The 141,814-nt window shown below is 53.4% G+C and overlaps 2 protein-coding genes and 1 long non-coding RNA gene across 9 annotated transcripts; 1 reads left to right on the forward strand and 2 right to left on the reverse strand.

Annotated features, from left to right (window-relative positions):
* Positions 1-2,801: 2,801 nt before the first annotated feature.
* Positions 2,802-27,013, reverse strand: ABHD17A (abhydrolase domain containing 17A, depalmitoylase). 4 transcript variants are annotated; one of them, XM_037885941.2, is made up of 5 exons: positions 26,857-27,013; positions 23,192-23,734; positions 11,370-11,564; positions 5,866-6,045; positions 2,802-3,939 (listed from the first exon to the last, which is right to left on the reverse strand). In XM_037885941.2, the coding sequence occupies exons 2-5, from the start codon at positions 23,497-23,499 to the stop codon at positions 3,714-3,716; spliced, it is 909 nt and encodes a 302-aa protein (XP_037741869.1). In that variant the 5' UTR covers positions 23,500-23,734; positions 26,857-27,013; the 3' UTR covers positions 2,802-3,713. The 4 variants fall into 4 exon arrangements, with proteins under 4 accessions (XP_037741869.1, XP_027686503.1, XP_007068622.1 ...); XM_027830702.3 differs by lacking the exon at positions 26,857-27,013 and adding an exon at positions 26,238-26,736; XM_007068560.4 differs by lacking the exon at positions 26,857-27,013 and adding an exon at positions 26,250-26,609.
* A 272-nt stretch (positions 27,014-27,285) lies between these two features.
* On the forward strand, positions 27,286-39,400 carry LOC119564477. The gene is made up of 3 exons (XR_005223375.2): positions 27,286-28,030; positions 37,929-37,995; positions 39,183-39,400. It is a non-coding gene; the product is annotated as an uncharacterized LOC119564477 (long non-coding RNA).
* Positions 39,401-41,216: 1,816 nt separating this feature from the next.
* LOC102940551 (AN1-type zinc finger protein 5) lies at positions 41,217-57,901 on the reverse strand. Of its 4 annotated transcripts, none has more exons than XM_037885943.2 (7): positions 57,684-57,901; positions 55,773-55,876; positions 53,250-53,414; positions 51,861-51,954; positions 50,292-50,410; positions 48,088-48,198; positions 41,217-44,287 (listed from the first exon to the last, which is right to left on the reverse strand). In XM_037885943.2, exons 3-7 carry the CDS (start codon positions 53,398-53,400, stop codon positions 44,139-44,141), a joined length of 624 nt encoding a protein of 207 aa, XP_037741871.1. In that variant the 5' UTR covers positions 53,401-53,414; positions 55,773-55,876; positions 57,684-57,901; the 3' UTR covers positions 41,217-44,138. The 4 variants fall into 4 exon arrangements, with proteins under 4 accessions (XP_037741871.1, XP_037741873.1, XP_043392082.1 ...); XM_037885945.2 differs by having other exon boundaries at positions 51,861-51,951; positions 57,684-57,888; XM_043536147.1 differs by having other exon boundaries at positions 51,861-51,951; positions 57,589-57,834.
* Between the last annotated feature and the right edge of the window lie 83,913 nt (positions 57,902-141,814).

Consider the following 141,814-nt stretch of genomic DNA (forward strand, 5'->3'; position numbering starts at 1 on the left):
CCCCCCAGGTGTGTGATCTGCCCAGTCCGGCCCCGGGCCCCTCCAGAACGTCCCTGGCGAGGGGGGGCACTGAGCGCACCAGCAGGGGCTGACCCGCCAGCATGGGGGGGGGCAATGGACAGCTGTGATGTGAGCAGGTTTGAGTCAGAAGGGACCCCCTAGCACACCCCACATGGGCCATGCCCCCGCCCTGCTAGGGACACATGGGCACCCTTGTCAGGCGGGGCAGGGAGTCGGATCATTCCTCATGCCAGGCCCCAAACCGAATGCCCCCCCCCCACCCCGAGCTCCAGCCCTGCCAGTGGGTGAGTGCCCAACACCCCAGTGCCAGGTCTCTCGTGCTCCCCGCCACGGCCCACATCAGGCCGTCCTGAGGGGTGGAGGGTGGGCACGGTGAGCCCCCCCATTGGCTGGCACAGCCGCCATAAGCAAAGGGGCCAGGCCGGGCGGAGTCACTGATTGTCCCTGTTTCACCCACAGCCCGACTCGAAGAGACAATTCGTTCACAGCTTCCCTGGCACAGCCGCTAATTGCTCCTGGGAGTGGGGGCTGCAGCCAGGCAGGGGCTCCACGCGGGCCAGCCAGGAAGGGGGCCGTGGGTGGTCCCAGACAGCCGGGTGGATCCATTTCAGAACCCCCCCACCACCACCACACATCAGGTTCCTTCGCCCCCCGGGGTATGGGGTTAACTCAGCAGCCCTTGGCCTAGCAATCGGGGCTGCGGCAGCTGGAAAAGGCCTTGCTCACTCTCTATTTGCTGTTGCTTTGACCAGTCTCAGGGCTTGGGGCTTCCAGCCCATCCCTCAGGAGGAGCGTGCATGGGTGCTCCTGGACGTGGGCGTACATGGATGTGGGTGTGAGTACGTCTGTGGGGGGGATGTGGGCTCTTATATTTATGGCTGGGAGTGCACGTGGGAGTGTGTAGGTGGGTGTGTACTTCTGTGTGTGGATGTGCAAATGTAAGCGTGCACATGGGTGAGTGTGACCACGGGGAGGTATACGAGTGCACGTGGGGAGGGTGCATGGGGAGTATGCACACGGGGGGGGCAGGTGTGACCCTGTGGTGGGGTGAATGCCCGTGTGCACGGTGGACTTGTCACTCCAGTAGCAGTGTCCCCTGCACACGTCTCTTCCCCACACGCTGCCCCAGACCGAGGAAGACCCCACCCCTCCCGCCACCCCCAGCCCCGCCGGGACTCAGAGCCACCGGACAGAGCCAGGCGTCAGGGCACCTGGGGCACAAGGCTTTCGCCGGCTGCTAGTGGGGCTTGTCTCCTTCCCTTCCTCCGACTCTCCCAGCCCCACTCCTCTGCACTGGGTCCCCTTTACAAGCTCCCCCTCCTGTTGCACTGACCCACTCGCCCCCCGCCCTGCAGCCAGGTCAAGGTTGCTGGTCATCAGCAAAGCTGGTAGGGGGAGCCCGGGACTGCAATGGCAGGGGGCTGCGGGTTGGGACTGGTAGAGCTGGGGCAGGGGAGACCCCAGGTGTAGGAGAGCAGGGTGCAGATCAGGACTGAGGGACACCAGCCCTCCCGGCTTAGCTCCCACTCGTTCTCCCGAGAGCCACGTTTATCCCACACGTTTTCTGCCCAGGCCTTGTGGCATTTGGGGTTAAAACTCAGCCCTGCGGGGAAGGGGATGCACATGCAGGTCAGAATCGGGAGGGGGGTCAGGGGGGCTGAGGCCTGGTCTGTCTTGGCTCCTCGTGTGCTGTTGCTCACCTGCAGGAATGTGGCGAGGGGCCCCAGCTGCCCGTAACGCTGGTGGCTTTGCACCAGCCTCGTGCCCAGCAATGGGGGGAAAATGCCAGCACAGCCAGAGCTCTGGAGAGGCTCCAAACCTTCCACCCAGCACGTCAGGAACTCACCCGGGGCAGAGATTCTGTTGTGGACCCTAATAAATGGGGCGAAGGGGGAGACTAGGTCAGGGTGACGCATTCTAAACTGGGGTAATTTACACCCTTCGGGCTAGTCTGCCCTCTCCCCGCCCAGCCTCCGGGGGTCCCCATATGCTGCTCTGGGGTCACAGAGGAGCCGTTATATTGCAAGGCCCTGGAGATGAATTCCCTAGCACAGGCCCAGCACAGAGCACACGGCATCAGAGATTCTGCACTGGCCCACCCTTCTGGGGAGAGGACAGCTGGTCCAGTGGCTGATTCATTTCCCTGCTTGGCTACACACTCACTGGGGGACCTTTGCCTAACTCCCACTAAAATCAGCCTGACCCAGTCACTTGGTGCCTCAGTTTCCCCTCTGTGAAATGGGGATATGAGCCCTGCCCTGCCTCCCAGGGGGGTTAAGATAAATACATTAGCAATCATGAGGGGCTCAGATATTATGGGGAGGGGAGCCAGAAATAGGAGCACAGAAAGCCAGAGATTTCAAGCAGCCCGGGGCTGCTCTGACTTAGCCCAGGGGCAGGTTCAGTCCCCAGAACCCAGAGGGCAATGGAAGTGGCATAAATATCCTGTGCCCCCTTGCCCTAGCAGCACATCCCAGAATGGAGCTGGCAAAGAGAAGGGTTCCCCAGTGGCTTCCATCCACCTTGGACGGGGGGGCATGATAGTGGGGAGGGGGGGAAGGGGCACAGGGTGGCTGCCCTTGCTGGTGAACTCATGCTGGGCTCACGGGCCTGCAGCTGTGTGCTACTTGGGCGGAAGGGGGAAATCAGGCTGCTGGCGCGACACATCACACTGTGTAAAGTGTCATAAATTGTCCCTTGTGCTGGACTCTAGAACCACCCGATCTGGGACGCCCACAGGTGTAAAAAAGCCCCAGATGGGCACCTGGTGAGAAGTGTTGTAAAATTTTACATCTTAAATCTTTATTCTTCGATTCCCTCCTTCCAGCGTGACTCGAGGGATCTGTCTCTAGATATCTGGAGTAAAGAAAGGGGGTGCCCCAAATACAGGGGAGTCTTGCGGAAAGAGAAAACAGGACGGATGCCGAAGATCGGGGACAGCGCATGTCTCCTAACCACGCTTGCCCAACCCCTTTCAGAGAGCAGGGGTTGCACGTCGGGGCCGTTCCTTCCCAGCAGGGAGCTCAAACGTCACTCGGTCCCCTCCATCCCTGCCCTCCTGGTCCTCACTGGTGTTCGATCCAAGGGAAGCTTTGCTCAGGGCCAGAGAGCCCTGCTCCTCCATTCTGATACTACTGATCTGGGTAAGGCAGAAGGAGGGGTGGGGGGTGTCTCATGCAGTGATCAGATCCCAGATAGGAAAAGGCATGGGGCTCTTCAGGGATAATTAACCCCCCCAAATCTGCGGCCAGGCCAGGACTCCAAAACATCTCATTGCTCATGGCAGAACAGCTGCATGATGGGAAAGGAACTAAGAGGGCTGTCTGCAGTGGGGATGGGGGGACAGAACCCACAGCAAGCTCCAGAGACGGATCGAAAGTGGCCTCAGCACTTGGAGCAGGAGTCGGGAAGCTGGAGCCGGTCTTTTCCCCACCGCATGGGCTGAGGCTGCCCAGGCTGAAATGGGAGCCACCCCGCATGTCCCGTCTGTAGTGTCTGGCGGGGAGGCGGAGGGTGGGCCGAGCCGGGAGCACCGTGCCTGGAAACACCAATGACTTGAGGACTGGCCACGTCCCGCCAGCTCGCCAACCTCAGTGTGGGCTGGAGCTGAGGCTGCCCAAGTTGTTACACCTCCAGGGGGCAGCACGGCCTGATCCTGCCTCTGGGTCAGAGTCAGGGGTGGCAGCTGGGGCTCAGTTGCGTTGGCTGGTCAGCTCCTGGGAGATGAACTTCCGCAGGCGCTCGAGGTACTGGCTGTACAGTTCAATGTCATTGTGGCCTGCCCCCTCCACCCACAGGGGCTCCACGGCCTTGGGGCAGCGCTCGTACAGCGCCAGGCCGTGAGAGAAGTCGATGACCTCATCTTCGGTGCCATGGATGATGAGGACGGGCGAAGTGATCTTGGACACCTTCTCGATGCTGCAGGGAGGAGAGAAGCAAACAACCCCTGAGCAAACGCTGCCCTGCATCGAGCACCTCCAGCCACGAGGGGCGCCCCAGAACATGCTGCAGCCCAGGCCCCACCACTGAAATGCAGCCACCTCTGGGGTGGAGGAGGGGAAGCAACCAACTAGCTCACAGCCCTGTGCACAATCTGTTGGGGGTGGAGGGCCTGAGGAATTATGGTAAGGACTTGCAGCAAACCACCCCCCAACCCCTAGCTAGACTGCAAACCCCTCACGACAGGGGCTGTGTTTCCTTTGTCTAACACCCCATAGACCAGTGTTTGCCCACAATAATGGGCTTGCTAGGGGTGCCACAAGCTCGGGGGCAGGGGCTCCACATGGATTGGCCCTCAGACCCAAAGAGGCGTGTTCTGAACTCGGGTTGAAATAGCACATGGCAGCTCAGGTTGGCAGCTCAGGATCCAGTCCAGGCTCCATCTGCATCTGCTCAGCCCAGTCCAAAGCCCTCACTACGGTTTTCACCTGGTTCGCTAACCTGAGTTCAGAACGCACCTCTTCTGCAGCGAGGACAGAACCCAGGGACTCTGGCTCTGCCGTGCTCCGACCACAAGTAAAAACAGGGGGCTTCTTCCAGCCAGCCCTGTCAACTCCTAGATTTCAAGGCCAGAAGAGACCGGTGTGGTCATCTGCTCCGACCTCCTGCACGCATGGGCCAGAGGATTTCCCCCAGTGCTTCTTGCAATGAGCTCAGAACTCAGGGAGCCTGAGCGCGTCCTTTACAAAGAGCCGACTGATTGCCAGTCAGAGATTCCAAGTGATGGAGGAGCCACCATATCTCTTGGCACAGTTCCCTGGGGATTTTCCTTTCGGTACATCCCTGTTCCTGGAGGGTTTTAAGAACAGGCTGGACAAAAACCTGTCTAGATTTACTTAGTCCTGGCTCAGCGCTGGGGGCTGGACTAGACAACCTCCCCGGGTCCCTTCCAGCCAGACATTTCTATGATTCTGTGATCGATGTTGCCTGTAACTGACAGCATGTGTACACGGCTATAGAACACCTGTGGCTGGCCCGGGTCAGCTGACTTGGGCTCGCAGGGCCATCAAATTGCAGGAAATATTCCGGCTCAGGCTGAAGGGGTCTCAGAGCTCAGACTCCAGCCCAAACATCTATTCTGCAATTTTATAGACCCACAACCCAAATCAGCGGACCAAGGCCAGCTCCGGGTGTTTTACTGCAGTGTAGACGTAGAGGTCTGCGGGGCAAATCAGAGCCACGGCTGTCACTGTGATTACACAGGGGCGCCGACGGGAACTTAACAACCCATTCTGCTGATGCTGCGCAAACAGGAAAAGCCTCCCATGCCCATTTGGGCAACAAATGTCTGCAAGGCACTTCGAAGGCCCCAGGCTGAGGTTCCAATGCAAGCGGGGTGCTGTGGGTACAAAGCAGCACCATGCAGGCACCCTGTAATCTCGCTGTTTTGGGGGATGCGTGGCCACTTCTGGAGGAGAATCTGCCTTCGGTCCCCAGGCTGGCTTTGGGGCCCAGCAGGCGAGGCGGCAGCACAAGAATGGGGGAGGGTGGGATTAAACCGGTGCCTCCCCGTCCCCTTACAGGGGTGGCTGGATTTCCAGAGGGGCCCCAATTTTCAGACCCAGGCACTTTAACAGTTTGTCTGCATCCTGCCATCTGACATCCATGCACCCCGGCGGAGACGGGCGCCTCCCCAGGGGATAATCAGGTGTCCTTCCAAGGCATCCGCACAGAAAACAGCCCCAAGGCTCACCTTTTACCCACAATCTCTCGTGCTGCCCCCCACCCCTGCAAGGGCGAGTTGCAGTTGGAGCCCATGTGGACACTGGGCCATCGTCCCCTGGCAGCCTGAGCTGAGCAATCTCCCCAGCTGGGGGCAGGGGTCAGTGTGGGGGGAACACTCACTTGGGGAAGGCGTCAAAGCAGTACGTCTTCTTAGTGTCGGGGAAGGCGACCCTCATGCCCGAGGTGAGGGGCGAGTGCAGCACCACGGCGGCACACTCGTAGCGGGAGGCCAGGTCCACGGTGGGCACCGTGCCGATGCTCTGCCCGTACAGGATGATGTTCTCCGGGCTGATCCCGTACCTGGGCAGGAAGGGAATCTGGGGGGTTAATTCCCAGGTGCTGTCCAGCTGGGGGAGACATCTCCCTGCAGCCCCAAAGGGAGATCCCAACACAACAGGTTGATGGCGAACAAGGAACTGTCCCGCCCAGGCCAGGAGATGGGCTAGAAGGTCCGACAGGCCTGGCTCCTATGACTCTCTGAGAGTGAGGGTCCCTGGGCAGAGGACACTAGGTGGTGGGATTCCCCCCAGCCCATCGGGGACCCCAGTACAGGGCAATGCAAAGGGCAGCCCAAGCCGGCTGTCTCCCTACAGGCCACCTGGGCAAAAGGCAGGTTAACCACCCCCAACCACAGAGACCGAGTGACCCACCCACGCTCACACAGGCAGAGCTGGCCCATGCACCCCGGACTCCTGAGTCCCAGCCACGCAGCAGCCTGTTCCCATCCTTCCCAAGGAGCCGTTGCAGGGGGGCTCTGGGCTCCCCCCGAGAGCCGCAGCTGAACCCTGCACAGCAGCGAAAACACCGACTCAGGCTTGTGGCACTGATTTGCCTCCTGGCGGGGGGAGGGGGATGAAGTGGGGCCCCCCGCCCTCGGGCCTGATCCTACTCCTCCTGGCCGCTGCCACGGAGCTCAGTGCACGAAGGGCAGGGCCCCCCTTCTTCTAGCCTCTCCCCCCAACGCTATCAGCTGAAACAAACACCCATCCCCGGGCCAACCTACACGCACCACAGAGGTTGCCATGGTGACTGGCTGATCCCCTCTGGGTTTCGGGCCTCGCCCCTTCCACAGGTGGCTGACTCCCCCCCAGCCCAGATTCAATCAGACCAGCCGGAGGTGCCCCCCCGGTCCTCGGCACGCTAAGATCCTCGGGGCTGGGCTGCCCTGGGTCCTGATTCGTTCCCCACAGGGAACATGACTGAGTCCCGTGCAGGCCTGTGGGGCTCATGTAGGGCAGGGAAACCTGGGGGAGGCAGAAGAGGGGACGGCTGCTCCAGCGGGGGGCCCGAGCCCGGGGAGCTGCTGAGGGCAGGGGGGGTGGTGGAGGGAAGTGCTGGGAGCAGAAGCAGAGGCAGAAGCAAGGCAGGGAGGGCCCTGGGCAGGAGGGCGGCCCAGCCAGGAGCCAGCAGAGGGACTGTGGGGTGCAGGGGCCACTGACGGCTGGGAGGAGCCGTCGGGTCTGGGGGGCTCCATGTCTCATTGTCACCCACCCAGGATCAATTTAAGTAAGGCATCGAGCAGACCCGGGCGGGGGGGGGGGGCCGGCCCTGCAGCCGGAACTGCCCAGCACAGCCTCCCCAGCAGACGGCCGCAGCTACACGCCATCCCCCTGGCCTGCTCCAGGCCGCAGGGATTCTCTGGATCACGAGCCCTGTAGGGCGAGGATCGCTTATCCGCCTGGCTGTGACCTACTTCTGCACAGCGCCGAGGGCGGAGGCAGGGCCGCGCGCAGGACCCAGGCAGACGCTGTGCAATTAGCAACGTCAGCGGCTCCAGCGTACATTTCCCCAGGGCGTTCGGTGCTGGGGGAAGATGCCGCGTGCCGCGTTGGCAGTCGTGGGGATAGAGGCTTCTGTTTACCCACAGCCTGGGCAACAACCGGGCAAACTACCTCCCCCGACATCCCCAGCTCTGGAAGGACACACCTCTCCGGTTGAATTACTAAGGCCCAGTCAGCCCCGGGGGGGCTTGGTCTTTCCCCCGGTTTGGATCCTTCCCTCTGGGTGAAATACAACTGAATTGCCAGTCGGTTTTCTCGGTGCCAGTGAAGGCATACACCTGCTCTGGAGAGGGATACTGGTACCGAGGGACTGGCCAATGAGCCCCCCACTCAGGGCTGGGAGCCTTGTCTAGACTAGTCATTTCTGCCTCGGGCTCAGCTTGAACCTGGAGAGGGAAGGCGGACTCTTTTGCTGAGTGCTCAGCCCCACCCTGTGGCTTCTCTCTTTTAATAGAGCCCAGCCCACGTCCTGTCTTCACCCAAACCGGAAGGCTCCCCACGGCACCGGGCGATGAGTCACCCCAGAGCAAAGCAGCTGGGTGGGCTGGGACTGTCTAGCACCACCACATAAATCGCGACCTCCGGCCTCTCCCTCCTGCTTCCCCCTCTGCAGAGACGCCGGCCCCTGCCTGTGACTGCCCGGATGACAGGGCCGGCGGCTCTGACACCATGGGCGCAGTGCAGGCTGCTCTCCGAACAGGCACTAGGCAGCCAGAGGAGGGACAGGTGGCCTCCTCCGAAGACCACAGGAGGAACCCGCCTCCCTGCTCAGTAGCGGGAGTGTGGCCGAGTGGGTAGCGCAGCAGAGTGGGACTCAGAAGAGCTGGGTTCTGTTCCTAGTGCTGCCACTGAATGGCCTTGGGCAAGTCCCTACCCCGTGCCTCAGTTTCCCTGCCTGCCCTTTGTCTCTGTTGTCTAGCTAGGCTGTGCTCTGGGACTGGGACTGTCTCACTCTGTGTCTGCGCAGTACCTGGGACAATGGGCCCAGGTTTAGCTTGGCTCTAATACAACTAGTAATAAAGGGAACCTGCGTGGGGGGAGGGGAATGTGGTGCCCTCTAATGACATGCAGAAAAGGCCTGAAGCTTTATTTGTTTCCTGGTGTGGTTTGTCACATTGGGAACTCAGGCGTCCTGGCCCCGGTTAGACACTGAGCAACAGCAGAGTCGACAGGGTTAGACACGGGCAGACCATGCCCCCCAGGGGAGTCCTGGTCAAGGGATTTCTACTCAGGCTGTTCACACCACTTCCCTTACTGTCTTATTTCCTGTAGGAGAAACACTCCCTGGAAAGAAGATTCAGTGATCCGGTCGTCCAGTTCAAAGCTCCTGCTGCACATCCCAGAGCCACCCAAGGAGTCCTCCAGCTAAACCAGACCTGCCGCCCCCGCCAGACACAAAACTAGGTGGAACAAACCAAACCTTCCAGACCCTCTTCCTACCGTATCAAAAAGGGCACAAACCTCCCCACAGCCCCTTGCTGGGCACTTCCAGGGCAGCCTCTGAGACTCCCAGCCACACACCCGCCAGCCCCCGGCATCCAATCCACAAAGGCCCCCTTGGCGCCGATCGACGCTTGGCAGGAGAAAGCATCCGGGCCCGTCACTTCGCGCCGAGTCAGCGGGGCTCATGCATCATGGTTGGTTCTCCAGGATGCTTCCTTCTGCCACCTGTCCCCCGTCCCTAACCACCACCTGCCCAAAAAGGAGGGGTTCAGCCTCTGGGGCCCAGGCAGCCCTTGGCCTCATCGCTGAGGCTGCTGAGGTGGTGGCCAGTGAAAGCAACCATCTCCACTGGCCCTGTCCCCTGGGAGCTGAGCTGGGACCCACCAGCCCCCTGCATGCTGGCAGCACCCAGCCCTGGACCATGGTCACACTGGCCACCCCAAGGGGAAGGCTCCGTCCCTACGGTTCCCCCGGAGCCTGCCCGCCCGCGCCATCCCGTGCATTAGCTCAGCCCTGCCCCCACCCCACCAGCGGCCTCCCCTGCAAGCCCCTTCTGAGTGGCTGTCTCGCCCGGTGAGGTTTCCTGTTTCCCACAGTGCAGGCCACGGGGCTTTCCTGGCCCTCCCCGCCCCCATGGCACTCTCTGCGGTGACCTCGAGCTGGGCTGCCTGCATCTCACTGTGGGTGACGGGTTCCCAGGCATCTAAAATGCTGAGCCAAATTGCTGTGTTCTGAGCCAGCTGGGCCTCCTCAGGGCGCCACTGATTTTGACGTTTTGATTCTGAGCTTTTTGCTGCAAACAATTTGCAGAAATTACAGTGAATTCGCAAAACGTTTTGGTCAATCTGAATCTGCCTCTTTCGCTGGAAAAAGTTTCAGTGGAAATATCTCCCCGGCTCTCCTTGCAGTATCTGTGGCTTGGGCCCGGAGAGGGAGAGTCACACACGTGCTACCAGTGCTCCCCCCCCGTGGCCTGGGTCGGGGGATGCTGGGATTAGGAGAGCTCTCCTCACCCTGTATTGTCTGGCCTCAGCCTCAGCCACTTGCCTTTCACGCTGCTGTGGATCTAGGCTGACGAGAGAACTGGGGGACAGGGCTCCTTGTTGGTGGAGCGACAGAGCCGGGTGGCGGCCGCGTGCTGCAGCCAGCATTGCCTTGCCAGATCCCCCAACAGCTTCATGTCGCAGGGCGAGAGGATGGAGCCTGGTGGGACTCCATAGAAACATGAGATCTCCCAGCAACACCGGACGGTTCATCCCAGTGGAGCACTCCAGAGTTGGGAGTCAGGAGTCCCTGGGCGCCTCCCTTCACCTGGAACATGGCTCCCTATGCACATCTATCCACCCAAGCCTGGGTCCTCCCCGTTGAACAGAGGGGGAAACTGAGGCACTGAAAGGTGGAAGTGACATGATCCATTGAGTCGGTGGCAGAGACAGAAAGAGAACCCAGGAGTCCTAGCTCTCTGAGGTTTAAGCCACAAGGCTGTCTCTCCTCTGTAGATAGCTGAGAAATCTGCCCATCTGCCCCAAAATACTCCCCCACTTTTAGCCCAACTCTCAGGCTTTGAAACCTGAACCTTCTTCCAGGTTCACAAAGGTGTGGTGGGTTCCCTCCTATCGCCCCCATTATTTCTGTGCCACGTCTGTGCTCCCTGGCTCCCTGCAGAGGGGCTCTGCGACCGCAGGGAAAGCTGCCCTCCGATACTGTGCACGCAGCTGGAAGCCCCAGAAATCTCACCCTACAGCTGCCCCAAAGGAGCAATCTGTCCCACCAGGTGACCGTCGTCCAGATCATAAATAACCCTTGGCCCTGCTCTAGCACGTGACCTTCCATCTAAGGCTCTCAAACAACTTGACACACAATAAGCAAAACCCCTCATCACATCTCCTATGAGGCAGGTCAGTATCATTCTCCCTGTTCTACATATGGGGAAACTGAGGCACGGAGTGGCGACATGCCCAAAGTCACAGAATGGGACTCAGGTCTCCAAAGGCCTATCCACTGGGCCATGGTGCCTCTCTCAACCTTAACTTGCAGCCCTCCCCCTCCCACGCTCTTCTGGCCCTGAGCTCCGCTCATGCCCCTCAAACCTGACCCACAGCTCCCAGGCTATGCCAGCCCTGGGATCCCCCCCAACTCTGCCGATGCCCTCCAGTCCTGACCTGCAGCCCCCTGCTATCTCAGCTGTGGGGGTCCTTTCTATCCACAGCTCTGTGATGCCCCTCAATCGCAGCCTGTAGCCCCTCTATGCCAGGCCTGGGGTCCCCAGGCACTGACTGCCTGAGCAGGACTCCGGGAAGGCCAGATCTTCCTGTATCCACTTCCCTTTACTCCCCCTCCCAAGCAGCCTTGGGCCTGTGAGGCCATTGGGGAGGCTAGCCGGCCCCAGGCAGAGCTCACCTCGTTCTCAGGGCCTGCCAGGCCGCATCGATGTCGGCGTAGAGATTCTTCTCCGAGGGCTTCCCCGTGCTCACGCCGTAGCCCGAGTAGTCGTAGGAGAAGATGTTGCAATTGATGCGGGTGCCCAGGCCGATGTAGAAGCTGCTCATCTGGCCCAGGTCCACAGCGTTGCCATGGGAGAAGAGCACCGTGAACCTGCCGGGGCAGAGCTGCGGGTTAATGCACAGGGAGGGGCGGCCGGAGGCCCTGGGCCATTGCTGGGCACTGCAGCCTCCTGCCAACTGTCCTGCCCCCACAGGGACCCAGCACAGGACTGGGGAGCCAAGGGCTGGGGGAGCCACAGGAGAGGGAATGGGGGAGGGGAATTTGGGGGGGAAGAGGATGCAGGGGAGATCAGGGGGCACGGAGAAGCCTGGGGGGGGGCAAAGGAGGGGGAGGTACAGGGGAGGGCCGGTGCCAATGTCATTCCAGAGGAGAACAGGATGGGAGGAGACGGGAGATGGAAAGGTAACTCCAGCAGAACGGAACCCAACCCCTCCCCAGCACCAGCCCCCTCCCCAACTTGACCACCCCCCAGCTCAGTCTAACTGACATTCCTTTAACGCCCCCCCGCCCGTGTGCTCCTACTGGGAGGGGCAAGAGGCCGGAGGCCGCACGCCTCAGACGGCGCAGACCCAGTGAGGGCAGGGGGCTGGGCCCACCAAGCGCCCAGAGAGAGCAACGACCTTCCACTGAAGTGAACAGCGACGTCTCACAAGCAGCCGCTGCCCCCCTTCCCCGCTCCGCCGCCTGCCGGCAGCAGAAGCAACAGCAGCAGGATCCGTTGTTACTGCCCCACGGGCCGGCCTCTGGGGCATGCCTGGTGTGGGCTCTGAAGACCTGCGGGCAGTGGTGATGAGTCTGGCACTCTCCCCTCTGAGTTCACCCCGGCCTGGCGCCATGGTGTGGACTAAGAAACACCACATTAGAGGGAGGGGAGTGGGTGACTCTTCCCACTGGTTGTTTGCAGCGTAGCTGTAGCCGCGTGGGTCCCAGGAGACCAGCGAGACAAGATGGGGGAGGAGGGACCAGCTTTTACTGGAACACTCCCATGTTAGCGTCAACTTCCTGGACACTATGATCAGCTTCCACAATGGAACCCTACAAGACAACCATATACAAGAAACCCCAGGATCTCCCCACCTACCTTCACAGATTCAGTAACCACCCCAAAGACTCCAAGAAATCCGTTCTCTACAGCCCGGCACTCAGGCACCACAGAATGTGCTCCGAGGGGAAGGTCCGGGATACACACCTTAACACATTTAAACCCGCCTTCACCAAACTAGGACACGCCACCAGAGAAGTAGATTGCATCATGGAACGGGCCACCCAAAACCCCAAGAGAACCTGCTTCAGGACAGAAATAAAACCCCCTCCCACAGCACACCCCTAGTTGTCACCCACCTCCTCACACTGGAATCCATACGGGGTATCATCTAACAACTACAACCTATACTCAATGGGGAGCCCATCCTGAAAGAAATCATTCCTGAACCCCCATTTCTGGCCTTCAACCCTCAACCTCTCCGAGCTCATCAGAAGCAAACTCTCCACAGACCAGGACACATCAGCGCTAAGCGGCCCCAGACCCTGCCAGAACAACAGATTCAAAACCTGCAGACACATCTCCCCCGCTACAACCATCAACACCCCCACCCCAACACACCTTTCCAGATCCATGGGTCGTCCATGTGCCTATCACAGCCCGTGGTGGGCCTCATCCAGCACACTAAATGCCACAATAACAGCTGTGTGGGTGAAACCAGACAATCACTGCGCTCTCGAATGAACTTACACAGGGAAATGATAAAAGCCAAACACACCCTATCACCCTGTGGGTGGACACTTTTCACAAAGCGATCACTCTACACCTCGTCCTCAAAGGAAACCTGCACAACGCTTTCAAAAGACGAGCCTGGGAGCTTAAATTCTTAACTTCGCTAGACACTAAAAATCACAAACTGCACAGAGACACTGGCTTTATGGCTGTGACAACAATCTGTAACCCACTGACCCCCTCTTTTTGTCCTATGACTGCGGAGGTGTTAATGGACAACTCTGCCTTGAATGGCCCCTTACTTACAATATATGCTGCTACTCATGCTAATCAAACTGTTCCACCTTGCATTTTGCTGGGAGGACCTTTCCCAGACCTGAAGAAAAGCTCTGTGTGGCTGGAAAGCTTGTCTCTCTCACCAACGAAGCTGGTCCAGTAAGAAGCATTACTGTGCCCATCTTGTCTCTCTTTCCCCTGGGGCAGAGCTAATCTCAGTTACGTGCTCGGGCATGCTGTGCTGGCGGGTGTGGGGGCCTTCGTAAGATGGGGGGCACTCCTCCCTCTTCGGCGTGTTGTGAGCATCGAAGTGCGAATGCTGCTCAGAGCGAGGCCGGGGGATGTGACTCGGCCTTACTCTGAGGGGAGAGCAGATCTTCAAAGCGCACCAGGGAAAACCAGCTTCTGAGCAGTCCACAGCCCAGGGGGAAGGGAGGGGCAGGGAGCCACATGCTCCTTGGATCCCGGCCGCCAGAGAGAAGATCAGAGACCGAGCAGCTGGCCCACGCGCCTTCAGCCAGACGGGGCCGGCGTACATGAGGCCGCCAAAATTGACAAGGCAGAGAGGCTTGGCTGGCGGCATCTGCAGCCAGACCAGGTGCTAACACACTTCGTCAGCTTAGAGGCAAAGAAATCCCCTGCAATCCCAGCCTGTCCTCATCATGTGCTAAATCCAGGCGCCTGCAAAGAACAGCGGGGGCAGGTCTGTGCTTAGATCAGCTCTTCATGGCACTCCTGGTTCGGCTGGCGCGTTTGGAGGCAGAAATCCCACTCATGGGCAGTCAGTTCCTCTTTGCCAACCCCAGTCCCCCTCGCCCGGCCTGCTCCGCCGCCAGGTCCCAGCGCTGCCTGCAGGAGGACAGCCCCACAGGACAGACGTACGGCACCGGGGTCCCAGCAGACACATGCCAAAATCCGGGGCATGTGGGCCTGGATGCAAGGCGGGACGACCCCCAGCCAGAGCTGGTGTCTCCGACAGACGGCAGTGTGACCTCATGCCAGCCACGGAGAGCCTGAACCGCCCATCGGCGCCAACCGTGCCGGAGGATGGGACGGGAAGGGGGCTGGGCAGCAGGTGGCCTGGCTGGGAGTGCGGCCCCCAGTGCAGCCTCCAACCCCAGACCTCGGCCACGGCTTCAAACGGTCAGAAATGGACTACACGAAAACCTCCCATTTCTGCTTTGCTCAGCTCTTCAATTCTTGTCCCCATCCCGCTCCCCCAGCTGCTGTCTTGGTATGGGCCAGCTGCTCTGGCTGACCCTCGGTATGAGCTGTCTGGCCATTGGTACATAGGCTGACCCGTGGTATGGTACAGCTGACCTTTGGTACAGTCCAGCTGGGGGGACCCTTGGTACAATCCGGCTGGGTATGGTCTGGCTGGGGCCCCCTTGGTGTGATCTGGCTGGTCTGGCTGGCCCTTGGTACAATCCGGCTGGGTATGGTCTGGCTGGGGCCCCCTTGGTGTGATCTGGCTGGTCTGGCTGGCCCTTGGTACAATCCGGCTGGGTATGGTCTGGCTGGGGCACCCTTGGTGTGATCTGGCTGGTCTGGCTGGCCCTTGGTACAATCCGGCTGGGTATGGTCTGGCTGGGGCACCCTTGGTGTGATCTGGCTGACCCTTGGTACAATCTGGCTCGGTGACCTTTGGTATGGTCTGTCTGGGTGAGCCTTGGATTCCAGGCTCTCTCACCCATGCCCCCTGCCCTGGTCCAGGCCTCACGCCCTACCACCTGGGTTGGTTCCTCCCCCTGTCCCCCCCGCCGCACAACTTAGGCCGGCCCAGCCGAATTCAGCTGTGCTCCAGGTGCCTCGGCCACGATGCCGTCTGCTCCTCTCAGCGACAGCTGCGGGCAGCATCTTTCGCTGGGCGGCAGGGAGATACCTTGACTTTCCCAGAGCCAACGTCAGGTGCCAAGAGGCAGGCTCCAGCTCGCCGCACCGGCCCTGCAGACACTGCAGGCCACCAGGCCAATCAGGCCAATGCAAATACACATCGCCCCACATGCACGGTGCGGGGACAGCCACGTAATACACTGCACTTATCGCTGCCCTTTGCCCTCCTCACCTGCACTCTGGATCGAGCCCTGGGTTCAACTCCCAGCTTTGCCGCTAGGCCTGACGGGAGTCCTTGGGCAAGTCACTTTCCTCTCTCTGTGCCTCAGTTTACCCATCTGTAAAATGGGACGAATGACACTGACCTCCTTTGTAAAGTGCTTTGACATCTCCTGATGGAAAGTGCTGCGTACAAACTAGGGATTATTAACCAACCTGCCCCAAAGTTTATTCATTCCTCTGGAGCAGCCATCCCCAAAATTATTCCACTGCTATACCCAATTTACGCTGGCCAGATGCCCAAGATGGGTAAACTTGGGCCTACACCAGTTCAAGTTTAAGGTCTGACTGCTGTTACTATTGATGAGTTGTACTACAGGAGCCCTTAGGGGTCCCCAAGTGAGATCAGGACTCTATCATACTAAGCACGGGACAGACACATAGTAAGAGACAGCCCCTGTGCCAAAAACTTGCAGCCTAAACAGAGGAGGCAGACAGATGGTGGGAGGGGAAGGGACTTGCCCAAGGTCATCCACAGGTCAGTGGCAGAGCCAGAAACACCCGAGTCTCCTGAGACCCAATATAGTGCTCTACCCACTAGGCAATGTTGCTTCAGCAGGTGTTTTATACTACGTGAAAATATAGCTCTCACTTCTCGCTTCAGAAGGGCCTAAGATAGTGCACGTGAAAGCCACAAGATGCTTAAGCACAGACAAACTATGTGAGGTTATTTTGGGGCGTGAGGGGATGTGGGTGTGGGGGGAGGGTGTGACTGGCCCATTCTGAGCTGCGCTGTAGTTAGACACAAGGACCAGGATTCAGAGGGGAACGGGGGAGGATGGGAAACAGCATTTAAAGTCAGGTCCTAACGCCTAAATTGGAAGCTGAGCTGTTTTTAAAAATCTTGGTCATGGTAGCAAAGGGCTTTTAGTCTAGACACACAGAAACTGGGCTGATTTAAGTCAATCGGTTTCTAAATAAATTTAGATCAAACAGCCCTCTGGTGCGGACACACTTAAATCGTGTTCGTGAGGGCCTCCTCCTGGGAAAAGCTTAATTTGGTTTGTTACCAGATTCAGAATCTACTTTAGCTAAAATCACTGTAGTTTCTGTGTGCTGAGCAGGGCCTCAGGGGCCGGGATTTACAGGTGGAGGGATAAGTCCCCTTAAAATGTCTAAATCCATTTCTAGCATACAGTAGAACCTCAGAGTTACAAACAGACAGGTCAGCCACGCACCTCATTTGGAACCGGAAGGACGCAATCAGGCAGCAGCCGAGACCAAAAAAAGAAAGAAAAAAGGGCAACTACAGGACAGTACTGTGTTAAATGTAAACTACTAAAACAATAAAGGGAAGCAGCGTTTTTCTTCTGCAGGGTAAAGTTTCAACGCTGTACTGAGTCAATGTTCAGCTGTAAACTTCTGAAAGAACAATCGTAACATTTGGTTCAGTTACGAACACTTCAGAGTTACGAACAACCTCCATTCCCGAGGTGTTGGGAATGCTGAGGTTCTACTGTAGCTTCTCCTGTGACACGTGGTATAAACAGGTCGCATGATGGTTGGAAGTGGGGTGTAGACGTTATTGGATACCCTATATACCTGACTTGTGCAATGGGCTTTCCAAACTCCGGCTGAGAAAACCCTTATAGTATCATCCAGCATTCTCTGCTGGCCCTGCTATGTACACTTACAATTTAGACTGACCTGGCCATGTCACTTGAAGGGGGGGGGTTGTGTGTGTAAAAAGTTCAGACCCCTGAGTGCAGTAGTTAAGTCAACCTAACCCCCAGCACAGATGAGCCTAGGGCAACTGAAGAAGAAGTTCCTCTCCGTGAGCTGTAACGGCAGTTCCTCAGGATGTGTGTCCATAGGGGTGCTCCGCTTCAGATGTGCGTGTGCGTCTCGCGCCCTTGATTGGAGATTTTCCAATAGCAATGCCCGTTCAGCCGGCGCATGCCCCTTAGCCTCGTCGTGCCGGACCCCGAGGCTATATAGGGGTGTGTCGGCAAACCGTCCTCCGTGCCTTCTCCACCCAAACATCTCTGCAGAGAACCGTCTGAAGCAGAGGCGAAGCAGAACGAGCAGGGGAGCACCATAGGGACCCGCATCTCAAAGAACTGTAGTCACTGCACAAGGTGAGTCATCTCTTCTTCAAGTAGTGTCCCTGTGGGTGCTCCACTTCAGGGGACTTCTGAGCAATTTCCCCACAGGCAGGAGGGAGCTTCAGAACTGAGTCCAGAATTGAAAATAGTACTCCTGTACCCTGAGCCACATCAGATCGGATGGCCTGGATCACGGCGCAGTGCTCTGAAAATGTAGGTACTGAAGCCCACACGGTAGCCCTACACATCTCAGACATCAGATGTTCTTAAGCAATGCCGTGGATGTTTCTTGTGACTTGGCAGAATGTGCTGTCACCCCTTGAGGAAGATGAACGCTTGCGGTCTCATAACAAGTGACAATACATCCAGCTATCCACCTCGACAGTCTCTGAGCAGCAATCGTAGATCCCTTGGCTATATCCATGGAGGAGATGAACAGCCTGGGTGACCTTTGAAATCACTTGGTCCCATCCAAGTAGAAGGCCATGCTCTTCAAACATCCAGGGTATGAAAACAGAACCCCTACATAGGTCTATGGCTCTGGGAAAACCAATGGCAGATGAATAGATTGGTTGAGGTGGAACTCCGAGAGAACCTTAGGTAAGAATTTAGGGCGTGGGTGTAAAGAAACCTTATTCTTGTAAAGGGGAGTTCCGCCATCAAGGTGCAAATCTCCCCAACTCTACCGGCGTTGTGATGGCTCCTAAAAAGGCTGTCTTCATAGATAAATGGAGTAGAGAACGGGTTGCCGTAAATTCAAATGTTTCATAAAGTAACTGAGTACCAGATTGAGGTCCCAGGTTGGGGTCGGGTCTCCAGTTTCGGGGTAGAGATTCCCCAAACCCATAAAAAACCTAGATACAGGATGAGCCAATATGGAAAATCCCTCTATATTCGGATGAAAGGCTGATATTGCAGACAAGTGGACCTTAACTGGGTTAACTGATAACTCTAATTTCTTCAAATCCAGCAGATAATCCAGGATTGCCTCTTGTCGGGGGTCAGCAGCCACTACCGCCAGGACTTCGGAGAACACCCTTGGGGCCGAGGAGAGACCCAAGAGGACACCAGGGCTCCATCTCAGGCCAAGGCGCTAGAGAAGGAACTGAGGGCGGTTTGCCCGCTCGTCCCTATATGGCCTCGGTGTCTGGCATAAGGAGGTATAAGGAGCATGCGCGGCCCAAACGGACACTGCTAGCGGAAAATTCTCCGACCAAGGGCTCAAGGGGCACCTTAAGCGGAGCAGCCACAGGGACACTACTTGAAGAAGAATAATTTTTCCATCAACCTAGCTACTGCCGCTCGGAGAGGTGGGTTAACTTCCATTGCTACAGGAAACATCTGCACGACAATGCTACACTGGCACAGACATGGTCTCATGCAGTTAACGCTGTCAAAGCCCTTCGCAAACGCCCTTTCATTAAGTTTCATGACAAGCAGGAACTGTACACCGATAAGGGACCTTTTCACTCACCACTAAGAGGCACCCACCTCTGGAGTGGGAACACAGCAGCTGTTTAACCCTGCACTGGCACGCTTATGTAATCGCTGAGGACAGGAAGTGTGGAATACCCTGCAGGGAGGATTCGCTTCAGAAGAAGGTCGCTACCTTAGCCAGGAGCCAGGTCTAACATGGACAGAAAGACCCACTTCCACCCACGCAGCATCAGGCAGCACTGCCTCCAAGGAGGGGAGTGCCCCCTGCTGAGTCACTGACCTCTGGAGGTCTCCGATCCAAAGAGCGACCCAGTTTGAGAGACCCAATGCCCACGGTGGCCCAAGCAACAGGCATCACGCCACATGTCAGCTGTCAGGAACAAAGGCAGTGACCCAGGAATTCCAAAGGCAGCTGCGAAGCCCCCGGCCGTGCAGAGAGCTTACGCAGCAGCTGCCAGTTCCCAAACTCAGCCGTGCCCCTGCAAGCCCTAACCGCAGGCAGGATGAACAGCAGACTCTAGGGCAGGGCACACACAACGTGAGGAGGCCTCGGTGCTGCTCCCTGGTCTGCCCTTCCCCAGCTGTCACTGCCGGGTGTTGGGAGCCGCCACCACTTTTTGGAGGTTTAGGAGTGGGCCAGACAAGTCCCACCCCAGCCTACAGGGGGGAGCATGGAGCCTTGGATAAGAGTGGCACAATATCAGCCCCAAGCAGCCTAGCAAAATGTACCTGCCCTGGCACAAAATCAACAGCACCCGGCACAACCGTGCCTCTAGGTGCCACGGTGTAATACACATAATAAACGCTCTCCATGACGATCGGAAAGGCAAGTGATGGGCAAGGAATAAGAACCTAAATAGCACAGAATCATGGGGGGCAGATGGGGAACTAGTGATATTTCACTTGCCCATGACGAATAGTTGCTAGCCCGGGCATGTAGAAGGTAAGTTAAGTATTTGAGACGCCCTCCATCCATCTCGGGATTATTCTGCCCTGCAAGGCGGGTTGACAGCAAAGATCTAGGTCTCTACGTGTTAAGATGTTATTCACAAGGAACAAATACTTAATAATGGGCTCTTCAATCTACAGAGAAAGGTCCAACCTGATCCAATGGCTGGAAGTTGAAGCTAGACAAACTCAGACTGGAAATAAGGCATACATTTTTAACGGTGAGCGTAATTAACAATTGGAACAATTTACCAAGAGTCATGGTGGATTTTCCATCACTGAGTTTTCAAACCAAGATTGGATGTTTTTCTACAAGACCTGCTCTAGGAATTATTTTGGGGCAGTTCCCTGGCCTGTGTTACGCAGGAGGTCAGAGTAGATAATCCACAGTGGTCCCAACTGGCCTTGAATCTATGATCGCAGATCAAACAGAAGGGGTGAAGTAGGAAATAAATATATCACATTTGTGACTTTAAATCTCTTCTGTCTTTGTTGTTTTGGTTTTTTTCCTATTTAGAAATAAAATCTCTAACATTTTAGACCCAAATTTGCCAAAGCAGCCCCTGACTCTGTTGGCTTCTATTATCACAACTTCAGACACCTAGGCAAGCCTAGTCATCAACCACCGGAACAAGCTATCAGGAGGAGGGAGTCTCACCTCTGGATGTCTTCAAATCTAGACCCTAGACCCAAATCTAGAATTCTGCAAGATGCTTTAGCCCAGGGGTTTTCAACTTTTTTTCAGTTGCGAGCCCCTAAAATATTTCGAATGGAGGTGCAGACCCCCATAGTCTGTGGATCCCCAGGGGCCCATGGATCCCAGGTTGAAAACCACTGCTTTAGCCAAACACGAGTGATTTGGCTCAATACACGGGTAACTGGGTGCAATTCTCTAGCCTGTGATACACATGAGATCAGACAAGATGTTCTAATGGTCCCTTCTGGCTTTAACTCTATGAATCTATATCCCGGCTCAACTGAAGTCGATGGCAAAACTCCCACTGGCTTCCGCAGGGCCAGGACATCAGCCCATGGGTGTCCTTTTCAGAGGTGGTGAGCAGCCGCGGAGCTCAATGACGCCAGGTGGGGGCCTGGGTGCCCAGCACTCCCCAGCCGTCTCAGGCTGGGCACCTGGAGATGGAAACCACCAGTTGCCCTGAGTCGTGAGTTCTCATCTTGAGGGTCACAATACCCCTGCCCGCCCTGCATTGCTACGTGGAAGGGGAATCCTGGCTTAGTGGCAGCGGGACCCCGAGACAGAACAGGTTGGGAAGCACCCGTGGACTATGTGGTCAGCGGTGCTGGAGAGCAACGGCCCCTCTGCACAGTACATCCACAGCCCACCCCAGCCAGGGGCCCGGACTGACTTGCAAGGGCTAGCACTGGGATCACAGCCTGGTCAGTCCTTGGCCGAACTGCTGCACAGTTGGCCAGGGGATCCAATCGTGGCTCTTCCGTCGTGAACACCAACCAGCCCCTGGGCTGAGACCCACCCCAGCATATCCAGTGGATGGAGAGGTACCGAACAGATGCCTGCCCTGAGGAGAAGGCAGCCTCAGCCCTTCGCCATGGCTAGGGAAAGGCTATGTAGTGTCCGTGGGGTGAGGGTGGGCCTGGAGAGGGAAGGGAAGGGGTTAATTGAAACTGACATTCTGTGGGGCTCATTGGCCTCCTTATATGCTCCCCGCTGGTAGCAGAGAGGGTCTTCTCGATGCCCGTCCTGCCACAGCTATGATCCCAGCGCAGCACCTGCGAGGGACCCTGCTTTGCTTTATCAAGGCCCAATCCGCACACACCAAAGGCAGCGGGAAGGAGTGGGGCAGCACGGAAGGGAGGGAGACGTGGCTGCTGGATTGGGGACACACACTCTTGGGAGGAACCTTGAAACCTGAGCAGCTCATGGACCGATGCCCTCTGGCAGCAGGGTGAGAACGGGGAGGAAGACACACCAGGGCAGATGCCTGAGCAAGTGGGGGGTCTCACAAATCATGGCATGTGGGACACAGAGACCTGGGGGAGGGGTGTGAGGGGCACAGAGGTCTCGGGGGAGGGGATGTGATTCCACCGGCACTCCTAGCTCAGGAGAGCGGCTGGGGTTCCAGGTGCGAGTCAGGGCCTAGAAACCCCAGACTCAGCTAACGAGACTAATGAGCCCAGCCCACTAAGTGGGGCAGGGGAGTGGGGCTGAAGATCGGTTGCGGGCAGGGACAGAGAAAGGAGCCAGCGCTGGTCCACAGTCCATAAATAAAGGTACCACTCACCCCACCCCTCACTGCCCCCAGCTCTGCCACCTGAACCAAGGTGCCAGCAAGCTGGAGCCCAGGCCCTATGCTCAGGTGAGGGAATCGTGGCCAATCAGAGGTGGGCAACAAGGCCTCACCTGGCAACCCATCCTTCGGAGCCTGGGATCAGTTCCCAGGGCCCCCATACGAGCTGTGAATGTCTCCAGCAAAGGGGCAGGGGCCCCACAGGCAGCCTGGACACTCCCAGCACAGCACACCTCACCCATTCGCCTGCATTCAGCCTCGCCATTGTTATTCAATAACCCTCTGCCCTGCACCAGCAGCATCCCTTGGCGGATCTCACAGCACTTCACAACTATCAGCTAATTAAGCGGCAGAACCCACCCCCCAGTATAGCGCCATTCCCCTCATTCTACAGATGGGGGAAACTGAGTCACAGAGCAGGGGAAGCAACTTGCTCAAGGTCAGTAGCAAGGCTGAGAACGGAACCCGGGTCAGCAGCAGAGCCGGGAACGGAACCCAGGAGTCCGGGTCAGCGGCAGGGCTGGGAACGGTACCCAGGATTCCGTGCCCCAAGCACTGTGACTTTACTACCTCCCTCCCCTTTGATCTTTTTGTTTGATTCCATCCCCAATTCTAGTTATGAGCAAAACAGGTTTTGACAGCCAACCCTCAGTGAGCATTTGCCCGGGCGTCTCCAGATCTCTGTGACTGGGCATCTCGCTTGGGAAGGTGCCCGATCTGGCACCAGGTCGCTGCAGGCCAGGAAGTGGCACCATGTCGGAGCTGCATTGGCGCAGGATGGCACGCTGCCTACAAGGTGTCATGGACAGAGGACCTGCAGGATGGGATCAGACCCTTGACCCAACTGAGTCGGGAATCCTACCCCCTGCTCTGCAAAGAGGGTTCAGCTCCCAGACCCGTCCGCAGCTTGCCACTCACCTGGCGCCAGGCACACACCGGATATACATGCAGCCGACCCGGTTTCCCCGGCCACTCTTGGTTAGGAACACCTCAATGGTGTCCAGCTCCCGCTGGGCGTACTGGAAATCCGCCCGGTCCGTCAAATGCAGCTTCCATCGCCCCGCAGTGCCTCCTCTCAGAGAGCTGGTGCTGCCCACGGGCTCCGGCTCGGGGACCATGGCGTAAGTAGGCTCCGGGGGGAGGAAGGCCAGTTTGGCCGCTATCCGGCTGGGGCAGGGCGGGCAGCAGAAGAGACAGCACAGCTCACTCACCGACAGTCCGTTCATGGCGGCGGAGAAAGCACCGAGCGCGGAGTTCAGTTTATTTTTCGATTTAACGAACAAAATCAAAAGGAATTTTTTTACAAAACCAGCAGATCCGGCCTGGTCACCACCCGTCTCCTCAGCCTGCCCTCGCCATGGCGGCCGTCACAACCAACGGGCCAGGCGTCTGCTGCGCACCCCGGCGCCGGTCGAGGTAAGGTCGGCCACCCTCTGTCCGTCCGCACCGGTCGGCAACACCCTAGGACCGAAGGGGGATGGACAAGGGGTTGATGAGAAACCACGGGTAGTGCAACCTGGCAAAAAAGAGCATCCCAGCCCACGCTCTGAAAGCTACACAGCACACAATTCACACACACACCCCCAGAAAAACACACACAGCACAACCAAACAATAGACACCCCTCCCCAGAAAAACACACACAACACACACAATACGCACTCTTCTTTGAAAAACACATAACACCCATCACCTCACCGAAAATACACACTTTATACCTACACAATACAACCCCCTTGCTGGAAAATACACAATAGACACACACAAAATATACCATCCTCACTCCAAATCCCACAAAACACACCACACAATACACACCCACACAACACATACTCTCATCAAAAACCACACAAACGAACACCCACACAGTACATTCACCTCATCGAAAACCACACACAAACCACCCACGCAACATACAACACTCACTATAAACCACACACGGTATGCCCACACAACACACATCCATCACCAAAAGCCACAAAAAAACCACCCCCATGCCATACTCTGCTGACACATAATTCACCCACCCAACATACGCCTGCCACCAAAACCCCCACACAGCACAGCCGCACAACACACCAAAAACCACATGCAGCCCACACCACTCACCTACCGAAGCCACACTCTGACCAACGCACATGGATCACCAACACACGCCACACACCTCCTGCGCCTCAAACCCCACACACAACAAAAGACACAATGCCCACCATGGCCATGATCCTGCAATCCGGTTGACAGATTCCCTGCCCCCCCCCCCCCCACACACAGAGCTCAGACGAGGACATGGGGCTAGCATGTTGCATGTGCTATCATCCTATGCATCATCGCGCGGCACCACATCCACTCCAGAAATTACACAACGCCCCACGCACGGGGCAGCAATTCTGCAGCATACGCTCACAGCCAGGAGACAGAATTTAACACACACACCAAAGCGGTTTCTGCAAGTTTGGGCAGAGCCTCCCGTCTGAGGAATGTTAAACTAGCCTAGACCCCGAGGAATTCTACTCCAGCTGCTTCCGCAGGCGGGGAAAGAAGAGGAAAGGGTGGAAGGAAAGAGAGGCCTGTGAAATAGAAGGCTTATATGGAAATATTTCTATCCCGAATAACTGGATCCCCCCCACTCCCAGAATAACTGGATTACACACACACCCTCCCTCCCCCCCCCCAATTTGGGACTTGTTTTACATTAAGGGCCAAATTCTGATCTCACCCCAGTGTAAATCCTGAGTAGCTTTGCTAAAGTCAATGGAGGTCCTCGGGATTTAGGCCGGTGTAGGAAAAAGCAGGATTGTGACTTCCCCCTGCCTCCCAACACAAGCTGATGGGGGGCAGGAGGGAGATGGAAAATAATCTATTCAGCTCCTCCCCCCATGGCCCCCCCCCAAAAAAGAATAGGTCCCAGGATCAGAGGCGCACTTCCTTCCATTTCATTCTTCCCTCCTGCTGGGATATTTGTGCTTTGTGCAGCTACTCAGCAGAACAGCTGCTCCCCTCTAATGGTGCATCAGAGACATTAAACACACCTGTCCACACTAGACAGGTGTCTGCCACACAGACATGACAGATGCACCCTACACAAGTGCCACGAGACACACATGCTGCCGCACGACCCGCCTGCAAGGCACGCAGGCGTTGTATGCATGACAGGCACACACACAGAGACGCACGCACAAACGCTAATGTTTGCTTGCTTTTCACGGACACACGCACGAGACAACACCAGACGACACACGCACCCAATGACCTGTATTACAGGCACACACCTGTGCGTACTATAGACACACGCAGGGTAGAAACACACACACACATTTACAGTGTAGGCTCACGCCCACACCTGTCTACTCTACAGACACGCAGATTAGAAAACACACACACACACCCGTCTACACTACAGACACTCATTTGTCGATACTACAGCTTGACAAAGCCCTGGCTGGGATGATTTAGCTGGGGTTGGTCCTGCCTTGAGCAGGGGGTTGGACTAGGTGACCTCCTGAGGTCCCTTCCAACCCCGATAGTCTACGATTCTTACAGACACAGTCACACCCCTGCCCACACAAGACTCGTGCAGCCCAGATACACACTTATCTGCACCAGACACACACACTTATCTATACTGCAGACACAGCACCATTACAGAGCTACAAAATACACGTAAGTATCCATGCGACAAACACACACTTATCTCTATTCCCAGACACACGTGCACCCGGTATGAAGACAGTATTTTGGGGGCAGAAGAAGGGACCAACCACCGGGGGTTACGACTGCTTAAAAGAAACCAAAACTAGCCCCTCTCTCCAAGGATCTAACGCCAATCTTAACTGGGGGGGGGGTTGGGGGGGGCAGCGTTTGGATTTACACAACCCTGCCCTTGCAGAAGTCAATGCCGGGAAAGGGCCCCCCTCCCCCGAACAGTGCACCCCACACACAGCACGCTAGAAAAATGGGATAATCACCCCCATAATCACCCCCACATCCTGCAAGCGCCTTGGGCTCCGCTGAGCGGGGCAAGTTCGGAGCTGGAGATACTGAAGGAGCCGAGGGAGGAAGACACCAGCAGCCGGGGCGGCGGGGTGGGGGACGGCTGCAGTTGGGGCAGAGGGAAAGAAGGGGCGCAGGGTAAATCAGCTCCTAATGGGACTGGGGGGCGGGGGAAGGTGATTGCAGCTGGGGGAGGCGATACAGGGGGATTGAATCAGCTCCCAGATGGGCTGGGGGCTGCACCGGGACAGGCTGGGGGCTGCAGGGGATCGGGCTGGGGGCTACAGAGGATCGGGCTGGGGGCTGCACCGGGACGGGCTGGGGGCTGCAGGGGATCGGGCTGGGGGCTGCACCGGGACAGGCTGGGGGCTGCAGGGAATCAGGCTGGGGGCTGCTCCGGGACGGGCTGGGGGCTTCAGGGGATCAGCAGCGGGACGGGCTGGGGGCTGCACCGGGACGGGCTGGGGGCTGCACCGGGACGGGCTGGGGGCTGCAGGGGATCGGGCTGGGGGCTGCAGGGGATCGGGCTGGGGGCTGCACCGGGACGGGCTGGGGGCTGCACCGGGACGGGCTGGGGGCTGCTAGGCAGGGCACCTTGCTCCCTTATCCGCTGCAAGCTCCGGAGCGGGGAGCATCCGGGCTCAGAGCCGGTCCCGGGCCCCACTCCGAACCGGGCCGCTGCTGCCCGCTCCGAGCCCCGCTCCGAACCGGGCCCGGGCCCGCTGGCGCGCTGAGCAGCTGGAGCCGGGCGCGGCCCCCCGCATCCCCCCGGGGGCCCTGCAGGCTGGGCCCGGCGCGCGGCGCGGCTCCCGGGCGCTCCAGGCTCCTTGGCCGGCGCAGCCAGCGCCTCGTCCCCTCGCTCCGAGCGGCCGGCGGCGGATGTGACAGCAGCGCAGCCCGCACTGGAAGTGACGCCTCCTCCTGAGTCCTGCTCCCTGCACAGCCCCCGGGGAAGGAGGAGCAGGAGCCTGGTGCAAAGACATGGAGGGAAGGGGGCTGCCTGCTCCCCGGGCTGCAACGACCCCCCTGCCGGGGCTGAATGCTCCACGGGCTGCAGCGACACCCCACCCCCACGCTCCAGGGGCTGCAATGATCCCTCCCTGCAATGTGTGCACCAGGGGTGCATGCTTCATTGCTTCGTGCATGTCGGATGCATAATTCATAGGCTGCAGCAATTACTCTCCCCCCCCCCCCCCGGCAGGGTTTGCATGGCTGCTATTTCCATGCTTAATTGGGTGAACTATTCACCCCACCCTTTGCAAGCCCGAGCTTGCTTCATTTGCGGCAGCGAACCCCCCATCTCCCGGTAGGCTAGGTGCCTGCTTTATGCTTGAATTCCCTCCCCCCCGCGCCCAGTTACTCTGGAAGCTGGGCAAAACGAGGCGGTGAGGTATTCATACTTCATATACACTGTGGTGACACTATCCCCACTTCCTTATTTGCAGGCTGGGCACGAGGTTGGGGCTTCTTGCACAGGAACATGGGGGACAGAGGCCGGAGTTTCCCTCAAGCTGCATTAAAAACTCCTTGGATTAGCGAGAAGAGGCCACTCAACCCAGGAGGTGACCAGGGAGGGGTCAGAGTGTGCAAGCCAGGTGACCTGTCCCATTCCGAGCGCACCGGCTGCATCCCCTGTGCCGGGGCTGGCATTATCCAGCCAAGGGTCCCTGCTGAACCAGGGATCAAACGACAACTCTGAGCAACTTCCCTGAGTTTTTCAACGGTGGATCTCAAAGCGCTTTACAGAATGGGAAACTGAGGCACCCGGGTGAGTGTCAGAGCCAGAGCTAGAATCCAGGTGGCAATGCAGACCGGAGTCAGGGTTCTCTTCCTGGTTCTGCTGGGCGACCTTGGACCAGTCACTTCTCTGCCTCTCCTGTATGTCGTGTCTGTTTCGGGGGTGAGCTCTTGGGGACAGGTACTGTCTCTTGTTACCTGGATGTACGGCACCCTGTACAACCGGGTCTCTAAGCACTACCGTCACACCAATAACAGCTTTCTCGATCAGGGGCGGCGAGTTATATGGGCCCATGGTGCCCTTGCTCCAACAAATTCAGGGCATGGGGGCTTGGATCCACCAATGTTCAGGGCCAGGTCTCTCCCCCAGCCCCACCTGCTGCCCCGAGCATCCCCCTCTGCCCCAGCCCTGAGCCCCCTCCTGTACTGTGAACCCCTCATCCCCGGTCCCAACCCGCACCCCAACCCACTGCCTTAGTCCTGAGCCCCTCCCACACCCCAAACCCCTCATCCCCAGCCAGAGCCTTCACCGCCCCCCCACACACACCCATCCTCTGACCCAGCCCTGAGCCCCCTCCCACGCTCCAAACCCCTCAGCTCCACCCCATTAATTTTGTTATGTGCAACAATATGCGGGGGGGGGGGGGGGGCGGGGGGAGGACTTGGACCCGTTCTGGGCACTACCAAAAATTATACAAACCTGCCGCACCTGCTCCCAGTCCAGTACCCTATCTCATAACACACCAGATCAATAACAGGTTGTAACCTCTGGTGTTTAACTGGCCCCCACGTTACCCTAATATCTGAGCACCTCACAGTCTTTACCAGGCACGGCAACAATCCCCATTGTACAGCTGGGAGGAGCTGAGACGCAGGGAGCCGATGTGACGTGTCCAAGGGCCATGCAAAGAATCCGTAGCAGAGCAGCAGTTTGACCCCAGATCTCCCACCTCCTAGGCTAGCGCCCTACCCAGGCTTCGCCTCTCAGGCAGGAGTGATCCCGTTGTACTAAATGTGTCAATCTATCTTGGCGTTTTAATCTGCCGGCTCCAAAGAGGCTCTGCGGTGCCCCAGCTCCAGGGATCTTAGCATGATCCACGCGGGCGCCACATGGATGACACAGCAGCAGCAGATGGCAAAGGTCCCGTTATTTTAGCAGGGATGTTGGGTCCTCTCAGCTCTGCACCTGGACGGCTGTTTTCAGAGCAGGGAATAACATAAAACTCCCAGAGAGGAAGCCTCATTGGTAAAAGTAACAGAGCTGTAAACTGAGGGTGTGTCATCACAGGGGTCTGTGCAAACAGGATGGGGGCCCATCGTTTCCTGGGATCAAATAGCCTCGCATTGCATGGGCATGTGGCTAGGATTCTTCGGACGTGGCTACACGAGAGTGGGTTTTATAACCAATGTAGTGAAATCGGTGCAGATCCCTGTATGGACGCTCTTACTTCAGTTTGACGGCGGCTTACTGGGGAGGCCCAGTGGCCTAGTGGACAGAGACTGGGACGCAGGAGACCTATGTTCTATTCCCGGCTCTGCTGCTGGGTGACCTTGCGCAAGTCACTGCCCTTCTCTGTGCCTCAGTTTCCCCATCTGTATAATGGGGGTCATGATACTGACCTAGTTTTTAAAGCGCTTTGAGCTCGACTGATGAAAACCTGTATAAGAGCTTGGTACAGAAAACTTGACAATGCTGCTGAGACCACAGCCTATCATGCTAAGCAATATTGTCCTTGTACTCCCATGCCTGCAGTTGTCTCTTGTCTTATACTTAGATTGTAAGCTCCTTGGGGGCAGGGACTGTCCCTTTGTTCTGTGTTTGTACAGCACCCAGCGCAGTGGGATTCTGCTCTATCACTGGTCCTACAAATAATAATGGCAATAATATTTAATAATGACAGGTTTCAGAGTAGCAGCCGTGTTAGTCTGTATTCGCAAAAAGAAAAGAAGGACTTGTGGCACCTTAGAGACTAACCAATTTATCTGAGCATAAGCTTTCATGAGCTACAGCTCACTTCATCCGAATTCCTGTCTGAATGCATCCGATGAAGTGAGCTGTAGCTCACGAAAGCTTATGCTCAAATAAATTTGTTAGACTCTCAGGGGCCACAAGTCCTCCTGTTCTTTTTGCGAATATTTAATAAGAAGCTCAATCTTATATAAGCCACTCAGACTGAAATAGGGGCGTCCCCACTGCGGTTTGCCCCAGTCTAAATCAGTAGTTTGACTGCTGCCCCTTCCCCCTGCAGACCAGCTCTTACTACAACCCAACGTGTCTGAACCATTTAAAAAAGTTACTGCACGTAATAAACCATCGAGCGTCTGGGTCAGATGTTGACACCGGGAAGTGCGGGTGTTTAAAATCTTCAGAACCTGATTCTCAGTTACGCCAAGGCCCCTGAGCGCCAGTCTGGCAGTATAAAGGAGCCTTAAAGTAGGTGAATATGGTCCCAGGACACTAAACCGGCCCTGCCTCCAGTCCCCAGCATAGGGGCATATCAGGGACATGGCTAGAGTGCTCTGCACTGTGACTGTTCTCGGCTCCCCGTGGCCCATAGGCAGTAGAGCACAAGTTAGAGCAGCCTGAGGGCTACTCTAATTACACCAGAAGCCAAACAGGCCCCAGAATACAGGGAGTGCAAAGGTGGTGTAAGGTCACGTTTGCCTTTCCCCCACCCTTCTGTCTCTGCCTTACATGCAGTGAGGAAGGAACTGAGACCCGGGCCCTGAATGTGCAGATTCGCAGCATTTCTATGTCCCATTATAAAACCAGGGGTTGGATATTTGGAGTGCTCCAGCTGTCATGACAACCGGACTGGGCACCAGAGTCCAGACCTTCCTGAAAATCACCCTTTCCAGCACCTCCAGCGGCAGCCTTTCACGCCCAGCCGCCACATCGTGAACGCTGGCAGAGCCCGTTACCCAGTGGGCATTGCACAGGGGACTGGGGTGCTGGGCCTGCGGGTGTGAGGAGCACACAGGGTGGGTCTTGGGCACAGAGTGCAAAAATCATTCACAGGCTTCAGAAGGCGGAGGTACACTGCCAGCAGCGGCTGAAATCAGCCTCCAGCCTGGAGCCTCAAAGTGCAGCCAAGATATGTGAGCCTTAAAAGGGAGCATCTTCACTGCAAGGCTCTGCCCTTAACCCGGCTCCCGTCCACACACAAAACTCTCTGACCTGAGTGGAGTGGTGCTTTCAACCCAGGCTAGCTGGCCCAGCGGAGGGGATAGGCTAACACCTGGGTGCTGCTTTTACTAGGGCTGGTAACCCCACAGTGTGCAGTGGGGATGCAGGGTAAACCACCTGAGTGTGATAGTCCTCCAAGCACCTTCCCACACTTCCCCTGTGTGCCCAAAAGATCAAGTTCTCCCTGTGTGCCATCAAGCCCCCTTCTGTCCTCCTGGCTCTTCACCCACCACCCCCATTCTGACTGCTCCTCAGCCTTAATCCTGACCTGATTTGACCCACCTCCCCACTGCTGGCCTGCTGAGGGAGCTGTCAGGGAGGGCGTCATGTCAGGAGGTGGGGCAGTGCCCTGCGCCACCCTGCCCCACCCTGCATCGTTCCAAACCCCTTTTCCCAGCATAGCCCGCCCTAGTGGAAGCCCCAGGGAACAACCTCCCTCCTGGGTGGCATCCACCTGGAAATTAACCAGCCTCCCAGACGCTGCTGAGCGTTTGCAAAGGGCTTTGATGCTCCCAGATGAAAGGAGAGCTACAAGCGTGCAGAACTGGTTATTGTCCTCCTCCTCTAGGGCTGGCCCAGGCTTGCAAACCCCCCACACCTGCTGGTCCCAGCTCAGTGACGTGTCTACACCCTTCTCTGTTCTTTTCACTGGGAGCCTCAACCCTGTTTATAAGCCTGAGTCTGATTCACCTCGGGTAGCGAATTCAGTCTGGGTATAAAATGCCCGTCAGCCTCCCTCCCTCCCCCAGCTGACCCCCTGCCAGCTTCCCCCATTACTAGCTGGGGGGGGGGGGCACATACCACACCCAGAGCCAGCCCCATGACCAGTTGGGGGGTCAAATGACCGCGCAGACTGGGCCGAAGAGCTCCTCTTCCCCATGAAGGTGGTGACAATAAGGACGACGCAGGGCGCCCCACAGCCAGTCTAAGCGAGGCACTTGTGTCACATCAGACCTGTGGCCCCAGCTGACCCAGGGGGGATTAACTGGCCTGGCAGCTCCAGTCTGGAAGCGGCTCGCCTAGAGGTGGAGCATGGAGCCCGCCAGACTTTGACAATGGGTTGGGATCTCCCGGCCTGGGGAAACACCCTGGCAAACAGCAGAGGAGCCTTGGATCAATACAAACAAGGCGTCACCTTGCCATGGAGTCTCTCAGCCAAAGTGCTTGGTAAATATTCATTAATGGAGTCTCCCAACACCCCCTTGCATTGGGCTGGCTGGGACTTTATGAAACAGAGACGCTCCCTGGTCTGTGTGGTTATGAAAGATCCCATGATCATAGAATATCAAGGTTGGAAGGGACCTCAGGAGGTCATCTAGTCCAACCCCCTGCTCAAAGCAGGACCAATCCCCAATTTTTGCCCCAGATCCCTAAATGGCCCCCTCAAGGATTGAACTCACAACCCTGGGTTTAGCAGGCCAATGCTCAAACCACTGAGCTATCCCTCCCCCCAGGGTAGCTGTTGGTTCCAGGTTCAGATTTTGCAGTGTGTTGTCCACCGGCGGGCATGCTCCACCCTAGAGGGGGTGCATGACGGTGGTGGAGGTGGCGTTACTCAGCTTGGCCACAGTCTTAAGGGCCTGAGCACCTTTTGCTCCCTGCTGCGAGCAGCACTGTACAGGATCGGGGCCCGTGGAGCGAGCCGGTTCCGGCACATTCGTTCACTTCCACCCAGGGCAGAGAGGCCAACTTTGGAGTGCTGCAGAGGCTCATAGGCATCTCAGCGTGCCCTCCCCCGCCCCCACCCAAGCCGGATGGGAGGCTGGTGGGTGAAGACAGGCTGAGAACCGGCCTCTGGTTCCCCCTTACTCAGCTGGCAGAGCACACCCCCTCCTGGCAGAGCCGTGACTCAGAGCGGAGGGTGGGGCCATGCTAGTCAGAGCAGTTCTGCCCCTTCTCCAGCCACCCAGAGACTGTGCTACAAGGCCGTGCACCCCCTTACGGCTGCAAACTGTACCAAGCAGGGTCAGTGGGGAGAGGGGATAGGTAGGTCCCGTTTCCCCCTCCCGTATTGTTCCCCGGTGGCACAGCCCTTGCCGACACCCCAGTTGGCATCTCCCAGACACGTTCCTGGTCAGGCCTGGCGAGTTGGCTGCCAGGAGAGCAGAAGGCAGAGCCCTCAGAGGAGGAGAGCCTTGCACCAGCAAAGGGTGTGAGCAGGTGGTGAGTAAGACACAACGGGCTGGAGGGGCTTCGGAGTCTAGTCTCTGGGATCCCTCCCCTGCTGGGATCTGGCTGGGATCCTTCCCCTGCTCCAGAACAAGGAGACAGCCCCGTCCCCCAGGAGGGAAGGAGCCCGAGGCTGTAAAACGCCACCTGCACTGATGGGGTTCAGGGAGTAACAACAGCCCTTGGCCCGTCTCCAGCACCATCCTTCCACGGCGCTCAGAGAGTCGCACCAACAGGAACGAATCAGCCCCAGGGCTGGGTCATAGCGTTAGCCCCATTCGACATGGGGCAACCCGGGCCTGGAGAGGGGATGTGACTTACATAAAGTCACCTCGCGAGTCAATGGTGGAGCCAGGACCAGAACCCAGGAGTCCTGACGCCCGTGGCTTAAAGGGATCCAAAAATAGTCCAGAGGGTGGAGGGAATCATTGTCTACGGCAAGGGAAGTCACATTGCATCTGCCTGCCCCCCATCAGTTCTGTGCCCCCCGCACCTCTGCTTCTCCGGCAGCTGCTGGGACTCCACCCCCAGCCCTTCCCAGGCGGGTGCTGCAAGGAGAGGAGCCACCCGGTCCCCATTGCTCCCAGGAGGGGAAGGGGGAGCCGACCCACCCTGCGCTGCTGGGCTCTCCTGTGAGAACGATGGGGGCTCACGACTGCACCGCGTGCCTCTGATTGGCTGCTCTCCCCCAGGGGGTGGGGCGGTAGTGAAGGCAGCCAATCAGAGGGGGGGCTTCCTGCACGCTGGGCTGATGCGTGCACCCCTCAGTGACCCAGCTCCAATTGTAGAAACGTTATTTCCCGGGGTCCTTGTGACCCGGTGCCCTTGAAGCCCTGCTGATGCCCCCGTCCTGTACGAGCCCCACAACCGCCCGCTCTGCGGTACCCGAAGCACCCGAACGCACACAGCCGAGGCTGCAGGGCCCCCTCAGCCTTTGGGCACCAAAGGAAGAGCTGACGCATCCAAGTGCTATTATTTGCGGTTATTGGGCATCTCTGACCTAAGCTATTTATCTGGGCCAGGCTCTTCAAAGAGGAGGCCCTAAGTGACGCCCACAGGAGCTGTCGGGTGCTCGGCGCGCTCAGAAACCTGGCCCCAAAGGTGGGTGCTGAGCCCTTGGGAACCTGGCCCTGGGCTCTGCCATGAAGACACGACACGCAGCCTGAGTCAGATGACCCAGTCCTAATCCCTCAGCCAAGCTCCCAGCACCACAGATGGCAGGAGATCCCTTCCAGCTGGAGCTCAAGGGAAAGGTGACTTCCCCCGCCCCAGCTCTGATCCCATCCCCACAGGGCGGTGGCTGGCTGGACCTGCCGCAAAGCACGTTCAGGAATCGGCCTGGAGATTGTGTTGAGCCCAGTTTAGCTCAAGGCACTTCCTGGGCTAAGAATAAGCACAATAATAACAACAATAATAATCATGCCTAACTGATATATAGGGCTTTTAAGCCATAGATCTCAAAGCATTTTACCAAGGAGGTCAGTATCAGATGGGGAAACCGAGGCACAGAGTGAGGAAATTATTTGCCCACGGTCACCCTGGCAGAGCCAGGAATAAAACCCAGTTTCTTCCGTCCCAGGTCAGTGCTTTATCCCCTAGGCTACACTGTTTTGCATAGTGCAGCAATTGCAGCTGGGACTGAGCTGTTAGTCCAGCTCCCAAGGCCAGGGCAGGATCATTCCCTGCAGCGTATCACCCTGGGCATTTTTTAGTCTAGTTCGACTCAAATGACTCAAGCCCTGGGGCTCCCACCACTTCCTCTGGGAGACAACTCCCCCCAACCCCCCCCCAATCTGCACCAGGAGGAAGTTTTTCCTGCTATGTCACCTACCTTTTCCTTTCATCCCATTGCCTCTAATGATATGTCCTCCGAACACCCTAAAATCATTCCTCCCTCACATCCGTCAGCGCCTGGTTAGCCGGCCCCCTTCAGCCACACTGGTTGAAACACGTTTGTCATTTGTGGATGGTATCTAGCCATGCCCAGAAAAATGAGTTACACCCTGGGGCTGTCCAAGGAGGGGCAGCTCATTAGCTGGATTTCTGCAGCCAGGAAAAGAAAACCAGGCTCCGAGACCTTTTAACTGATCACTCCCGCCGCTGCTCTGGAGCAACACAATGTGAGGGTTTAGGAGACAATCCCGTGCCCCAAAGGGCTCATGAATCTAGCAGAGAGGCAGACCAAGGACCGATGGCTGGATGCTGAAGTCAGACACATTCAGATTAGAAATCAGGCCCCCGTTTGTCACCGTGAGGGGAGTAACCACGGGAACAAACTCCCAAGATTCTCCATGTCTTGCTCTCTTCAAGTCCCCAACCGGCTGCCTTGCTGGGAGAGACACTTTGGCCAAACGCAAGTTATTGGGCTCAAGGCAGAGCTAACTGGATGACATTGACGTGGAGGAGGTCAGACTAGAAATACCTGGCACTTTTCACCCATAAATCTCAAAGCCCTTCACAGAGCAGTGTCACTATCCCCATTTTACAGATGGGGAAACTGAGGCACAGAGGGGATAAGTGACTTGCCCAAGGTCACCCAGCATGCCATTGGCACAGCCAGGAATAGAATCAAGGTCTCAGGCCACTGCACTAGCCCTTAGGCCACACTGCCTCTCTTTTGGCCTTACAGTCTATGACTCACGCCCCTTCCCTTGTCTCCAACTAAATTCATTTTCATGAACCAGGAGCAGAAAACCAACCCCCTTCTAACCTTGCATCTCCAGCTGAAACGCAGGCCTCCTGCACCTGTGCCGGGTAAGCCTCTTGAAGGATTCACAATCTCCACCCCCGCCCCACCTTTGAGTCCTTTCCACTTAGAATGAGCTTCTCTCGAGTGGAGGGCAGAATGAGAATTAACTCTGACAGGGGATTAGAGTCTAGTAAGGAGTAAAAATAAACCAGGGTGCGGGGGACAAATAGAGGAGAGTGATGGAGACAGGGACACTGGCAGACAGGACTCCAGGGTTCTATTTCCACCACTGGGAGTGTGAGGTAGTGGTTAGAGCAGGGAACCTATGACTTGCTGTGAGCATCTCAAAAAGGAAGCTTCCAAGAAGTGGAAATCTGGACAGATGACTAGGGAGGAGTATAAAAATATTGCTCAAGCATGCAGGGGTGTAATCAGGAAGGCCAAGGCACAATTGGAGTTGCAACTAGAGAGGGATGTGAAGGGTAACAAGAAGGGTTTCTACAGGTATGTTAGCAACAAGAAGGTGGTCACGGAAAGTGTGGGCCCCTTACTGAATGGGGGAGGCAACCTAGTGACAGATGATGTGGAAAAAGCTGAAGCACTCAATGCTTTTTTTGCCTCGGTCTTCACAGACCAGGTCAGCTCCCAGACTGCCGCACTGGGCAGCACAGTATGGGGAGGAGGTAAGCAGCCCTCAGGGGTGAAAGAACCACACATCACCACCCAGGAATTTCAAAGTCCTGCGGCCAATCACGATGGTGCTATAGTGCTTCCAATAGTGGTTGGAAAAAATGTGTATAATGGTAGATGTTCGGCAGCCTTAGCACAAGGGCCACTACTACAAAGCAAGGACTCCTCCAACGTTCAGCCTGGAAAATAGCAGGCAACCGATGATCAGAGAAGATGCCAAAGCTGCTCCTCTCCTGTTTCTGCTCCGATTTAGCTCGAAGAGCCGCGCTCTGGGGCTAGCTAGTGATGCAGCCTTTCCATTGTTTCTTGGCAGTTTCCTGTTTGGCCTTCCCAAATCACATGCTATCCGGCCCACCCCAGAGACCTTCCCCATCCCTGTCCCAGCCAGCTCCACTGAGTGAGGGCCTGCATGAAGGACACCTGGCCAAATGTCAGGCTGAAGTCAATGGGCTGGGGCAGAGGTCGGAACAACACGCGATCCAGACCTCTTATCCGCTCCCTTTTAAACTGCAGTGTCGCTGATCGGAATTCACTGCCCCTAAGCATGGGAGGATCCCCCTTGCTTTAGCGAAGGTGGGGGCATGCTGGATCATTTCATCCCCGTGCCTGGCTCCTGGCCCTTCACTGTCAATCAATTAACTCTGCCCCACCCCATAGCTAACCCCTTTTTACAGCTGGAGAGGCCAAGGCAGAAAGGTTCAGTGATTTGCACACAGGTCACATAGTGAGTCAGTGGCAGACATAGGATGCAACCCAGACCCCAGGGCTCTCAGTCCCACAGTATATAATGGGGACCCAGAAAGTACAAACACCGGGCCTGATCCCATGAGGTGCTGAGCTCCCAAGAGTTCAGCACTTCCCAGGATCGAGCCCCTATCCTGTTACCTCTGGCGTCCACTTTCCCTAGGGGATAAGATGAAGCGACTCTCTTTAAGATTTGCTTAATTCGTAGATGTTAAGGCTAGAAGGGACCCTTACGACCCCCCAGTCCAATACCCCGCACAGCCAGGCCAGAGAATCTCGCCCCGAGACTCCTGCATCAAACCCACAACCAAGAGCGGCGGTAGAGCATAAAGACATCCCTCTTGCTTTAAAGCCTTACGAAGAAACAAGTGATCTCTCGGGAGTTAAATTAAAACATTGAGGTGATAGTTCAATCTTTCATTAAGTCTCATTACGATCTTTTGATCATAGTTTTCAACTTATTGAAAGCAAGAGAAATATACACAAGATGAAGAAACTCTCACATCTCACCGTAAAGGTACGTGAACTTATCTGGGTCCAGGCAGCATATAGACTAAAGTAAGAACATTTAGAAATAAAGGGCCAACCATTAGGAGAGAAATCTCAGCAACCGCAGGAATCTGTGCATCAGTGGGATGCTGTAGCATGTGCTGGTTAGGGGAGGTGGCTGCTCATAGACTCGCCACCTGGAATTTGCATCTAGCTCAAATCAAGTCAGGGGAACTGCTGCCTTTCCCCTTTCAGTGGATGAGCTTCATAGGCCAGATTTCCAAGAGCGCTTGGTTCTACTTCCGGTTTACCGAGACTAGGAGAATCCTGCATCTTGGCAGGGGGTTAGACTAGATGGCCCTTGTGGTCCCTTCTAACCCTATGATACTAAGGCATCAAGCTCCATCACAGCTAGATCACAGCCCCAGTGGGTATGTTCACACGTGCTGCAATCACACTTTGAATGCAGGGTGCACACACCCGAAATGCAACTAGTAGATTTACTAAACTTCTCAGCACCCAGCAGAGCTCCGAGAACAATGGAGAATCGCCCCCCCCACAACCACACGCACTGAAACCCTGGGTGCTGGGTTCTTCTGAAAAGCTGGCCCATACCCCACGGGGGCACACCCCTTGGGAGATCCTCTTTTCACCTGACCAGCTCCTCCACCACTGGGAAATTCCCCTTCTTGTTTTGCCTGTGAAAGCCATCAGCAACAGAGCGTGTGTTTGAGAACGCGTGGGCCTGATCTTTAGCTGGCATGTATTGGTGTCACTCCACTAACTGACTTCCATCAGCCAAGGATGTGGCCTTCCAGACCCTGCCAACGCTCCAGCTGGAGCTTGCTTAGTTTTTGGCATGTCCAAAAGCAGAGATTCACATTCGCAGGCTAAAGCACAAAGATAAAATGTGGCCGGTATCCTGAGATCACTGGAGCGAAGGCCACCAAAGCCATCTCCCTGGGATGCCTTTTAGCTGCGGGCTCACAGAGGCTGTATTGTAATTTGCCTTTATTGCACGTGATTCACTAATGCCGGGTGTTTGGAGCCGGGTTATCAGCTTTAGTGACAGGACACAGGAGCCATTGAGCAGCCTGGTCAGGGTTCAACCAGGGATCTCGTCGTGTCAGGGAAATGCTGGTCTGGACAGCTGCAGGTAACAGCTCTAGCCACAGCAGCACTCGGGACACTCCCCCTTTCTTTGCTTCCCCCCAGCATGCTCCCCGGCAGCGAACATCTCCCCAGATGCAGGTGTGAGTGAGGCCTTGGGCCTAGACCCAGCTCCAGAAGCACCCGGGTTGGTGACCAGACACACACAGGCCCAGGTCCGATGAAGTGAGCTATAGCTCACGAAAGCTTATGCTCAAATAAATTTGTTAGTCTCTAAGGTGCCACAAGTTCTCCTTTTCTTTTTGTGAATACAGACTAACATGGCTGCTACTCTGAAACCTGTCAGAGATACTGCGGCTCCTAGCTCCCACTGATTTCCATGGAAGTTGGGTGCCTAAATGCCTTTGAGGATCTGGGCCAAAGCTCCCAAAGGAGCCATACACTTGTGTCCAAGGGCAGGATTTGGCCTTCAGCCCTTTTCATCCACGCGAAGTGATTGCCACCAACCCCTTCCTGCCCTGGGACCCAGCCATTGCTTCCACATCCCCCATGGAGTTATGGGTCACAGGTTATAGCAGCCTCGCTGCGATGGCCTCGCTGACAGCTGAGGAGCAGCGGCTGGATCTCAGGCTCTGGCAGCAGCATGCTGTGAAGCTCCAGTCTGCCCAGTACCGGGGGAGCAGAGGGGCACCAGCTGCCTTGGGTCATCATGCACAATACTTCCAATGGCTTCCATCAGGCACCAAGGATGGGCACCTCCAAGCACCATCCCCGAAAAGCGGCAAGGCAAGTGACAGCCTGGCACTTGTCTGGAAAGGCCTTGGTTAGGGTTGGGCAGGACAAATCGGGGAGGGTGGGCATGGGAGTTTCACTGACCCCTTGTAGCTTTGTGTTCCTGGGCTCCAGCTGACTCTCAGGGTGTGTCTGCACAGCAGTCACGGAGAGTGACTGCAGCATGGGCAGACACACCCAAGCTCACTTTAGTCCAGCTAGCTGGGGTACGAACAGCGGCAAAGCCCCAGCAGAGCACCGTACAAGGCCACCAGGTACCCTAGGTACGGCTTTGAACAGCTCACCTGTGCTGAAGTCCACGATATGGCGGCTTCACTGCTCCAGCACCCACGTTAGCTAGATGAACACTAGCATGGGTGTGTCTACACACATTCTGCAATCTCCCCTCCGACTACAGCACATACCCAGCCTAACGTCCAACCCAAGAGGAACTGCGCTGCAGGACAGGAGCGATGGGGACAGAACAAGCAGCAAAGTGTCCTGGGGCACCCTATAGACTGACAGACATATTGGAGCAGAAGCTGTGAATCCACTTTGTCGGACGCATGTGCCGGGGACGGACAGCAACTCAGGCACTTTAAAAGCCAGCTAGCAAAGCTCGACTCATCATGCCCCACTCGGTAGCAGCAAAGCCCCTTTGACTTGAGACGCTGCTTTAGTGCAGCCAACCCCAGCTGCCGCCTGTGACAAGTCAGACCTAAAGATCATCTGAAAGAGATTAATAAAGCAGGAGCGTGATAGGGCCTGATCTGAACTCACGTCAGTCTAACGCCGCTGGCCCCCCAACCCCTTGCACCTTCATTTACATCAGTGCAGTGGGTGTGTAAAACACATAAGAACGGCCACACTGGGTCAGATCAAAGGTCCATCTAGCCCAGTATCCGGTCTTCTGACAGTGGCCAATGCCAGGTGCCCCAAAGAGAACGGACAGAAATTCACAGGCAATTCAGAACACCACCCTTTTAACATTCCCTTTAGACAGCTCTAAATGACCCAAGGAAGAAGGCAAAGAATCAGGCCCGCTGATTCCAATGGAGCTACTCCTGATTTATGTTGGGGCGAGCGAGATAAGGAACAGGTGCAATGCGTTTTGGGGAAAACCCCACCCAGCCACTCATCACAGTACCCGGCTCTTCTATGGCGCTTGTCATCTGGAGATCTCAAAGCGCTTTGCCAACGCTGCCTGGAGATGAACAATACAGTGGCACTTGACGGGGAAAGGGAACGAACGCGTTATCACGCAGCTATTTCTGGGGTAGTCAGTAGTTCACCCGCAAGACATCAGCTCAAATGGCGGGGGATCAGAGAGCTCTCGAGCCACAGCAACACAAAGAGCAGATGACACCATCCAAGCAAACTAGAATATATTAATATTTACATATCTGGTATCATACTTTCTAGGAAGAAGACATAGATAGAGGAAGTGGTGGAGAAACAGAGGGCTGGTTTATCACTGCTTGGGCTTCCGTCCACAATGAACCACCCTTCCCCCCGGTAAAGAATTCCCAGGCTTAATGTGAATGCTACTGAAAGTGTGTGATTGGAGAATGGTTCCAGGGCTCCCATGGCCATGCTGGAAGGGGCCAGGTTAGGGGACCAAGCCAGCCATGGTGCAGCAGACCCTTTTCACCAATAAAAATCTCTCTCTATAAAGAAAGTGGGGTTTCTGCTTGGCTCAAGACAAGTGGGAGCCAGCAAGCGTCTGATGGGAGGAAGAAACCACTAGTGTTCACCCTCCTGGCTTGAATTAAACACAAGACCAAACGAGCCCACGTAGGCTAACAAAAGGATGGCGCAGAAGGAAACCAACCCCCAACACTGGTTATATGGCCCCAAACTGCTGGAGACCAGATGCTGGTCTCAGAAGCATCCGTGTGTATCCAGAATGACTCCAGCAGAGATATTCCAGCTTTCTGCACGGATGACAACACAGGTGCTCTGTGTTTACAGCCTGGCCCTGATTAATTGCTGTGTTACCTTGGCACATACCTAGAGTGAAACCAAAACAAGACTTTGCCATGAAGTCAGCGGTGCTCCTTGGGATTGGTGCTCCAGGCTGGATCCTCGGCTGGACCTGCCTAGAGCACCAATCCCAAGAAGCACCGCTGACTTCATGGCAAACCAGCCAGTTCACACTAGCGTGTCTGCATTGAAGTCAATGGAGCTACTCCGGATTTGCATAGAGCGGAACAGATTCACCAATGCGTTACTCTAGTTTTATGCACTAGCTCCATGCAGATCAATGGAGTCACACCAGTGTAAGACTGCAGAGGGTGGCACTAGCGAATCAGGCTCTCTATCTCCACTGTAGTTACTCTGGATTTACACCAGTGTTACTGAGCCCAGAATTTAGCCCTTGAATTCTTTCCCCTTGGTACCTTCTGCAGGGAATGCTGCTAGGACGAGGAGGGGAGAGACTGATTTGGCTGGATCCAGGTAGAAAAATTAAAAATCTTTATCCCCCGCTGGTGTGAATGGGCCAGGCCGCGGCGTGGATTTCAGTATTGCTTTACAGCAGCTCAGGTCTGGCCCAGGGAATTGAACTGCTCTTTGCACTTTTACTACAAAGTCGATGTTTAAGGAAACAGTTTATCATGTGGGATAGTTTAAAAGTGGGGCAGAGGCATTTTAGTTGCTTTGTTCTCCGGGGGCTCATTTCACTTCCTTTGCTTCTGGAATTCGTGGCTCGTTCAGTTTGTTGGGTCCTGCAGACAGGCTAGAAACGAGCCATCTCCTAACGCTCCCATCTGAGGGCGCCCTCAAAGCAGCAGTGGCAGACTGATTCCTGGGGTGAGAGCTGCTGCGTGGCCCGGGTGAAATTCACTCCTCTGCAGGGAGCCAGCCCAGCGCCTACATGCCGAGTCCTGCTCAGCACAGGAACGGAAGTGGGATTTTGGTGGCGCACAGGTGTGGGGGTGGCGCGCCGCACAGAAGTGGATTTCACAACCCCCCCCCCCGAATCCTCTTTTCAAATCTAATCGAGGGCCAGATCCTGTGAATTTCCAACATTCCCTCTCCCTCCTCGAATCCAGGATTGGCACCTCAATCTGGGACGCAGAGGTGTCCAAGCTCAGCCCCTTTGGAACCACACCTGGGAGGACCCGTATGGCTCAGAACGGCAGAAGTTCCTAAGCAGGCATATTCAGCTGCTATAAGGCAATGGAGAGGCCCTGATTCACAACAGCCGAGGATCCGCCACTACCACTGCGCCCTGGAGAACAAGCAGTGAGCTGGGAGAGGTTGGCGGCTCAGTGGGATTTCCCACCAGATCCACCCACTCGAGAGAGAGTCTCACTGAATATCAGCGAGGCCTTGAGGGAGGACAGAGCTCTCTGAGATTTGCATGCCTGCAGCAAAGGGAGGAGGAGGAGGATTGCTGGTCTGAGTTTTGCGCACAACCCTGATAAGAGAGAATCACACAATAAGGCAGAAGGTAAAGGGTGGGAAGGGTGAATGGGGTAATTGGCGCGTGGGCTTCGGTGGGGCTACAATTGGCCTTGCTCAGTAAGCAGCCAACAACCGCGCATGGGCGAGTCTGAAACACGAGGCTAGCGCTGTGCGTCTAGCTGGAGCGTTGAATGCAGCCCCCGCAGCTGAGCCCAGCATCCCACAAAGCCTGGGGAAGGGAAAGAGGCATTTGTGGGTCTTTCCTTAACGTTCCTAGCTCATGGGTGTGACTCTCACATTTGGCTGCAGCGTCCGCGAGCTCATAATGCCGTACCAACCGCCACTGCTTAATATTCTGTCGTGACACCAACAGCTGCTTAAGGGGAAGGGAGAAAATTCAGAGCTGTAATGGGACAGAATCCTTTCCCTGTGTCTGAGACCAAAGGCCTCAGCGGGAGAGGAGATGACGTTTGCTGCTGCTGAGCTTCCTTGCGTCACCCGGGTGGAGAGCGAGGTGCTGCAGTGACTCACCACACTCACAGCAGGCTCCCGTTTGCAAAGCACAGGGCTGTCGACAGAACGGAAGGGCTGCTGAACTCCACGCTGAGTGAGCTGTGTGCGCAGCCCTGCTGGAAGACAAGTCCAAAGCTCTTAACATCGGGGGCAGGCGGGGTATGTGCAGATCCCTTTTCTTCTTGAAGACTGGTTAAAAACAGGTCAACTGAGCGACGGTTAGAGGAAAAGAAGTGGGGGGAAAGGAACCCCAGGGGGCTGCTGAGTCTCCTCACCTCCTGGCAGGATCCCAGACACCTTGGGGGGAAGGGAGCGGGGGTGGGAGGAGTGCCACACCACAAGGCTCCAGTACTCAATGCTCAGCTTCCTTCACAACTTCTGGATCTTCTCTGCCACAATAATGGGGTTCTCCTTGCGGATCTTCTCAGCTGCCTCCGCCTTGTAGTCATACGGGCAGCTGTGCATGTCAGAGTACCGGTGGATGGCACAGAACAGGTTCCCGCAGCGGCAGTCGAAACCTGGATAGGTGAATTCCAGAGAGACAAAGCAGAGCTAATCATTAACCATCAGGGCGGGGAGGTGACACAAATAGGGCGAGAGGGTTGGCTCTTAGCACACAGTGACACCCCATTTATGCCTAAAAAAAGGTCAGAGTAGGCACCTAGCTGTCTGCGAGTCCCCCGTGGATCTCCCCGGTTATCCAGGGCAGCTCAGCTGCTACCAGGGGGCAGTGACTCGGCCACCACATCATTTAGTTTCCTGTGACTGGGCCAGCTGTCCTGAACGGTGGGAAAAGGTTTTTAACAGGGCCTACTGCCCCTGCGCTCCCACATTCTCTGGAGATGAGGAGGGCTAGTGAACCAATCAGAAGCCAAGGTTGGAGGTCACAGCAAGTCAACAGGCTTCCAGTAAAGATCAGGCTTCCTGTTCTCAAATTTCCGCTGACCGGGAGTCAGCTCTTTTGTGCCCTGATGGCAGGAGGAGTGGCTCAAAGTACAGTGTGCCATGTTAGATTTACAGCACAACCCATTCAAAGGGCAGGCAGAAGGCAGCAGCAGCACTGAAAGCGTTTGAATAACCAAAGATAATGGACTATGGGGAAATGACCCTGTTTCAGACACCAGTTTGCTGAAGCTCAGATAATTGAGGTTGTGCTGTATTTTGATGGATCTCGCTAGATACTAGGTAACAGACTGGTTACTCCTTGGACATTTTAGGTCTGCTTTATCCACAGAACCGTGCTAGCTACAACCATGTCCAAATCTGATCATTGGTCCCCTGGGAAATTTTCCAGAGAACTGGGTTTTATGGCTAATATCTCTGGTGCCTTTGGATGGAGTCAACTACACACATGAACTACTCAGCTACCTAAGACTCGGAAGTCTGTCATTTAATCATTTAGTTTAGCTCTCAGACAATGTTTTCCCAAAGGTGTTTTAACCGGTACCATGATCCCAGTGTTCTAGACTGGGGAGTCCAGGCACAGAGCAGGGAAGTAATCTGCTCCAGTTCAGCAGCCGAGCAAAACCCCGGTCTCCTAGCTTGAGGCCAGCACTTTAACCAGCGGACAATGCTGCAGCCTGGAGCACCTTTCTGGAAGCAACATGCTATGGAACAATTTCCAAGATGCCGGTGTGATGTATGAATTTATCCCCACCTGAGAATCCAAGGACACAGGTACTGACCTGGCTTCTCCTGATACACAGAATTCCTGTGTGCTACCCAATATTCCCATAAGAGGGTGGTGGTGGTGGTAGTGGTGGTGGTGGGTGTCGGGGGGGGCGGGGTTGGGGTTGGGGTTGACCTTTAAACATGCTAGTTAAGAAAGCAGCTTCCCTTCCAGGAGGGCATCCCAATCTGGAGAGCCTGCACAAAGAGTATATTTCCCCTCCTCTGGGTACCCGGAAGTGGACATGCTAATAAGATTTATATGATAGCGCTCAAAGGCTGCAAATCGAGATGAGGGCTTCGTTGTGCCAGGCACTGCAGAAACACCTCGGGCTTATCTCGCGCATGGGACCTTAATGCCGGTTAAAGCAAAGGCTCATGTGTAAATTTCATGTTGCTAATCACAATCTATAACTAGGTTAAAGAGGAGAGAGCTCTGCTCAAACAGCGTGACCTCTGCAGCTCTGGGGTTCACTTTTTCCAGGGAAAGATTAAATGGTGGAGTAATTTGAGGGGAATACTGTTTTTGATAAGGAAACTCAGCCAAGTTAATTGCTTAGTGCATTCTCTTGCCTGTAACATCTTACAGGACCTGATTAATGCTGCTTACCTAGAACAACCCTGTTACTTTTTCACCATTAAGCTCCAAGGGGTCGTAACAAATAGCTTGATCTTGCTTTCATCGAACAGTCAGAGTCCGATTGATTTTCAGAGGCAGGCAGGGGTTTGGGGGGCAGATTCTCAAGTGCTCATTCCTGGCCTAACTTTGCCCGTTACTCCCAGTAGGGATTTGACCACTGACTTCCACAGAGCGAGGCCGACACCGAGTGCTTTTGAAAAACCCAGCCTAGAGCGTCGGTCCCATGTTACACTGATCATGGTATTATGGTAGTGGCTAAGGGCCAACCAAAAAGGGAGCCCCATTGAACTAAGCACTATAGAAACCCAGAGTAGCAGACAGTCCCTGGGGTATGTCGGGAGTCACTGGTAGATAGGACCCTAGTCTGCAACAAAAGACTGACTATACCTGGGCTGAAGGGTAGAGGGCCCAGCCAGCTGGCAAGTCAAGTTCCCTCTTTCCAAGGAACAGCTGTATATATATAAGTGAACAGAGTGCTAGGGAACAGTGCAGGATTGACAGCCCTGGGGAGTGAAGAACCGGTACCAGCAGGGCAAGCCCTCCCTTCTCCTGCCCCTCTGACAATGTCTCTCACTGGACTTCAGACTCCTAGACTTTACGGCCAGAAGGGACCATCATGATCATCTCCTGCACATCGCAGGCTGCAGGAACCTCACCCACCCACTCCTGTAACAGACCCCTGACCTCTGGGTGAGTTACTCACGTCCTTGTTTAAACCTTTAAGTGACCCCTGCCCCATGCTGCAGAAGAAGGCGAAAACCCCCCCAGGGTCTCTGCCAAACTGATCTGGGGGAAAATTCCTTCCTGACCCCAAATATGGCAATCAGTTAGACCCAGAGCATGTGGGCAAGCCCCAGCAGCCAGACACCTGAGCAAGGATTCTCTGTAGTAACTCAGAGCCCTCCCCACCAGTGTCCCGTCACCGGCCGCTGGAGATATTTGCTGCTAGCAGTCGCTGATCGGCTACATGCCATTGTAGGCAGTCTCATCGTACCATCCCCTCCAGAGACTTAGCAAGCTCAGTCTTGAAGCCAGTTAAGATTTTTTTTGCCCCCATCATTCCCCTTGGAAGACTGTTCCAGACCTGGACTGCCAGTGAATGAATTCCAAACATCCCTATTGCAAAATGAATGTGTAGATACATTCTTAGATTACCCAGGCTTCCCTATAGCCAGTCTTAACTGAGCTCAGCTTGTGCCCGGGCCTTATCTGTCCGTAGCGACATCCACAAGCTGTAAGAGGCTCACATTTCCTCAGTGGCCTCTCAGCATTAGGCAGAAAGTACAAAGGGCTTAAAAAAATCCACACACGTACTCGCCTCCTTCTCTGGTATGCCAGGGTCTAGTGCATCACTTTAGCTTTCCAGTGAATAAAGAGACCAAGATTTTCAGGAGTGAGTTAAGATTTCAGGTACCTTCAACTTGCGAGATCTTAAAAGGGCCTGATTTTCAGAGGGTGGGTACTTTCTGAAGATCAGACCCTTTTAAGTTGTCTCAAATTGGGGACCCAGCTACCGAGGCACCCACAATCACCAGCTGTCTTCCGAACTCTGCAGACAGCCAGCTCCTTTCCTTTTCTTCTGCACGAGGCTTTGCCGAGCAGCAGCTGAGCGAAACTGAGAGGCGTGGCTCAGTTTGCTATTGGACTGCTCAGAGCAGCAAGGAAACAGACGAGAATTGTGTCACTTGCACGCTGCCACTGCTTGGGAAAGCTAAGGCTATGGGTTCAGTATTGTTCAAAGGACAGCATCCCACCAACCAAGTCACCCACATTTCTTGTGATGCCAACACATCCCTTGGAAATTTCACCTCCAAACACTGACCCACCCCAACTCTGCTTATCTTGTGAAATCAGAGAGGATCACAGAACCAGGAGATATGGATGTATGCTTATGAAACCCTACAATAATGTCTGAAAACAGATACCACCTCAGGGATTCAAAAATCTGCTTTCCCTAAAGCAGGCAGGTACCGTTCTTGGCCAGAGGCCACTTTCCCCATTGCGTCTTACCAGTTAGTCCGATCTTCTTCCGGCAAGTGAAACAGCGATTCTTTTTCGGTTTGGGTTTTTCTGAAGTCTTCTCACTCTCAGCAGAGTTCTGGGATATTTCAAGGAGGGTCTCTGGAACAAAGAGAGGAGGGGAGAATTTCCTTACCTTCCTTCTACACCAGAGAACATTTCTATGTATTGTTTTTGTTACACTAGCACCTAGAGGCCCTAATGGAGATTGGGACTAGGAGCTGTACATACGTACAGCGAGAGAAAATACCTGCCCCAAAGAGCTTATCATCTAGACAACAGAGAAAGGTGAGAGACATTATCTCCATTTTACGGATGGAGAATCGAGGCAAAGAGATCACATGACTTGTCTGAGATCCAGATCTCCCAAGTCCCAGTTCAGGGCTTTAGCTTAGCTAAATAAATAATGAATGTTCACACTTACATAGCATGTTTCATCTGTAGGTCTCATAGAATATCAGGGTTGGAAGGGACCTCAGGAGGTATCTAGTCCAACCCCTTGCTCAAAGCAGGACCAACCCCAACTAAATCATCCCAGCCAGGGCTTTGTCAAGATGGGCCTTAAAAACCTCTAAGGAAGGAGATTCCACTGTCTCCCTAGGGAACCTATTCCAGTGCTTCACCACCCTCCTAGTGAAATAAAATGCTTTATGCAGGTAAGTAAGCACCACTATCCCTACTCTACCTGTGGGAACCCTGAGGCTCTAAGGGCCAGGTTTTCAAAGGTATTTAGGTGCCTTGTTGGACTTCCAAAAGCACCTAAGCAGGCTGGCACCTGTCTCCTGTTGAGATCCATGGGAGTTCGGCGCCTAACCAGCCTAGGCACTTTGGAAACTCCCACCAGGCACCTATCTGCATCTTTAGGTGACTAAACACCTTAGAAAGTCTAGCCCAAGACAAAGGCTACATCTACACCGTAGCCAGGGGTGTGATCTGTGGATTGTGCAGATGTACCCATGTTAGCCGTAACCTTGTTAGCTCACTGAAAACAGCCAGGAGGATGCAGTGGAGTGAACTTCAGTGCAGGCAGGACAAGCGAGCACACACCCCGAAGGGTAAGGAGGCCTTGTGCAGCCCATGCTGCCACATCCTCAAGGCTGTTTTTATCAAGCTAGCTAGAGCGCAGCTAGTGCAGGTACGTCTACATGAATGAGGTGCATCGCATCCCACACACCCCTCCCCCCCCGCTGCAGCGCAGACCTACCTCCAACAGTGTCTTGCTGTGATGACCACGCAATGAGTCAGTGGCCAGGAAGAGAAGCCAGGTCTCCCAACTCCCTGCCCACTGCCTTTTCCACCAGACTAGGCTACCTCTGTCTTTGCGCCGCTTGCCAGAAACCACCCCCACCCCCACCCTAGCCTAACCTACTCTTCCCACGTTCTTGCCCTGTGCCCGAAAGAAAAGAAAAGTTGTCACTATATTGAGCCAATGGTTGAATCCGGCAGCAGGATCTGCTTCCTTTAATGGCCACCAACACTCCATTTTTTAAAAAACGTTTGTACAGGAACAAACAGGTGGTGTGGGTTAAATAACCATGGCTTCGTCTCCATGGCAGTGTCTCCATGGCAGTGTGTGGCGCTGTCAGGGCTCCAAACCAATTGTAACTGATCAGAAAGAAGCCGTCCCCTACTTAGCACTGACTCTTGCACTTCTCCACTTTACAAACATCTCTGTGAGGCAGGCGGGTTTGAACATTACCGATCTGTGAAATGGCTAAGTGAGGAACGCAACCGCTCAGTGACTCGCCTGTGGTCACAGAGTGACTCACCAGGATAGCCGGAAATAGAACCCAGGAGTCCTATTTCCTAGTCCTCTGCCATTAACCTGCACTGGATCGATCGCCACTCATCCCTCGAGAGAGATGGCACGGAACTCAGCATGCAACCACAGAGAGGGGCACACCCAGCAGTGGGTTGCTTCCAGGTGTTCTGACATTTAAAAAGACAGAAATCATGGAAGATTATCTGGCCGCCAGGTATTTGAAGGTTGGTGGCTAGTCAGTTCTCAGCCCACAGAGTGATCTATTAGGCCTCGACCTCAGGCAATGAGGAAAAGCCTTTCCAACCCTTTCCCCAGATCTTAGCTACAGATCGTACATGTGTGACTCCTCCCTGTGTTCCTGGCTACCATTTTATTTGCTGCTTAAAACTGGATTGTCATTTATACTCGTGCCAAGTCTTAATCAGCTGACTACCTGATGAGGAAGATGCTGATGAGGTTTCTTCTGTGCTAATGTACCCGACCGTCTCGCTGCTGGTTTCCTCTCTGGATATGCTCATGGCCGTCATCTGATGGGTCACAGGAGTCTGAGTGCTGGGAGCATTCACAACAACAAACAAACCACAGGGCAAACAGAAATATTTTCCTCTGATGAGCAGTTATGTGAGAGGCATCTTCAGCTCATAAAATTAACTTCATTACATTCACAGAAAGCGCAGCGGCACGGTAGGTCAATCATTTAACCTTTCTTCTCTGGAGACTTGGGTTCAAGTTTCTCTTAGGACTCAAATGGAATGAATTTGTGATGATCTCAGCCTCCCCCCTAATCCCAAGGCCATGGACAGGATTCACAGTCCACAGAGAGAGGTCCAGGACTGGAACAGCTACTGGTGAGGATTGTACAGCTATGGCAAAGCTGAGTGAGAACAGCAGGGGTGGTGTGAGAGATGAAGCAGCTGGGACAGACCAATGGGATTTGAATACAGCGGGTTTTGGGATTCTGCCTAGGGTGCACAGGCAGAGCTGTGTGCGTAGAAACGGGCATGGTATTTCTATGTACTACAACTTAGTATTCTAGGTCAGAAATCCACCTGATTCTTCTCCCTTGAAGAGTCTAAGCCCTGGATGTTTTTCCTTCCATTTATTAAAGTCTGTTTCAGACACATCTGTATCATTGGTTTTGAATTTAATACTATCTGGAGCCTTTGAAAGCTATGAGCAGAATTCAACCCTGGGTTAACAGCCATCAATGGAATTACAGTGGGGATGGATTTGATCTGGTGGGTTTTTTATTCCCTCTAGAAAAGAGGCAAGGCCGGTTTCTCTCTTTCATCAACAGCCCCTTCCAAATGAGGAGCTGGGCTGGCCTCCCCTGCATTCAGCCGCTGAAGTGAACACACCCAGGCAGTCAGCTCCCTCAATCAAGTTAAGGACAGAACTCTGCTGAACTTTACAGCAATGAACTGGAGACAATAAGTCTGATTCTCCTATGTCTCATTCCAGCCCTCCAGGGGTTTTCTAGAACACACATCACCCCTGTATCCAGGTGCTGCACCAGTACATTAGCCACACATAGGGAGGTCTATTGTGGACTTCCCGAAGTATTGTGTTCCTCTCATTCACAGCATTTTTACACCAATATAGTTCCACTGACTTCAATGGAATTACTCTTTACACCAGCCTGAGAGGAGAATCAGGCCCTGTGGCTTGTCTGTACAGACAGGATGCTCCTCTGAAATGAAGCAGGCGGAGAGGAAAAGGATCAGACAGGGTTAACCTCAGCAAAGCTCCAAGCAGCAGCTGCATGGAGGTGGAAGGATACTCACAGGTGCCTTTCATACCTGGCCCCATATGTCAGCTAGTCACCTTTGGGGCATTAGAAGCTTGGAGGCTAGCCCTGGTGTCTGGGAGGTGAACAGTCAGTGATCTCTTTAGACCCAGACTGTTTTAGAAAAGCTAATCAGCTGTAAGGGAGAGAATAAAAACCTCTCTCCTGGTCCCACAGCTATTGCTGGTAGATCCGCATAGAGTTTCTTGCCCCTACCTGGTTTTCACATCTTCAGGCGTCAGGTCTCCCTCTGTGCCCTGCCCTGGGATGGAATCTGAAGCCGCAGGGCTGTTGCTGGGACCATTTGCTGCTAAGACAAAACCCCACATTCTCAGTGAACAATGAGAAATATCAGCAAGCTCCACAGGCGTTAACCAATAGCCAAGGGACAGCAGGCAAGGCTCAGGAATGAATTCCTGATTCACCTGGTGTCCTTCAGACCCAGGATCACAAAACCCTTCTCACCAACTCAAGCGGTTTTTGCCACAAGAGCCAAAGGGATCATCCACGGAGGTTTCAGCTGCTCCTGAGGCTTTGTTGGATGATGAGGAGAACCTACCCCCAAAGGCTCAGAGTGCTGAGCACCCTCAACTCCCATTGGCTTCAATGGAAGGCTGCTCAGCTCCCTGCAGGATCAGGCTTCTTTGAGAGTTCCCCTCTCAGTTTCTTGGTATTGAGAAACCAACCTGCCCCATTCTCCACCTCAAGACAGACATGCCCTTTGAAAGGCCCTTAAAGGGACGCTGCAGGCGCCTAACCCAAGGCCTGGGTTATCTTGAACCCAAATGTTATTTTGCCACTGCTTAAAGCCAAAGGACCAGATTCCCAGCTGCTGTCAATCAGTGTTGCTTCACTGGCTACAACAGAAACACACCGATTTACACTGGCTGAGGATCTAAACCAAACTCTTTAGTGAATTCTCTAATCCTCCTTAAGGAATAACAACCTCCTTAGCGTACCATCCCCCGCAGTGAAATCAAGTACAGCATTGCTATGCTGGGGATAAAAATTATACAAGGGATTTATCAGGCATCTCTCACGTTGCTATCTAAGTACCTGTACACTCAGTGTCTGCATAAACCCACAGCAGGAGTGAATCCTGCTAATGATGGGAAGAAAAGAGTTTGTCTTCACAGCTGCCTCTCTGTTCAGTCACATGTCTAATGCGTTCAGTAGCAAGGATCAGATCCTTAATTTCACTGCTCTGATTGTCAGCACTATTGAGATGAGAAAACTAGACAACCCAAGTGGCCAATTTAATCCCTGGTGCCATTTCACTGACTTCAGTGGGTTTGCACCAGGGATGAATCTGGCCCGATGTCTCTGGTGGTAACTGGGGAGCTCAGGGAACAGCTGAACAGCATGGAGTCTCACTGTCAGGACATGCAACATACTGGAGTGTGATGAATGGGAGCCATGTCTAACAAACAATTTGGATCAGGGTGCATATAATTAAGGTAGTGCAGGGATCGTGGGAGCCTGGTTTATATGCCGAGGCAGAGATCTCTCAGATCGGCCAAGAGGCAGCTCTACGTTTCATCCATTCTGTCCTGGCTTCATAAAATATCACGCACCCAGATTTCCAAACAATGGACTTTCCTCTACCTGGGGGGCTTATCCGGCCGCTGCTCTGTTGCCTCTGTAGATACTCCTTATAGCAAACTGAGCACATCCCATTGGTCCGGGGGCTGCCGTAGAATCCACAGCCTGTGGTACACAGCATAGGCACCTGTGTTTGATTAGTCTCCTGGGCCATTGTCTCTCCTCCAACTACAAAGCAGGAACAAGAGAGACACAGCAGTTACATATCAGCGTGACATTTCCTTGTACACTCTGGCTGACCAAGGAGGTGCACAAAGGCCCCCAAGAGAGGCGTGATCTTGTGCAATTTTACTCTCCTAAAAGTTACACTCATGCACAAATGTTTGCTAGATCAGGGCCCTTGCCAACCCTGCAACCCATATTCACAAGTGGCCTAGTCCTGCATCACTAAAGTCAAAAGAAGCAGGATTGTAAGTAGTCCCTCCTCATACAAGTAGGCCTACTAAAGTCATGGGATACCTGCATGAGTAAGGACTACTTGTGAGAGTAAAGGCTGCACAATCAGGTCCCAAATATCAATCAGAAATTTCCTTATGTGTGTTAGCAGCAGCTCCCTCAATCACTAAATCTAAGCATTTAAACGGACCATACTAGGGTGGGTTAGTTACATTTTGCACTTTTACAGCTTTCATTTTCATTTATAGCAAGTTTTCCTTTCTGGTTCTCAAGCACTACCCCAAGGCTGTGATAACTAACCTGGAAAATATTAAAAGAGAACATTTAAATCCACACAAATGTCTGTGTTCTCTGATCAACTGCTTTGAACCTTGATGGGAGTGGGCTATGAAAGTAAATAAGAGAGAATTCCTATTATTACTAGGTTTTGTAAAACCCTTAACACACGCAATTTTTGGCCAGTCTTGTGTTGTTTTAAAAAAAACACCCTCAAACACCTGTGCATTTTCACGTTCGAATGTGCTGCATTATTTATGTTCCCAAACTGTACTGAATTATTTTAAGCAAAAGCCATAAGCAACGGCTCCTGGTAGTAAAGAGCAGTGAGACGGAAAGAGATGAGAAACATACGACACAGCCTACAGCACAGATTATAAATTATTCCTGTTGCGTGGGCAAGATTCTGCGTCATAAATCTGTAGTAAATTCACCGATCTCAGGGTCGTTACTTCAGGTTTACACTGGTTAAAAGGCAGATCAGAATCTGGCCCCGAGCTACATACAGTACAGTAAAATAATTTTGATCCAATGGAAGCAAAGCCTTTAAAAATTGCAACAGGAAATTCCACTCTGCCCTTGGCAAAGCTTTCTGAGAGAGGCGGGAAGCAACTCTGTCCAAGCCCACAGATGTCCCTCCATGTGAACAGTGCATGTTAGAACTAGGTTTAGGGGTTGATCAGCTGGTGGGAGGGGAGCAGAGCCAGTGCTCCAACACAGTACTGTCCTTAGCAAGCACGTGGCATTTCTTCAACAAGCCCCACAGGAGTTACTGCTGCTTCATTCAGCTTGATGGAAGGATCCCAGCAGCCCTGAAGAGCCATGTGCCTGCAAAACCTTCCCCTGGAGGGAACAATGTGTTGGGAACAAGGAACATTTCCCCTCTCCTGAGGTTTTCTGTGGGAGGGGAATGATTCAATTCTTACTAGCTCACTCCTCTTTGTCCTTACATGGGTGATTAGAGTTTCTTTAATATTACCCTGCAGCTTTCCTTAACACAGCACGGATTGGGTTCCCCATGCCCTGCATTGGGTTCCCCATGCCCTGCAGGCTACGCTACGTAAACTCTACGTTCAGATAAACCTCCTCCACACTTGACTATCTAGATGTTGCCCCGTGGATGAGATTAACTCAACTCATGCTGGGAATACTGAAGCAAAACCCTGGAATGTGAGAGGACCTAGATGTAACAACAGTCCTTTTCGCCCTCATTTTTGGAAGTGGCCTCTAATTTTGGGCATCCCGACAACAGCCGCCCCTTTTGAATATAAAAGCCTTTTGTCCAACGGTACTTGGAGGAATTACACAGAAGTGACAATGAAAACAATACTCATGCTATGAAAGCAGATCAAATGCAAAAAAATAAAGTGGCAGGATCCAAATGGAGGGTCCTACTGAGGAACCAAATGTGATCAAAGCAGGAAACGTCACTGCAACAGAAGTATGTTCACAAGCAGAGAGTGTTGGCATGGATCTGGAGAGGGGGTCAAATTCCCCAGTAGGAGAGTCACCTCAGCAAAAGGCTCAGTCCTGGCACGATGCTGCTATCCCTTAAAGCAGGTCTAATCCTCTCCCCTCTTTGCCACCATGCCCCATCCTGTCCTGAGCTAGCAGCTTTGCGCAAAGAGACACATGGAGCCCTGGGGAGGCTCCCGTGCTGCTGTCACTGAGGAAGGGGTACACCAAAAGCATCACTCCCTAGTAGAGGTCAGGGTCCAGTCATCAGAATGAACCTCACCCACTGCCCAGCTTGCTGGTGCTTCTCTCCCATGCTGCTTCCTGGATTAAACCTACCCCACCCAAAGAACTGGGATTTTTCTCAGATTCCTGTACCCAGCCTTTAGAGGAAGTCACCTTAGCTCAAGAACTGCTCCAGCTGTTGCTTCCTGTCTGGGGAAGATGTCACCCCCACCACGAGCTGCCTTCTGGCAGGGAGAACAGGGCAACAAAAATCCAACCTAAAAATAAGGGATGAAAGTTTAAGTTACAAAACGCACACACCAAAGGGGATCACTAGTAAAAGCCCTTCCATGGATAAAAAGAGCAGCGTGTGTGGACATGTGTGCGGGGCAGGCGGACAGCAGAGATCAGTACTTTAATCTGCGGATCCAGAGTTTATTCCCCACAGGCTACTCACATGGCTGAGACTATGATGCCTTTGTAGAGCTCTGGGGCACATAGTGCATTTTGTTCTGGGTTGTGTAACACACAGTGTATGATTATGGGGCTATAGAAATGCTTGGTGGCGACGGGGGGCGTGGAGGCAAACAGAAGAGGAACTGATGGGGGGTTGTACCTTTTAAAGCCAATCCATCAGTGGGGCGGTTAAAATGGCCCCATTTAAAGGGGGTGATTAACAATGTCAGTTTATTTTCAGTCACCTGTTCTCACTTTTGGGGAGAGACATGGGGCCCAGTGGTAAAGACAAAGCAACGAGGAGTCAGAACTACTGAGTTCTGTTCATAGATGTGGGAGTAAACCATGGCCTTGTAATTAAAGCAGCAGGGAGTAGGAGCCAGGCCTTTTATTACCAGCTCAGGGTGAGTGTAATCTAGTGGTCAAGGCAGGGGGACTGGGTATCAGGATTCTAGGCTCCTATTCCTGGTTCTGGGAGAGAGTGTGGTCTTATGGTTAGAACAAAGGGACTGGACTCAGGGTTCCTGGGATCTATTTCCAGCCCAGGAAAGTCAGCGTGGTTGGTCAGAGCTGGGGGAACTGGGAGTCCGGACTCCTGGGTTCTATTCCCAGCTCTGGGATGGGAGTGTGGCGTAATTGTTAACGCTGGGGGTGGGGGAACTGGGCGTCAGGATTCCTGGGTTTTATTCCCGGCTCCGGGAGCGTGATCTGGTTCCAGCAAGGGAATTGAAATCCAGACTCTGTGCGGCTGGTCCCCATGTGCACAATGGAGCTGACTTGCCAGGGGGCTGTGAAGGACCTGGAAAGCCAGGCGCTGTCAATCCAGGCTGTGGGCACCCATGGGGGTCATTACTCTGCCCTTCAGGTCCCTGCCCTGCCCCGCCCCCCCCGGCCACAGCCTCACCCCGGGCCGTCTGCAAAACAATGCACCTGGCAACCTCCCTGCCCCCTAACTGACAGGTCCCTCCACCAATCGCGCCGCTGGCCCCAACCCACAGCCGCCCCATGGCAGCCATCGCCTGCACGCCGGTGGGCGGGACGAAATCGCTCCGCTCGCCCCGCACCCGAGGGCGGCCTTGCTTCAAATAGAGCCCGAGGCTTTGCGGCCTTGCACTGGGTTTGTAGCCACGCTCCGGCTCAGGGCCGGGGACAGGCCACGCACGCACCCCCCCCATCTTTGTGGGTGTGTCGGGGGGGGGGGGTCATCCGGCCCTAATTCCAGCCCCCGCCTTGAGCCCTCCCCGGGACTAGGGGCTTCAGGCACCTCCTGCCCCCCCCCGGCCCTGCGAGCCTATGGGCTTCAGGGATCCCCCCGGTGCCCCAGGCCCTGGGACCCCCTCCCCGCCTAGCGCCCCCCGCCCCGACTCCACGACCGCCGCGGGCCTCGGGTATTCAGGCACCCCCGGCCCCTCCCTGCCTGGGACCCCTCGCCTCGGCTCCGTGACCGCGGGCTGAGGGGATTCAGGCGCCTCCGGCCCCACGCCGCCCTGGGGACCCCCCCGCCCCCGGGGCCTAGGGGGTTCAGGCCCCTCACCGCATTGCCCAGGCCCTGCGACCGGCCCCCGGCTCTTCCCGGCGCCTCCCAGGCCCCGGGCGCGTCTCCGGCCCGGCCCGGCCGCGCTCACTCACCCGCCGCCGGCCCCAGACGCCGTCGCCCAGCGGGAGCGGCCCGGCCCAGCGGCGGCTGCTCCGTCCAGACACCTGCGGGCGCGGGGGGGGCCGACCCCGGCACAGGCGGTCACGCAGGGGCGGCTGCCGGCCAGCTCAGGCCCACGCCGGGGAAGGCGGGCTGGGGGCGGCCGGGAAACATGGCGATTGGCAGAGAGCAGCCCCGAACCGCCCCGGCTCCCTCCCCCGCCACGGGGGAGGGGGAGATGAGACCCCCCCCAGCCATGGGGGACAGAGATCTGATATTCCCCCCAGCCATAGGGGAGGGGGGTGTAAGACCCCCCCAGTGATGGGGGGGAGAGATGAGACCCCCCCCGTCAGGCATAGGGGAGAGGGATGTGAGATCCTCCCAGCCATGGGGGAGAAGGATCAGCGACCCCTGCCATAGGGCGGGGGGGGGGGAGATATGAGACCCCCCCCAGCCATAGGGGGGGAGAGATATGAGACCACCCCCGCCATAGGGGAGGGGGATGTAAGACCCCCCCAGCAACGGGGGACAGAGATCTGATACTCCCCCCAGCCATAGGGGAGGGGGGTATAAGACCCTTCCAGCCATGGGGGGGGGGAGAGATATGAGACCCCCCCCGCCATAGGGGTGGGGGATGTAAGACCCCCCCCCAGCCATGGGGGACAGATCTGATACCCCCCCAGCCATAGGGGAGGGGGATGTAATACCCCCCCAGCCATGGGGGGAAAGGGATCTGCGACCCTTGCCCTGGGGTGGGGGGGAGATATGAGACCCCCCCCCAGGCATAGGGGAGAGGGATGTGAGATCCTCCCAGCCATGGGGGAAGGGTCTGAGATTTGATACCCTCTTTCCAGCTATGGATGCGTGGGACGGGGAACAGATACCTTTCCTGCCCCCTTCCCCAGCTGTAGGTGGAGGATTGGGATCTGATATCCTCCCCTACTCCCGCACCCTCATCAGAGATGGGGGAAGGCAGGGATCTGATACCTGCATTCTGAGGCAGATATTTGGAGGAGGGCTGGGATTTGATTCCTTCCCCTCCCCACACACTAGTCAGATAAGGGAGTGGCCTAGGATCTGATACCCCCACCCAGCCACAAAAAGCCTGATACCCCAGCCAAGAGGGGGCAGAGCTGAGGGAAAGCGGCAGTGAGAATGCAGGTGTGGTTAGCTCACCAGCACAGTCAAAAACACAGGCCCTGAAATAGCAAAGCACTTAAGCCTGTGCTTAAATCCCATTGATTTGGATGGGATTCAATCATATGCTTTGGTAGGTTGCTGAGTTGGGGGCATAGTGAATGGGGGCTCTGCAGGAGAGTTGGGTCATTTGCCGCACTCCTTTCAAAGGTAAAAAAAGCTTCCCAGCTCCTATAGTGAGCCAGAGAGGGGATTTGCCAGCTGTTTGGGACGGGAAGTTGCAGGAGAAGATCTCCACCTACAGCCAAATTCCATGCTAGAGAATTTCCTCTTTCTTAAACAAACAAACAAATGGGCAGCAGGTTTAAAACAAACAAAAGGAAGTATTTTTTCTCACAATGCACAGTCAACCTGTGGAACTCCTTGCCAGGGGATGTTGTGAAGGCCAAGACTATAACAGGGTTCAAAAAAGAACTAGATGAGTTCATGGAGGATAGGTCCATCAATGGCTATTAGCCAGGATGGGCAGGGATGGTGTCCCTAGCCTCTGTTTGCCAGAAGCTGGGAATGGGCGACAGGGAATGGATCACTTGGTGATTATCTGTTCTGTTCATTCCCTCTGGGGCACCTGGCACTGGCCACTGTCGGAAGACAGGATACTAGGCTAGATGGACCTTTGGTCTGACCCAGTATGGCCCTTCTTATGTTCTTAAACAAGAACACCCTAGGAAACTCCATCCAGAAAACTATGCTAAGAGAATATTAAAGAAGTAACTTTAAGCTCCCAGAAGCCAGGAAATGACAAAGGTAAAATTGCCTGTGTAACCTAAACCCTGCCCCTTGTGCATAAGTATTACGATACAGTCTTGAATTACATGATCATGTATAGATTCTCAGTACAAGATGATAGCAGATCATTTCTCCTACAGCCATCAATACACACGTGTAGCGTCTGATAATATTTCTTTTCATTCTCTTATACTTATGTTCACTTCGTTATTGTGATTGCCTAGGGCAAAGGGACCATTGTAATCATGTAGCCTGGCCTCCTGCATTATTATTATTTTATTTGTACTGTAGTAATGCCTAGGAGCCCTCCTCATGGACCAGGACCCCAGTGTGCTAGGCGCTGTACAAACACAGAATAAAGAGTCTCCGCTCCAAAGATCTGACAATCTGTTTGCATGGCATAGATCTCACTCACCCCAGGGTACATCTGTTATTTTCATCTTATATCCATCCTGAATTTGTCAGGTTTCAATGTCCAGCCATTGGATCTCATTAAGCATTTGTTTGCTGGATGACAGTGTCCTCTGCTATCAGAAATCTTCTCCCTGACCATGATCAAGGCACTTTGTAGTCGTCTCTTTGATGAGCTAAATAGATGTAAAGCGCTTGAAGTCTCTCTGTGTGAGGCATGTTCCAGACTGTGAATCATTCTTGTGCCTCTTCTCTGAACCCTCTTCAATTGTTTCACACCTTGCTTAGGGGATGAGAGACAAGGTGGGACCATCTTTTATTGGACCATCTTCTGCTGGCAAGAGAGCCAAGCTCTCAAAGCTTATACAGGGTATGTTTAACCTGCAATTAAAAACCCACGGCTAGCCCATTTCATCTGGCTCAGGCTCTGGCTAAGGGACTGTTTAATTGTGGTTTAGATGTTCAGACTCGGGCAGGAACCTGGGCTCTAGGACCCTGTGAGGTGGGAGGATGCATTCAGGGATGAGGCAGTTAATTACTAAGCTAATTTATCTGAGAGCTGAGGTGGTCTGTTATATACCTGCAAATCTTTTGTGCTTGCTCTGTGATGTAATACTTAATCCACAGTCCACCGTGTAAGAACGATTTACTGGGTGCTTTTCATATCAATTACTTTAATGTACTCTTAGTCTGGTAGATGGCGTCTCACAGCTTCAAGACAGAACAACTGTATTTAAGGTTGTAAATGAAGATGTATGTTGTTAGAGTGTATTAGCTGAGAACGAATGTGTGAGGATGGAAGGAGAAACTGCATTATAAGGAGCACTCACATACAGGAGGAGCGGAGTTAAGGTTTCCCGTATCATTTGTAGCTTTATGCCAGTGAATGGGAAACAAAAATCCCAACACCCAGTCCGTCTCTCAACGCTGTGTACAACAAGCTAATGCTGTGATATCAGTGACCGTCATAAACGCTCTGACGAACAGGTCTTGGAAAGTAGGCTTGCAGGCTACCTGAAGTGACTCCACCAACCTTTGTGCGGTTGGTTGGGGTGCTTTGCCCTGTGCACCCAGCATTCAGACTTTAGGGTTAAGGTTGCAGAACTATCTTATATTTGCTCTGAGACGTGCAGCCGCCAAGAGGGTTATGATCTCTTACAGCAGGGCACTGACACTGCTGTGGCAATGAACTGCAAAGTAATGGTACCCCACGCTAACCCGCTGCGGCACATTGGCCCCTTCAAGTGGCTGGGAGAAGTTTCTGAGTGTGCTACACCTGTGAGCCAATGCGCTTGGTCCTTTGGCCCAGGCAGTAGCTGCTCCTGCTCTCAGAGCTAGCGGACGCAAGTTCAGTCCCTGCTTGACCTATCCAGAAAGCCTCTGTTATACAGTCCAGTGGAACCGTGCAGGGTTTTTCCTACTGGAGTAAACATGAGGGTATCGGTGCCTGTCAGTGAGGGTGTTTGGTGCTGTGAATAGGCTTCTGCTCCCAGGAGTCAATGGCCCTTTCTGATGTTGGTGGGTGAAGCAAAGTTTGGTCTTATCTTACTCCGTAGTGGCTGTTTAGCGGCAGTATGGTCTAGCAGTGCCCTGGACCAAAACTCAGGAGACCTGGGTTCTAGCCCCATCTCTGCTAGTGAGCTGGTTTTTGGCCGTGCGCAAGTGACTTCACTTCTTCCTTCCCCCTCCCACCCATATCTGTATTGTATGGATTCAAGGCAGGGGACTGTCTCTCTTTCTGTGTACACTGCTCAGCGAGTGGGTGCTACTCTAGGGTCACTTGCAGGTTTAAACAAGTGTAAATGGTGAATCCTCTGTAACTTGAAGTCTTTAAACTGTGATTTGAGGATTTCAGGAACTCAGCCAGAAGTCAGGGGTCTATTTCAGGAGAAGGTGGGGTTCTGTGGCCTGCGATGTGCAGGAGATCAGATTAGATGATCGTGATGGTCCCTTCTGACCTTCAAGTCTATGAGTAGGACTGAGGCAAAAAGCTATGCTGGGAGCCCAGCACTGGAATACCAACTGGGGTTGCAGATCAAAGTGGACCTGCACTGGCTGATTTCGGTGCTGCCAGGCCTTGGTTTTGGGAAGAGGGATGGGGGGACTTAAATTTGTCCAGATAAATGTTCTTTCCTAGGTAGGTGAGATTGCTGGCTGGCGGGCAGCTGAGCTTGTCTCGGTGGCATCACTGTGCAGGTGTGCGCTGCCTGTAGGACCACAGTAATAATGACTGGTTCTGGGCCACTCACCTGGTGCTCTGGAATAACTTGCCAGGAGACCAAATGGGCTACAGTGAATGAAGGTATTTCCAGGGACCTGCCCCATGATTTCTGCTTGGGGCTGGCGATCTGCTCTCCTTAGCCTTTCTTCCACTGAAACTGCTTTAGGGTCTGATTCTGGAGGGCACTTCATGTGGGTGGACCCTTGTGCCTGTCCGGAGACCTACTGGGCCACCCAAACAGATCCGATTGCAGGTGGGGCCTCGAGAGGACACTGACAATGCCTCCATTTATGGTTAGCAAGGCCTCCTGTAAATGAGTTCCCAGCAGCCTTGGCTTTTAAACACAGCCTGGGCTCCTTGTGAAAGGAAAAACATCTTCCTCAGTATAGCTGGCTTTGTGAGTTATTTCTCTTCATCCTTTTCATCCTTGGTCTCTTTGCCTCAGGGGTTGAAAGATCATTAGGGCTCAGCTCAGCTGGGCTGGTTAAAATCTTAAATCACAGAACCATAGAATATCAGGGTTGGAAGGGACCTCAGGAGGTCATCTAGTCCAACCCCCTGCTCAAAGCAGGACCAACACCAACTAAATCATCCCAGCCAGGGCTTTGTCAAGCCTGACCTTAAAAACCTCTAAGGATGGAGATTCCACCACCTCCCTAGGTAACCCATTCCAGTGCTTCACCACTCTCCTAGTGAAAAAGTTTTTCCTAATATCCAACCTAAACCTCCCCCAGCTGACCAGCTGGAGATATAGCCCCCTGCCCTCCCCCCCAGGTGCAAACATTTTGCAACTTTGGCTCTGGGTCCAAATTTTGTATCTTGGGTTCCCCTGTGATAGCAATACAGAAGGGGGCGCTTTAGGTACCCACTTTTCCAGACACTGCACCCTCTCCCCTCTGGCCAGGAGGTGGCAGCAGTGTGTCAGGGAAACCAAAGGCCTCTCCATTTCTCCCCCAGCTATGGGAAGGCAGCTCGCTCCCTGCGCGCTCCCGGTGCATTCATGCTGGCACTGCAAAATGTAGCATGTCCCCATGGTCGAAAGCGGATATTGGGGAAACTTCACGGAGCAGAGCTCTGTAGGCAGCCTGGCTGTGTAGCTGGCTTTGCTTTCAAGGATTTGCACCGCTTTGGGTTGCAGAAGGGCCCAGGCGGGGATGGCGTGGGGGGTTGTTCTTGTTTTGAGGAGGGCAGTGCCAGATGTTGGAAGTTGGTGGCATCACTTGGGGTTTTCCCTTTGCTGTTTATCTGTGTTGATAGATGCAAAGTAATGCACGTTGGAAAACATAATCCCACCTATTCATATAAAATGATGGGGTCTAAATTAGTTGTTACCACTCAAGAAAGAGAGCTTGGAGTCATTGTGGACAGTTCTCTGAAATCATCCACTCCGTGTGCGGCGTCAGTCAAAAAGCGAACAGAACATTGGGAATCATTAAGAAAGGGATAGATAATACGACAGAGAATATCGTATTGTCTCTATATAAATCCATTGTACGCCCACATCTTGAATACTGCGTGCAGATCTGGTTACCGCATCTCAAAAAAGATATATTGGAATTGGAAAAGGTTCAGAAAAGGGCAACAAAAATGATTAGGGAGATGGAACAGCTTCCATATGAGGAGAGATTAATAAAACTGGGACTTTTCAGCTTGGAAAAGAGATGCCAAAGGGGGATATGATTGAGGTCTATAAAATCATGACTGGTGTGGAGAAAGTAAACAAGGAAGTGTTATTTTCTCCTTCTCATAGCACAAGAACTAGGAGTCACCAAATGAAATTAATAGGCAGCAGGTTTAAAACTAAAGGAAGTATTTTTTCACACAACGCACAGTCAACCTGTGGAACTCCTTGCCAGAGGATGTTGTGAAGGCCAAGACTATAACAGGGTTCAAAAAAGAACTAGATGAGTTCCTGGAGGCTAGGTCCATCAATGGCTATTAGCCAGGATGAGCAGGGATGGTGTCCCTAGCCTCTGTTTGCCAGAAGCTGGGAATGGGTGACAGGGGATGGATCACTTGATGATTACCTGTTCTGATCATTCCCTCTGGGGCACCTGGCATTGGCCGCTGTCTGACCCAGTATGGCCGTTCTTATGGTGCAGGTGCTGGCTCCTGCTTCGTGTGGGTGAATTTCAGCCAGAGCCACAGGCTGTGAAAGGCACAGTAAGATCCGTTTCCTTGTTCTTCTCCCCCAGCTCTGGTAGCTATACCCAGTCCTTGCTCCAAACATAGACCAGCAATGGGAGGATTATTGCCCCGATTCTGCAAACGGGAACTGATGCACAGATCCCCAGCTCACTGAATTTAGGGGGTGTCTTTCCATTGATTTCCCAGGGCCCCTGGATCAGGACCAGAGAGATTAAGTGACTTGCCAAAGTCACACAGGGAGTCTGTGGCACTGAAGCGAGATCTCTTGCACCCAGCCTGGTGCCTAAACCACCAGAGTGAACACATGCTTGCCCCACTATGGACAACAAGCTTTTACTGGTCCCTGGAGAATGCACCTCTAGCTAGCCTGGACCCTAGGAAAGATAAGGAAGGCCTGGTATTGGCTAATGTGTATGTGCCTCCCTGCCCTCTACAGGAAGGGATCGGAACTGCTCAATTGCTTGTCATAGGCCCCATACTGTTAGCAAGAAATTTCCCTTTAGCTCTATTGGTGGGGATTATGTCCTTGGAAAGGAGGATCAGAATTCTACCCTATGCTCTGGTTCAAACTGGAATTCATTCGGGGACGTCCTGGGGTCCGTGCTATGCTGGACATCACACTAGATCATCACTCCTGGCCTTCCAGACTGTGCATGCCCAGTGCTGTGATGTTGTGGGTGGTCCTGACACTGACAACCGTGAAGTCCTAGATGGCCTCAGATTTGTTACAAGGGGTGAGTGAGGAGAGCTTTCCAGAGGCAGGGAGCTGTCAGGACACGAGCGAGGCTATGGGAGGGGCTGGGAATGGGAGAATGCAAGTGGAGCTGTGGAGAGGTAAAGCGCAGGGTTCCCACCTGCCCCGTCCTAGGAAGTGTAGCAAGAGAAAGAGACACCTCCACCCCACCCACCAGACACTGTAGCCTAAGGGAAGTTGCCCAAAGCTCAAGGCTGTAGTGTAGACACTTTCTGCAGCGACAGAAGGGATAGACAGTGTAGTGGTTGTGTCTGATCGGACGCTGAATCTGGCTCAGTCCACTGGGGTGTTGATGTTACTGTTAAAACATTTTGCTAGAAGGTGAGATTCCCTCCAGGACACTCTGTCCTAAATGTCCAATGAGCCCAAACCTCTTGACAGGAAAGAAACCCATGTCCCCGGCCCTCCAGCAAACAGCCCTCTGCATTTAGAATCCAAGCCTGCAGAAAAGCCCACTCCAGAAAGCCAGGGCCCAGGTGGCAGAAACAGAATGGTCCCGCAAGGCCCTGGCAGTCTTGGAAACTAGCCCATTATTTGATGGTTTTCTTCAAGCCCCACCTGCTGGAGTCAGGTGATTGTGTGAGACTCTCCGCTTTCGTTTACAATTTTTTTACATTTCTAGGCCCCCCGGTGGCAGAGCAAATCTTGAAACTGGCCCAGAAACCAGCAGGCAAATTAACAAGAACTCCACATACACTATTTTAAATTTTTTTTCCTGATGTTTAAAACCAAGCTCATGATTTTGGGAGCCTGACTCGTGATTTTGGAACACTCGGGGATCAAAACAGCCGTGCTCTAGTAGCTAGGGCACTGGAGTTGGAGTTAAGAGAGCTGGATCCTGGTTCTGACCTGCTGTGTATCCTTTTGCAGGTCACGCCCCCTGTGCCTCAGTTTCCCCTCACGCCCTTTGTTTATTTACACTGTAAAATTTTTGGGGGCAGGGACTGTCTCTAGGTATATGTATGTGTATCACCCAGCCCAGTGGGGCTGGTTGGGGCCGCGGTACAAATAATAGAAATAATTAGCAATACTGCCCCTGGGGAAACTCCATCTGCTCTGAGAAGGCTCATCTCCTTGGGAGTCCCCATCTCATACAACTGACACTCTAGAGGCACAGGATTCCCAGAGGCTGCCGTATACACAGCTGTGCCCCATGCCCAAAGGGACCTCAGGCTGAAAGGAGGAGACAGACATTTCCAATAGGGGGAGAGTGTCGAACTTGGGCAGTGCACAGGATTGTGGGCCACCCATGCAAATCAGCACAGGATGCCCAGGGGCTGGGTGGTCAGTAGGTGTCTCCCCACGATGCTTTGAGTGGTATTATTTTTGGACCCAAAGCTGGCGGGCATTCCCAAGGAGCCACACCTTCATTTACTCTCTTCTTTGCGCCACCTTGCACCTGGGACAAGGTGTGGCTGTGACGGTGGGATAGAGAAATATTTCCGGAGCTCCCATCTTCGCTTGCTGCCCCCGAGCGCCAAAAACCAGCCAAGAAGAGACAGCTAATCCACCGCTCTCTCTAGCCATTGGCAATCCACCTCTGTGAGCATCCCTCCCTCCCCCCATGCTTTGGATTATCTAATGACTATCACAGTACAGCTAAATGTCATTCTACTTAAGGAAGCGAGGCGGCCTAGATGAATGAGACGGGGGCAGGGGAAGCTAAAACAAAACAGTATTGATTCCTCGCCACTTACCACAGTTATCAAAGCAACGCAATTAAAGGGAGAGGATGGAATTTTCCATTATGGTGCCTGGATCTTCTAGGCCAGCAGCGGAGGGTTTGTTAACGTGGATGGCTTTATTTCACCTCTCCCCCCCCGCACATACCACTTCCAGTTACAGCTCAGCTGGGGCTAATTAGCTTGTTTTTTCTGCAAATTCAACCCCCCCCCCGCCCCCCCGCATGCAATAGACGCAATCAGGGACATCCAGCCGAGCGCAGTGATGGCCAATTGCTTGAGCCAAGGGTTAAAGACGTGCCGAGCCCTCGGGGAGTTTGAGGCATTTCTCTTCTTCTCAAGGTTCATTGAGACACATGGGCCTCCCTCCCTGGGGGGAAGTCTCATGCTGAAGCAGGCTTCTGTATTATTTCCCCCAAGTGGGAGGACTCAGAATTGCTCCACTGTGTCAGAGGTCCCATACTGCTCTGTCCCTGCACTCTAGACAGTTTACACCTACAGCTAGGATGACACCACGGTGGGCTTCCCCCACCTGAGCTGCAGGAGGGGATGCCGGGCGGCTAGCAGTACTAGGTCCCTTATCCTCTCTGCAGTCTGGCCACCAGAGGGCAGCATAGCTCAACGCTAGGACATTGCATAATTCCCGCCCTCCCGCCCCACCCCGGCTCCTTCCGAGACAGGCAACGTTTGCCTCATGTCTCTGAGGTTTCAACAAGTGTTTTCCTTCAGCACAAGTGAGATGGGTCCTTCGGCCGCAGCTGGGCAGCTGAGTGACAGCTGTGAAGTCCCGGGCAGCCATGTCTAGGTATCTTTGCCCCCACTGTGTATGGTAGATGGGAAAAGCACAATTCAGTGACTTACTCAGAGCCACCACGGTTGTGTGTGTGAGCCCCTAACTGCCAAGCCTCCCTCATCACCAGCTTGTTCCTCCCTCTCCAGGCTGCCAACAGGCCTGGGCACCAGGCTTAGCCAGTGGCCGAGTACAGGGTGGGGGTATGGAACTGTCTGGCTGATGGTGTAATGCCAGCGTTGCCGAGGGGCTAGTTAGCATGGAGCGATGCAGGATGGTACGTGGGACCCTAGAGTTATAATTGTGGGAAATCTGAGTCCCCAAGGTAAGTGACATTCAGAGGGAGGCCCGGTGGGGCTGAGAGCTGGGTTAGTGCCCGGGCTGGGTGCTCTGGGTGCACCTCTGGGAGCCACGTGGAAAGGCAGTTTCAGAAGGAATTTGCCCATCACAAATGTTCTCTCTTCAGTTGGTCCTCCCTTTATGCTGGGGAGGGGTGGGGTGTCCTCAGCTGGGAGCTTCCCTTCTGCCTGCAGGATCTGCAATTTGGCAGTGAACTGCAGTGCTAACAGTAGGCAGGAAGGTGCAGCAGGGCCTCCTTTGTAAAGCGCTTTATGGACGTGCCGGGGCTGTGGGCATCATTATTCCTGGTTTACAGATGGGGAAAATGAGGCACCACGTGGGGGAGTGACTCGCTCAAGCAAACCAGTAGCAGAGCCCAGGAGTCCTGGCTCCCAGTCCAGTGCCCAGACCACTGACTTCACCATGGATGGGAGCAGGCCCCGTTTAAAAAGCTGTTTGTAATCCCAGCCAGGCCAGCCAACCAGGGGAGGTGTGTTCTTGGTCCCATGTTTCAGCTGAGGCAGCGTTCACCTTGCTGGCTGCTGCCTGGATTCCAGCTGGCCTGTTTCTGAAACCCCAGTCGTCTCACTTGCCCTTCTGCTATCCCCTCGGGGGCAATTGACCCCACGCTGATGGGGGCTTTGCCTGATGGCTTCTGGGCTCAGACTTGAAGCCCATTTGCTGATGCTGCCCTAGACATGGGTCACATCCAGCTGTCATATGGCACTTAGGTTTTTAAAAAATGAACACAAAATATTAATCTAATTAATAAACAATTTAATAGGCTGTTTGAGCCATTTATAAGACACTTATTACTAGAGCTATCTACGTATCCATCATCCCCATATACACCCATCCATCCCCATACACCTCTTTCTATAAGTCTAGCCCCCTATACATAACCTAACATCATCAATCTATCTATCTACCTAGCCTATCCCATACACGCCTATCTGTCTGTCTGTCTGTCTCCATAATATTGAAGCGCCCCTGTGCATGTGGTGGGGTGATGCCTGCTACAAGGGAAAGAAGGCAGCAGTTGTCATGCCATCACCAACAGCTTATCCACCATTTGATTAAGACATCCTTAGCCACCAGCTCTGCCGGCTTCTCTGTAACTCAGGCCTTCCCAGGGATAGTAGAATCTGAACAATTGTTTATTTTGATCATTACATGATAGGATGGATGTATAAGTGGTCCTGGGAGTCTGGACATTGGGGCTTATTCTGTTGCCTTGGGAAAGTCGTGGCCCCACTCTCAGTTTCCTGCCTCAGTTTCTCCATCTATCAAAGCCAGTTAGCAATGTTTATGCACTGCCCAGGGCGAGTTGTGAAGCTGGGTATGGTCATGTGTGGGGAGTTGCTTGGAGATCCTTGGCTGGCTACTGCTGTTTAGATGGAAAGTATTATTATATGTCAAGTCCTCAGCATCCTAACTAGAGCCCCTCAGATTCCCCTCCCCACCCCACCCCACCCCCATTCCAGAAGCATTGGCTGCATCTCCCCTTGGTGCCCATCAGTGGTACGTGTCACTCAGCCAGAAGGGTTACTGCTGAACTGAACAAGGCAACCCACCTCTCCCTCAGGTGTGGCCCATCGGATTAGTTAACCCACAGTAACTCTTTCTGGGCAAGTGTGGGGTGAGCACAATTCCACTCGGGTTCAGCTTCAGCTTGTTGTCCTTCCCCCAGCATCTGATCTCGCTGAAGCACTGGGCCAGCATGGTGGTAGCAGTGGGATGGTATGTCATAAAGAACAGGTGGAGCTGGGTGTCACCTGCATGTTGCTGGCTCTGGAGTCCGTGCCGTCCGACCCGTTCACCTCGAGGCTCCACAAGGAAGAGGTCAAGGGGCTAGTCTCCACCTACCTGCCCCAGCAGATTTCCCAAAGAAGTCTAGTGGAGACGAGGCCTAGCGGGGAGCCTGACCCCCAAAGTTCTGCTCCAAGGAGCTTGGAAGCTCCACCAAGAGCCTGGTGCAGTCTGGGAGCTCAGGGAGCCACACCCGCCTGGCAGAACAAAGAGCTCTGCTTCAGGGAGTGTAGACGGCCACGGGTGAAGCACCCTGGCCAGCGGAGTGAACTAGCTGATCGCAGGCCCTTCATCAGCGCAACATCCCTCGCTCAGCCAGTTCTACCAGCTTCTCACCTCTTCCCCTCCACGTGGAGATCAGACTGTCCCATCCCACCGTCCCACTACAGTCAAGAGACCACAACAGTTTCACATTCCACCCTAACATACAGTCCACCAGCACCCATAGATCTTCACACCGGTGGGCATTCAAGCCCTCTTTTTACAGATGCAGGGAACTGAGGCACAAAAAGGCAAAGGGTCCCTCCTGTGGTCACATGGCAAGTCAGAGGCAGAGCCAGGAAAAGCAGCTAGGAGTCATGAATCCCCCAACTGTAACCACCAGCTAACACAGCCTCCCAGAGCTAGGGCCTTGTCCACATGGGAAAGTGTTACCGGTTATAGAAGTGATCCTGGTATCGTTAGATTGGTGAGTTATATCGGTAACACCCCCTTCCCCCACACCAACCCCCCACGCCCATGTAGACACTCTTATTTTGATCTGAGTTTAATTTAAAACTCTTTCCAAGCAACATAAGCTAAAACAAAAATGCCCACTCTTGTTCCAGACTAGGAATGACCATATGGGGTGATACAGTGGTAAAAGTATATCTGTTTAAATTCATGCCTTAGGTTACACCGAAAAAATCTTCTGTGGAAACAAAGCCTAGGAGGAGAACCTGGGAGTCCCAACTCCCATCTCCTGCTCGAACCACCGGACAATACTACCCCCCAGGGATCAGCCCGGAACCCAAGAGTCCCAACTCCTCTCCTCTAACTCCTGGACAACGCTGCCTCCCTTTACACTGGGGGCCTACTCCAGGACTTGAACTTCCCGTCTTCAGTGGCTAACACATTAACCCAGAGCCTCCCTGTCGTACCTGCAGCCCCCCCGCCTCTGTGACACACATCTCTAAGAAAAATAAAGGCAAGAAGGGGGCTAAAATCCCTCTCCCTGAAACACTAAGAGACTCAGCGGGGAAGATCCCCCTTGCAAAAACAGTCTCCTTTCCTGCGGGCTCACATAAAGGACCCCTGCGGGCGCCGGCCCACTTGTTGACGAGCCTCGCGTCGCAGAGGCAGGCTCGGGACCCGGGAGCCCTTTCAGACTCTATTCTTTGGTTGCAAACTGCTTAATTTCCGGCCCAGCCGACAGTTGTGTTCGTTGTTGTTGTTTCGATGGAAGAGCGGGCACTTTTTTTTTTTTTTTTTTTTGGCCTGTTACATACCCCGGGCTATTCATCCGTTGCCACAGCAACCGAGCTCCATCAATGGCCATCCAAGATTGCGGCTGATTAGAGACAACATGTACGAGGTGGAAGACGCTGAGCACCTTGAAAACCTCATCTTCCCAAATGACTCGAATTAGCCTCATTATTCCTCCCCGGCCAGTTCGCTCCCCAACTCTGCAGAAGACACAGAAACGGCACCTGTGTGTGTGTGGGAAGGAGGAAGACAATGCATATTTTTGCCAGTCAGGAATGACCTGGCAAACTTCTGAGCCCCTCACCACCACCACCACCACCACTGGTCAAAGCTCGGCCCTTCAAAGGTATTTGATTTCAATGGGAGCGAGGCCGGCGCAAGTAAATAGCCCCACGTTGCTGAGAATGACGCCCCCTTCCCCCCCAGGCTGTGGGGTGAGCATCTCCCCATTGTGCTTTGGAGGGGGAGTCAGTAGGGAGATCAGATTCCTCAGCGAACGGCAATAGGGTCTGGGAGGCAGGAGACCTCGGTCCTGGTCCTGCCCTGCTCACTGTGTGATCTTGGGCAGCTGGCGTCCCCTCTCGCCCTTTGATTGTTTAAGCCCTTCCCGGGGGCAGAGACGGCCTCTTGCAATGTGTAGCTGTCACGGCCGCCCCCTCGGCTGACACCCGAACCGGACACCTCCGGAGCTAAGAGGAGAAGCCAGCGACAAGATTTACTAGCAGGTTCTATAATAGGCTTGGGCACAGAGAGGGAGACGCACAACACGCACTGACCGGGGGGTTACACAGCTACCACACTTAACACAACACCTGGGTGAGGACTGTGCATGTGGTGTGCGATGGCAGCCATTTTATCCAGCCCCAGAAATCACTCCTGACCGGCAAAAAGATGCATTGTCCTCCCCCTTCCCCCCAACCCCCAGAGATAAACGTTTGAGTTGCTGCAGCTTGAACTAAAGAGCCAGTGCGTAGAGCTGCGGCTGACCAAAATCCTCGGTGGATGGGGTGTGGCAGGGGGACACATAACACATCCTGGCCAGTGGTGAGCCCAGTGGCTGTTTGTCAACAAGTTAGCAGCATGGATCCTAACGGGATTCCCCAGCATTCGATTTCCTATTTTAAAATGTTTTTGACCCCGGCGGGCTACAATTGCAGAGCATCTTTCTGGGCACCAAATCACTTTATAGTTTCATTAATGGTTCAGACAATGGAGTGGAGAGGATGCCTATAAAATCTGTGGATGACACCAAGTGGGGAGGGGTTGCAAGCACTTTGGAGGACAGGATTGGAATTCAAAGTGATCTTGATAAACTGGAGAATTGGTTCAAAATCAACAAGTTGAAATTCAATACAGACAAGTGCAAAGTAGGAAGGAAAAATCTAATGCCCCAATACAAACTGGGAATAACTGGCTAGGCAGTGGCTCTGCTGAAAAGGATCTGGGGGTTATAGTGGGTCACAACTTGAATATGAGCCAACAATGTGATGCCATTGTGAAAATGGTTAATATAATCCTGGGGCACATTAACAGGAGAGTTGTACGGCACAGAGGTAATTACTTGGCTTGGCACTGGTGAGGTCTCAGCTGGAGTCCTGTGTCCAATTCTGGGGGATGCACTTCAAGAAGGATGTGAACAAACTGGAGAGAATCCAGAGGAGAGCAACAAAAATGATAAAAGGTTTAGAAAACCTGATCCCTGAGAAAAAGTTTAAAAAAACTTGGACTTGTCTAGTCTTGAGAAAAGAAGACAGAGGGGGACCTGATAGTCTTCAAGTATGCTAAGGGCTGTTATAAAGAGGATGGTGATCAATTGTTCGCCATGTCCACTGAAAGTAGGACAAGAAGCAATGGGCTTCATCTGCAGTAAGGGAGATTTAGGTTCGATGTTAGGAAAAACTCTCTCAGGGGAGTTAAGCTCTGGAACAGGCTCCCCGGGGAGGCTGTGGAATCCCCCTTATTGGAGGTTTTTAAGAACAGGTTGGACAAACCCCTGTCAGGGCTGGTCTAGGGCTACTTGGTCCTGCCTCAACGCGGGGGGCTGGATGCGAGGACCTCCCGAGGTCCCTTTCAGCCCGACATGTCTATGATAAACGAGGCCCATCGTGTTCAAATCTAGGTGACTGACGTTAGGCACCAAACCTCAGGGAGGCTCTGAAATCAAAGTGGCCTGACAAGTTGCCCAGATCATGGGGCCAATAGCCAACTCCTTATCCTGATGACCAAAGAGCAAGGCCCCACAAGACACAGTGTGCGGGCAAAAGGAACCGCCAGTCCCCACTCCAGCCAGGGGGACAGAAGCCCCCTCTGTCCTCCAGTGAAGGGCTCCGTACTGCATTGGCTAGGGGCAGGAGATGGGCAGTGCCACCCTCTGGGGTGCAGGGCCAACCATCCCCATGCGCTATCACTCCAAGAGGCAAGAGGCAGAGAAGGGGAGTCTGCCCTCGGCCACCCCACATCAGCAAAGGGGGCTACACTGGGGTAGCCAAGGCCAGGGTTGTTCTGAGCAGGAGCATTAAAATACTTCCCTCCCTCCACTGGCTAAGTTCATAAACGTCCAACCTGGGACCACATGATTCAGGGCTTTTACCCCGCCCCCCGCATTGGACGTCTAGGATGTCTCTCCTCCGAGGATCCTGGGCTGCTTTTCTGATACTTAGGCTTCGCCCCCACTGGAAGCCTCGAAGGAAGGGGGAGTCTTATCCCCAGGTACCTGCTGGGGAAACCGAAACACTGAGCGATCCTGGTTGAAATGTTCAAAGCTGGCTGGGAATCCAACTACATAACTCTCCCAGGGCCTGACTGGGAACTTCTCAACCCAGCCGGTCAGCAGAAGAGCTAGGAATGCAACCCAGGAATCTTGACTTACACCCTCTCTGCTTGAACCACAAGACTACCTGCTTTCCCAGAGCCAGGGACAAAACCCAGGAGTCCTGACTCCAAGCCCCAACCAGCTTTAACTACTAGATCCCTCCTCCGAGAGCTAGGAACAGAACCCAGGAGTCCTGATTCCCCGTCCTCCTGCTCTAACCACTAGACCCCACTCCCCTCCCAGAGCCTGAGACAGAAGCTAGGAGTCCTTCCTTCCAATCCCATGTTTTATAAAGTCGCTCTCCTGTTTAACTTGCTCGCTGGCTCAGATACCACGGCTGTTCTTCCAGCTTTTGGCTCTTTCTGCCTGGCATGGGTGTTGTCACGTTAAAATAAGCTGGTTCATTCTGCTCACAGCGGTGGGGTGACCCGGTGATACGGCTAGGCCAAGCGGGCCTGCCCCAGGCAATGTTCCCTCTAATTTTTGACAGGCCGTGTGCGCAAAAAATGTCTTCTGTGCAAATTTTTGACAGGCCGTGTGCGCCAAAAATTTCTTCTGTGCAAATTTTTGTGCGTGCGGTGTTTTCCGTGTGCGCGGGGTTTAGGATCTGTGTGACCGCACACATGCGCACAGCTTAGAGGGAACAGTGGCCCCAGGGCCACTGCAATCCCCTCTGCTTTTCCCCTCTCGTCTCTTGGCTAACGAGTGGCACTTAGAAATAGCCGCCACCCTCCCTCCGAGGACCAAATGCCTGCGCACGGCAAGATGGCCGCTCGGGTGCCTAGCCGTCCGCCGGAAAATATTCTCCCGGCCCAAGCGTCTCCACTGGCGGGAGCGGGTTTCTCAGCCTGTATGCGCTGGGCTGCTGAGTTCTGTCCCCAGCTCTGCCCCCCGCCCCGACGCCCCTTCCCCTCCACCGAGCGGAGCTTGGGAGCTGAGCTGTCAACCCGCATCTATCAGCCAGATCTGCGGCCTCTGTGTTTCCCCCGGATGAACTGATCGCTTCTGACGCCCGCTGGCTTGAGGAGAGGCTCCCTCCTCGTTTGTCTGACGTGGTTCAGCACGGCAGCAGGGGCGCTTCCGCTCCGCCAGCCAGCGGGGCCTAATGCGTCTTGACAGTTGGGGTGGGGGGGGCCTGGCTGGCATGTGGCACCCAGGCAGGGAGCCGAGAAGCAGGACTCTCTGGCATCTCTTAGCCATGGCAGCCGTCAGACCATCGCTTTAGAGAGCTCCTGTCCGCCCCAGAGGAGCCCAGAGCCGGGAATCACACATCGGAATACAGCCAGTGCCGCTGGGGTCTGCTGCCCAGCAATGGGGGCCAGGGGACTTTGGCCAAGGAGGTTTGGGGGAGAGGGATAGCTCAGTGGTTTGAGCATTGGCCTGCTAAACCCAGGGTTGTGAGCTCAATCCTTGAGGGGGCCATTTAGGGATCTGGGGCAAAAATTGGGGATTGGTCCTGCTTTGAGCAGGGGGTTGGACTAGGTGACCTCCTGAGGTCCCTTCCAACCCTGAGATTCTATGATTCTATGAACCTCTCCACTCCTACTTCATGTGCCATGGCCTCTGCAGAGGTGGAAAAGACAGACACAGCGAGCTGCATGAAGCTTGCTCTATCCAAGGCTGAGGGGGGAGCGGATGGGCTAGGGGGTCAGTGGTTGCACCGTATGACCTTGAGCAAGTCACTTGGCCTTTTGCGTGCATCAGTTACTCCACCTGGAAAACAGACATAGCGATATCTTACCCACTTTTGTAAAGAGCTTTGAGCTCTATGGGTGAAAAGCGCGAGACACCCATAGAGGGTTTGTATCCCACCTAGCACAGTGGGGTCCTGGGCCATGACTGGAATACACATAATAATGCACAGGGATTAACGCAATCAATAATTTACACCAGCCATCTAGGTTCTTACCTGGTCCTCCTCGCTGTACTGTCTGAAGATCATTGATGGATTGTATCCTTGTAATCCCCCCTGGCGAGGTAGGGCAGTGCTCTCCCCATTTCACAGATGGGCACCAGAGGCACTGGGCAGAGAGGAAGGAAGGCTCAGTCATTAGACCACTAGCTCGGGATTTGGGAGACCCAGGTACAATTCCACGCTCCACCACGAACTCCCCCTGGCACATCACTGGGGATTAATAGCCCTGCCCTACAGTGCTCACATATTCTGATGATGGGCGTTGGATAAGTACCGCACATATATAGGGTAGATTAAGTGACTTACTCAGATGTGGGAATTAAACTGAGGTCTTCTGAGTGCCAGGCAATGCTCGCCCCACTAGACCATTGTTCCTACTTAGATTACCTTGAATAGCCTTCCTCCTGGAAGAGGCATTCCCAATGCTCTTTAATTCCATGCTATTATTCCGGACAGTCCATAAATGATACCTCTGAACCCAGGGCAGAAGGAGTTCCAGTAGCCAAGCCACTGGCAAATTGGGTGCTAACATGACTCGTGTCTGCTCTGCCAAAGTGTCATGGCCATGCAATTTTAATGCGCTGCCTTGAATTATTCATGGCATTGCTGAAGCAAACCTGAACATTGCACAAAATGGCCTGAATATTTCATGAATTATTTCACTTTTGAATTTTTGCCAAAGCTCCCTTTGGCATGTGCAGACTGTGGCAGGGATGGGGAAGGACCAATTGGACAGTATTCGGCTTGGCTTAAAAATGAGGCCCAGTATAATAGTCCTACCTCCACTCAATAGGGATTGGCTCCCGGAACGAAGGGCCCACGGTGAAGCTAAGTAACGTCTTCCAGGTTTCCCTTCCCATCAGATGAAGACAGGAAAGACATCCACTGAGGCCTGATCCAATGCCCATTTATTGTGGTCTGAGGAGCACCTGCTGGTGGTCCAGGAGAGCCAGCTGGTCACCAGAGCCTGCTGGTTCCTTGACAACATGAGCTTTCCCAGTGCTCTGCGTTTTCCATACAGTTTCCCTGGGGACGTGATGTGCTCATGAATGGGAGGGGAGGTGGTCGGAATGATCCACAGTTGGATAGAGTCCAGAGACCCCCGATCCTTCTCCTTCGGCTGATCAGACAGCGTGAACTGCTGGACACAGGCACCTCTTCGGCTGTTGCGTTTGGAGGCTGGAGCCAGTGTGATAGGAAAGGCCACTTGGCCTCTCTTGGTAGTGACGTTTGGGCTCCAATCCTGGTCTCATTTGTGCTGGTGTAATCCAGAGTCACTCCATTGGAGCCCAGATCCTCCTGGCTCCAAATCCAAGGCCTAATCATTTAGGCTAAAGGAGAATCTCTGTCAGACTGTAAACATGTTGGGGCAGGAACTGGCATTTACTATGTGTTTGTACAGCACCCAGCACAATGGGACGCCACCTGGTGGTGGCCTTTAGGCATTACCACTATGTAAATGTTAAATAATAATAATATTATCAGTATAGGGCTTATGACACACAGCTGAGCTGTTCTGATTCCATCCACTAGAGGGCACCGGTGCCAAATCCTCCCTAGTCAGCTCTTAGGATATTACTGTATTATGAATGCCACAGGACCCCACAATGATGTCAGCCTAAGATCCTGGAATGCAGCATCCTCTGGCTGGCTTGTTCTCCAGCCTGCCACCCCCTCTAACCCTGCTCGCTCTTGCGTGCTATCCTCATGACGGTCATGCTGATATTTACAAAGACAGATCAGCACTTGCAATTAGCATGATTCCCCTTCCCTTCCTGCCTGGGGCATTAGCCTGCCTATTGGATGGCTCCACGCTGCAGCGGAAATCATTACGCCCTCCCAACATAGCAGGGGGAGCTCCTGGCTGTGGAAAAGACAGCGATCTGTCAGGGAACACAGTCGGCTTGGGATACCTGCTTCGCTGCGGCAGGTGGACCCCAAAAAGATTTCGCTCAGACGCAGAGCCACACTTTCCCCGAGGTCTGGAGTGTTCAGATATGAGATGTACCCCAGTCTCCTTGCTGAAATGTCCCACACCATCGTGTTTATGCACAGACACACACACACACACACACACTGCCTACCTGCTCATTGATGCTGTGAATATATAGGGCCGGATCCTGAGACCCTTAGGGAACAAACCATGGCCGCGTGCATCAGGTCACCGCCTCGGTCAGAAGAGGTCAAGCCCAGTGCCAAAAGCGCACACTCCCACTGGCAGAATTAACAGAGCCATTTCTTCGTCAGTAGCAGGTTGTTATAGCAGCTGGGTCAGCCCCCACCACAGACACTACACTACTTTATGGCGTGTAATCAGGGAAACTCCCACTTGGCTGGACCCCGTGGTGTTACATTTATACGTAGTTCTTAGGCAGGCAAATTCCCGTTGACTTTAATTGGAGTGCGATTTAACCAGGAGGCCAGGAATTATTGCTATTATTTGTATTATAGCAACACTTAGAAGGCTGCACCCAGATTGGGACCCCATTGTGCTAGGCACTGCACAACCACGGAAGAAGAGACAGTCCCTGCCCCAAAGAGCTTCCAAGCTAAACAGACCAAAGATGGCAGGAGAAAGAGAGGCATGAAGGGACTTGGCCAAGGTTGCCCAGCAGCAGAGCCAGGAATAGGACGCAGGTTTCCTGCCTTTCCACTGTAGGTCTGACACTCACAATGCTGACATCGGGGCTGGCCAAGAAACCCCAAGTGCCCACACACAACTTATCCATCTGAAAAACAAGAAATGAATAAAAGCCAACCCCCAAACCTGCTTTTTACCCTGAAAAGGGAGACGAGCCAGAAACTCCATGAAGTTCACTAGGATTTCACTATCGCTCTTGATTTGATACAGAAGGTGCCCAGATACTCCAGGGATGGGCAGCAGGATAAAACCCTAGGATGGATAGATAGGCAGATCAGCACTTACAAATGCTTTGGGATGACAAATTCTACACAAACAGATCCATTCTGTTGCCCCCGTTGCATTCCCAGAACATTTCGGATCTGCCCACAGTCCCCTCCATCTCTCCTGTCCCCTTGCTTGCTAATGGATTTCCAGTGATATGCATTTTACTCTCCCATCTCCTGACAGTTCATTCAATCTCTCTCCACCCTTTGGCTCCTCCCGGCCAACCCTTGCTGTCTCCCAACTCCTGCCCTTGCTTAACAAGAAGCAATTTATTTTTCAGTATGTTCAATTACGCCATGAAAATTATTAGAAACACGGGCAGCATGCTCACTTCAGGCACCTGCACTGCTGAGACTACAGATCAATCGTCCCGACAAGATCAACTGAGTTTTCGCTTTGGCTGGTATTTTTGAAGGAGTTTAGGGGAATCAGGAGCCCAAATCACACTGAAATGGGTACCTAAATCCAGGCTTCTATTTTTATTTTCTTTTGCCTTTTAATTTTCCCTTTTCTTCTTAAAAAAAGAGAAAAAAAAAAAGGAAATCCCATGAAAACAACTAGGTCAGGCTAAACAAAATTGCAAAAAAATTCAAAATGGTTTCCATTTTACTTCGCTCTTTGGTGCAGGGCTCTCTTTTTGTCTGAGTGCAGTGGGGTCCTGTCCCATGCCTGGCTTTCACAATACAGCTAATCATAATTTTTAAGGTTCAACGTGTAACAATTTTTTTAAATCGCCCCCCCCCCCCCCAATATTTACTGGAGACATTTTGAATGTTTAATTTCCATGGCTGCTTGACTTTTTTTTTTTTTTTTTTTGCCACTGATTGTTATAAAATTCATGATGCTTTAATTTCCCCCTTTTCCATATTTCTTTTGCTACTCTGTAACTTCTCAAAACCTTTCCAACTCCCAAATCACCGAGTGGCAGAGTTACAGGGTCACTGATTTTAAAATACTGCTTTGGGACTTGTTCGAAAGTTGAGGAAGTCTTGAAAAGCTGCAGTGTGACAAAATGAAAAATAACAGGGGGAAAAAAGTCTAGATATGGTTCAATCATAGATTCATCTTGAAGGGTCCATTCATTGGGATCATCTTGCCTGACCTCCTGTATAACGCAGGCCAGCGAACTGCCCCGCAATAATTCCTAGAGCAGATCTTTTAGGGGAAAAAAATCCAATTGATTTAAAAATTGTCTCTGACGGAGTATCCACCATGACTCTTGGTAAATTATTCTAATGGTGAATTACTCTCACTGTTAAAAATGTATGCCTTATTTCCAGTCTGAATTTGTCTAGCTTTAACCTCCAGTCATTGGATCGTGTTAGACCTTTCCCTGCTAGATTGAAGAGCCTGTTATTAAATATTTGTCCCCTGTGTAGGTACTTATTGACTGTGATCAAGTCACCCCTTAACCATCTCTTCGTTACGCTAAATAGATTGAGCTCCGTGAGACCTGCTCTACACTAAAAAGTGAGGTTGTCTCAACTACGTTGGTGGGGGAGGGAGGGTGCACATTTACCTCCCTGAGCAGCGTAGTTAAAATGACCTAATCCCAAGTGTAGAATTCTTCCAACAATCTAGCTATTGCCTGTCAGGGGAACGGATTACCTAGGCCAATGGGAGAACCCTCCCTGGTGGTGGTGGTAGTGTCAGCAATGCAGCTACAGCCGTGCCGCTGAAGCATTTCGAATGTAGACGAGCCCTCGGTCTATCACAAAAAGGCAGGTTTTCTAACCCTTCGATCATTCTCGTGGCTCTTCTCTGAACCCTCGCCAAGTTATCACCATTCTATCCCATTCCGTGGCAAAAAAGAAGGAGAAAGGGGCTGGTTTTGTTCAGTATCTTCATTAATGATCTGGAGGATGGCATGGATTGCATCCTCAGCAAGTCTGCAGATGACACTAAACTGGGAGGAGAGGTAGATACGCTGGAGGGTAGGGATAGGATATAGAGGGACCTAGACAAATTGGAGGATTGGGCCAAAAGAAATCTGATCAGGTTCAACAAGGACAAGAGCAGAGTCCTGCACTTAGGACGGAAGAATCCCATGCACCGCTACAGACTAGGGACCGAATGGCTAGGCAGCAGTTCTGCGGAAAAGGACCTAGGGGTGACAGTGGACGAGAAGCTGGATATGAGTCAGCAGTGTACCCTTGTAGCCAAGAAGGCCAATGGCATTTTGGGATGTATAAGTAGGGGCATTGCCAGCAGATCAAGGGACATGATCGTTCCCCTCTATTCGACACTGGTGAGGCCTCATCTGGAGTACTGTGTCCAGTTTTGGGCCCCACACTACAAGAAGGATGTGGAAAAATTGGACAGAGTCCAGCGGAGGGCAACAAAAATGATTAGGGGACTGGAACACATGAGTGTTATGAGGAGAGGCTGAGGGAACTGGGACTGTTTAGTCTGTAGAAGAGAAGAATGAGGGGGCATTTGACAGCTGCTTTCAACTACCTGAAAGGTGGTTCCAAAGAGGATGGCTCTAGACTGTTCTCAGTGGTAGCAGATGACAGAACGAGGACTAATGGTCTCAAGTTGCAGTGGGGGAGGTCTAGGTTAGATATTAGGAAAAACTTTTTCACTAGGAGGGTGGTGAAGCACTGGAATGGGTTACCTAGGGAGGTGGTAGAATCTCCTTCCTTAGAAGTTTTTAAGGTCAGGCTTGACAAAGCCCTGGCTGGGATGATTTAGTTGGGGATTGGTCCTGCTTTGAGCAGGGGGTGGGACTAGATGACCTCCTGAGGTCCCTTCCAACCCTGATAGTCTATGATTCTATGAAAGGGGAGGGGAATGTCCATGATCAGAACATTTAAACACTGTGAAAGATTTTAGTTTTGGCAAAAATAAATAAACAGAAAATGATAGAAAAGAAAGGCGTTTTGAGAAAGATTCTGCCTTTTTTTTTTTTAAAAAAAAAAGGTCTTTTTTTTTGGCCAAAATAAGTTTTGAACTAAGGATTTTGACCAACTTTACAAACAAGGGCATTGAGGGTAAGACGTGCTCGAAGTCAGGGAATTTGATTGTTCGGGTTCCCGCAGCAAGGTTCACGTAGACACCTCACATTCTGCCTCCAGGTCAGTCAAACACCGGATGCTCCACATCGTAAATGGCAGCGTGCACGTGCACTGTTAAAGAGATGTCACATTTCATCCCAGAGGTGGCTGCATTTCAAAGGTGCCTGCTTATTTCAGTGAAAGTTTTCAGACCCCTTTAGGATGAAAGGCAACAATATGATCAGCACTGCCCTTTTGTTTACACCACAAACCAGAGTACACGGATCCTAGACAGCTGCAACAGGGCTAAGTGAATATTGGCGGAACCACAGTGCTGGAATCGCCTGGGTTTGTGCATTTATGGTCTCAGCTTTAGCAGGGCATTAAAGTAGCTTCTGGCATCTCTACAGTGTGAAGCTTTGGCGGCATACTTGTTAACGGCCAAACGCCGGGCCCTGAATACAGCCCTAGCGAACAGGCTGTGCACAGAGAAACTCCATGGAGCAGGGGCTGGGGGACAGCTCCCTGCCCTACAGCCTTGGAGCGGCAGGGTGGTTGGATGGAGAGGGTGGAGCAGAGTACTGCTCCTGGCCCTGCCGCAGACCTGCTCTGTGACCCACCTCGCCGCTGTCTAATCTGCGTAGGCTGTAAGCTCTTTGGGGCAGGGGCTCACACTGGCTCAGCAGGGACCTGAGCTCACCATAATAATAAAAAACAGTAACAAAACCTGAAGGCAGATGTGAAGTGCCTAGGTAGACTCAGGCTGTGGCCATGTCCCCACCCCACGTTCTCCTCCCGCAAGCCACTCGGTCCTCAGCCCCTTGGCAACCCCTTGGCCCAGTCCCTCTGCTCTCCCAGGACCCCCATGGGCCTTAGCCTGAGCTTGCATCGATGCCTGGACGTCACTTTGGGATGGTGCTCACCTAGTTGGCATGGGGGGGCACCTGCCCGGAAAGAGATTGCCCCTTCCGTCCCACCAACCACCTCACTACGGAGCTGACCCAGAGCCCATGGACCTCCAGGGCCTTTGGATCAGGCCCGACAATATCAGGCCAAGCTATTCCCAGTGTCTGAGGACAGAGCCACCATCCAGCCGTAAGCCATCATTGTCCAGAGAGGCATCACCTACATGAGACTCACCTCTCTTCAGGTGACACTGAGCTAACAGCCTGGCCCCTGGGAGCTGGTCAGAGGTCTCCACTCTGGGATAACTGCGTCCCATGGTCTCACTGAGCCCAGGTCCGGTGGCCTTCAGGGCCCATCAGGGTGGAGTCATGGGAGGGGGGTTTCATGGGTGAATTGCTGTGACGGTGGAGGCTCTGGCTGACGCGCTGTGTGTACTTCTAGAGATGGGCCTGAGCCCCCATTCTGGTTCCTCCTAAGGCAGGACCTGATCCAAAGCCATTGCAGCCAGTGGGAATCTTTCCATTAATGTCACTGGTGGCTGGATCTGGCCCACAGGAGAGCTTAGACAGCCCACCTGGCCTTGGGCCCGCCAGGATGCAGAGTGAGCATGGATGCTTCTGGCCAAGGGGCATTAACCAGTGGTGCTGGATTGCAGGGGAGAGTTGGGGGATGGGCAGCAGCTGCCCAGGGGAGACCTGGGATCAACGGCAGGAGGTGCTGCAGCTCAGGATTGAGCTGCCATTAGCTGAAGTCCAGGGGGAACCGGATGGGCAGCGCAGGGCAGGGAGCAGCAATCAGAGTAGGTTGCCTGAGAGGAGCTTGTGGGTGTGTGACACTCACCTTGAGCAGTGCAAGACGAGATATTCCTGAGATACAGGGCTGGGAGCTGGGGGGGATCTGGCTGGTGTCTTTCTCTGTGTGATTCATGAGTGGCTCTGGGAGCATTCATGCAATCTAGCTGGCTGTGGGGCTCCACATGTGGTTGTGCTGAGTGACCACAGCGCCTGGAGGGGTTTGCTGCTTGTCACTAGCAAAGCATTGTGAGAGACAGCCCAGGCTGGAGAGTTAAGGGGGCACAGAGATCCCACAAACCCAGGCTGCACCCTGGGGATCTCATCACAGGGGGGTCTAGGACTGGATTAGCAGGGATGCAGGTCAAGGGCAAGAGACACTGGCAGAGCTGATGCAGGAGAGAAAGCCCAGGGCTGAACCGGACTTCTCAGCCGAGCTATGTTAGGGGACTTCTACACTGCAAAGAAAAACCCAGGCACCATCTCAGAGCCTGGGTTCATTGACTCAGGCGGCGAGGCTAAAACTTGCAGTGCAGACGTTTGCGCTTGGGCTGGAGCCCAGGCCTTGAGACCCACCCCCCTCACGGGGTTTCAGACCCCAGGCTCCCAGCCCAAGCCTGAATGTCTACACTGGGATTTTTAGCCCCACCACCTGAGCCTCAAGAGCCCCCATCAGCTGACCCGGGCCAGCTGCAGCCCTGGTGTGGGTCTTTTATTGCAGTGTAGACGTACCCTTAGGGTCCTTGGGCTGGAATAGCAGGGGGCTGTCATCAGGACTGAGATCATTGGCAGAGCTGAGTAGGGAGCCCAGGGCTGGAATAACAGGGGGCTGCAGGAAAGGACTGAGGCCACGGGCAGAGCTGTGCAGACGTGGAGTTCAAAGTCTCGCCCTGGCGCTCTGCACAGACCTCGGGAGGGCGAAGAAGCAGTTCTCGCCCTGTCAAAGTGGCAAAAAGCATTTGCAAACAAGGTTTTTAGCTGTTGCCGGCGTTTCCGAGCCAATTGCTGGGAGAAAGGGGGAGGCCAAAGTCTCATCTTTTGATATTTTTTTAATAGCATCTTGTCCATAGAATCATAGAACCATAGAATCTCAGGGTTGGAAGGGACCTCAGGAGGTCACCTAATCCAACTCCCTGCTCAAAGCAGGACCAATCCCCAACTAAATCATCCCAGCCAGGGCTTTGTCAAGCCTGACCTTAAAAACTTCCAAGGAAGGAGATTCCACCACCTCCCTAGGTAACCCATTCCAGTGCTTCACCACCCTCCTAGTGAAAAAGTTTTTCCTAATATCCAACCTACCCCTCCCCCACTGCAACTTGAGACCATTAGTCCTCGTTCTGTCATCTGCTACCACTGAGAACAGTCTAGATCCATCCTCTTTGGAACCCCCTTTCAGGTAGTTGAAAGCTGCTATCAAATCCCCCCTCATTCTTCTCTTCCGCAGACTAAACAATCCCAGTTCCCTCAGCCTCTCCTCATAAGTTATGTGCTCCAGCCCCCTAATCATTTTTGTTGCCCTCCGCTGGACGTTTTCCAGTTTTTCCACAACCTTCTTGTAGTGTGGGGCCCAAAACTGGACACAGTACTCCAGATGAGGCCTCACCAATGTCGAATAGAGGGGAACGATCACGTCCCTCGATCTGCTGGCAATGCCCCTACTTATACAGCCCAAAATGCCATTGGTCTTCTTGGCAACAAGGGCACACTGCTGACTCACATCCAGCTTCTCGTCCACTGTAACCCCTAGGTCCCTTTCTGCAGAACTGCTGCCTAGCCACTCTGTCCTTAGTCTGTAGCGGTGCATGGGATTCTTCCGTCCTAAGTGCAGGACTCTGCACTTGTCCTTGTTGAACCTCATCAGATTTCTTTTGGCCCAATCCCCTAATTTGTCTAGGTCCCTCTGCATCCTGTCCCTACCCTCCAGCGTATCTACCTCTCCTCCCAGTTTAGTGTCATCTGCAAACTTGCTGAGGGTGCAATCCACGCCATCCTCCAGATCATTAATGAAGATATTGAACAAAACCGGCCCCAGGACTGACCCTTAGGGCACTCCCTTGATACCGGCTGCCAGCTAGACATGGAGCCATTGATCACTACCCATTGAGCCCGATTATCTAGCCAGCTTTCTATCCACCTTATAGTCCATTCATCCAGCCCATACTTCTTTAACTTGCTAGCAAGAATACTGTGGGAGACCATATCAAAAGCTTTGCTAAAGTCAAGATATATCCCGTCCACCCCTACCCCCATATCCACAGAGCCAGTTATCTCGTCATAGAAAGAGGAAAAGGTGAAACAGTTTAAAGGAACGAATGGGATGTAGCAGAAGGTGCCTTTGGCTGCCTCTCTTCTCCCCAGCCAAGGCAGGATTGGTCCCTTGGCTCCCTGGGTTAACCATAAGGCCACACTGTAATTTACGTGGTGCTTTACAAAGAGCCTCTCAAGGTATTGGGAGCTGAGGGCGCTTTGTGTGACCCACTGGCCAGCGTGGGTCCCCACCCCTGTCTGTACCCAATGTTACAGCCCCACCTACAGAACGCCAGCTCCGGCAAGTCAGGCTCTCTGCACTCGAGGTCCCTGGCTTCAGCCAAGATGGAGGCTCTTACCTCAGAGGATCAGGCCCTACAAAAGTAGGGGCTGTCCCAATGATTATGGAAGTCTGTGGGAATCTTTCCACTGACTTCACTGGGCTTGGGCTGGGTTCAGGCCTCATGCAAGCTTCTTACGAAGCAGAGATTGCATGCACCATAGTTATGCTGGGGGGTTCAGCAGTCACACCCCCTCATTGCAGCTGTTGGGGGTGATAGCTGCCTTCCATTCAGGAACAATTAATTGCCCCTTTGTTTAGTGAGAGCTGATACAATGGAAAACCACCGCCCAAGGACTAAACCGCATGCAAGGCTGGGCAGTGGCTGATCCATGGGGTTTCCCAGGACATCTGATTGCAAACACTGAGACAGAGTGTTGTTTGGATTGCAGCTCTGTGACTAAGGCCATGACTACACTTCAGGTGCTATACTGGCACAGCTAGGGTGCTGTGGTTATGCCACCGTAGTGCTGCTGTTTATATGCTTCGTACTGCAACAGAAGGGCTTTTTCCATTGCTGTAGGTAATCCAACTCTTTGAGCAGTGGTAGCTATGTCAACAAAAGCATTCTTGTATTGACCTAGCCACATCTTATCTCAGAGGTGAGGTCAGCATAGCTACAGCACTCAGAGGTATGAATTTTTCACAAATGACATACCTATGTTGATCTAAATTTTAAGTATGGACCAGGTCTGTGTGAGAGAGAAGCAGCAGAAACACCACAGAATCAGACAGAGATCGCAGCAAAGAAGCCAAGACACAACCAGAGGGACACGTGTGACATGACCCTGAGAAAAACTAAGAGAGAGCTTTTGGGCAGAGTACTGTCCGGAAAGAGACTTGGGACTGTGAGCAAAAATAAAAGGACTCCTGCAGCTTGATTCCTCCTGTGTTTAGCAAAACCGGACTTTGCACTCATCCTTTGTAAATAAACAGGATTGCATTAAAGTCATACTCTGTAATCAATTTCTCCTCTTAATGGGAAATAACTCAGAAGACCCTAAAAATTAAGTAACCTCCCAAGCCAAAATGGGATAACAGTAGTAAAACTGCAAGACAAAAATCCCTTCCCTCCAACGGAGCTACTTAGCTCTTGCTGAGATGATGAGGACCAGGATGCAGGGGAGGTCAGGCCTAGATGCTGCATAAAGAAGGACAGATTAATTTCCTCCCTGCTTCTTTCCCTTCAAAATCCACATGCCTTAGGAGCCATTTTCCCAGAGATGCCCCATTCTCTTTGAAGCACAGTTGTTAGCCACACACAAGCCATGCCCAGTGAGACCAGGGAAGGGAGGGAGGCAGAAGAGAGAGATGCTTATGGTTTATTCAACACAGCGTCAGAAACTAGAAGAGGATCACACAGTTACAACAACGCTGCGCAGAAGAGGATTGGCAGAGGAGATACCCCACCTTCCTCCTGAATTGACAGCTATCCAATGAAGCCAGAGCCAGCCAAGGTCTCGGGTCTCCTCAGGCGAGTGCTGGGAACAGCAGCGCAAAACAAACTCATGCCAGGATTTTTTTTTTTAAGATACAAACATATTTCTCTCCAGCAGCTGCAGATTTTTGGCCAGCTCTGGGCTTTGCAGGTTAAAGATAAAAACAAGGAGACAGAGCTCAGGTTCCTAGTCAGCAAATCCCTTCAACATGTGCTTCAGGGCGTGGCTGAATCAGGGCCAAGATAAGCATGTTCCTAAGGTCCAAGACCCAAAGAAGGAGCGGGTGGAGGTTCTGGAAGCAGCTGAACTCAGCTGCCCTGGCCCTGCCTTCTGAACTGGACTGGTTCCCTGGCTCTGATCACTGCCTTTTGACCATCCTGCCTGGTTTCACAGACCGTGCTGGAGGCACCCGACTGGCTTCTTGGGTTCGCTCCGGTGTCCAGGGCTGATCCTGATCTGTTCCTGACAGAGATGGAATCAAAACGTCCCTGCTGAAGCCAGAAACATTGGGGGCATCCAGAATCCAAACCCAGGGGAGCCACAAGAGAGGCAGGGAGAGTGGAATCAAACCCAGAGCCTCATCAAAATGTCACCTTTCGCCTCGCAGCCAAACTCCAGGAGCCCTGAAAGTCAAAGCCAAATGCTGCAGCAGCTCAAGCCTGAGTCTAGTCCCCAGATTTTGCAGCTGCCCAGTTACGCAACGAAGCATAATCGATGAATGAACGTGAGGCTGGGAGATCACCTCAAGGAGACCTTGTGCCCGACGTTGGGCTGCCAGGCGTCTGGTTTTCGACCGGAACGCCCAGTCGAAAAGGGACCCTGGCTGGTCCGGTCAGCACCGCTGCCCGGGCCGTTAAAAGTCCAATCAGCGGCGCAGTGGGGCTAAGACAGGCTCCCTGCCTGCCATGGCTCTGCACGGCTCCCAGAAGCAGGGGCATGTGCCCCCCCACCCTGCACCTCCATGTAGGAGCCGGAGCGGGACATGCTGCTGCTTCTGGGAGCTGTTGGAGGTCAGCGCTGCCTGGAGCCTGCACTCTTGACTCGCTTCTGCGCCTCAACCCCCTGCCCTGATCCCCCTCCCGCCCTCCAAACCCCTTGATCCCAGCCCAGAGCACCCTCCTGCACCCCAAACCCCTCATCCCCAGCCCCACCCCAGAGCCCATACCCCCAGCTGGAGCCCTCACCCTCTCTCACATCCCAACCCACTGCCTCAGCCTGGAGTCCCCTCCCACACCTTGAACTCTTCATTTCTGGCCCCACCCCAGAGCCCACACCCCCAGCCGGAGCCCTCACCCCCTCCCGCACCCCTAACCCCTGAGCCAGCCCGGTGAAAACAAGCAAGTGAGTGAGGCTGGGGAGAGTGAGCGAGGGGGGGAGGTGGAGTGAGGGGGGGCCCTCAGAGAAGGGGCAGGGCCTCAGAGGGGGCAGGGCAGGGGGCGGGGCAAGGGTGTTTGGTTTTGTGCGAGTAGAAAGTTGGCAACCCCAGCCCAAAGCCCCAGCGTCAGACGCTCCTTAGCTGAAAGACCATCGGGGGACGTGCGGGCCAGGAGCCGGCTAAGACAATGAAGCTTGAAGGGTTTTCTAGCACTGAGCGTGGACATGTATCCAACACAGCCCTGCTGCTTCTGGGCTGCTTTGACATCAGCCTCCCGCTTGCTGCTGTACACGAGCATCCTGCACTGGGCAACAGGTGCAGCTATTCGAAAGATCTAATGCGATCCTGGGAGGCACAAACAGGGGAATCGCCAATAGGGGCAGAGAGGCGATTTTACCTCTGGAATTGACCCTGGTGCGACCGCTGCTGGAATAATGTGTCCTGCTCAGCTGCCTGCGAGGCACAAAGGACGGTGATAAATCGGGGAGGGTTCAGAGAAGAGCCTCGGAAATGATTACGGGTTAGAAAACCGGCCTTGGAGTGACAGACTCAAGGAGCTCCATCTATTTAGCTTGACAAAGAGCAGGTTAAGGGGTCACTTGATCACAGTCTATCAAAGTCACGTGCCAGCAGTGCCCCTCTGCCACGTACATTGGCCAGACTGGACGGTCTCTATGCAAACGAATAAATGGACACAAATCAGACGTCAAGAATTGTAACATTCAAAAACCAGTCGGAGAACATTTCAGTCTCTCTGGTCACTTGATTACAGACCTAAAAGTGGCAATTCTTCAACAAAAAAACTTCAAAAACAGACTCCAACGAGAGACTGCTGAATTGGAATTAATTTGCAAACTGGATACAATTAACTTAGGCTTGAATAAAGACTGGGAGTGGATGGGTCATTACACAAAGTAAAACTATTTCCCCTTGTTTATTTTCCCTCCTACTGTCCTTGTAAAGTGCTGGAAATGGCCCACCTTGATTATCAGTACAAAAGGTTCCCTGCCCTCCCTTCTCCTGCTGGTAATAGCACCCCTTTCCTGATCACTCTCGTTACAGTGTGTATGGTAACACCCATTGTTTCATGTTCTCTGTGTATATAAAATCTCCCCACTGTATTTTCCACTGTATGCATCCGATGAAGTGAGCTGTAGCTCACAAAAGCTTATGCTCTGATAAATTTGTTAGTCTCTAAGGTACCACAAGTCCTCCTTTTCTTTTTACGGATACAGACTAACACGACTGCTACTCTGAAACCAGTCTATAAGTACTTACACAGGGCGGAAAATATTTAATAATGGGCTCGTCAATCAAGCAAAGAACGGTCTAACACGGTCCAATGGCTGGAAGTTGAAGCTAGACAAACTCAGACCTGAAATACGTCGTAAATTTTTTAGCAGTGAGAGTAATTAACAACTGGAACAACTTCCCCTGGGTCACGGTGGAGTCTCCATCAGTGACAACGTTTAGCTCGATACTGGATGTGCTCCTAGAAGATCCGCTCTAGGAAGGATTTAGGGCAGGTCTCTGGCCTGTGTAATACAGGAGGTCAGACCGCGGATCACAGTGGTCCCTTCCGGCCTTGGAATCTATGAATCCTGGGGGAAGGCGGGTGGAGCCCACCAGACCGAAGGTCCTGCCCCCTGAGATAAGGGTGGGGCCACAGAGCTGAGGAGTCCCTGTTATTTGCTGTGGAGAGTGGAGTCTTATCCACAGAGCAGGTACCACAAGGGTGAGTTTCTCCCACCACCAGCACGCCCCGTGCCCTGCACTGGAAGAACGCTGGTGATAAGATGGGACCAGAAGGATCTGGGAATGGGGGAGCAGAGGCCAGGGCAGGAAAGCTCAGGAGCGGATCGAAGTGGCTGCCCGGGGAGGGGATGGAAATCGCCATGCCTAGAGGTCTTCAGGAGAAGATGTGCCCACGATGTCAGTGACTTGGGCTGCCTCCGTCGGCTAGCAGTGTGGCTAGAGGAAAGGTGGCCGGCACTTAGCGGGCTAGTCTGGGGCTTGGCCGATCCAGATTCAAATCCTGGCTCTGCCACGGGCTCCTTGGGAAATCGCTTTGTCTCTGTCTCAGGTCCCCATCTGTACGATGCGGAGCATAGCACTGCCCTGCCTCACAGGCTGTGCGGTGATCAGACACTAGGGGGATGGTGGGGGGCAGGTAAATGCTGTACCTAAGAGAGATGCTCGATAAAGACCCCTTTCCTATAGCTTTGTGAAATCATTCATTGCTAATGGCACCAGCAGGGAGTCCTGAGTTTCTGATCCCAGCTCTGCCCCACACTCCCTGTGTAGCCTCAAGCAGGTCCCAACCCCACACTGTGCCTCAGTTTCCCCACCTGTAGAAGGAGGAGGATGATATTCACTTGCCCCCCTCAGAAGGGGGGCTGGGAGGGTTATTCACCCACCACCAGGGCAGTGCTAAGCATTATTACAGCAAGGACACTTTCTCCCGGTTTGAGACCTCCCCTCCCACGTCCCCACCAGGGCTGAATCCCGGCCCCCCTTCCTCCCCCCGCCCCCCAAACCAAAGCCAAAGCAGGTGGGCTTGGCTTAAAGGGACAGCAGAAGAAATTCTCCCCAGCTGTCAACAGCAGCTGCCACTGCTCCTGTGCCCCCCTCCCCCTTATGTTGCCAGACTCCAGCCTAGCTGCATGGAGGACCCAGTGCAGGACCTGACCCCTTCAAATGCCTCCCCCCACCCCCAATCGCACCCCACCCGGCCTTAGCAACTGGTCGGCTTCATGCTGCCCAGCCAGCGAGATGCTCCTGGCCAGCATAAGCTGAGGCTGGAATCCGATTTCCAAACAGCGGAGCCAATTCCCACCCTCCACCGCCAAGGGGTCAGAGTGGAAGGTCTGGCTGCAGGGACATTAGCAAATGGATCGGTTCTGTTTGAATTTTCTGTCTCCATCAGCCCGATCCAGAGCAGATGAGGGCGATGCTCAGAATGAACCCACCAGGAGCTGGTGGCATCGTTCCTCCCTCCCCTTAGAATATCCCCCAATGGCTTAATATCAACAGCCCCTCTGCTATCTATCCCCATACACACCCTAATATCTATCTATCTATCTATCCCCATACCCCTCTCTATCTCCATACACACCCCAATATCTATCCCCATACACCCTAATATCCATCCACCCCATGCAGACCCCAATATCTATCAATCTCCACACACCTCCTCTATCTATCCCCACACCCACCATCTATTTATCTATCTATCCCCAAACACCCCACCATCTAATCTATCTATCCCCAGACACCCCTCTATCTATATATCCAATCTCATACACCCCCTCTATCCATCTATCTCCATACACACCCCAATATCTATCCCCATACACCCTAATATCCATCCACCCCATGCAGACCCCAATATTTATCAATCTCCACACACCTCCTCTATCTATCCCCACACCCACCATCTATCCCCAAACACCCCACCATCTAATCTATCTATCCCCAGACACCCCTCTATCTATATATCCAATCCCATACACCCCCTCTATCCATCTATCTCCATACACACCCCAATATCTATCTATCCCCACACACACCCTCTGTCTATCCACCCCATGCACACCCCAATATCTATCTATCTATGCTATTTATATGCATAGATTCCTGTAGGGTCTGAGCATCTGGCTCAGGCTGCTCTCGCACACTAGGCCCGTTCAGTGTTGCAGCCCCCCCCCCCCCCACCCCGCTAACACTCAGCTCACTGAGTGATGGGTTCACACCGTGGTTCAGTTCCCCAGCAACTGTAATTCAGCACAGAGCCAGCAGACTCAAGGGCACAACCTCACTTTACTCCAGCTGGGGATCTGGCCCAGTGTCTGCAATGGAGCTGTGTCGACTTGCGCCCCCTGGGGATCTGGCCCATTGACTTATTTTCACCCTCTCATGATTGGCCCCTACACGGCTGCACCTAAACAAAAGCATTTTGTTAAACTAGGATCCGTGTGGAAAGGGAGTTTCAGCGGTGCCATGAGAACACAGGTGTCGGGCGGGGCCCAGCTCGTCCAGGACCAGCTCCTTAATGCAATGCTTGGGCCAATGCCATCCCTGGTGTAATTCCACTGAAGTCAATGGGCCAGCTTCTCCATTGCCTGAGCTGGGTGCAGGCATTTTCCCCAGCGCAGACGCTACCAAACCAGAGGTGTTTTACACGCACGTTGCACTGGTGTAAATCCCCAGGCAGGGGCGGCACCACGGAGAATCAGACCCAAGGCGAGCTGTTACTGATCGCACTGAGATCCGGGCCCCGTTGGGCTGCACATAGAGATCGTCCCTGCCCCCGAGACCTTGCCGTATAGACTAGACAAAGGCTGGGAGGGGAAACCGAGGCACTGAGTGGGCTTAGCACCAAGGACAAATTTGGTTGGTTACTACTGAGGTGGTGTGGTTTGAATAGGAATGCTTCTTTCTGCCCTCCCCAGGGATGGGGGACAGCTGGCCCTAGAGCACAGCTCTCCGAGCCCCCAGTCTTATCCACAACCTCGTCTGTCTTACCCATAAATCACTCTGGGGGGAATGGCTCCCTCCCTCCACCCCCCGCCCCCCCCCCGGCCCTGCCACCCCACTCTAGGCACAGACACACCCTGACTGGACATCAGATCTGCTGCCGTCTCTCCCCGAAGGGGCCCCGAGCAGGGAGAGAGAGGCATTAGCCTCAGCTGCTGGAGCTCCTTCTCCCTCCCCTGGCCTGCGGATTAGGGATTTATCTTCCATCTCGCCCTGGTCCTTGCTTAAAGGCTTAAAATCTAAAATCCCCACTACAAAGCCCCAACGATGCAGCCAGTCCCGTCCATCTGCCTCTGGCTCCCCCGCTCCCCCTCAGCCCTCCGCGTATGACACTGGCCTTCTGCCCATCCCGGCTTACTCTGCAGTGCATCAGCGACGGGGAGGGCCCAGGATGGGGGCAGCACAGATGCCATCAGGAGGGAGTGGGGGGCAAGGTGACTAAGGGGCTATACCCATCCTCCCCCTCCAGTGGTGGATTAGCCACTGGGCCAACGGGGACTGGACCCAGGGGCCCTGGCCAATTGGGGGGCCCAGGGAAAATGGGCACCCTCACACCCCAACCTGCTCTGCCCGCCCGACGCTCCTGCTGGGGAGCAGAGTCAGGGCACAGGGGCCTGGGCGGGCGGGGGCAAGCCCCTGTGCCCCAACTCCATTTCCCCATCAGGAGCGCCAGGGGGGCTGCCACTTGCTCTGGCCCAGGGCCCCACATAATCCTAATCCGCCCCTGTCTCCCTCCTGTCCCCTCTTTCCCAGCTGGCAACATTTCAAGGGTCCTCCCCCCCCCAATGTTATCAGAAGGGCCCCCTGCCAGCACCCATTCCCCCTCCCCTCACTAGCTGGCGGCCTGTCTGGCACACAGCACAGTTCCTGGTGGGTGTCAGGGGGTCAGCACTTCTTCCCACACTTGGGTCCGGCGGGGTGAGCTGGTGTTCCTGCCTCTAACCAGGCCTGCTGGCTCGGGATCCCCCTATTCCAGGTGGGTAGCGCCTGGCTCTTCAAGGAGCCGCACTGGCATCAGCGTGGGCTGAGCAAGGTGTTACTCAGTGGGAGCTGGGGCCGGGGGGGTCGCAAATCAGCTCTTGGTGGCGTCAAGCTAATGGTGGGGGGGGGGGGGGGGCTGTGAGACAGGCCAGACGTGGATGGGGCAAACCCAAATCTCAGCTCGCAAGATGTGTTCCCTTGCCCCCCCCCATGCCCCCGGGGAGAACAGTACCTTTAAGAGACACGGGCAAGAGACAGCTGGAACCTGGTGCAGAATAAAGGCCATCTCTTGCAAGCGCCGTAACCGCTGAATGCTCACTGGACATCACGTCCCCCCAGCCTCGGTGCCCCACCGGCTCCCCCCAGACGGGTCAGAGCAGCCCCACGTTCCAAGCAGCCCGAAGAGCTCGGGAGCCATATTTGCATCTACCCTGGAGCCGGAGTCAGGCAAGGTCTGGGTCCTCTCAGCATTTCAGTTCCCAAAGGCAGGCCTGGGATCATGGCATCTCAGCCCTAGAAAGGGGGTCAGGGGGTGATAAGAAAAGGGCCCCATCCTGCTGCCATGAAAAGTTAGCGGCAAAAGTCCCATTGAACTTTTAGGGGTGCGGGATCGGGCCCAACCCCTGAGAGCTTCACACTGGCAAAACTTACAGGAAGTCTTTGCCTCGACAAAGACTTAAGGATTGGGCCCCAAAAATATCCCTGGCCCCACAGACCCTCCCTGGCTGTCATATTGCCAGAGGGCCAGGGACAGAATATACAACAGCCAGGCAGCAGGTCCCTTGAGCCTCCTCCCTGTCAGCATGGCCTGCAGGTAGCCTCCCCGTCTCGCCCACCCCTCCGCCGGGCCCAGCCGGTCCGGAGCGCCAGTCAGACCCGCGCCCCGCTGCTGTGTTTTTCCGCTTTGCCACTGGCAGCGTTTGCTCAACCCCCCAGTCCAGCCCAGACACCCAGCCCCCACCCCAAATATAGGTCAAAGGCAGGAGCCGGGTTGGGTTGGAGCCTGGCTCCATCAGCTTAATGAGCCCCTCGCTTTCCAAGATGTAAAGGTAATACGCGTCTCCCCAGGGAGAGGGACCGGGCTGCGGGAGGGTTGACCCGGCAGGTAGCATGGGTGGGGGCAGCAGCCCCAGCAGCTGATTGAGGTAGATGTCAGCATGGGAGGGAGATGGTGTTTAGCACAAGGCAGGGGGGTACTGGAGGGGTCTCTGAAGCCCCCGCTACAGGCAGGGCCCAGCTCAGATTTAGGTGCCTTGCAGCCAGTGCCGTCCCATGGCATCACCTCTCCCCTCCCACCCACCCCATGGGAGGCAGCAGGACTGGGAGGCCCCGGAACCTGCTCCATCCTGGGGGTTATTAGTTCCCTGGCTATTGCTGGAGATGGCACCGCCTCCCCCAGGCAAGTCCCAGGGCTGACCCCACTCTCCGGAGCTCCACATTCCAGAACTGGGACCTCCCGGACAACGCCCTCCCACCCAGCCGGGCTCGGGCAAGGCCGGTTGGCTTCCCCCCTGCAGGGGTGTCACATCGGAAGTGAGACCTGGCACCTCTGGGCTGCGTCTATCTCACCCTTTCGGGTCCCTGCATGTCACTTCCCAGCACGCAGGCTGGTCCTGCCGCGGCCAGTCAATCATAGCGCCCGCAACAAACCCCCATGTGCAGTAAATGCACAGCGGCTGCCAGGCCTTACCAGGGCCTCTCCCCTTCCCCCTAGATTCCTCCACCAGCTAGAAGCCAAGGGAAACCTTAGTAGCGAGTCCTCAGAGCCTTTGCCATTGTTGCATCCCCTGCCGCCCCGGGGGCTCCCTATGCACAGGGCTTTTCAGCGTCAGCAGCTCACCACCAGCTCTTATCCCCCACAGAGAATTAAAAAAAATAAAAAATAAAATCTAGACAGACCCTGGGCTGGGGAGTGTCACTTTGATGGAGTTAAATTGGAGCCAATAATTAGCACCAGGGTAGAACATCAATACCAGCCCAGCTCCATGGGAAGGGAGTGGCTGTGGCTGGGTTTATCACTCAGGCACCATGTTCCCCTGCCAGCGATCGTTGTGTGAACAAAAGGGCACAATTTCTCCTGCCACCCGCCAGGGCTCATGCCAGTCATGGATCTCCTTCTCCCCCCGCGCCTCCCCCCCCCCGCAACTGCTGCAAGAAACCGGCCTCTTGGATCAGCTGCTGGGAATAACATCCTTGTTCCTGGGGCCTGATTCTGCAGGGCGGGGAGTGCACCCCAAAACAAACAGAATGGCGAGCGCTTGTGATTGGACTCTGTACCCCAAATGGAGCGAGAAGAGGGTGGGTGGGATGTTTCAAAGGAGCTTACCTCTTTCTCTGAGTTTTTTGGTGACTGTCATTGATACTATTGTATCTGTGTTTCCCTCGCTGGATGATCATTTAGGGGTTTGCGCCACATGGCAGAGGCCTGCAAGGTTGAGTTGACTGGTCTCAGCACTGCCGGGGTGTGGGGGGAGTCACTGGGCAGCCCCTTGAAAGCATAGGTAGCTGCCATCTCTGGTGCAGTACAAGCATAGGTTATTCTGGTTAGTTGCATCACCTGGGACAAGGGCTCAGATGTTCAAAGGATTTCAGTGGAAGTGAGGAGCCTAAATAACTGTGACAATCTCAGCCCAGGTCTTTATCTCAGGTCTGGTTATACCTCGTGCTGGTGAAACGGAGAGGAATCGAGAGCACTGGCTAGCATCAAGCACAGAGTGCAAAGACACAGCTCTGCCTACACTCCTGTGACAGGGCGTACCGGCCCTTTAAAACTGGCCTCCTTGGCACCAGAGCACTCTGGGATCTGTAGTTTGCAAGGACCTGGGAGTTGTAGGCTACTCCCAAGGCATGCTGGGAAAATGTGCCTGCTATATAACTCATTCTCCCCAGAGCTCAGAATGGGGAGGGAGCAGTAGCTGTAGGGGGGGAATTTTCAGAATGGACCTGGAAGGCAGGGAGGCCAATTCAGATATTTCTTGTGGAGGGCAAATTCCAGTCCCCGCCTCTGGCAGGGACCCTGTCCTGGTCCCTGTTTGTCCCCTTCTGCCACAGGGAACCTGGGTCTCCGTCAGCCAGGGAGACTGCCCTCTGTCTCACCCACACAGCACGTGAGCCGGTACCACTTGGAGTCGAGCTCTCGGCAGATTCCTGCGCTCTGCCACGCGGGAACAGACTCCCCGGTGTCAGGTCACAACGGCGGGCTGAATTTGAGTGGCATTGTGACCCCGTGTGCCAGTTTGCAATGCCACTTGCTGAAATTTGGCCCGTCCCTCCCTCCGTCTGTACAGACAGGCAGCTGGGTCAAGTTTCAGTGATGCAGTGACCATGCAGCCAGAGCGATGCTCCGGACCCCTCTGGCAGCAGCTGTATTGAAAAGTGGCTGGGCCAAGGTCCCGTTCTCCACAGGTCTGCAGCCTATGGAACTTGGAGCAAGTGCAAAAATGCTGGGGGTGGGGAAATTCATCTCTCTCACCCTCCCCTAATGGGAGGGGGCACTAAATGTGTCTTAAAGGGAAGGTGAGTGAGCCTGGGGAAGGAGAAGCCCTGGGCAGGGGGGTTCATTTAGTCTGGGGATGAGGGGGCTTGGTTTGGAGAGAGCTTTATTTCTGGGTGAAGGAAGCAACCCAGGGCATTGAAGTTTTTCCAGCACTGGGCTTTCTACATGCACACGGCTCTGTCAGCGTCCCTCAATCCTGAGCCACGGCCCCTCTGCAATTCCTGCCATTGCCCCTCCCGGTATGACGCTGTGGCCAAAAGGGCTAATGTGATCCTGGGTGCACAAAGAGGGAAGAGGTTATTTTACCTCAGTATTTGTCACTGGTGCAACCACTGCACGAATCCTGTGTGCAGTTCTGGTGCCCACAAAGCAAGAAGGAGGTTGATAAATTGGAGAGGATTCAGAGAAGAGCCACAAGAATGATTAAATTTGAAAACCTGCCTTGTAGGGACAGACTCCAGGAGCTCAATCGATTTATTTTAACAAAGAGAAGGTCAAGGGGGGACTTCATCACAGTCTGTAAGTACCTACCTAGGAAACAAATATTTAATAACGGGCTCTTCAATCTCGCAGAGAAAGGTCCAACACGATCCAGTGGCTGGAAGTTGAAGCTAGACAAACTCAGAGTGGAAATAAAGTGGACTTTTTTGGCAGTGAGAGTAATTAACCATTGGGACAATTTATCCAGGGCCATGGTGGATTCTCCATCACTGACACATTTTAAATCAAGGCTGGGTGCTTTTCTAAGAGACCAGCTCTAGGAGTGATCTAGGGGCAGTTCTCTGGCCTGTGTGATACAGGGGGTCAGACTGGAGGATCACAGTGGTCCAGTCTGGCCTTGGAAATCCTCCTCCCTACTGCACCACCCCCGGCTACCCCAGCGTCCCCTAAACAAGGACTGTAAGTGGGACGGAAATAGGTGCTAGGAGGAGACCAGCCTAAAGCACAAGTGAGGACTGGAACTTTGCTCTCTCTAGGAAACAGACCAGTGCATTGACCCATCCCCCTGCCCCCCCCCCCCCCCCCCCCCGCCCCTGGGGCCCTATTCCTATTCCCCCTCTCCCGATGCTGAGATTAGCAGGACTGGCACCCGCGTCCATCCCGCCCAGCCAGCGCTGGGGCCCTTGTGCTCGGCAGCCTGTGACTCCTGGCAGTTTGTTTACTATGTGATATAATCCTCTTTCCTTTAGTAATGATGAAAACGGTGCGGGGGAGGTAGGCAGGAGAAAAAACCCCACAACAACCCTGAACGCTGCTGCCGAGCGCCTGTCTCTTGGTGGGGGAGGCTGGCGAATTAGCCAGCGTGCCAAGCTGCCGCAGTGCTTCACTCTGACGCTGCCTTGCTGGGTGGCTCACTTGCTTTGCAACTAATGACAAACAACAGTCCCCATAATCCCAGCACCTAGGGGCCGTTAGCCCCTCCCCGCAACACCCCTTCTCTCCAGTGCGATGTGATCACACAGGGGCACCTGGGGCTCTGGATTACACAGGGGCAGTGGGCTCCCAGCTGGACAATCCCTTCTGTTCCTGCCCATGACCCAAGTGTACATTGGGGGCTGGGGAGAACACAGGATTGGGGGCGGGGGCAGCTAGTTAATTCCTACACCAAAAAGCTCTTTGCTAATGTCTCGGCCCTAATGGAAGAGTCGTGTCAGATTCATCCAGCTGTTGCGAAAGCCCATCTGCGAGGGCCCACGCCTGCGGGCGAGCTGACTGCAGGGGGGAGCTGGGGGGAACTCATGCGGAATGGCAGATCTAGGCCACTGTGCCAGCGCAGAGCGAGGGGGAAGCGGGGCTGCTCTGCAGAGCCTGGATTCAAAACGATCACGAGGGGATCATGAAAACCGGGGCTCTTTGCTGTGTGTTGAGGGCCAATCTGGGGGTGAGCACCTGGCAGGGGAGGCGCCTGACACTGTTCTATCCCCCAATCTACCCGGCCTCACCTAGCCTTAGGAGATGGCAGATGAGTGACGGTTTCCCTTTTCCTTGAAAGCTGCTTCTCCTGCCTGGGACAGCTTTTCCCCTGCGTGGCTGCCCGCGGCCTGGCTTGGATGGGGAGGTGTCAGGGTTGGGTCAAACAGAGGGAGGGGAAAGCCCCTTGGGTCAGCATCTCCGTGTTCTACTATGCGCTGGTGGTGGGCTTTTCCCCCCCTCTCTACGCTATGGTCCATGCATGCTCCAGCTCCTCAGTGCCTGGGTGAGGAATGGATTTCAGAAGCACGATGGTTATGAACTAACTGGCTTCCGTCCACGGGAGATCAATACAGCTTGCTAATTCAATGGCAACCGGCTAAGCCAATTAACCAGGGACCACAGAAATCGATGCTAACAAACTGGGGTAGGACAAACGACAGCCCCAGCCAGGGCTCTTCGCATTCATTCTTCCTTGTTCTTTGCTGATAAGTTGCCACTGAGAAGCCTCAAGACCAAACTCAAGCCAAAAGCAACGGACCTTGTGGGTGGCTCAGACACCGTAAAGTGTATAAAGAAAAGGAGTACTTGTGGCACCTTAGAGACTAACAAATTTATCTGAGCATAAGCTTTCGTGAGCTACAGCTCACTTCATCGGATGCATTCAGACAGGAATTCCGATGGTGCCACAAATACTCCTTTTCTTTTTGCAAATACAGACTAACACGGCTGCTACTCTGAAACCCGTAAAGTGTATGTTACATCAAAGAGGCTTAACTGCATCTTAGTTCTTTTGGCCCAGATCCTCAAAAGGTATTTAGGTGCCCAACTCCCATTGGCACCTAAATGCCTTGGAGAATCGGTGCCCGACTTACTAGAATGAACGTGTAACTGGCCTAGAGCTAGGGGAGAAATGTACTTTGTTCCCAGGAAATATTTCATTGACAATGGGACCGTTTTTTTGTGCTTGTCAAAATTTTTCTTCAAAGGTTTTGGGAATTTTGTCAAAAAACTGACTTTTTGGGGGGGTTTCAGCAACCAAAAAACTTCAGCTGAAAACAGAATTTTGGGGTTTTTTGTTTACAGGCCGAGCTTTTCGATTTTCAAAATCAGGTTTCATTTTTTGATAAAAAATCTGAATTTTTTTATTGAAATCAGACTTTTTCCTGCAGAAATTTCCATTTTGACCAGCAACAAAAAAGCCATTTTTCTATGAAAAAACCAAATGTTTCAGATGAAAAATGTTGACCGTCTCTAATCTGACCCTCGGTGTCTACCCAATCGAGTCTCTTCGTCATCTCTGCCTCAACCTCATCTCCTGCTCAGCTCGACGCAAACCCACCCCAGCTCCACCCAAACCTAGCCCAGCTCCAGCTGTCTTTGCCCTCAGTTGTCATAAGGGGGTTCCGATGATTCTTTAAAGGACCTGGCCCCCGATCACAATTTCTCTGCTCGGATAATTCTGTTCTCTCCCTCCCCCTTTGAGCAACGGGGGAAAACAAGGGGACACTGGTTAGTGGCTTTTGAATGTGCTACAGAAGGCAGGAGGGTATTGGGAAGGAGCTATGGGGATTCCCACCTTTAGGGCAGCACCTCGATTCAAGCCCTTGCTGCTAAGGATCAGAACCATATGACTCTTGTAATGACAGCCAAAACCAGGCAAAAATCCCATGGTTGCAGTTTTGGGCTCTCAGCAAAGTGACCGTGGATGGGTGCCCTCATCCCCAACAAACAACACCAGTCTCAGGAGAGAGGCCAAGGAGTAACGGGTTATTGGAGACTGACCCCAGAGATGTGGCTGCTCCGGGTCAGAGTTCCTAAGCAAGGCAGTCAATTGCTGCGGTGGTACAAACGCCTAGACAGACAGGGCCTGACTGGCCTCTGCCGTCAGTGACACCTTTGTGTCCAGAGCTGGGCCAATGTACGCCACTGGGGAGCCAGACCATGTGTCTGGTGATACACAGGCAGGGCTGGAATTCCACCAGCTCGCAGAGATGATGCTCGATCCTCCCCACTTTCCGTGCTATGTGGCTGGGATGGGGAAAAAGGCGTGAGACCCAGTTTCTTGGTCCCTTTGTATGAAGTCTGATGGTTTGGGGCAACGATTTCTCTCTGCGTTTCCAGATCCTTCGTTCGAAGCAACAAGCACAGCTGCAATCCAATAGCCAGTGGTGGGCGCGGCAGAAAGTGGGTCAAGCACATTGGACACCATGTGCTATTCCTCCCCTCGTTATCACAACCCAGAGGGGAAACAAAACCCCGTCTCCCCAGCAACGCAGCCAGCCACCACGCAGCGTTTACAGCCAAGCTCAAGGTGTGCGATGGAGAAAGGAAAACTGGGCCAGCGGGTGCTTCAGAAACACACACACACAGATAACTGAAGCAGCAGATAGGAATGGCGACTTTGCAGCCAAGGGCATTAGGAGAGGTTCTAGCTCTTAGGGACGGCCTGGGCCACAAGTAAATGTGTTGGGTGTTCCCTGATCATTCCCTTCTGCTGCTCCCTGAGGCCCCATGGTGCTAGGCGCTGTACAGACCGGGGATGGATCACTCAATAATTGCCCTGGACTGTTCACTCCCTCTGAAGCCTCTGCCACTGGCCACGGTCAGAAGCCAGGGTACTGGGCTAGATGGACCATTGGTCTGAGCCAGTCTGGTCGTTCTTATGTTCTAAGAGATGAACCTCACTGTTGAGGTATGTTACGGGTCCCTGATCCACAGAAGATATGTCTGTTATAACAACAATTAAGAAGTCTTAGCTCATGCACTAATAGCTCCAGCATTTAGCTCGGGAGGCAGGGGTGCCAGAACAGGGGAAGGGCCCGGGGGGCATGGCCCCCTCCACTTTTTACCGGCTGTAAGGGTGAGCGATGGGTGGGGGGGAGGCGGAGAGGAGCAAGCAGGTGGCAGGACCTCGATGGGAATGGGCGGTGCGAGGGCGGGGGCTCAGGGAGAAGGGGGTGGGGCCACAGTTTGGGCACCTGTGGCCCCCCACTTTTAGGGCACTTCCGTTGCTCCTGTCTGGAGGTCCCCACTTCAATCCCTGGTGCACCTCCCCAAGATGGTGGCCACCACAGAGCCAGGCCCTGCCCTGAGGAGTTTACGCTTCCAAGAGCTGAGAGAGCTGAAGGATTAATATCCCCATTATACTGCTGGACAAGCGAGACACAGAGATTAACTGATTCACACAGCAGAGCTGGGAATAGTGCCCAGATCTCAAACTTTGGTGCCTTATCCACTAGTCTATACTGCCACCCTGAGAGAAGGCTGTCCCCTCCTTGCTATGATACATAGCTTCTCAACAGAGTGTGGGGCCTTTCTGTACAGGGCCATGTGTAGGAAGTTAGAGAACTCTGAATTTCAGGAGGTGCTTGATGGGAGAAGACAGAGCACATGGAGGAAGGGCTGAAGCTGGAAGGAATGCTGTCTTGGCTCTCTTTCCTTTCCTGCTCCACCACTGAACTCTCCCTGGCCGTGTGATCGCTGTCTGTGGTTGTTGCCGTTCAGCAATGAGGTTCACTTTGAAAAATAAAAGGCTACATTTTGTTCCTGTTTCTATTCATTTAAGCTCCTGGACTTCAGCAAGGCTACATGGGAGCACGTTTGCGCTCAAGATATGTGTCCCAGAGACTCTGTGAAAGAAAGAAAGAAAGAAAGAAAGAAAGAAAGAAAGAAAGAAAGAAAGAATTCCCTTGGTGCTTTGCTTGTTTATGCATGCCAGAGTCCTGATGCCCAATCCCCTGCTCCAACCAACAGATCAGACTGTTTCCCAGAGCCAGGACTGGAACCCAGGAGTCCTGACTCTGTCCCCTGCTCTAACCACTACACCACACGGTCTTCCAAAAGCCAGGAATAGAACCCAGATGTTCTGTTGCTTTCTCTTTCTTTCTTTATTTCTCCACCAGAGATGCAAGAGCGTGGTTTAAAAAAAAACAAACCTCTTTGACTTTCTACAAGCACGATACCTTTGTCCATTAGACTCAAGAACTAAGACAATATTGATCTGTGTCTTGAACACGTTCCTGAAGTGGTTCTTGTGAATAAAGGTTTTTTTACAGGGCTCCAAACAGGCTGTATTTTGCTCCTCTTTTTCCCATAACAGCTCCTTATCCGTGGGTGGGTTTTTTTGTGTATTTTATGATTGTTTCTTTTCACATATTAACAAGCAACAAAAGCCGGAAAAGCCCGACTGCTGGGCTCCTCTGTGTTTGGGCTTAGGTTGCATTCGTGATTATTTTAGCAGCTCACCCCTGTGGCATCTAAATCCTTCCCACGCAGTAAAAATAAATAACATCTGGGGTGTGGTTTGCTTTTCCGCTTTTTCTTTTTCACCGTCCTTTTGTCTGTAACTTTTCAAAACTTTGCCAACTTTATTGTTCCCTGGTAAACTACTAGCCATGCATCCCTGCGCATTCACCCAACCCCATTCCTATTCAGTGTGTATCATGGGTCCCTCTAGTGGATACTCCACAGAGGATAACACCTTACTACTTCTGCCAGGAACCAGAGTGGCTTCCTTAGCTTAAGTGGCAGAGGTCTGCCCTACGGCTGTGTGGTGGGGCCAAACTCTGCGGATGGGCCGTTACACATGCAAAGAGCAGGCCCTGACTTCTGAAGGATGCAGTTGCTGGGCTCACTGGAAGTTATGGGCACACGCTGATTGGCTGGGTTGGTATTTATCCTTTACAAAATGCAGCAGTAAAGCAAAGATCACCCTGAGTTGATACATCCAGCGTGTCTAGTTACCTGCCTGATACTGCCTAGATTCTCCAGTCATTGACTGGGTCTCGTATTGGATGATCGAGGAGACGTTTATACTTTGATTGCCCTGGAAACCATAGGGGATCTCTTTCGGACATGTAGGTACAGTATTCTTTCCTTCCTGTCCTAACCTCTTGCACAGTTCACATCAGAGGTAGCTGCATATCAGTGGTGGGCAAAGTGATTCTTCTATACTATAGAATACGCTGCATTTCTATCACTTCCTTCCTCCAAGGATCTCAAAGCCCTTTACAAGCCTCCATTAACTAAGCCTCACAATTCCCCATTGTACAGAGGGGAAACTGAGGCACAAAGAGGGAAAGTGAATCACTCAAGAAAGGCGGCAGAGCGGCAGGACCAGAACTCACCTCTACGGCAGATGCCTCTGGCCAGAATCGACCCACTGGGCCTCAATGCTGCCAGCAGGGGAAGTCAGGCCATACAGGCACCTCAACCTGCCCAGCGTTTGCCCCGCTCATGCCACATGCTGCTAAGGTTTATAGAACTGTCGCCCTGCTCTCCAGGAAGGGAATTGTTGCTCCTCTTCCGAAAGCTTCCAGGCTAAGAAGCAGCTGAGCAAAGGGCCTCCGTGGCTTGGCGCAAACCCCTTTCCCTGAGCAGCGTGTTGGGAGGCTAATTGGAACATTGAATTTCTTCATTAAGGGTAGCTCGGGGCTATTTGAGTGGAATTAGGCAGCGCGAGGCTCCCGTGGCTGGCACAGGTGTCATTCCTGTCTGTGCATATGCCAGGCTAGTTACTGTCATTAGGGGAGGTAAATGGAGCCTTATTGAATCACAGCTGCTGTTAATAACTTCCCTATTTATTAGCATCAATTACTGCCCTACCCGGGTCAAGAGTGCCACTCAGTCTATGCCAAGGGCTGTGGCATTCTAGATAACAAGCTAGGATGCCGTCTCTGCCTAGTTCCCCTTGCCAGGAGCAGTAGTTGGCACACAGCCTGAATGTGTCTGTCTTGAAATCTTTCCCGGGTTGAGGACAAATCTGCAAGTTCTTAGCACCCAGGAGCCCTGAGTTTCAGTCCTTTGCTCTAACCACTAGATCACACTACTTCCCAGAGCCAGGGACAGAACTCAGGAGCCTTACCCCCTGTCTCCTTCTCTAACCCCAGTCCACACTCCCCACCAAAAGCCAGCATGAGAACCCAGGAGTCCTGAGTCCCAACCCCTCTAACCCTTACCAAAAAGACAGCAACAGAACCCAGGGATCAAGAGTCCTCATTCCCTGCTCTAACCACTAGACACCACTCTAGTCTTGGAGCTCAGGATAGAAAGCAGGTGTCCTGACCCCCGTCCTGTGCTTTAGCCACTAGACACCCTCCTAGCCTGGAGTTTAGAATAGAACCCAGGAGTCCTGATCCCAGTCCCCTGCTCTAACCATTCAACCACCCTCCCTCCCTTGTTAGCAGAACAGTCAGAGTGAACAGGGGTACTATGCTGACAGCAGACGAAAGGGGGAGGCCTGGCAGCACGGCCCCATGGCTCATTCAGAGATGGGGAACACTTACTGAACAGGACAAGCTCCCAGGCAGCCTCATCCCAATTCAGCCTCTGATCCTGAGAAGGATCGGTCCAAATCAGGATCAGAGCCCAAGTCAAACTCCCCCAAAGCTCGGGGGCTGTTTGGACTCCTAGTTCTGGGCCAGGCCTGTCTGTCCCAGAGGCAGACCCTACCCCATTTCCACAGCATGAGGCTGTGGGTCCAGACATTGGTGCACTCCCTGTAGTGAGCAGGACCCTTTGGCTAGAGATAACAGCTGGGGAAGGGGAAACCAGGTCTTATTTTTGGCATTGCAAATCGGTTAAAATCTCAGTATCAGCAAAGCGCTGGGGAATGTTCGAGAGCCTCGCTCGCTTTAGCTCAGCTCTGGACTGGCATCCCTGCTCTGTTTGGAGCAGGCGCAGGGGCCGGACGCAGGGTCTGATCCTCTGCACGTCGGTGAGGTTCACAGACTAATCCTACACCCACCGCAGTCTAACACAGACGGATCAAGGGTCCCGTCCTCACCCATTCATCCTCCCAACAGCCGCAGAGGGACGTGTCCCATTTAAAGATGGGGAGCACAGAGCGGCTAAGGGCAGGATGCACAAAAGCCATTAGGTGCCTCCGTCCCAATTTCAGGCACTCAAGTCCCCGTTTTGGCTCCCCTGCTGTGCACAAAACTCCCGCCGAGCCCCGGAGGCGCCTGTGCTCCTGCCTCTGGGCGTGCGGGCAGCTGCCTCCCCCTAGGTGTCTGAGCCCCCATCTCCTGCCTGAGCCCCAGAGCGATTCACAACCAAGGGGACGATGGGTGCTCGGCCGCCCAAGTCGCGTGCGGGGCCCCATCCGCGAGGTGCGCTCAGAGACCAGCTCAGCTCCCGTTCCAGACCCAGCCAGAGAAGCAGGGAGGTGCCCACCTTATAACTTTCAGCCCCGTGGTTAGAGCAGCTGCCTGGGCTGGGGGAGGTCCAGGTTCATTCCTCACCTCACCCCAGGCAGTGGGTGAGAAAGGATTTGAGCAGGGGTCTCCCACCTTTCCAGGGAGCTGAAACCCCAGAGCTTGGGGATAGCCAGAAGAGCGGCTCCCTCGGTCACTCCTGTAGAAGCTGCTCCATGGTGGATAAATCCTGAGGGTTGCATGGGACGTCTGCCCCTGGCTGGTGAGCACATCTCCCGGCTCAGGCCCTGTGCGCCAGAGGACCCGCCAGTCTGTGAATTGCAAGAGGCGATGGCACCTCCCTGTAGGTGGGGCAGGGCTTAGCACACAGCTCTCCGGTCGGCATCGCCAGCTTAGCCAGCTCCCCGCCTAGGGAATTGCATTGTAATTCTCTGTTTTACAACGCCTAGAGGTCCCATGTGAGATTACAGCCCAGCTGTGCTAGGAGCTGTACATACACAGTGGGATACAGGCCCTGTCTTGGAGAGCTCACAGTCTAACTGGGCAAGACAGACAAAAGGTAGAGGGGAAACTGAGGCACAGAGCGGCGAAGGGACTCTCTTCTCAGTTTCCCACACCTGCCCGTGGTTCCTTGGTAACTGTGGTAACCCGCCCATACCTTATTATCCAGGGCAGGCGCATCCTAGCTGCTTCGTTACCACCCAGAGGCCGTGCCAGCCCAGTGGCGCTATTGCAGTGAGTGTGGCCCAAGTTGGGGTCGGTTCTGCCTCGGGCATCACTTCGGCAGCCTCTGGCCCCCAGCCAGCGCGGCAGATCTCAGCCATGTGCTCCCCTGGGCACGACTGGGGCCCGATCCTGAGGATTTGCCGAGCCCCACAACTCCCACTGATTTCAAGGAGGGGACCAAGGCATGGGAAGAAAGGAACAAACACCAAGCCCAGAAGCGGTTTATGGCAACACCAATTTAGACACATTGGCCCACGGGTGCCGGATTCTGGAAGCAGCAGACCGCCCCCTAGTGGCAATCTAGGGCGCTCGGCACCTCTCCAGAGGCACTCGGCACCTGCAAGGAGCAGTCCCCATGCGCAGGATCGGTCCCTTCCGATTTCACCTTCCATCCAAACTGGGCGAGGAGGAGGGCGGTGGGGTGGGCAGATGAGTTCTGTAAGTGAGTGCCCTGCTCTGGGCTTTCTGCTTCCCTAATACTTAAGGCCTCGGTCCTGCCTCGTACATTAAGGTCACTGGGATCCTATGACAAGAACAGAGAGAGGGAAAGAATTTTTAGGACTAAGCTGCTTGTGCCAAATTTGGATGGAATTCAGGGAACCGCTCCTCCTGCAATATTATTGTGTGGAAACACTCCTGCCCCGCCCGAAAGGGATTGTGTGTGTGAGAGAGAGAGCGTGTGCAGCGAACAAGGTGAGAGAAAACCTGCCCCCCTCTATCTTTGGGACAAGTTCCCATGCACGTTATTCCATCACAACCCCCTGCCACCCTATGAAGGAAGGCTGGACTGGGGCTCCCACTTTACAGCCTGGGAAACTGAGGCCGGGGGTGTTTACAAGGTCACCCAGTGACTCAGGGCTGGGAATAGAACCCAGGAGTCCTGCACTTGGCTGCGCAAACCCCTGCACTGCATGGCTTTCAAATGTCAAAGCGCCAAATCCAACCACCCCTGGCAGGTTGCTGGGACACATGGGACCCTATTTTCATGGTTCTATTAAGGTTGAGTGAATGAATCCTGGCACAAGGGTGAAGGGGGTTCGCTGGGATGCTCGGAAAGGTCCCTTCTGGCCGTCCGAGACCTGAGTCATAATCCCTTGCTTTTAATCAGTAGGTCTCCAAGCACTGTGCAAAGGAAGGCAATGTTGTTATCGCCACAGATGGGGAAACCGAGTCACCGGGTGGCTAAATGACTTGCTTAGTATCACCAGTCCTGGAACCCGTGTGCTTAGAGTCCCAGAACAACGTACAGGCCACAAGCAAGCACCTAGCAGAGCTCGGGATAGATCCAAGGAGCCCGGACGCCCAGCCCCTTAGCTCTAACCACTAGATCACACTACCTCCTTATATACCCATCTAGATACACACTCTGGGCCTGCTTTGCCTCTGTCACACCAGTGTCAATCAGCTCTAACTGAGTTACAGCACCATGAGAACAGCAAGTGAAATCTCCCTCAGCCCTGCTAAACACCTGGCTCAGGAAGTGGCTAACCAAGGGCTTGACTATACATAATGTTAAGCCTCCGAGCGCTGGCTTTTTCCAGAGTGCCAGCCAAATAGGTGCTTAGAGGGCCGAGTATAGAAGTCCCCAAGCCCCAATTAGGGCGGCTCAGTGGCGCAGTGTGTTAACACACAGCCTTTCACCTCCCCAGCCCAGCTTTAAACCTTGCGAAGGTCACATAAGGAAGAGGGAAGCAATGCTGGGATGGGGGTTAACCCTTTGCTCGCCAGGGAGGGCAAGGCCCTCGTATGCTCCTATAGGCCCCCTTGCCACGTAGGATGCAAGCCAGAACTGGAGGGCTGAGCGTCACCTGGAGACTTTAAGCAGAAGGCCCCAAATGCTCTGGTCCCACGTCCCCAAAACATCAATCCATGGGGCTATCCCAGAGCCACTGACTGCCCTGGAGTCACCTGGCCTGACCCTTCCGTCAGATGCACCCAGGTTGGATCCTGGCAGGGATGTTGCTCCAGTCACTCCCCTGGGTCTCCTATTACCGCAGACAACTGGCCTGGCTGCTAAGAACTTCCATCCTCCCGTGCAGCCGGCGAATGCCCCCCACCCCCCTGGGCCTCCTTGCGATGCCACCAATTCCCTTGCCTCATTTCTGCTCTGGCCTTGAAGCGACGCACAGACTTTGATCGCGTCCCTCCCCGTATCCAGCTCCCTGAGAGTCTCCTCTCCTCCCAGCCTGGCACCACCGCCCCCCTCCTCGGCGCTTTCTCGGGGCTCCTTCAATCTCTCTCCCGCGTTGCGGGGACCCGAGTGGCGTGCGCAGCTCCACCGAAGCCAGCTGTGCGGGGAGCAGGGCTGGAGCTCGCACGTTCGGAAGTGGGGGGAGGTAGCGCCCCTTCTTTGCCTGCTCAGGCCGGGCCTGAGGGAGCCCCCGGGCAGTGCAGGCTGCGAGCGGGAGAGAACCACACGATGAGCCTGCGTCCGGCAGCCTCAGTCCAGAACCCCCTGCAGAGTCACTGCGGCCCAGCCCCGTCCTGGGTCTGCTGCGAGGGGGGCAGAGCCCTCCAAAGGGCACATGAGCATGGCAGGCTCGTGTGGGGCCCTCCAGAGGGTCAAAGCCCTGAGACAAGCAGCAAGAAAGTCTTCCGAGGCTTGTTCTTTCCTTTAACGAGAGGAAAATGTGGCGTGCGATAAGAATGGGGGGAAGCTCATCGGGGGGGTAACAGCTTGAGTCGGGGGAGCAGGAGCATTGCAGGAAGGTGGGCGCGCAACAGGGGTGTCTGGTGGGAGAGGGCTTGAGGAAAGCGCCCTGCCAGGGGATTCTGGCATGTCATTTAAAACACACGTGAACCCCCTCCCCCCCACCACACACACACTCACATGCACCTTCACAAAAACATGCATGCAAAACTACGGCTGCATAAACACAGACGGTGCTGCCGTAAGCTGGGCTCAAACCCAGGGCCTTCTGCACCCAAACCACGCCTCTCTCCCGCTCAGCTTAAGGGGCATTTCCTCTTGCGACGAGACAGCAGTAAACTGTACAGTCGCTGGGACCCACCACTGGAGGGAGACATGCATCAAGCCAGCATATTTTACACACACACACACTCACAGGTGCGTTCACATGGGCACACACATGCAAAGGCGCACGCACACACACACACACACACCCACACAGTTCTCTGTGCATCCTCCGGCAGGTTCCCCACGGCAGACAGGAAGCCAAAGAGACGGCAAGCTGGGAGATCCAAAGATCAAAGCCCTGTGACCGTGAGGTACCACTCCCAGGAGCTTAATCTCACCCCAGCATGCCGGTCAGGGCCCAGGAGGCGATGCTCAGGCTGGCCTGTGAAGCAGGCAGTCTGGTCTAGTGGGTAGTGCACCACACTCAGACCAGACCACTGAGGTTCCGCTCCTAACTCTGCTCGCTGTGTCCCCGCTCACCCTTTTTCTAAGTACGCTGCGGTCTCAAGGCAGAGCACGTCTCTCACTCAATGGCTGTGCAGTGCCCAGGGGCCCTGATCTCAGTCGGTGCCACTTTAATACACACCATGACCGACAGCAGGACAGAGGGCAGCAGGGGGAGCCAGATGTTTTCTCCAAGCGAGATCACCCTGTCCCGGATCCCCACCGTGGCAGGGAGAGGCCAGTGACCCAGGCTCTATCCTCGGATCCAAAGGAACCTGCGAACATTTGCCAACAGCCAGTGCCGCCACCGGTTGCAATGCAGAATAAAAAGTGGCCAGCTTGCCTGGGGCCCGTACCTGCTTTCCCAGCAGTTCTGGCCCCCAGCCAGCCCAGGGGGGTGATGGCTGAGGGAACCCGTGAACTGGAAATCGGATAAGCTCTGCTAGATCCTCAGCGAGCTTATTTCCCTCTCTCCGCATTAACGTGTTCACTTTGGCCCACAGCTTTTCCCACTGACCCAGTGATCTTTGCTATTTCAGGCCCCCGAATTAAGAGATTGAGGGGGCTAATGCCCAGTAATGTCCCTGGCTCAGAACATGCAGGTAAGACCATTGCAAGGCGGCATGCCGGGGCGGACAGGGATGTGGCGGTGGGCAGGAGGAGAAGGGAGCTGCCCACAGGGCCCGGAGTGAGCCGGGTGACCGTTCAAGCCACGCCATCAAAGCAGAGAGGCAGCGTCCTTCGTGCAAACAGTGCCACACGCCTCCCCGGGCAGGTTTGCCGATGGCGTCTGTGGGATCAGGAGCTACAAGACATCCCTTGGCCCTGGCTGTCACCCACACCAGCTGCTCTGTGGAGCTAGATTGACGCACGGGATGGGGAGCTGGTGGGGGGAGCCAGGCCTTCCTTTATCATGAAACCCCGGCGCTCCAGAGGTGCCTGGCTCTTTTGCCTCCAGGCGTCGCTGGGCAGATGACAACAGGGGGGAGAGAGGAATGAGGGAGGGGCGGGGATGGAGGAAAACAACAAGCTAAGGGGTCCCATTGAAGTAACAACTGGGAGCCTCTGGGGGAATGGCTAGAGCAGCATAGCGAGGAGTTCCACAGGGCGTGGGGGCGGGGCCAGGGAGCGCCGTTCACACGAGCCACCCAACAGCCCTCAGGTGCCACTGATTTACCAGCTCCAAGAGCCTGAACCAGTCACTGTGTCCACATGCCCCCAAGCAGCCTGCTTAGCATATGGGCAGCATGGCCCAGTGGTTGGCTGCTAGCTTAGGACTCTGGAGATCTGGCTTCCAGTGCTGCTGTTGACCTGGCCTCTGTCTCTCCTCCTACCCTGGGTCAGTTGAGACTGGAAGTTCTTTGGGGCAGGGACTATCTCTCACCCTAGGCCTGGCACACCAGGGCCCCTGATCTCAGAGCTCTAGACGGTACTGTAATACAAATAATAATGATTACTGAAAAGGCGGCAGAGTCTGAATCCGAATGTGGGGGGCAGGGCTGGCGGTTCGATTCGGTCCTGGATTGGCCCTGAGAGCACAAAAAAATCTCTCCAGCTTTTTTCCCGAAGATTTGTGCCACGTGGCAGTGATGCCCTTGGAGGCCGGCCAATCTCACCACCGGGGCTACTGGGAAACTTACGAGATCCCGCCTTTTCGTGAGATTCCGGCTGGGTTCTGATCCCAGCCAGCCGAGAATGGCAGTTCTAGAGCCGAACATGCACCTAGCCGACACTGGCGGGGTTCCAGTCCCGCATTCCGGCTACCCGCACAGTGTGAGAAACCTCCTGGACACATAACACAGCAGATCTCCTGGGTTTCACCTCCCAAGGGCTAAAGGACAGAATTTAGCAGCAAGCGTATCCTGAACAGCATTAGGATTCCTCCTCCCCATGTAGCTTCACGTCTGGTTACCTTGCTACAGTCGGTTACATTTCAGTAGGACATTTCCAGCAGACGCACACTGCATAGGTGACTGTCTCATACACCAGAATGGGAACCAGTTGCAGTAGCTCATAGAGAAGCCAGCCAGGCTACATCCCCACAGCAGCAGTGCTGCGTTTACAGTATATGTCATTTCTCATTGCTAGTTCAGTAAATACCCTCAAACCTGGGGGTATTGAGGACTGTTGGAATTGGCAGCTATATTGAAGAGGAGAAGGGCTTCCTGGTGCTGCTTGCAGGCTAGGGGGCTCTGTAGCAAAGTGAGCTATGCAGAATCAAGCTGGAAAGAGCCAGTCTACAGCAAAGTGGGATGAGTTGTGTTTCTCGGCCTTAGGGAGCAGCCTGCTTTGTCTCTCTCTGTTTTGGGCTCTTGTTCTGAATTGTAGGAAATAAAAGTCGAATTACAGTGCAACCTGCCAACAAGGGGATTCATGTTTTTATCTAATTTCTCTGGGTGTTTGCTGTGAACATACCTTGAAGCCACTCGCCACTGAAATGCTACGGTTACTGCATCTCCTGGGCTTCCCCAAGCACTGAAGGGCAAAGCATAGATGGAATGGGGGCAGCACCAGATTTACCGACCCTAGTCACAGGTAAAGTGTGTTAGCTGGCAGATTCTTCCCAGGCTCCAGAGGAAACTCTTCTAGTGTGTGATGATTTGTCAGCTTCAAAGCTTTGCCCTGCTGGGATAGGTGTTGTTCTTGGTGGTGGACTAAGACTCAGGGCAGGATTTCTGTGCTACTCACTTGAAGACCTCCACTGTATTCTTCATTCCACCACAAGACCTTGAAACACTTATAAACATTAATGAAATACGTTTTACAGCCTCCAGCATGGCTGATATTATTGTCATCCCTATTCATCCCTGGTGGAATGACTTACTGAAGTTGGAGAATAAGTCAACAGGGGAGGTGGGATTAGAACCCAGGCATTCTGCGCTCAAGACGGTGTGTTCCAACCACTAGGCTAACTCCTAGAGCTAGCAAAAGGATCCCGGAGTTTTGACTCCCAGTCCTCATACACCCCTGCTAGACCTCGCTCCCCTCCCAAAGCTGAGAACAGAACCCGGGAATCCCGGCTTCCAGCTCTAACCACTAGTCCATACTACCTTCCAAGCATCACCCTTAGTTGTGCACAGACAGCTGCTGTGAATTCATGGGTGACAGGCAACAGCCTTTTCACCCACCCAGCATGCATGTGGAATTAGTACATTCATATTCAGCTGGAGCATCAGTGCAGCTGGGTGGGACTCAGCACTGTTTGGGCATAGAGCCCTTCACACGAGCAAGACACTAGGGAATCATCACAAGTATCTATCTATCTGTCTATCCCCATACACCCTATCTATCTATCTATCTATCTATCTATCTATCTATCTACCTATCTCCACCCACCCTATCTAATCTATCTATCTATCTCCACACACCCTATCATCTATCTGTCTATCTATCTATATACCTATCTCCACCCACCCTATCTATCTGTCTGTCTATCTCCACACACCCTATCATCATCATCTATCTAATCTATCTATCTATCTCCACACACCCTACCATCTATCTATCCTCATACACCTGTAGAGGGGCAGTTATCCTGCTCCTGGGCAGAAAGGTAGGCTGACTGGGGAAGCAGCCACAGCTGTGGCCACACCCAATCAGGCCACAGCTGGCCCTGATGTAAGGGCTCAGGGAGGAGCTGGGTCAGTCTCACTCCAGCCCTGGAGGGGGAAGGAGCTGGCTGCCTTGGTGCACAGGGTACCTGGGGCAGGGGCAGGGGCAGGGGCAGGGGCAGGGGCAGGGGCAGCTCCAGCCTGGCTGAAGGCCTAGGGAGGTACGGGGGCTGCAGGGAGACAGCTGGGCCAAGACACGCAGCGGGTCCAACCCCCTTGCCAGTGATGAGTGGCCATTACAGACTGCAGTCTGCCCCCAGGGAAAGGGGGCTAGATGATGACTGGCAGGAGCCACTGAGGCAAGGTGGGTACAGAGGGTTGGGGGTTCCCTGGGGAGGGGAGACACAGAGTGTGGGGACTGCTGTAGGGCAGAACCCCAAGGAAAGGGGCACTGGGGTTCAGGAGTGACATGGGGCCTGAAGCAGGTGGGGCACTGGCCAGCAGGAGATACTCTGAGGCTGGAAAGAGCTAATACCTGGACTGACCAGCAGGAGGCGCTGTGGCGGTGAGTGCTCCATCTGCTACACACGGCCTCTAGCTATCCTCATGCCCGCTGTCTGCTCCTTCGATTGATTTATCCACTAATTCCTTCATCCTGGATTCTCTAACGAAAGGGTCTAGCCAGCCTGTGGGGAGCCGCCCCAGGCATTCAAACCCTCCTCAAGAGAGTGGAATATTCTATAACGGTTCTATTATAGCGTTAATATTCATTATTATCACAGGGGCTCCTAGATGTCCCAGCCAACACCAGGGCCCCATTGTGCTAGCAATCTCTCTCTCTCTCTCTCTCTCACACTCACACAGACACACACACACACACACACACACCACATTTAGCTGGCCATAGCGACGTCGCCCAAGGGTGTGAAAAATTTCCCCCAGCTGAGTGCTGTGGCTAAACTGACCTAATCCCTGATGTAGACGTGGCTAGGTGGACAGAAGCGTTCTCCCATCGACCTGGCTCCTGCTGCTCGGGGAGGTGGAGTCACTACAGCCGCAGAAAAACCTCTTCCGTCACTGTGTGTGTCTACGGTATGGGGTTACAGTGCAAAAGCTACAGCCCCAGAACTATGCCGTTCTATCCCCTGTCTTGGGGTAGACAAGCCCACAGTGAGAGATGGTCTCTGCCCTGAAGCTCTCTCAGTCTAACGGTCAATTAACTGTATTCTACAGATGGGGAAACTGAGGCACGGAGCGACGTCGTGGACTTGCCCAGGGCCACGCAGGGAGTCTGTAGCAGAACTGGGAATTCAACCAGGACCTCCAGTCCAGTGCCTTAGCCACAAGACCATCCTGCCTCTCGAATTATCATGTAATAATTTGCCAAGTGGATGGGACTCAGAATATCTGGGTTGTGTTCCTGGCTCTACCACCAGCCTGCTGTGTGACTTGGACAAGTCACCCCACCAGTTTGTTCGTCAGTTTCCCCATAGCACCTCCTCAAATAAATACCAGTCTGATGAAAATCCCCTCGAGCCCACTTTCTCCCTAACCCCCGAGAGAAGCCTCGAATTGTGCATGGGGTGGGGGTGTTAACAAACCCAGGCCATTTGAAGAGCCTGTCCCGCTGAGGAAAGCAGGCAAGGGGTGGGCACAGATGCTGCTCTGGGAGTTGCTTTAGTGAGGGTTCGTTGGCTGAGTGGGCCATCAGCCCATCCATCAGGCCAGAGACCTCCTGGGGCACTCTGCATTTACACCAACGTACCTGAGACCGGAGGCCCATCGGATCAGCACCCCACCCGGCCGCAGGCATGCAATGGCAGGACTGGCACAAGAACGTGGCCCAATAGGTTCAGGGCCTCTGCAGAGGCCGCCTCTAACTCCCTGGCAGCCCTGAATTAACAGCCACTGCTCTTTGCTGAAGCACATCGGGCTCCACCTGCCAGCAGCCGATGCCTGGCCCTTCCTTGCTCCCCTCGCTCCACTCAGCTTGGAGCAGGGCTGGATGGCAGAGAGGAGAGCCTGAAGTTTAACTAGTCGCTTTAGATTCTTCTCGTGCCTCCACCGCCAGGGAAGTAGGCATCTCATTAGCAAGGGCTGTCTGCCTTAATGACAGCCTGGCTGGCTGGCGTGGCTGGAGATCGGTACTTAAAAGAGCCCTGTAGCAAGGAAGAGGCCAATATTTTTCACCCAGTGAGCTCAAAGCACTTTCAAGAGCTGGGCATGTATCCTGCTCAGCAGTAGCAGAGTCAGGCAGAAACCAGTTTTCCGATCCCATGAAAATCATCTGGATTTAGAACTTTTTTCCTGGGATGAAAAATCAAAATCCCGAAAAATTTCACAAACTGGTAAAAGGGAAACACGCGTAGGGCCAATCAGCACATCTCGTTTCAATCATTTTGAACATTTCATTTCAATTTTGCCCATTTGCAATGTTCATTTTACTATCGTTAGCTGCAATTTCGAAACAAACATTTGTTTTGAACTGGACTTTTTTTGCTTCAGAATGAAACATTGCAAGAACTTCAAACCTTGTTTTCTTTCCTAAATCCTTTTCGAATTGAAAAATTCATCAAAACCAACCTGTTCCCATGAAGACTTTCAGTTTGGATTAATCGGCATTTTCCAATGGAAAAAAGTTTCATAAAAAAAAAACCAACCAACCAGCCAGCTCTACCCATGGGGAAACTGAGGCACAGACTTGCCCAAGGGCACATGACTTAGAGCCCCGATTTCCTGCTTGTCAACCCCATGTTCTAGCCAAAGCTGGGCTCTTTATCAGCTTTCCCAATGACCTAGGTGTTCCCAGCAAATCCACAGTGTGATGGTCCATTCCAAAGGACCTGCTGGTGACTACGGTGCTTGCAAAGAGGCAGATGTCCCCTGGCATAGCAGCTCTCAGTCAGGGGTCCGAGGCCCCCGGCGGGGGGGGTGCGTGAGCAGGTTTTAAAGGGTCCACCAAGCAGGGCCAGCGTTAGACTTACTGGAGCCCAGGCAGAAAGCCTCGCCAACCGGGGCAGAACCTGAAGCCTGAGCCACTTAGCTACATGGGGTCCTCTGTGGCATGGGGCCCCAGGCAAGTGCCTTCTTGTTACCCCTTAACACCGGCCCTGGCTTTTCTATGCAGAAAACCAGTCGTTGTGGCACAGGGGGGCCGGAGAGTTTTTTAATAGCACGTTGTGGGGGCCTCAGAAAGAAAAAGTTTGACAACCCCTGCCCGGGCATAAACAGCCAGCAGATCCCAAAAGCCTGTGAGACTCTTCTGCTGCTGTGTCCCTTGTCATCCCCCCCCCCCCCCCCCCCCCCCGCCGACACACAGGGTTTGCACAGACACTCATGGACATTGCACAAACAACCCCCTGCCCCCCATAGACACGGACCCCTGTGCACAGACGTGATACATAAACATTAGGGTCCTACCAAATTCACGGTCCATTTTGGTCAATTTCAAGATCATAGAATTTAAAAAATTGTAAAAAAAATTTTAAAAAGTTTCATTATTTCAGCTATTTAAATCTGAAATTTCACATATTGTAATTGTAGGGGTCCTGACCCAAAAGGGAGTTGTGGGGGAGGGGGGTCGCAAGGTTATTGTGGGGGGGTTGCGGTTGTGACGAAGTGGGACTGTTCTTAATGTTTCCTCTGAATAGTGTGGGGGTGCCTCAGTTTCCCCTAGGCAGTTCTTAAGTATCTAGGGGGTGGGGATAAGGGTGTGTGATCATTGCAGAGCCCTAGAGGGCAGGTGTGTGCAGGGGTCTGGACACAGAGAATGGCCAACACCCTGTTTCCTGGCAACTGATGGCCTGGGCCTTCCCCCCTGCAAGGTGAGAGCTAAAGGGTTGGAGAACAAAGGAATCAGGTGACCTCCTGGCCCGGGAAAGGAATAAAGCCCAGAGGAGGAGGGGCTGGAGGGAGTTTTCAGTTTGGGGCTGGCTGGGACATGGAGTGAAGTGCAGACGTGGTTGTCTGGCTCACTGGCCCCAAAATGGACCCAGCTGAGGGGTCCTGTTCTCTGCACCTGCAAGCTCTGTGTTAGACCATGTCCCTGTCGTCTAATAAACCTCTGTTTTACTGGCTGGCTGAGAGTCACGTCTGACTGTGGAGTTGGGGGACAGGACCCTCTGGCTTCCCCAGGAGCCCCGCCTGAGCGGACTCGCTGTGGGAAGCGCACGGAGGGGCAGAGGAGGCTGAATGCTCCGAGGTCAGACCCAGGAAGGTGGAGCCGGGGGAGCTGTGTCCTGCAGACAGGCTGCTCCCAGAAAGGAGATTTCCCCAGAGTCCTGCCTGGCTTCATGGGGAGCAGTTCCAGAGCATCGCCCGGGGACGCCGTGACAGCGGTGCTGCTACCCGTACGTCTTTGCTGCTGTTGGCAGCGCTGCTGCCTTCAGAGCCGGGCGGCTGGAGAGCAGCGGCTGCTGGCTGGGAGCCCAGCCCTCAAGACAGAGCTGCCAGCAGCAGCGCAGAAGGAAGGATGGCCTGGTACGGTCTCGCCACCCTGACTTCTGCGCTGCTCCCTGCAGAGCTGGGCCCTCAGTCAGCAGCTGCTGCTCTCCGGCCGCCCAGCTCTGAAGGCAGCAGTGCAGACGTAAGGGTGGCCTCGGATGGTATCACCACCTTTACTTCTGCGCTGCTGCAGAGCCTGGTGCCCGGCAAACGACCGCCGCTCTCTGGCCAGCCAGCTCTGCCGGTGGCACAGAAGTAAGGGTGGCAATACCACCACCCCCCCCAAAATAACCTTGTGATCCCCCTGCAACTCCCTTTTGGGTCAGGACCCCCAATTGGAGAAACGCTGGTCTCCCCCGTGAAATCTGTATAGTATAGGGTAAAAGCACACGGAAGATCAGATTTCACAGGGAGAGACCAGATTTCACGGTCCGTGACGCGTTTTTAACGGTAGGGCCCTAATAATCACGCACGGAGCCATGTGCGTGTGTTCACACATACACATGGAGGAATACAGACCTGTCAGCAGAAGAACACACCCGGGTAGAAATCCACACACACAGATAGAGACATGGATAGAGACCCTCCCTCCTCAGGGTTATGGATGAACCCTGCCCACTGACACACACACACCCCCACACACCCTGTGCGTCAAACAATGTCCTGTTTCCTCCCAGGGAAAAAGCCAGACAACCCATTGATCATACATTTCATACGCCTGTAAATAGGCTTATAAAGAGAAGCAGCTGTTTGTATTCTTATTACTGCTCAGCGCTGGCTACCGGGCTAACAAAGCCACCTCAGAACGGCCAGTTGGAAAAATCTCATTATGCACCTTTGTGGCCGGACAGGAAACAGCTTCAAAATGTAAAGCATGGTCGGAGCATGATGGGAGGAAGGGGAAGAGTGTGAGGGTGGCTGGTCTGAGGGAGAGAAGGAAAATCAAGAGGTGACTTGATCGTGATGCGTGAGCACCTTCACAGGGAGAAAATATCGGGCACTAAATGCTCTTTAATCTAGCAGAGAAAGGCAGAAAAAGAACCACCGGCTGGGATTCAGAGCCAGCCCAACTGAAGTTAGAAATAAGGCAACATTTGGAATGGTGAAGGCAATTAACCCTTGGAACAAGCTCCCCGAGGCAATGGTGGATTCGCCGTCTCTTGCTGTCCTCAGATCAAAACAGGCTGCTGTTCTGAAAGACGCATTAGCCAAACATCAGTTACTGGGCTCCACATAGGAGTAACTGGGTGAAATTCTCTGGCCTGTGCAATGCAGGCGGTCACACAAGATGGTGTAATCATCCCTCCCGGCCTTCAACTCTATGAACCTAGGGAAGGAGAATGTGGCATGTGCAGTCCAGCTGTGCATGTTTGCACAAGTGAAACTGGTGCTTAATCATCATGACAATGGGGGGGGGGCAGTGTGCGTGTCTATGGTAACCCAGCTTGCGTGCATCGGTGCCCAAACGGCCCGAGCAATTAAATCTGTGTACAGAGTTCTGTGGGTGCAAGTCAGGAATTGCCTTCGAAATTTTGCCCCAGCTGGAAGAGAATAGTGTTGTTTGACCATTAAATAACGTTTTCCCCAAAATGTGCCCTGAATCAGTGGTTCTCAACCAGGGGTACACAGAGGTCTTCCATGGGGTACATCAACTCATCTAGATATTTGCCTAGTTTTACAACAAGGCACGTTAAAAGCACTAGCGAAGTCAGTAGAAACTAAAGTTTCATATGAAGACGTGTTTATACTGCTCTCTGAACTATGTACTGAAAGATAACTACAATATTTATATTACTTTATATGGTAAAAATGAGAAAGTCAGCAATTGTTCAGTAATAGTGTGGCTGTGACACTTGTGTATTTTTATGTCTGATTTTGTTAGCAAGTCGTGTTTAAGTGAGGTGAAACTTGCAGGTACACAAGCCAAATCAGACTCCTGAAAGGGGGACAGTAGCCTAGAAAGGTGGAGAGTCACTGCCCTAAATGAAGCCCTTCTCATGGTCTGGGATATCACTAGAGAGGGGCCCAAATAAGCAACAACCAGATCTCAACAGCCCAGAACTTTGGATGCCGACCCAGACTCCACAGCCAGAGAACTGTCTATGTAACGGCCCTCGGACAGAGAAGCCAGGCTTTGCTATTGGCCCATCCTGCTGGGGGGCTGAACCAGCCAGTTACAGGCTACTTAAATACAGTTGCAGTTAGAAATAGGCCTACGCCCCTCTGATGTACACGCTCCTTGTGCCTCTTTGTGTCACATCTGTTGATTTTGCTAACACGGGCCCCCCAGGAGCTGCCAGAGCTATGGGAGGAAAAACTGGAGTCTCAGGGTCACCAGCTTAGTTCCAGGAGGCAGACACTTTGTTAGAAGTGGGATTCAGAAAAAGCCCACAGGGACTTCACAGCCCCATGCCCCAAATCCTGATCCCCTCACGGCAGGGAAAGGTTGGAGTAACTCAGCTGAAGTCATTGGACCCACAGGTGTCAGCAGATGTGAGAGCAGAATCGGGCTCATCTTCATCTGACTTGCAGAATCCAAGCTGGTGACACTCAGTGTCAATTTCTGATAAGTTCCTGGAGGATCGACCCATCAGTGGCTGTTAGGCAGGATGGGCAGGGATGGTGTCCCTAGCCTCTCTTTGCCAGAAGCTGGGAATGGGTGACAGGGGATGGATCACTTGGTGATTCCCTGTTCTGTTCATTCCCTCTGGGGCACCTGGCATTGGCCACTGTCAGAAGACAGGACACTGGGCTAGATGGACCTTTGGCTCTGACCCAGTGTGGCCGTTCTTATGTTCTGGACTAAAGTCCACTGATTGCAGCTGGGCTCATTCCACATGGGTACGGGTATAACTGAGAGCAGAATCTGACCTTGCCCCCTCTGCCAGGAACGGGCAGGCCAGCCACCACCCCGACCAGTTTTAGAACAGCGCCCCTACCAGTCCCTGAGCCACCCGAGCGCTGGTGCAATTCCCCCCCTTCCCTTCTCTGCCGGGGGAAGCTCACGCAAACATGAGGCAGCTCCATGAGGATTGTGAGGAGTGGAGGTCTCCCTGTGACCGTCTCGCTGGTGCGAGGGGGTTGAGAAGCCTGCAAGTCCCCAGAGCCCTAGATCCATGCTTGTTTTCCCTGGCACACATCATGGGGAGCTTGCAGGTTAGGTGATGAATAACTAGATCATTCAGCCTCTGGGATGGAATAATTCCTATTAACTACTGTACTGCCCTGGCCCAAGCAGGCCAGGATGGCATGATCCCCCTCTCTCGAGCTCACACCAATCGTTCTAGTCCTTCCGAGGCAGCTAGGGCAAGTAGGGATTAGTTTAGGTGCAACCTGCTTTTCATGTGGCTCATAGCAAACCCCTAGCAGGGTGTGGGCCATAACTGGATGGGTCGGAGCCCTGCCCCAGCATGCCTGGGCTGTCGGCTCCCCACCCTAGCTCCTTGTTCCAAACTCATCAGTCTCCCAGGCAGAGCTTGATGGCAGTAGGAGTCATAGAATCATAGAATCTCAGGGTTGGAAGGGACCTCAGGAGGTCATCTAGTCCAACCCCCTGCTCAAAGCAGGACCGATCCTCAACTAAATCATCCCAGCCAGGGCTTTGTCAAGCCTGACCTTAAAAACTTCTAGGGAAGGAGATTCCACCACCTCCCTAGGTAACGCATTCCACTGTTTCACCACCCTCTTAGAGAAAAAGTTTTTCCTAATATCCAACCTAAATCTCCCCCACTGCAACTTGAGACCATTACTCCTTGTTCTTTCATCTGCTACCACTGAGAACAGTCTAGAGCCATCCTCCTTGGAACCCCCTTTCAGGTAGTTGAAAGCAGCTAACAAATCCCCCCTCATTCTTCTCTTCTGAAGACTAAACATCCCCAGTTCCCTCAGCTTCTCCTCATAAGTCATGTGTTCCAGTCCCCTAATCATTTTTGTTGCCCTCTGCTGGACTCTTTCCAATTTTTCCACAGCCTTCTCGTAGTGTGGGGCCCAAAACTGGACACAGTACTCCAGATGAGGCCTCACCAATGTCGAATAGAGGGGAACGATCACGTCCCTCAATCTGCTGGCAATGCCCCTATTTATACAGCCCAAAATGCCATTGGCCTTCTTGGCAACAAGGGCACACTGTTGACTCATATCCAGCTTCTCGTCCACTGTAACCCCTAGGTCCTTTTCTGCAGAACTGCTGCTGAGCCATTCAGTCCCTAGTCTGTAGCGGTGCATTGGATTCTTCCGTCCTAAGTGCAGGACTCTGCACTTGTCCTTGTTGAACCTGATCAGATTTCTTTTGGCCCAATCCTCCAATTTGTCTAGGTCCCTCTGTACCCTATCCCTACCCTCCAGCATATCTACCACTCCTCCCAGTTTAGTGTCATCTGCAAACTTGCTGAGGGTGCAATCCACACCATCCTCCAGATGGTTTATGAAGATATTGAACAAAACCGGCCCCAGGACCGACCCCTGGGGCACTCCACTTGATACCGGCTACCAACTAGACATGGAGCCATTAATTGCTACCCGTTGAGCCCGACAATCTAGCCAGCTTTCTATCCAACTTATAGTCCATTCATCCAGCCCATACTTCTTTAACTTGCTGGCAAGAATACTGTGGGAGACCGTGTCAAAAGCTTTGCTAAAGTCAAGGAACAACAAGTCCACCACTTTCCCTTCATCCACAGAGCCAGTTATCTCGTCATAGAAGGCAATTAGATTAGTCAGGCATGACTTGCCCTTGGTGAATCCATGCTGACTGTTCCTGATCACTTTCCTCTCCTCTAAGTGCTTCAGAATTGATTCCTTGAGGACCTGCTCCATGATTTTTCCAGGGACTGAGGTGAGGATGACTGGCATGTAGTTCCCAGGATCCTCCTCCTTCCCTTTTTTAACGATGGGCACTACATTAGCCTTTTTCCAGTCATCTGGGACCTCCCCCGGTCGCCATGAGTTTTCAAAGATAATGGCCAATGGCTCTGCAATCACATCCGCCAACTCCTTTAGCACTCTTGGATGCAATCCATCCAGCCCCATGGACTTGTGCTCGTCCAGCTTTTCTAAATAGTCCCGAACCACTTCTTTCTCCACAGAGGGCTGGTCACCTTCTCCCCATGCTGTGCTGCCCAGTGCAGTAGTCTGGGAGCTGACCTTGTTCGTGAAGACAGAGGCAAAAAAAGCATTGAGTACATTAGCTTTTTCCACATCCTCTGTCACTAGGTTGCCTCCCTCATTGAGTAAGGGGCCCACACTTTCCTTGACTTTCTTCTTGTTGCTAACATACCTGAAGAAACCCTTCTTGTTACTCTTAACATCTCTTGCTAGCTGCAACTCCAGGTGTGATTTGGCCTTCCTGATTTCACTCCTGCAAGCCCGAGCAATATTTTTATACTCATCCCTGGTCAATTGTCCAATCTTCCACTTCTTGTAAGCTTCTTTTTTGTATTTAAGAGCAGCAAGGATTTCACTGTTAAGCCAAGCTGGTCGCCTGCCATATTTACTATTCTTTCTACACATTGGGATGGTTTGTCCCTGTAACCTCAATAAGGATTCTTTAAAATACAGCCAGCTCTCCTGGACTCCTTTCCCCCTCATGTTATTCTCCCAGGGGATCTTGCCCATCAGTTCTCTGAGGGAGTCAAAGTCTGCTTTTCTGAAGTCCAGGGTCTGTATTCTGCTGCTCTCCTTTCTTCCCTGTGTTAGGATCCTGAACTCGACCATTTCATGGTCACTGCCTCCCAGGTTCCCATCCACTTTTACTTCCTCTACTAATTCTTCCCGGTTTGTGAGCAGCAGGTCAAGAAGAGCCCCTGTCCACTCACAAGGAGTCAGGGGGTAAGCTAGTGATCAAATAGGTTAATCGTCTTTAATGTAACCGTTAAATACCTTTTTTTTTTAACCATTCACCAGGCGTGCCAGTCCCCAGCTCGCATCCCTCTCCTCCTGCTGCAAAGGCCAATGAAACATTTGGAGGTTGCAGTTAACGCATTCTTGGTGTGCTCACTTGGGTCAGCTATGCACATCTGCTGGTGCGCACTCCCCCCGCTTTCACATACTGTACTTAATTAGCAGCAAGTAAACGGTAAAAAAAACCCTGGAGTAAAAGGGAGCATCTGAAAGCTTGCAGGCTCTCAGGATGATTAGCATGATCTGAATATCTGGCAAGAGCACCCTGGAAATTAATTTAGCAAAGATGCACAGGAAGAGAAACAGGGAAAGAAAGAAAGAAATTTATTTTGTAGATGCCTTACAACAAGCATCATCCGTTCCTCATCCTCTTACACGAAGGGGCAAGATGGATGTCTTTGAGCGTATCAGCCATGTGAGATGAGAACGGAGCGGAGGGGGTTGTCAGCAAGCCCCCCAGGGTTGTGAATGAGTCTTAGGAGGGTTACACACCGAACAGGGCCCCAATGCAGAAGACAAACAAGCTGTGGCATCTCTAAACTCTCTCCCTGGGAAATCAACACGCCTGCCACGTGAGGAAGCACGAGTCATTCGCCATGGAAGGCGGGGGAGCAGGTCCTTTGCGAGAGCTGTAATTGAACGAACGCAGTCGCCGGCAAGCCATTGGCCAGGCGTCAGGACTGAACAGAGCACTTCGCTAGGGATAATTACTCCTGAGAGCAGTCGCGAAAGGCTGCGGGGCAAGCTCGAGTCGCCGGCCATGGCTCAGAGAAGCGGTGTCTCTGCAAGGCACGGCCTTGTTGTGCTGGCTCTTCCCGTGGGCCCAGGAACCTCGGGGAGTTTCTTGGCTGCAGCTGAATTCTTCACTGGAGGAAACCATGACAAAAGGGACAGGCATCCAGGACTCAGGGCTGCGGCTCTGGGTACCTAGACAGCAAGTCATGTAGGCTAGACCTGCGTGAATCAGAGAAGATCAGGGTTGGAAGAGACCTCAGGAGGTCATCTAGCCCAACCCCCTGCTCAAAGCAGGACCAACCCCAACTAAATCACGTATGGGCCCACCCCAGATACTAGGGGTGTCTGAACCACCTCCCCTGGGACTCGTGATGGTGGCCCTTGAAGAGGGACATTCGTATGTGATTCCAAAAGGAACACATGCTGCCCAGTGAGCTCCTCTTCCCTGGGGAGGGGGAATGCTACTGCTCCTTTAAGGAGGGGGAGAGCAGGAGGCTGGAGCCCTGTAGGCGTCACTGGGTGGGGCAGGGAGCATGTACAGCAGCTGGTGCAGGAGGCGCTGGGGCTGGAGCCCCAGGGAAAGGGGAGGGGGCAGGACCCACAAGGAGAGGTGGGGGAGCAGCAATTGGTTTGAGGGGTGGGAGGCTGATCCCGCTGCAGCTGGTTTTGTGGAGTCTCAGTGAGCAGGGAGCTTTGGAGAGGGAGAGGTCGGGGGGACCAGGGGAGAAGGGTGGGGTTTGGGTGGAGTAGGGTGCCTCCCAGGGAACACGGAGTGTGTGCAGAGGAGGAGATGGGGCTGGTTGGACAGAGGCAAGGCTCGGGGGGGGGGGCTCCTGGGGAAGGTACGGGATTGGGATACGGGGGGGGGCTCCTGGGGGTGGGGTGGGGGAGAAGGCAGAGATGGGCGTGTCTGTGAGGGACAAAGGCACTAGAAACAGGACTTGGGAAGTCACAACTTACCTTTCTGAGCCCAGCAGCTGGGAATCTGAGAAAGCACCCGACAGCTTGGGTCCTAGAACCCAGGTTTAGGCAGCTGGGAGCTGAGCAAGTTGGGATTGTTCCGATGAAACAGTTTTTCAACAGAAAATGCCGGTTCGTCGGAAGTGAAGTCCCTGGTGGGAAAGAGCTGGTTCTGACGGAAGGTTTGTTGGGGAGGGGTCTCGGGGGCCAGATGGAATTTCTGGTCCAAAGGAGGCAATGAGAAAGCCAGGCTCTAGACCAGAGGTTAGTTAATTTGGGTCTAATCAAGGCTTATGAGGACTCAGTCAGGAAGCCCCAGAGCGAACAGAGAAGCTCCTGAGAAGAAGGGACTTCTCAGGGGAGCTGGGTAGAGCGCGCACCAGCAAAGGGGACCGAGGAAAGGTGCTCCCGGAAGGAGCAGGCCCTGAAGAGTGGAGAAGCCCAGGAAGGCCCTGAAGAGTGGAGAAGCCCAGGAAGGCCCAGTCCAGTCCCAAAGTAAGCAGCAAGAGGTACAGATCCCTGGGGAACTACACACCGCTCCAGAGAAGAGCTGCAACACCTGGAACTCTGAAGGGACCCTGAGTCCAGAACAGGAACCCATCCCCAGATGATGGGGGGAGCCTGGCTCCAGAAGAGGGTCCCAGGTCGAGAGGGCCTTACTATGAAGAGTCTGGATGGAGAAGGTGGATGGAGTCACCTGGGGAAAGCAGGCTAATATTAACTAACCCCTCCCCCCCAGCTAGGACACCAGGGGTTAAGACTTGCTTGCATATCGGTTGGGCCTTTGGTTAAATAAACTAGACCCCGAAGGGGCACTGTTCACTATAGAACAGCCCCATTGAACTTATTGAAAGCCCATTAGGGGAAACTGAGGCAGTGGTTCACCTGCCGCGCCATGCCTGGCCACAGGGGGCGTGCCCGGGTGACCACCATATCATTACGGGATGGCACTGATTGATTAGTGGAGATGTTTTCTGGGACAGATAGGGAATGTTATCTACAATCTATCACCTGCTATTTTGTGTCCTTTCCTTTTACAGGCGTATATAGGAAGCAGCAGGAGCTGCCTGCATATCGCACTTAATCCCCACCCATCTGGATCGATCTCACCAAAAGCACATGCTCCTGAGAGCTTGCTACGTGCCTGACCCCGCTTCATCAATATCACCATCATTAGTAGCTGGGAGCCGCAAAGAACAGAGCTCCTTCCCTCACCAGATTCCTCCAGCTGCACCAAGACCCTCTGCAAAGGGAAAGAACCCTGCCTCCATCTGCAAATTGTTCACTGCAGAGGGGGAATATTCCCTATCAAACCTTTGAGCATCCACCATCCTCTGCAAAATAATCTCCCAACACAAGTGGGGCTGCACCTTTTGTTTTTACATCTTCCTGATATAGAAACTCGGCCTGAGCGTTTTTATTTCTCCTCCGAAAAGAGGGTTGGTTTGCTTCTCGCTTGATTTTTTTTAAACCTTGAAATATCAAATCTTCTCTGGGGGAGGAGTCGTTGAGGGGCTCAGCGAGAGATGATTGAAAATTTCCCAGTGAAAAATGCTGTTTTGACTCAATCAAAACGTTTCGTAAAGATTTTGTTGACATTCTGTAGGACATTATTGAAAGAGTTAGTTTCCAGAAGGTCACAGAGTCACAGAAATGTAGGCCAGGAAAAGGTCACCTAGTCCATCCCCTGTGCTGAGACAGGACAAGGGATAGCTCAGTGGGGGGGAGGGATTGCTCAATGGTTTGAGCATTGGCCTGCTAAACCCAGGGTTGTGAGTTCAATCCTTGAGGGGGCCATTTAGGGATCTGGGGCAAAAATTGGGGATTGGTCCTGCTTTGAGCAGGGAGTTGGACTAGATGACCTCCTGATGTCCCTTCCAACCCTGATATTCTATGAAAACATACCTAGACCAGCCCTGGCAAATATTTGTCTATCCTGGTCTTAAAAACCTCCAAATGTTTCATTCTGGCTATTAGTTATTATTCTATTCTATTCTATTTTTTTGAATGGGTTGAACCAAAATATTTTCAAACAATTGACCTTTTGGTCCTAATTTGGGACAAACCTAAAGTGTGAAATCTCAGAATTTCCCACGGCATGGCAGCTCTGAACTGCCACCCTCCCTAGACCCGGAGATGTTGTCTGTGAACTCAGGGCTCATTGTACTGGTCTCTTTTAGCTCCCGGGGAGTTGTGCAGCCACATGATCAGAGAGTCACCAGCTTGTCCCTGGTTCTTCCCTGGGAACTGAACTGTGCCAACCCAACCCCTGCACCCAGATCCCTTCCTCCTCTGTGCCAGCTCAGCTGCTGGCTGGGGCATATGGGGCAGAGCCAAAGTTCTGCCCACTCTGTGCCTACCTACTCCTTACCCACCTGGGCATGGAGCACGCGGTGACAGGATAACTCACATGGGTGAATAAGGGACCAGCTTATGCCTCTTCAGGCATTTGAGTGGGCACGTAGCCGGGGTCCCAGTGGGAGGAGGGGATTGCATTGCCAGGCCCCAAATCATTAGCATTCCTTTAGGTTAATTTCAATCAGTGAAGCTGGCAGGACGTAACTGGCTGGGCTGACGCCAGGTGAGAAATTCAGGGGGAGCAATGGAGTTGGCAGGTGAACTCACTGCAGGGAAACGCTCACGAAACTAGGAGCTCGCTTCCTCCTGCTGAGGCCCTGAGTACAGCGAACAGTGTCCGGGAGTGGATGTTGTGGGTTGCAAATGCTTTCTAAAGTGCTCTGCGTGGGGAGCTGATGTCGAAGTGGTGGCGGGTCTGGACAAAGGGGGATGTATGCGTTCCAGGGGGGTCACTGAACATTCACTTGAAAATGAGTTTGTCAAGTCCTGGGCGACGGGTAGCCCTGCTTTAGTCTCTCGCTTCCAGGTGAAATGTGCCCAGATGGGGCAATCAGAACACTCCCCGCCCTTCCTGCTAAGGATTCTGGGTCAGGAGAGCCCAACAGTTTCCTGTACTAAGAAGTACTATAATTTGAGTGAACACTAGGGGGCACTCAAGCCGCCATCTGCACCTATCACAGCATTAGACGTCTCACTTTAAGGTTGATGATTTCAGTTCTGCACTATCTGAGCTGGAGTTTATGGGCAGAAATCCCAGCAATGGAGACTCCTCATTCAGTGGGAGGTTTTTGAAACAGCTTAATCTCATGCTGGCTTGCACATCAGCAGCAGGATTCTTAAGCTCCAAGTGTGGGTTGAATTCTCCCCTCCCTTACCCCTGTGCAGCCCCATGGACCAGTGCATGGGTGTTTGGTGTTTGCTCCTACAGAGCCTTTATAACAGGTGATGATGTGTGAGAAGGGACTGGCCCAGCATGGCTCTTAAATCGCAGGGGGAGTTTGCCGGCCCCACAGTTAGAACAAACATGTGTGTTCTTGTGAAGGGCTGCAGCATGTTTGAGTGAGGGTCCCTGGGAGACCATAAACCTTGAGTCACTCTCCAGAGTGGAGACACACTGGTGATGCTCAGGGGACCCATACACACATCACAATGAGGTGATGCAGGGCTCTACGCAAGCCCTTCTCCCAGCCCCCAATGTCTGGGGTGGGTCAGGGGCCTGGCCTGAATGCCCGGCACTTTAGCTATTCCCAGAGACCACAGGGGATCATGGGAAGCAGAGGGTGAGTTAGAGCAGCTCTGCACAGCCCCATAACACAGGGAGCCTCTGCCCCTCTGCAGGGCCCCTCCCATTTCAGTAGGTGCCAGAAGGTAGTGAGAGAAGCAGAGTTGTTATGTGCACAGGGCTTCCGGCATAATCATGCCATGGACTGTTCATTGGCCATCTCCCCAGCTGCGTTGCAGGCTCTGCTCGGTGATGTGAGTTCGGTTATGTGATGTTTACTGTAATTTCAGTGGCGTTCTCTGCAGCTGGTCTTCTGTAACATTAGTCTCTCTCTGTGTTAGTGACAGGAAAGTCACTGGTGCTGGATAATTGTGTTTGCATTAGCAAACGCTGAAGCAAAAATAGAGAGAGAAAAGACTGCAGGAGGCCCATGGTTTTTCTCTCTTCTTTGGGGTATTTGGTATGGATGCAGCTGGCCAAGGAACCCCAATGCCAGGAATCCCTCAACACTGGAGTGGGGCAGAGGACAGAGGAAAGAGGAGAACCAGGATGTGAATTTTGCAGTCGACCCCACTGTGGCAGAATACATCCCTGTACACACTCTGTAGAAATAATCTTTGTACAAGGTGTGCCTTGTAAGATATCATTTGAAAACACATAATTTGCTGGTCAGTATTGTCCTGATAAAATCTGTCTGGCAACATGGTATGTGAGGTTACAAGATTCCCCTGTATGGTGTTATTAACACACAATCCAAACCCCACAGCCCTGCCCAGACAGCAGTCAGGTCTGTCCTAAACAAGAAAGAAATGTGTTCTTGCCTTAATTTGCGTTTAAGCAGTAAACAGAGTCATCAAGCAGGAAGGGAAAACAAAGGAAGTTCAAACAGGTGTAAAAAAAACCTAGCAGGGAACATCCTTCCACACAAACTCTTTGGCTCCTGGTGCCCAGCTGGAAATGTTTTGCAAGAGGAGGACTGAAACTCTAAAAAGGAGGGACAAACACCCCAAGGCACCCCTCTCTGTCTCCCTGCCCACCTCATTCTCTGCACCTGAGAAGACAAAAGGAAACAGCCGTTGGACTCTGGGGGAGTGGTCCTGACCTGCAAGTTTGCTCAGTAATCTGCTGGAGCATGTGGTGAGGAACTTTGTTTGAATCTAGTACAGTTTGTTTAGTTAGGCCCTAGTGAGGCTTTGTCTATACTGGACTTTTGTTCGTAAAACTTTTGTCATTCAGGGTTGTGAAAAAAACACACACCCCCGAACAACAAAAGTTTTACCACCGAAAAGCGCTGGTGGTGGTAGTGGGATTTTTCTCGGCGGGAGAGCTCTTGCTGACAAAGAGTAGCCACACTGCGCACCTTTTAGTGGCTCGGCTGTAGCAGCACAGATGTGTCGCTAAAAGGTGCGTAGTGTCGACATAGCCAAAGCGTTTTATCTGGATTTTTCTTGTGACCATTTCTGACTTTTATGCCTCATTACTTGTACTCACTTAAAATCTCTCTCTCTGTAGTTAATAAACTGATTTGACTGTTTTCTCTAATCCAGTATGTTTAAATTGACGTATCTGGGCAGCTAGTTAAGGTAATCAACTGGCATATTATTCTCTTGTAGGAATAACAGACTTAATATATTTGTACCATCCAGGACATACATTTCTAGGAGAAGATCCAGACTTAGGGGGCATTGGGGTCACCCTGAAATACAACCCAGGTTGGTGAGAGCCAGAGCATAACCCAGGTGTGGCTGGCTGGCTGCAATTACGCTCAGACCCTCAGGGTGTGGCTTGCTCGCTGGAAAGCTATATGTGAGTAGCCAAAGTGGGAGCTACTTTAGCAAGGCATTGTGAGGCACCCAAGGGTGCCAGGCAGGGGTGACCCAGCCCCCCTTTTCTGGATTGTGCCCCGGTATGTCACACCCACCCAGGGCCAGAACTTTCTAAAGAGCTCAGAGCGTTGGCTGCAGAGTGGTTAGAAATCTGGCCCTGAGCTCTATGGACTGTTTGTCCCTGTGGCCTAGTGGATAGAGAACTAGACTAGGACTCAGGAGACCTGGGTGCCATGTCTGGCTCCACCACAGGCCGGCTGAGTGACCTTGGGTGAGTGGCTTGCTTTTTCTGTGCCTCAGTTTCCCCACCTGTAAAATCGGGATAAGAACAGTTATAGTAGGTCAGACCAATGGTCCATCTAGCCCAGTCTCCTGTCTTCTGATAGTGGTTAGTGCCAGGTGCCCCAGAGGGAATGAACAGAACAGGTAATCATCAAGTCCCCCGGTGCTATCGAGTGCTTTGAGCTGGGGGTTGGACTAGATGACCTCCTGAGGTCTCTTCCAACCCTGATCTTCTAGGATTCTATGATCCATGCCCTGTTATCCACTCCCAGCTTCTGGCAAACAGAGACTAGGGACACTCAGAGCATGGGGTTGCATCCCTGCCCATCATGGCCAATAGCCCCTGCAGGCCCTATCCTCCAGGACGATGGTGCTGCCCTTGTTTGTGAATTGCTTTGAGATCTAGTAATGAACAACTCTATAGAAGAACTAGGGATTATTATTTCTAATCAGCCAAGCCACATCCCTGAACTTCAATACCCCAGGCTTGACCTTGGGATCCACCCTGTGCCCTCTGTCTGCGTCTCTGCTTCCTGCCCTTCTCTATCAACTCCCCTCCCCAGCTCTCAGCATCCCTCCCTGCTGAACCTTTTCCTCTTGGTCCCCCAGAGCTTCCCATCCCCAATGGACTCTTGGCCAAATTGCCCCTCCCACCCCCTTTTTGCTCCCGAATGGCCCCAATTAAGGGAGCCCCTAGTTCCGTTGTAATTGAGCATTTCAGAGCCGCTGCAGGGAGTCAGCAGAGCAGCAGCCGCCGCTAAGCTTCTGGAACCGAAAGGAGATGGAGCTGCCAGAAGCGCTGGGCAAAATTCCTGGCTAGCTCCCGGAGCGAGTCCTCTGCTTGTCGCAGTCAAGGGGCAATGCCACTAGCTGTTTCAAAGCAGCATTCGGCGGGCGCCTGGGAGCGGAGAGAACATCATGCAATGGCATGTGCTGTCTTCTCAGGCTTCCCAAGGGGGGCCCATAAGCTTCTCGCTCCACGGTAGGAGAAGCCCTTGTTGCCCGAGGGTACCAGGGAGAACCTGAGCCTTGGAGTGCGGCTACACTGCAACCAGGGCTGCGATTGCAGCATGTGAAGATGCAGCGGCGCTAGCTCTGCCCTCGCAGTGAAGTCGGGCTAGCCGCACGAGGACGTATCCGGGGTCCCAGGCGGAGCTGTGCAGCCTGTGCTGCCCTGCACAGCTTCGCTGCTCTGACTGGAGCTAGCTAGATCAAAGCTGGCTCGGGTATGGCGCAATCACACCTCTGCTTGCCGTGTAGACACATCCTAAGTGGGACATGGACCCACCAGCACGCAGACACCCCCACACGAGCAGGAAGAGGCTTGGTAGCTCTAAAGATGCCATCAGCTAACTTTGCTCCGAGCCCACTGATCGGTCCTCTCAGGCAGGAGGACGCATCAGATAGAGCGTGGGGAGGGCTGCTTCCCCCACGTTGCACAAGACGCATCCTTGCGGCCCAGCGATCATCGAATCAGAGGCTCTCTCCAACTTTGGGGCCGGGTATCCTGGTGTAGCCGGGCTTTGGGGATGTCAACAGGCCACCGGTGGTTGTTCCGGGAGCTGACTTTTGGGTAGATCAAGTGTAGTGCTTGAAGTGTGAATCACAGAATTTACAGCCACAAGGCCCACCAGATCATCTAGCCTGACCACCTGCAGATCAGAGGCCACTAAGCCCCACCCAGCACCTGCACACCAACCCCAACAGCCAGCATTAGACCCTAGTATTACAACCCTCCATCAAAGCAACTGTCCCGAGTGTGCAGGGAAGGGACTAGATTTACTGGGTCTTTTCTCCAGCTGCTGCTCCCAGTGATGTAGCCAGGGATTCACCTTGGATCTGGATTCGAATCTAGATCCCCGGGGCAACCACTGGTGGCCTTTACAAGAACAAAAGGGTGTAGAAATTGGAGCACTTGCATCTGGGTTCTCTGAATGGCCCCCATCCATCCCCATGACACAACTGAGCTCTTCATCTCAAAGAATATTCTTCATCACAGGTACCTTGTATGGAAGGTCTGAGTCACTGGATAATAACAGTGCAGTGGGGAAACATCTATTAAGAACTGAGTTATTTCGACCCTTAAAAAGACACATCTCTATTCTTTGGGGCTGTGTCATCCTTTTTGCCTCATGAATGCTTCATAGCAGTAATGGAAACTAATTAATTGCCCGCAAAGAGCTTCCTCTCGACAAGACCCAGCTAGGGGTCGCTGGGTGATGGACAATTTTCCAAATCAAGAAGGAATTTGCCATTATTGCATGAAATGGTCCAAAGTAGGTGGCTGTCAAATGCGACGAGCCAAGTTCAGCCCAGTGCAATGCTAAGAGGTGATAGAGATTTATACCAGGCTAAATTTGACCTAATGTGTTAGCAGGCTAAAAAAATAAAAGCAGCCGTTAAACATAACCCAGTAAGACGCCTTCCCGTTATGCCGTAATCGGAGATGGGCATAGCAGGGGGTCTTTGGCCAGGGTGCATGGCAATTTTTCTGGAGTAGGGTGCCTGTCTGCATGCAGCCCTGTCTCTGTGCACAAACCCTCTTTGCCGCCAGCGGATGCAGAGAAATGCTAGCCTGGAGTTTGGAACCTGCCTGGGATCAGATTCTGGCTGAGCCTCTGGTATAGAAGTGCCACCAAGGGCAAAAGACACAGGAGATGAACACATGAGCACATCAGAGCAATCTGAAATGGGCCCCAGGAGCAACATGTGGATCTAGAACCAAAGAATGGAGAGTGCTGGGGTTGGGTTGACCTCATCGGAGAGATGGGCCAAGCACAAAGTGTAGGTCTTAGATCTGGATTACCGCTCTTTGGTCTCCTGTAAGCTTGAACAGTGCCCAGCACAATGGGGCCCCTTGGTGCTATAGTATTAACACCGGCCTCTCTCAAATAACGTCAAACGCCAGACAAGGAGCTGGTTTAGGGTTAGGGCTGATATTTCATCTTTCACCCTGGCAGCCTGCCTCTTTTGCAGCACATCCTGGAAATGAACTGACGAGGGGTGAACTTCCAGAGACCCAGAAGCTGGACGAGCGATTTGCTAGGCCCTAGAGTTGGTCTAAGATTTGCCGATGGAACGTTTTTTCCATCAGAAAATGCCAATTTGACAAAATCGAAACTTTTCACGGGGATGCATCTATTTCACCGACATTTATGATGGGAAATGCTGGAACCCTTTTGTCTCAATATGGTTGGAATGTTTCATTTCCACATTTCATTTTGACTGTTATATTAGGTTATAATATAAAAAACAGAAACATTTCAAGAAGATCGAATTGGAATATTTCGGTTCGCGAAAAATTCCAAGGTTTCTACATCATGTTCCTGTTGTGTCTGTGCTCTCTACACAGTATTAATAATTCACAGAGGCATAGATTGAAAGGCCAGAAGGGAACACTGATCATACAGTCTGACTTTCTGTACAACTAAGCTTGGAAGGATTCGATTTTTATTGGTAACCATCAGTAAATGTCAAGTTCACTGTACACACACACACTGACCAAAAAGTAAGTTCATCAATAATAATCGAAATTTACGGATAGGCAAAGTAAGAAAAATGCTGCTGGAGAACTTCTGAGAGTTTGATTTAAGGCTGTTTACTTTGCGTATTTTGACATGTGACGTTGACAATGTATGTTTTAACGGTCATGCACCTTTCGCTGTTTGACGCGCAACATCTGGTACCATTAAATAATTATTGTCTGACCATAATTTCCTTCAACTGTGAAAATGTAAATCGATAAACATATTTTAAAATGCTCACAAATAACCATTGATGTTCTCCATCAAAATTATTTTTAAAAAATCAAATTTTGACATGCCTGTGCACAACACCGGCCAAAGGACTTTCCCAAAATCATTCCCATTTGAACTAGAGCAGAATATGCCGACACCTCACAGACACAGCTAGGTTCCCAATATCCGAACTTACTAACAATATATAAATGTACTAGCGAGATACGTACGCTGCTGGTCTGTGATGTTCTGTTGGCTTCTGCAATAGAGGAGAAGGGAGGTTATGTCAAGACTGATTCCCCACTCTGGCACTTCGGGTGCAGAAGGTGGAGGCCCGCAAGGACTCTAAAAATTAATACTGCTTGTATTAAACTCCCAAGGTTACAGCTTTACTCTGACCTTGGATGGGTAGATGCTGCCACCACCCAAGTGCAGAACCCATTTGAGAGACCAGGAAGGTGCACTTGGGAATTCCTTCCTGTGGGGTACCCTCAAGCCCTTTCACCCCCTTCCCCCCACCCTCCCCGGGGAAGAGCTGAGAAAGAAAAAAAAGAAATCGGCTGTTGCCACCAGCTAATTAAAAAATACCATGTGCACAAACCTCTTAAGACACAGAACTCCAATTTTTCATACCTGGCCCAAAGCGTCTTACAGCATCACTGCTCTGTCCCCCTCTCCCCAGGAGAACAACCACAGTCGGACAAAGGGGAAGGTTTTTCTCAATTTTGAAAAGTTCTAGCCTTCCCATTGGCTCTTTTGGTCAGGTGCCCACTCCCTTGCTTTTACCTATGCATAGCCGTGAGACTTTTTAACCCTTTATAGGTAAAGCAAGTAGAGAACAGCTACTAAGAGGGATTTTATAGCTAACTGGCTGGCTGGGTGTCCATAACAGGGAGCTACCCCCACCCCCTTCATTTATCACAGGCTATTAGAGGGCATCCAAACTATCTAAGGGTAAGTCTACAGAACCTGGGCCAGCCTTGGGTTTTTCTTTGCTGTGTAGAGATATTACCCTAACCGATTACATAGGCGCTGACTTCTGCTGGCGCCAGTGGGTGCTCGACCCCCTTCTGCCCCAGCCCCGCCCCAACTCTACCCCTGAGCGTGCCACATTCCCACTCCTCCCCCCTCCCTCCCAGAGCTTGTTATGCCACAAAACAGCTGTTTTGCGGCAGCAAGCGCTGGGAGGTAGGCGGAGGACCGGGGATGCGGCGCGCTCAGGGAAGGAGGAGGAGGTGGAGCATGGGGTGGGAGGGAGCTTGGCTGCTGGTGGGTGCAGAGCATCCACTAATTTTTCCCCGTGGGCTCTCCAGACCCGGAGCACCCCGGGAGTCGGAGCCTATGCTACTATACCCCACAGTCCTGATTTGGGATGAAATGAAATTTCCAAAGCTTGGAATTTCCTAGAGGATGAGAATTCTGTTTTCTGACCAGATCTACTAGGCCCCACTTCCTCCCTTGCAGCGGTGGTAAGGGGAATTAATCTCTGCTCCATGCCCAGTCCCAGGGAGGGGAACATGTAGCTTTTGCCAGGAGAGATGAGGCAAGTGACTGCCCAGATCCCCTCCTCTCCTTGCCACCCAAGGGATCAGTTTTTCTTCTGACTCGGTGGGTGGTACATGCTTGTCCCGTATGCCATGAGTATCCTACACCGGTCTCTGCCCTCTTACACTTGGTTTTCCTGTGGGGTGCTGCAGCACAAAGGAGCCTTGAGTCGGATGGATGCAAATGCCCCTGTTTCGTTCCCTCCCACGATTGCAGTTTACAGTTTGTCTTTGGGGGACTGGGATAGGATCGGGGTTGGGGAGCAGGGAAATGAGAGCATAGCAGGCAGCAGGAAGGGGAGCAGGGCAATGGAGGCAGGAACTGAGAGCTACAAAGAACAATCAACCACTCTCAGGTGGAGAGCTCCAGAATTCGCTTCCCCAGCCCCATGCAGTCATAAGAGCGGGCAGGGCTTCCTGGCTACCTCTCCCCAGACTAGTCACCCTTCTCTGCTAGCTGCTCCAGGCCTGCTGGCATGGGAAGGGAAAGAGCTCCCTGCAGATCGCTGCTCGGGACCCCACTCAGCGTCAGTTCAGGGTGAAAATGAAGAGGATAGGACTAGAAGCTGCAAAGATTCCCGCCCCAAACAAGTCAGGAGTCTCTGCTACTCTGTTCAGGGACAGCCGTGACCTGGAAGTTTCAGCATAGGGCTGAGTGCCAGGCCTACTGGCTTCTAGGCCCAGCTCTGCCACTGATGTATCATGGGTAAGCCCCATCCCCGCTCTGTGCCTCAGTTTACCTCCCCAGGTAAAACAGGAGTTGAGAATGCTTGCCCAGCTCTATGGCAGGGATCTTGATCTCTGGTCCAGCCCCTATCTGTTCCTTTGGCACTGGCACCATAAGCAGCCTGCTGGGGGAACATTCCCTAGGGGTGGGCATTGCATTGGCTTGCTGTTCACAGCCGGAGGACAAGGAGTGTAGCTGTGGTGCACGCTACCAGGCCAGTCTGGCTGGTAGCACTAGAGAGGCTGCTAAAACTTAGACCACCCCCAAGGCTGCTCTAAGTTATGCGGGGGGCCAGGCTGGCCCCTGCAGCAGCCCAGGGTCGTCATCAAGCCACCTGCGCCCACCCTCCCTCTGGAATCAGTCACTGCGGGTGAAGTCCTGGCTCCACTGAAGTCAATGCCAAAAGTCCCATTGATGCCAAAGGAACTAGACTGCTGTAAGCACAATTCCACCTCTGAAATTCCTCCTGTTAAAGATTTTCACGAATGATGCTGGGAGCCTTCGTTCCCACCTGATCTTGGGTACGTAGGTCTGGGGGGGTGGAGGGGCTAGGGAGGGGAAATGAGAGAGAGAGAGAGAGAAATTGAGTGAAAAGCAAATCACTTGAAGCTTGCACACGTGTGACGGTAGCTTGGAAGTTCAGAAAGAAGAAGGGGAAGGAAAAAAGGCAACACGAGAACCAAACGCTTTTGAAGGTGTCTAGAAATTAGCTCAAGGCCAAGACAGAGGCACAGAGACTTTTACAGTAAACCTCATTAACTTGCAGAGCCAGTTAGAAAAAGGTTAGAAAAAACCCTTCTAAGCAACAGGGAAAATGTTTGATTCAGCAAAAACAAGTGTGGGGGGAAAGGCCCCTCCCTCCCAGCGCCTTCTCTCCTTTTTATCTGTCTCCAGGGAATCCAGGATAAATAAGAAATCTGACCCCTTTTCTCTCTCCTGTTTCTCTCTTAATTATTACACTGGAGATTCGGCTGAACCATTCGGCATTCGGGCCAAAGGAAGATATAACAACGCCGAGAGCCACCGAGTGTCTGCAGCTCTGGGAGTTCAAGGCCAGTGAGATGGTGGGACCCCCATGAAGATATTTCCCCAGACACGAGGCATGGATTGGATTGAGTTTTGCTTTCTTAAACGGAACCTGGAAAACACCCTCCACCCCCCTCACTGGAGGCTGGAAGCAGAGGGGGACAGAGGAAGAGTTTAACGAGAGAGAGAGAGAGAGAGGAGTTGTAGGAGTGGGGGGTGGCAGGGTGCTCTTGTGATCAGACACAGGCAATCTGGATTTAAATCCCAGCTCAGCCTGGTGTGTAAGGTTGGATAAACCATTAGGAGCCAGATTTCAAAAGAGCTTCGCTCCCATTTAGGGACTGAAATGAGCAGCCAGATTTTTAACACACTGTGTGCACACTCTTAAAAATCTGGACCTTAGTTAGATGTCTAAATAGGAGCTGAGCTCTCCAGAACCTTAGGCCTGGTCTCCCCCAAGGCCAGGGAGTAGGGGGGTGGGGATGTGGATTGCTCACACTGAGTTGACATAGGCTATTTGGTGCGCTATACATCAGCCATACGAATAGCGTGCACATGGGATGACTGCGCGGGCTCTTTCAATTTGCATCACTGAGTACGCATGGCAGGGGGTTGCTATGTACTAAGCGTGTGGCATTCTGGGAGGGTGTCCCATAATCCACTGCTTCTCTGCTGAGCAGCGTGCATGCTGGGATTTTTCTCGCTGTGCATTGTGGGCTGCATAGCAGAAGCTAGGTGGAAGCCAGTGGAATTCTGGGACTTGGGGTCAAATTTAAAAAAATCTCACGTTTCCTCTCTTTCTGGGCGGGCTAGTGCCATTTTCAAATCGCTGTCGGCCAGCGTGCACCCAACAATGCGCCACACTGCTAACTGAATTTAGTTCGGACTAAACACCCCGTGGAGACAAGCCCTTAGAGAGCTACCTAGAAGTTAGCCCTTAAGTAGGTAACTAGCTTCCATTAATATCTTTGAGGAGCTGGGCCTAAATATCATAGATAGATAGATAGATAGTCCAGTCCTGACTCTGAGAGGTAAATTCCTTTGAAAATCTAGCCCGTAATCTCTCTATGCCTCTGTATAAGGGGAATAATATTAATTTCCTGCTTTACAAGGGGCTGTGAGGATCAATCATTGTTTGCTGCTATGACACTGGAGGGAGGCCATCTGAACTTTTCCAGAGTCGAGGTGTTGGCCCCCAGGTCCGGGTGCTTCAGATCCTCATATGCAGTCGCTGTAGTGTTTTTCACCTTTAAAGCAGTTAGCTAATCCTCTGGAAAGGAAATACATCCCCGATCTGAAGCACAGAGAGAGGAAGTGATTTGCTCAAGGCCACACGGTGAGTCAGTGGCAGAACAAAACCCAGGTACTTCCCAGCTGCCAGCCCTGTAATCAGCCTCTTAATTAGTTCATCTTTCAGCTAGTGACCAAATGAACCTGAAAATGTTCCACACCCCACACTCCAGGCACTTTCTCCAACTCTCAGAGTCTGCCGGGGCTCCCCTTAACCCCTTCATTTCCTTTTCACAGCCCCACCCTACCCCTAATGGATCCTTCCTCCCAGACCTCTTTCCCCAGCTAAGCTTGATCTTCTCCCTACATGCCTGGGAGCTCAAGGAGGCATAGGAACCCTCTGACACTGCACAGCCCAGTGCCATGCATCTAAGGTTCCTGCCTTAATAAACACCTGCAGAAGCACCTAGAGGTTTCAGAGGGGCTTAGGCCTTGAACAGGTTCTAGCTATCTCACCCCATACCCACCCTTCTATCTATCCAGCCCCATACACAGCCTTCTGTCTAGGGTAATTATGTGGGCCCCTCCCCATAGCATCACTGCATCTGATAATCTTTAGTGGATTCTTCCTCCCAAGCCCCCTGTGCAGTAGGGCAGGTCTATTAGCCCCATTTTACAGGTGGGCAACTGAGACCCAGAGAGACTAAGAGACTTGGCCACAGTGACACAGGGAGTCTGTGGCATAGCAGGGAATTGAAGCTGGTGAACTTCAAGCAGGAAGCTGGACACCTGAATGAGCTCCTGGACAGAGCCTCCCTTGACAAAAGCCTACCATGCGCCAGGACCTGGGGGTCGTGATGTGTTATTGTATTTCTGTAGCACACAGGAGCTCCAGGCATGGCTCGAGCGCCCGGGCTGCTAGGCGCTGTACAAACACAGAACAAATGGACAGCCCAACCTCCAGGATTTGCAATTCAGGTAAAAATGGATGTGTTTGAACTCTGTATTAAGCCCTGCAGGGAATCAAACCCCCAGACCTTTATTTACCAAGCAAGCACTCTAGCAAAGTGAGCTACACTGCCTTTAAGTAGCCCATCCAACTGATGCAACCTAAGGAAACCCATCACCACGCCCCTGCTCCTTC

The sequence above is a fragment of the Chelonia mydas genome, chromosome 25 (genome assembly GCF_015237465.2).
Source record: "Chelonia mydas isolate rCheMyd1 chromosome 25, rCheMyd1.pri.v2, whole genome shotgun sequence".
Classification (NCBI taxonomy): Eukaryota; Metazoa; Chordata; order Testudines; family Cheloniidae; genus Chelonia; species Chelonia mydas.

Bases quoted from the DNA above. Each gene is read 5' to 3' on its own strand.
- LOC102940551 (XM_037885943.2), bottom strand. From the start codon at position 53,400: ATGGCCCAGGAGACTAATCAAACACAGGTGCCTATGCTGTGTACCACA. The intron at 50,411-51,860 runs GTAGGGGCAAGA...GAATGCTCCCAG, and splicing joins CCTGAAGATGTGAAAACCAG to CACTCAGACTCCTGTGACCC. The intron at 48,199-50,291 runs GTAGTCAGCTGA...TCTTTGTTCCAG, and splicing joins ATCAGCATCTTCCTCATCAG to AGACCCTCCTTGAAATATCC.
- ABHD17A (XM_037885941.2), bottom strand. From the start codon at position 23,499: ATGAACGGACTGTCGGTGAGTGAGCTGTGCTGTCTCTTCTGCTGCCCG. The intron at 6,046-11,369 runs GTGAGCTCTGCC...CTTCCTGCCCAG, and splicing joins TGGCAGGCCCTGAGAACGAG to GTACGGGATCAGCCCGGAGA. The intron at 3,940-5,865 runs GTGAGTGTTCCC...TCCTCCCTGCAG, and splicing joins TGCTTTGACGCCTTCCCCAA to CATCGAGAAGGTGTCCAAGA.